The sequence below is a fragment of the Haematobia irritans genome, chromosome 2 (genome assembly GCF_050003625.1).
Source record: "Haematobia irritans isolate KBUSLIRL chromosome 2, ASM5000362v1, whole genome shotgun sequence".
Classification (NCBI taxonomy): domain Eukaryota; kingdom Metazoa; phylum Arthropoda; class Insecta; order Diptera; family Muscidae; genus Haematobia; species Haematobia irritans.
Window position 1 is genome coordinate 5,745,882 of NC_134398.1, and position 144,179 is coordinate 5,890,060.

General features: G+C 33.7%; 1 protein-coding gene across 1 annotated transcript; it reads right to left on the reverse strand.

Moving 5' to 3' along the window:
* Positions 1 to 44,701: 44,701 nt before the first annotated feature.
* LOC142226688 (uncharacterized) lies at positions 44,702 to 98,587 on the reverse strand. The gene is made up of 3 exons (XM_075296814.1): positions 98,457 to 98,587; positions 45,523 to 45,633; positions 44,702 to 45,131 (listed from the first exon to the last, which is right to left on the reverse strand). The coding sequence occupies exons 1-3, from the start codon at positions 98,557 to 98,559 to the stop codon at positions 44,977 to 44,979; spliced, it is 369 nt and encodes a 122-aa protein (XP_075152929.1). The 5' UTR covers positions 98,560 to 98,587; the 3' UTR covers positions 44,702 to 44,976.
* Between the last annotated feature and the right edge of the window lie 45,592 nt (positions 98,588 to 144,179).

Here is a 144,179-nt window from a genome sequence, read left to right on the forward strand (position 1 = left end):
GGGGATCGGTTTATATGGGGGCTATATATAATTATGGACCGATGTGGACTAATCTTTACATAGTTATTAGGGACCATATACTTACACCATGTACCATATTTCAACCGGATCGGATGAAATTTGCTTCTCTTAGAGGCTCCGCAAGCTAACTCTGGTGATCGGTTTATATGGTGGCTATATATAATTGTGGACCGATATGGACCAATTTTTGCATGGTTGTTAGAGACCATATAAAGGGTGATTTGTTAAGAGCTTGATAACTTTTAAAAAAAAAAAAAACGCATAAAATTTGCAAAATCTCATCGGTTCTTTATTTGAAACGTTAGATTGGTCCATGACATTTACTTTTTGAAGATAATTTCATTTAAATGTTGACCGCGGCTGCGTCTTAGGTGGTTCATTCGGAAAGTCCAATTTTGGGCAACTTTTTCGAGCATTTCGGCCGGAATAGCCCGAATTTCTTCGGAAATGTTGTCTTCCAAACCTGGAATAGTTGCTGGCTTATTTCTGTAGACTTTAGACTTGACGTAGCCCCACAAAAAATAGTCTAAAGGCGTCAAATCGCATGATCTTGGTGGCCAACTTACCGGTCCATTTCTTGAGATGAATTGTTCTCCGAAGTTTTCCCTCAAAATGGCCATAGAATCGCGAGCTGTGTGGCATGTAGCGCCATCTTGTTGAAACCACATGTCAACCAAGTTCAGTTCTTCCATTTTTGGCAACAAAAAGTTTGTTAGCATCGAACGATAGCGATCGCCATTCACCGTAACGTTGCGTCCAACAGCATCTTTGAAAAAATACGGTCCAATGATTCCACCAGCGTACAAACCACACCAAACAGTGCATTTTTCGGGATGCATGGGCAGTTCTTGAACGGCTTCTGGTTGCTCTTCACTCCAAATGCGGCAATTTTGCTTATTTACGTAGCCATTCAACCAGAAATGAGCCTCATCGCTGAACAAAATTTGTCGATAAAAAAGCGGATTTTCTGCCAACTTTTCTAGGGCCCATTCACTGAAAATTCGACGTTGTGGCAGATCGTTCGGCTATTCATGATGAAATGTCAAAGCATACTGAGCATCTTTCTCTTTGACACCATGTCTGAAATCCCACGTGATCTGTCAAATACTAATGCATGAAAATCCTAACCTCAAAAGAATCACCCTTTACTAACATCATGTACCAAATTTCAGCGGGATCGGATGAAATTTGCCTCTCTTAGAGCAATCGCAAGCCAAATTTGGGGGTCCGTTTATATGGGGGCTATACGTAAAAGTGGACCGATATGGACCAATTTTTGCATGGTTGTTAGAGACCGTATAGTAACACCATGTACCAAATTTCAGCCTGATCGGATGAAATTTGCTTCTTTTAGAGCAATCGCAAGCCAAATTTGGGGGTCCGTTTATATGGGGGCTATACGTAAAAGTGGACCGATATGGACCAATTTTTGCATGGTTGTTAGTAACACCATGTACCAAATTTCAGCCGGATCGGATGAAATTTGCTTCTCTTAGAGCAATCGCAAGCCAAATTTGGGGGTCCTTTTATATGGGGGCTATACGTAAAAGTGGACCGATATGGCCCATTTGCAATACCATCCGACCTACATCAATAACAACTAGTTGTGCCAAGTTTCAAGACGATAGCTTGTTTCGTTTGGAAGTTAGCGTGATTTCAACAGACGGACGGACATGCTCAGATCGACTCAGAATTTCACCACGACCCAGAATATATATATATATATATATATATATATATATATATATATATATATATATATATATATATATATATATATATATATATATATATATATATATATATATATATATATATATATATATATATATATATATATATATATATATATATATATATATATATATATATATATATATATATATATATATATATATATATACTTTATGGGGTCTTAGAGCAATACTTCGATGTGTTACAAACGGAATGACAAAGTTAATATACCCCCCATCCTATGGTGGAGGATATAAAAATGTTTTCTTAACTCCAAAAAAAAAAATCAAACATGCTAAATCCTCAAAATAAGTCTTTGTCTCTATTTAAAGCGGTTGTTAACTTAAATCTAAAGGTGAGTATTAAGTTCGAGTTTAGCCGTTAAAATCGCTAAAGTGGAAACTAAATCAGTAAGAAAAATGCATGAAATTATACATATTTGTTGCAAATTTTATTATAACATGATGGGGAAAAGCCCAAAGCAAATTTTCACAAAGTTTGTATTCCTTGAAATGGATTATTAAAGAAAAGTAATCGTGAAAAAATGACGTTTTTAGCGGCTAAACTCGAACTTAATACCCACCTAAAGGTTAAAGTTTTCAGTGAAATTAATAACGATTTCTTTAAATCAAAATTGTTTTTCTTTACCTTAAGGAAAATTTGCTTTAGCACAAGGACATGCGACTTTAACGAAGGTTAGGTTAGGTTAGGTTATGTGGCAGCCCGATGTATCACGCTCACTTAGACTATTCAGTCCATTGTGATACCACAGTGGTGAACTTCTCTCTTATCACTGAGTGCTGCCCGATTCCATGTTAAGCTCAATGACAAGGGACCTCCTTTTTATAGCCGAGTCCGAACGGCGTTCCACATTCCAGTGAAACCACTTAGAGAAGCTTTGAAACCCTCAGAAATGTCACCAGCATTACTGAGGTGGGATAATCCACCGCTGAAAAACTTTTTGGTGTTCGGTCGAAGCAGGAATCGAACCCACGACCTTGTGTATGCAAGGCGGGCATGCTAACCATTGCACCACAAAGGACGCAAATTTCCAAATTTGTGTCCCAAATTAAATAAAAAAATGTTTTGAAGCAAAGATTATAAACTTTATTTATTTTTTTTTAAATTAAAATTGCATTATTTAAAAAAAATTGTCCTTAATATTTTGGAAATTGCGAAATCTAAAATTTAAATTGCGTAATTTTTTATATCACGTAAATATTTTTTTTCAGTGTGGCTTCAATGCTACGCATTCCCTAGTTTAAGGACATGCAAATTTTGTACTTACCATAATATTTTTTCAGTGTACCCTTACCTCAATTTCAATTTGATCCTCTGTCCATGGCTTCATTTGTTTTCCTATCTCCATCACGAGATCTTTATTATAAATCATATTTATTTGTTACACATATATAATATGTATTGCTTTGGTTTTTTTTTGTGACCAATTTAAAATTCATAATGCAATCTCTTACAACGCCATTAAACAAATTCAAATATATCGGTCGAATAAATTTTGATTTTCAATTGATTGAGAATTCCAGATAATTTCCCTATCCCCTATGAAAAAAAGACCATAATTTTTTACTGATTTCCCTAAAGGCAAAATGAATTTGTTTTGCAAAAAAAAAAGAAAGTATTGAGTCTGAAAAAGAACAAAAAAAACTCTTTTGATTGCTTGTAACTTTTGCATGTGCCATGGAAATCTAGCGATACTCATTTCATATAAAAACAAAATATTTTCATCTTTAAAAAGAAAGAGAAGAAGAAAAACTTCCTACATTCACGGCGGTATTGATAAGCAAATGGAAATTGCCAATATCAAAAGATGAAGTAAAAACAAACATTCTTCTTTAAAGCCTTAAAATCAAACATCAACTGTAATCGTAGGCAAATAGAGGGAAAGCGGGCCACTGATAGGCTCATGAAACAATCTCCAATATTCAGAACTGTTTAAATACCATCTCCATTTATACTGATTATGGAATATACGAGGGGGATACCATTTATACAACCCCCTATTTTAAATGTAGATGCACGTTTCATTGGCTAAAGATAAAATAAGAAATTTTTAAAGAAAAATTTTCCCTCAGCCTGGTTTTGCATACCTCTGCTTCTGCTACTTTCTCTTTACTTTCTGTGGGTCTGTCTGCCTTCAAGTATTTATCCACGAATTGCTCATTTATCAGCAGCATCCCATCGCGTATTTTTCGATTTTTTTCTAGCCGTGATATTAATCGGATCAGTTGTTTATTTTTATGTCGGTTACATTGGTTGCCATTGATGTTATTGCCTTCCGTGGTCTTTTAAGGATAACGCAAGAGTAAGCAAGTATGTGTGTGTACATGTATTTGTTTAGAATTGTTCTAGTATCCTTCGGCCCTTCTTGTTACTCGTCTTCTTCTGTGTCTGAATGAATATTCATTTTTGTTTGTTTGTTTATTGTCATAGGACAACTTAGGTAAACAATACATCCTTGTTAGATTCTATCCTAAAGACATCGTAAACGACAATACGACTTCTCTTCCATTGACTATTGGATTCCAGTCAATGTTATTCCTCCAATTCAGATGGAAGACAGTCAAGTTGGAGGCAATACAATAGAACACACGACAGATAAGCACATTGTGGTATTAAAATTCAAACTATAGAATAAATATTAACAACATGTTGGGAAATGGGGAATAATGCAATGTCTTCTATTGGAACTATGAGTCGATTTCAACGATTATTTATCCATAAGTAAAATTTTCAAAGAGCGTAAACTTCTCAAAGAGTTATCGCTGGGCTGGTCCAACACAATGGTGTAATTTCCAAAGAATTTGTTACTCTTGAATACACTTTAAAAATAAAGACTACGAGAAGTAAAATAGGGAAATTTCCCTTTTTGGTTTGATGAATTTGGATGACCACTGCGCTTTTCATATCCTCAGAAAGTTAAATCGGGAATCAGGGGTATATGAGGGCTATGTTAGGTTAGGTTTAAGTAGCAGCCCATCTTATTCTTTTACAGGCTCATTTATACTATTTGGATACCATAATGGTGAACTTCTCTCTTATCACTAAGTACTGACGGATTCTACGTTTAGATCAATGACAATGGACCTGTTTTTTATAGCCGAGTCCGAATGGCGTTCCAAATTGCTGTGAAACCATTTAATGTGGTTTTCTTCGTTGGCTGAGGTAGGCCAGTGACCGTCCATGATAACCTTTTCGGGATCCACAAACCTTAAATAATAACACACCACTTTATTCCTTTGCGGGTTTTTTTTATTTACAATTCTAATAATATTTACAATATAAATGTGGGTTAGAACAATGTGTGGGCTGAAGAGGTGGCGACGACTGATGGGGTTTCGACGATGATGAGCTGTGGGCTGTGCTGTGCTGTGGTTGGTGCCGATGTTGAAACGGTGCGAAGCTAACTGGTGACGATGATGAATGGGGCGGTGTTGGCTGGTGACGATGATGAAAGGGTGCGACGCGAATAGTGTCGGTGATGGACGGTGTCGCTAGTGTCGGGTCAACTGGTGTTCGTAGGCGGGGATGACGATGGTGTCGGGCCGACTGGTGCACGTTGACGGGGATGACGATGGTGTGGGTTCGGTCCCTGTAACGATAAGAGGGAAAGAATAGGGTTCGGCTATACTAGCACTAGAGTGAAGCGGACGAACCGCTGAAGACGTCGTACTGGGGAAGCGAACGAACGGCTGAAGCCGTCGTACTGGGGAAGCGAACGAATCGCTGAAGCAGCCGAACTGCGGAAGCGAACGAATCGCTGAAGCGGACGAACCGCGGAAGCAGCCGAACTGCTAAAGCGAACGAATCGTGGAAGCAGCCGAACTGATGAAGCGAACGAACCGCGGAAGCAGCCGAACTGCTGAAGCGAACGAATCGCGGAAGCGGACGAACCGTTGACGGCGAATACGTTGACGGGGATGACGATGATGTCGGGCCAACTGGCGCTCGTAGGCGGGGATGACAACACCTGGCGGGCCGACTGTTGTTCCTAGACGGGGATGTCGATGATGTGGGTTCGGTCCCTGTAACGATAAGAGGGAAAGGAGAGGGTTCGGCTACACTAGCACAAGAGTGAGGCGGACGAACCGCTGAAACCACCGTAATGGGGAAGCGAACGAATCGCTGAAGTGGACGAACCGCGGAAGCAGCCGTACAGCGGAAGCGCACGAACCGTTGAATGGGACGAACCGCGGAAGCAGCCGAACTGCTAAAGCAAACGAATCGTGGAAGCAGCCGAACTGATGAAGCGAACGAATCGCAGAAGCTGCCGAACTGCTGAGGCGAACGAATCGCGGAAGCGGACGAAACGCGGAAGCGGACGAAACGCGGAAGCGGACGAACCGTTGACGGGGATGACGATGATGTCGGGCCGACTGGTGTTCGTAGACGGGGATGTGGATTCGGTCCCTTTAACGATAAGAGGGAAATGAGACAGTTCACTATACTAGCACTAGAGTGAGGCGGACGAACCGCTGAAGCCGCCGTACTGGGGAAGCGAAGGAATCGCTGAAGTGGACGAACCGCGGAAGCAGCCGAACTGTTGAAGCAGCCGAACCGCTGAAGCCGCCGTACTGGGGAAGCGAACGAATCGCTGAAGTGGACGAACCGCGGAAGCGAACGAATCGCTGAAGCGGACGAACCGCGGAAGCAGCCGAACTGCTAAAGCGAACGAATCGTGGAAGCAGCCGAACTGATGAAGCGAACGATTCGCAGAAACTGCCGAACTGCTGAAACGAACGAACCGCGGATGCAGCCGAACTGCTGAGGCGAACGAACCGCGGAAACAGCCGAACTGCTGGAGCGAACGAATCGCGAAAGCGGACGAACCGTTGACGGGGATGACGATGATGTCGGGCCGACTGGTGTTCGTAGACGGGGATGACAACACCTGTTGGGCCGACCGGTGTTCGTAGACGGGGATGTCGATGGTGTGGGTTCGGTCCCTGTAACGATAAGAGGGAAAGGAGAGGTTTCGGCTATACTAGCACTAGAGTGAAGCGGACGAACCGCTGAAGCCGCCGTACTGGGGAAGCGAACGAATCGCTGAAGTGGACGAAATGCGGAAGCAGCCGAACTGCTGAAGCAGCTGTACAGCGGAAGCGCACGAATCGCTGAACAGGACGAACCGTGGAAGCAGCCGAACTGCTAAAGCGAACGAATCGTGGAAACAGCCGAACTGATGAAGCGAACGAATCGCAGAAGCTGCCAAACTGTTGAAGCGAACGAACCGCTGAAGCGGACGAACCGCGGAAGCAGCCGAACTGCTGAGGCGAATGAATCGCGGAAGCAGCCGAACTGCTGAAGCGAATGAATCGAGGTAGCGGACGAACCGTTGACGGACGAACACGTTGACGGGGATGACGATGATGTCGGGCCGACTGGTGTTCGTAGACGGGGATGACGATGGTGTGGGTTCGGTCCCTGTAACGATAAGAGGGCAAGGAGAGGGTTCGGCTATACTAGCTCTAGAGTGAAGCGGACGAACCGCTGAAGCCGCCGTACTAGAGAAGCGAACGAATCGCTCAAGTGGACGAACCGCGGAAGCATACGAACCGCTGAAGCAGCCGCACTGCGGAAGCGAACGAATCGCTGAAGCCGACGGACCTCGGAAGCAGCGGAAGCAGCAGCCGAACTGCTGAAGCGAATGAATGACGGAAGCGGACGAACTGCTGAAACAGCCGAGGGAGGCTAGTCTACTACAATGTTAGGATGCGAACGGATCGCGTTAGGTCTCCGGGTATTGATGCGAACGAATCACGTTAGGATAAATCGTTTCTGCAATCGGAAGTTCGGTAGAGGTCGATGCCACTCGCTTTACTACTCGTCAAGTTTCGGATGATTCATCCCATCCTCCTCAAAAACCCACATTCTTAAATCCATGGTACCAACAACCCAACGAGAACTATCCACATATATTTAATATATGTTGGGTGTCGAAAATCACTTCTTACCTATGATACTTGTACTTTTCCCAACAAAATGAAGCTTTGGGCATAGTAATGGACATTTGCATATGCATATGGTAAACAGTGACGCGGAGCGAAGAGATAGATACAGTGGTGTAAAGAAAAATAAAAGTGGAGATTACATTAAATAAAAATAAATGCCGATATGGGAATAATTCATAAAAGGAAGTATGTATAAGTATCGGGCTCGTTACAACCACTTTCAGAAGCTTTCAAACATTCAGAAATGTCACCAGCATTACTGAGAAGGGATTATGGATTATCCCCTCTCAGTAATGCTGAAAACTTTTTGGTGTTCGGTCGAAACTGGGATTGATCCTATTGGTCCTGTCTCATTTGGGGCTCATTTTCCTGGGGACCATTTTCATATCAACTTTCCAATTGCTTTCTAAAAATATAACACAATAGAGATATGTTGTGTCCATATCGATCTATAATTTAATATGGCCTTCATTTCAAACATCCTTAATGGCCAAAACATTTTTCTACATCCTTTTCTCTCCTTCAATTCCTTATGGTATGTGGTTTAAGTACAGTCGAAGCTCGGTTTAACGAACGATATATTGTCAGGCTCTTTCGTTATTTAGAAAAATTCGTTAAATCGAACGGGAATATTAAATGTTAACTTTTATTGAAAATCGTAGTTTTTTACCAGATGAGTAAAAATTCATAATCGTTTGAAAAAATTAAAGCACAGAGATACTTAAAAAATAATATTTAAAATAATCCTGATGAAGTTGATATATCTAGGTTAGATTAGATTGAAAAGAGGATCCAAGATTCGCTGTCGTATGGGGGCCTATATATACCTATGTCATAACTTGTGTGCTCTTAACTTCTTAGACGAATTGCATAATTTGTTTCCAGTCCCCGGTTTCAAGATGGGCCAGGCATAGGTAGTATTCATAGTAACATCTTCCTAAAACGTCCTACATACACCATTACTCTGCTGCTCCTGCCGGCATAGATGTACTCTCAACGCTAGATTGCCGTTTCGACCAAGCACCAAAAAAGTTTTTCAGGGGTAGTTTATCCCTCTCACTAATGATGTTGACATTCCTGTGTATTTTATAGTTTCTCTTCAGCTATAAGACGGAGGTTCCTTGTTATTGAGCTAAATATAGAATCGGGTAGCACTCATTATTAAGAGAAAAATTCACCACTTGTCCAACTGGCAATTCTACGAAATATGCCACTAACGGACCTATCACAGGACTAGTACCAGTGCTCGTGTTTGTCGTAGTTTTTAAATTTTCATATATTTTATTGATTTCTATACTCTCATTCTTTTAAAATTTTATTTGATCTAGACATTTACCTATGGGCCAACATAGTCCAAAAGTTTTTCTTTCTGGTGCACTTTGGATGATCCAAATAATTCCGGTACCTAAGGGTTTGTCCCAGACTGGTTCATGAGGACCTGTCTAGTCCTACTAAGTTCTCCCAGGTCATGTAGTTTGAAATGAGTCCAATCCGTGGCCTGCAGTGTAAATTTATCCCCGTCAATGACTGGAACTGGTCTATTCACACCAGGGAGTAGTCCTGCACCGGCTCTGTTGTAGATACATTTCCCGTAGCGAAGCTGCGGGACCAGTTACCCGGCGGGACCAGACCCGGCCATTGAATATGTGTTTTCAAACATTTTAATGGAATTTAAATATCTTGGGAATGCCGTACTTGGTGGACATTTCCTAAGGACTTAAGCCATTCTCACAATCGTCAAATATTGCTGATTTTTTGTTGTTTATTTTCTTAAGATTAAAAGCCTTTTCGTTAAATCGAACGTAAATTTTGTTCAATTGTTCGTTATTTAGAATACTCAATGTTAAGAATTTTGACATTCGTTAAATTGGATTTTCGCTAAATGGGATATTCGTTAAACAGAGCTTCGACTGTACATGTACATGGCCCTTGTTCGATGGACCAACAAATGTTGAATACCATCCCCAGTAACATGATATCACCATCTGCATTGTGTGACATACGAATGCAAGCACATGGAAATACGGCACCGCCACCACCACTTTGGAAGCAATCACAACAAATCAGTGGAAAAAACAGTTGTACAAAAAGGACAACTGATAGGGAAGCTAAGGAAGCATCTTCTTCAATGCTCCTAGTTGCTGCTTGTCTTCTTGAGGGCTATTATCAAATAGACTTGAAGATGTTTGCAAAAAAACAGAGCAGTAAGATGATATTTAAGCTCTAGCTATAACAGCTCCTTAGGCACAGTAGCATGGGGGAGTAGTAGGATGTCTGGGTGTTGTTATATGCTGGTAATCATTGGCAATGTGTTGGGCATTTCATCTCTTTCCTCTTTCCATTTTTGTCTTCGTTATAGTCATTTTCTGAGGGATTGGTTGTGATTTAGGTTCCTATTCTTTTGTAATGGGCGGAGTTGATAACAATGAGATTTGTATACCCATATCCCATAGCTTTTTACAAATCCTACATACAAACCCTGAACAAGAGGAGTCTGCTGTTCTAAACTAAACGCTTGTCGTCAAGTTTTTGTAATGATTTCAATTTTATGGCTTAAAAATAAAAGTACTTGACTCTTTGTGTTGGTTTTTCCTTGGAAAGCTGTTACGTCCTTGATTGTTAGCCTGACGTTGTCATGGATGTTTGTGATTGTTGTTATTCTTGTTGCTGTTTATGTGCTTGGGATATTTTCCTTCTCAATCCTCAGCTCAGTTCTGTTCTTTTCGCTATATTCTGTTTTTTTTTTTTCGTTTTCCTCAATTGGGTCCATGTTATTTTGCTGGTCCATTGGAGGCAATCTTGTTGTTAACTTGGTCGTTTGATTGTCGTTGGCGTTTTCGTATTTCTTTTGTTCCGATGATCATTGTTATGGTCTTTTAAATCTCCTTTTTATTGATGACTAAATTATTGTTATTATTATTGTTATTGCTCCTTGTTGTCCTTGGTGTTATCCTCTTGCCGTTCGCATTCAATGATGTAATGATGTCGACCAATAACACAAAAAGTATCATAATTTTATTAGGGATTTTTATTGAAGTTCATTAGGAGTGTTGCTATTTTTTTTGTGGGTGGGGCTGCTTGTCGAAAATCAATTGTGGTCTTTATTTTTGGAATAGCCTTAGAATAAAGCTTTGTTTAGAGATTTGGATTTTTATTTCCCAAAGAATAAAAATCAAATAGATTTAAATGTCATGGTATTGAATCAATAGTAATAGGGAAATTAGGGTATCAAAAATTCTTGGATATTCTATGGGTCATTTGAAAATTAATTTCTGATGGATTCAATGTGAAATGAACGCTCTGAAGTTAGATTACACTGAACAAAAAATTTACCCAGCTCCAAATGAATATGAAATTGAATGGAGATGATGTAAAATGAGCTGTCCTCTAGGTGCTATCGAAATTTTCCCTTGAAGTTGGATTCTTAATTCTTTTTTAATACCACAATATTGATCGGTGCCTATTGTGAGTGCATTATTATTGGTGTGTTAGTTTGAGTAGCTATTGTTTGCTTGGCTAAGTGTGGCTTTAGCTATGCTGTCATGGGGAAGTTTGAGAGTCATTGGAAGAGCATTGATAGTAAAAGAGAGAGCTAAAATAATGAGAGTAACACGATTATGTTTTGTATGCATATGGTGAGAGAAATAGATTAGAGGCAGCAGCGTTGCCGTTTTGGTCCGATCGGACCAAAATTGGTCCAAAAGAATTCTTATTTTTTAAATTTGGGCCGATGGTCGGACCAACCGGAATTTGGCCCATTTTGGTCCATTTTCATAAATTTGGTGAAATTTATGATTTTTATATTTTAAAAATCTATCATATATTCAATAATATATATAAAAATATTGCCGTGAGCCAAAGATTTCATGTGCTTAAAGTACGAATGCGAATTTTGCTTAGCATAGAAGACGTATTTCTCTGAAATAAAGTTTTTTCCTTGTCCAAAGTCTATAAACTTTTCAATGAAGTCGGTTTGTCCTTATAGTTCGATTCGACATAAAATTGGGTATCCTAACATGAAAGAAAATTTCGTTTTACAATACTCCTGAAAAAATATTCAAAATTAATGAAATATTGTTGACTTTTTGCACCTTTACTTTAAAACTAAAAGCTTTTAAAAATAGGAGGTGTCTTTCAACACATTATTTTAAAGTCGTTTTTTACTTGAAACATAAACTAATTTACACTGGTAGTAAAAAGGAATTGTGACGTAAATGTGTTCTCACTTCTATTCTCTGCTTCTTTGGCTCGGAATCAATACCAAAATCATGAGCGTAAAGACAAAATCTTTGGAGCCGTGAATGCTTTTTTTCAGTGTGGAAATAAGAAACTATTTCAATCACAGAAAATCGAATGAAAATTTCGCGTTGATGTCAACAAAAAAGCAAATTGTTTCAAATTTAAATAAAAAAGTTGAAAAGTATTTTACTTTTTTAATAAAAGCAATATGTACAACAATAAAGTATTTTTTTAAAGCATTTTTCTTCGAAATTGGAAATTTGGTCCGCTGCAGGGAATTTTGGTCCAAAATAAAATTTCGTAGTGGCAACGCTGAGAGGCAGTTCGCCTTATTTCTGGCTCATTTAGTCCACATCAGTCTATTGTGATACCACATTAACTAAAATTAGTTATTACCTATGGGCACTTCTAGTTCGGTAGACCAAACTGATTGTTCCAAAAAAAAAATTAGCCGACAGCTAAATATTTTACAGGTTCGCCTGTAATCTAAAACTAAATGCCCCTTACTTCGCTTACACCTTACTCAAAATACAAGACACTCTCACAAGGGATATCTAATGTGCGGTTTAAGTTTAGATCGTGCCATGTTTGCTTGGTATCATTCCAAACATAGAAACTCGTGATGCCGATTTCTTGTCCTTAAAAGATTTCTTGTCCTTAAAAAACGAATACCAATTTTGCTTAGCATAGACCCATTTTTCTGGTTTTTCTTTGTCCAAAAGTCGATAAAATTTTCAACGAAGTCCGTTTGTTCTTAGAGTTAAGTGATTCGACTTAAAAATTAACATCTTAACTTAACTATATTAATGAAATTGTCATAAAATTTGTTGACTTTCTGTATTTTGACTACAAAGTAAAAAAAACATTCAAAATGTTTTTCAATACTTTATTTTAAAGAAGTTTTTTAGTTGAAACATAACATAATATCTACTTGAAAATTACTCTGTATTTGGAAATTTCAAATAACTTTGATAGCACATGAGGGAAACAGCAGAAAAAAATAATAAATTTAAATTTAATTCCCAGTATTAAGTACACAAACCTAAAATTCAAAAGAGAATTGTATCTTAAAGATATCCGCTTCTTTGGCTCGTAATCAATAACAAAGCCATTAGTGAACCGGACAAATTTTTTAACAGTTTAGCTTGCTAACTCATCCGCTTTGGAGACACGGTTGTCTCTTGTGCCAAAAAATAATCTACCAATTTTTGAAGAAAATTTTACACAAATCTACCAAATTTAAAAAAAAATCTTATTTTGAAGTTGTTGATCAAAATTTTGTGATTATTATGAAAAGCCCCTTCTATTAGCGACAATTTATTGGATACGAAATAACACGAAAATTAAAATGTTTATAGATATTGAATTTATAGAAAATTTCGACAAAACTTTATTTCTAAAGGGTGATACGGTCAAAATTTGGTCAAGGGAAAACGCGTGTAAATCGGTGAAATCATTTATTTAAAAAATCAAATTAAATTTCTTTTTCAAGTTCAATTAGTATAAAATTCAGGAAAAATATTCAGTTAGGCTTTCGCTTTTCCAAATCCGAATTGCTTCCAAATCCGCTTGACACCTGCCATCAGATTTTGTTCAGCCACCTTGTCCACCTTCTTCGCCGCAGAAAGCCAGTTTGCCTTGAACTGCTGCTCGTCCTTAGCAGTTTTTTTGGTTTCTTTAGGTTCCGCTTGACAATAGCCCAGTATTTCTCAATTGGGCGGAGCTCTGGCGTGTTGGGAGGGTTCTTGTCCTTGGGAACCACCTGCACGTTGTTGGCGGCGTACCACTCCATGACCTTTTTACCGTAATAGCAAGATGCCAAATCCGGCCAAAACAGTACGGAACAACCGTGTTTCTTCAGGAAAGGCAGCAGACGTTTATTCAAACACTCTTTCACGTAAATTTCTTGGTTGACAGTCCCGGAAGCTATGAAAATGCTGCTTTTCAAGCCACAGGTACAGATGGCTTGCCAAACCAGATATTTCTTTGCGAACTTTGACAGTTTTATGTGCTTGAAAATATCTGCTACCTTTCCCCTTCCTTTTGCCGTATGAAACTCCTGTCCCGGAAGCTGCTTGTAGTCGGCTTTGACGTAGGTTTCGTCGTCCATTACCACGTAGTCAAACTTCGTCAGCATCGTCGTGTACAGCCTCCGGTATCGCGCTTTGGCCGTCGTATTTTGTTTATCATCGCGATTTGGAGTCACTACCTTCTTGTAAGTCGATAGTCTGGCTCGATGCACCGTTGTAGACGATACACCCAGCTTATTTGCGGCATCTCGGAGAGAGAGGTTAGGGTTTCGCTTGAAACTACCGGCAACTATCTTTGTCGTCTCAGCGGCTTCCGGTTTTCGATTTCCCCCCGATCCAGACTTCCTGGCTGTCGACAAACGTTCCCCAAACACTTTAATTACATTTGTAACGGTTGATTTGGCAACTTTTAGCGATTTTGCCAGCTTTGCGTGCGAGTAGCTCGGATTTTCGCGATGCGCGAGCAAAATTTTGATACGCTGCTCTTCTTGCTTGGACGGCATTTTGACAGCTGAAGAGTGAATTCCAAAATCAAAATAGGAGCAACATTCTACACACATACACACCTTCAAAAGGAGGGGTGTTCAGGTTTTTAAATGCAAAATTGAAAGAAATACGTCAAGTTTATATTGACCAAATTTTGACCGTATCACCCTTTATAGAACATTTTCTTAATTGTTTATTTCTATAGACAATTTTCTCAATATTTTGATAGTAAAGAAAATTTTCTAAAAATTTTAATACTATATAAAATTTTGTAGGAATTGTATGCTTTCAAAAAATTTTCTAAAAAAATTATTTTTATAGAAAATTTTTTTAAAATTTTATTTCTATAGAAAGTTTTCTTAAATCTTTATTTTTTAAATAATATTTTCTAAAAATTTCAATTCTGTTTGCAATTTTCTCAAAATTTTATTTCTATAGAAAATTTTCTTAAATAACATTTTCTAAAAATTTGAGTTCTATATACAATTTTCTCAAAATTTTATTTTTATACAAAATTTTTAAAATTTGTATTTCTTATTAAAACAAAATTAAAAATTTTGTTAAAAGAAAACGAAAATTTTTCAAAATTTTATTTCAATAGAAAATTTTCTTAAATTTTTGTTTCTACAGAAAATTTTCTAAAAGAATTATTTCTATATAAAATTTTCTTAAAATTTTATTTCTATAGAAAAGCTTCTAAAACTTTTACTATAGAAAATTTTCTTAATTTTTTTTTATAATAACATCTTCTAAAAATTTGGATTCTATATGAAATTTTCTCAAATTTTTATTTTTATAGAACAATTTTCAAAATTTTTATTTCTATAAAAAAATTTTTAAAAATTTTATTTCTACATAAAATTTTTAAAAATCTTATTTCTTTAGAAAATTTTCGTAAAATTTTATTTATATAGACAAATTTAGTTATATAGAAATTTGAGTTACATATGAAATTTTCTAAAAGTTTTATTTTTATAGAAAAATTTCTAAACCTTTTTTTCTATAGAAAATTTTCTTAAAATTTTATTTTATTAATAACATTTTCTAAAAATTTTAATTCTATATGCAATTTTTTCAAAATTTTATTGCTATAGAAAATTTTTCAAAATTTTATTTCTATAGAAAATTTTCTTAAATAAAAATTTTCTTCAAATTTTATTTCTATAGAACATTTTTAAAGATTTTAACTTCTATATGAAATTTTCTCAAATCTTCATTGCTATAGAAAATTTTCTTAAAACTTGATTTTTTAAATAATATCTTCTAAAAATTTGAGTTCTATATGAAATTTTCTCAAAATTTTATTTTTATAGAAAATTTTTCAAATTTGTATTTCTTTAAAAAATAATTAAAAATTTTGTTAATATAGAAAATTTTGAAAAATTTTATTTCTATAGACAATTTTCTAAAACTTTTGTTTCTATAGAAAATTGTCTTAAAATTTTATTTCTATAGAACATTTTCTAAGAATTTTACTTCTGTATGAACTTTTCTCAAAACTTTATTTCTATAGCAAAATTTCTTAAAATTTTATTAAAAAAAAAAACATCTTCTAAAAATTTGAGTTCTATATAAAATTTTCTCAAAATTTTATTTTTTTAGAAAATTTTTCAAATTTTTATTTCTTTAAAAAATAATTAAAAATTTTGTTAATATAGAAAATTTTTCAAAATTTTATTTCTATAGACAATTTTCTAAAACTTTTGCTTTTATAAAAAATTTAAAAAAATTTTGTTAATGTAGAAAATTTTTTAAAATTTTATTTCTATAGAAAATTTTCTAAATCTTTTATTTCTATAGAAAATTTTATTGTATAATAAAATTTTTTAAAAATTTGAGTTCTATATGAAATTTTCCCAAAATTTTATTTTTATAGAACAATTTTCAAATTTTTATTTCTATAACAAATGTTTAAAAATTTTATTTCTATAGTAAATTTTTTCCAAATTTTTTTTCTTTAGAAAATTTTCTCAAAATTTTATTTATATAGAAATTTTTATTTATATAGATATTTCGGTCAACACTTTATTTATATAGAAAATTGAATCTCTTAGTTGGAGAGGAATGTTTTACAAAATCTACCAAAACATTAAGAATTCTACCAGTCTACCAAATAGTAAAAAAATCTACCAGTTGTGGTAGAATTCTACCAACTGTATACTATGCCACCGTGATGCAATGGTAAGCATGCCTGACTTGCATACACAAGGTCGTGGGTTCGATTCCTGCTTCGACCGAACACCAAAAAGTTTTTCAGCGGTGGATTATCCCACCTGGTGACATTTCTGAGTGTTTCGAAGCTTCTTTAATTGGTTTCACTGCAATGTGGAACGCCGTTCGGACTCGGCTATAAAAAGGAGGTCCCTTGTCATTGAGCTTAACATGGAATGGGGCAGCACTCAGTGATAAGAGAGAAGTTCACCACTGTGGTGTCACAATGGACTGATTAGTCTAAGTGAACCTGAGGTACATCGGGCTGCCACATAACCTAACTTACAACTGTGACATCCATGTTTGCAGTTCCCTAGTATATTACTGTGTTAAGGCACCCATATTAGGTGGATATTGTACAGCTCAACCATGTCGCTAATATGTAAAAAAAGTGTCAAAAGGGGAGCAAATATAAATCTTAGGATAGGGTATGCAAAATGCGGGTGATCGGTGTGAGTAGGATCATATCGAAGACTCCCATTAACCTGGCCCGAAAATAGAACCCCATAAATAAATTCAATTTAAATGCTTTTTTGATTTTTTTGGACATTTTTATTTAAGCTACAATAAAGACGGGCTAATATTCCATATCACAAGGACGTTTTTGCTATCCCCTTTTATTTTGTCATGATATTGCATAATTATCCATTTTACTCTGTAAGTGTTTTTCCATTTTATTTGGTGTTTTGCAAAAGTTTGGAGTTAAAAGTTTTTAATTGTGCGACAAGGAATTTGCATTTACAATTGATTTGCTTCTATGAGAAAGACTGAAGGACGAAGTAGTGGCATCAAAACTCTCAACTCAACTTGAAAGCTTGATGCATTGAAGACAAATGTTTTCAAAAATATTGTTAACATTTTTTGGGGAATATCTAAGGGAAAGGAGTAATAAAATAAAGTACTAATATTTCTTGAAATGTTTTCAATATTTTTAGTTGCAAAATGCTTTGATAATTTTCACTTAATATGTGAGCAATGTAAAATAATTCTAGCTGTTTGTAAATTGATTTTTTATTTTTATTTTCTAAATTTGAAAATTTCCTAGGCAATATATAAATTAAATAAACAATTTAAATTACAATTTAGAAGTTTTTTTCTTGTCGATGCCAAGCAAGTTTGACTTATTTTGGCCTTAAGAACTCAGACTCTTCAACTTTGGAAGAAGTCAAGCACAAAAAACACGAAGTCTCATGAATATAATTTGTCTTTATTTGCATTTTATGACTTTATTTTATTCAAATATATGGGCAAGAATATTCCATGGAACATGTAAGTGTGTTTGTGTGTGTGTGTGTGTATAAGAGCTTCATTTAGTAGTGTCTGTGTAAGAAACTCGGGTAATAAAGTGTCACCATGCTATATAACGGTGATCCTAGAGCTAGAGTATTTTGAGTAGTATGTGTATGAGTGTGTGAGTGTGGTTGATTATATTGCCGGTCTGTTTCCTGCAGTTTCCGTTTTCCTGTTTCGTTGCATTTGAATATGAATTTGATATAGTTGGCCCCACAAAGTTGATTTTCCCAATTTTTTCAAAAGGTAGTTTTCTTTCTTTTTTACTTTTACAAGCAGCTGGACATGCGTTGTTTGACTTTTTTTAAAGTTTTTCTTTGGTCCTTTTCTTGTGTTTTTTGTTTGTTATTGAAGCCGGAAGTAAATGCATAAATAATACTTTTAACATAAATTGTATTTTGTTAAAGTTCAGAAAAACAACTTTCAAGACAAAGTCCTTACATTGGCATGAACTTGTTTTGACGCAACAAAATACAAAAAACACACACACACTGTGGAAACTTTTCAAATACTAAGAAAATTCAGTTGATCATTATTAAAGTTCTTGTTTTCATGATAATTTTGTCTTGCTAGTTTTTTTTTTTTGAATGGTTGTGTCTCTCACCAAAACGATATAGTGAATTGGTCAATCCACAGGGAAAGAAATTTTGTCATAGAATAAACATTTTTTACGGCCATTTTCATGTATCTCCGTTAGACTTTAACTCCCAGTTAACCGAAAGTAAAATCGAAATATCTTCTCTCCGGTTAACTTTAATTGAAAAATTTTTAGCAGTTAAGTTCCTAACTGGCATATGGAATATATGGACAAGATGACCGACATGTCCATAGTACGGTTTAAAAGTTCGTTAGCTAACGTAGCACTAACGGAGTTTCCTGAAAATGGGGGTTAATCATAGAAAATGAATTTAAATTTAATTTTTTCAAGGGCTCTTGTTGAAAAAACTGTTAAATTTTATACTTAGCCCATTGGTGGTCATTACACGGTGGAAATGAAGCGAGAACCTTTTTAAGCCACTTAGTGCTGAGTCCTACCAAATTTCAACCGCAAGCCAAATTTGGGGGTCCGTTTATATGGGGGTTATACGTAAAAGTTATCCGATATGGCCCATTTGCAATACCATCCGACCTACATCAATAACAACTACTTGTGCCAAGTTTCAAGTCGATAGCTTGTTTCGTTCGGAAGATAGCGTGTTTTCAACAGACGGACGGATGGACATGCTCAGATAGACTCAGAATTTCACCACGACCCAGTATATATATACTTTATGGGGTCTTAGAGCGATATTTCGATGTGTTACAAACGGAATGACAAAGTTAATATACCCCCCATATATCCTAATATGGTGTAGGGTATAAAAAGGCTGGGTAAATACGTATATAATTAAGTTCGACAAAATTTTCTATAGAAATAAAATTTTGATAAAATTTTCTATATAAATAAAATTTTGACAAAATTTTCTATAGAAATAAAATTTTGATAAAATATTCTATATAAATAAAATTTTGACAAAATTTTCTATATAAATAAAATTTTGACAAAATTTTCTATAGAAATAAAATTTTGACAAAATTTTCTATAGAAATAAAATTTTGACAAAATTTTCTATAGAAATAAAATTTTGACAAAATTTTGTATAGAAATAAAATTTTGACAAAATTTTCTATAGAAATAAAATTTTGACATCATTTTCTATAGAACTAAAATTTTGACAAAATTTTCTATAGAAATAAAATTTTGACAAAATTTTCTATAGAAATAAAATTTTGACAAAATTTTCTATAGAAATAAAATTTTGACAAAATTTTCTATAGAAATAAAATTTTGACATCATTTTCTATAGAACTAAAATTTTGACAAAATTTTCTATAGAAATAAAATTTTGACAAAATTTTCTATAGAAATAAAATTTTGACATCATTTTCTATAGAACTAAAATTTTGACAAAATTTTCTATAGAAATAAAATTTTGACAAAATTTTCTATAGAAATAAAATTTTGACAAAATTTTCTATAGAAATAAAATTTTGACAAAATTTTCTATAGAAATAAAATTTTGACAAAATTTTCTATAGAAATAAAATTTTGTCAATATTTTCTATAGAAATAACATTTTGACAAAATTTTCTATAGAAATAAAACTTTGACAAAATTTTCTATAGAAATAAAATTTGGACAACGTTTTCTATAGAAATAAAATTTTGACCAAATTTTCTATAGAAATAAAATTTTGACAAAATTTTCTATAGAAATAAAATTTTGTCAATATTTTCTATAGAAATAACATTTTGACAAAATTTTCTATAGAAATAAAACTTTGACAAAATTTTCTATAGAAATAAAATTTGGACAACATTTTCTATAGAAATAAAATTTTGACCAAATTTTCTATAGAAATAAAATTTTGGTAGATTAGTTTTGGCGATATGGACCAATCGGATGAATTTTGCTCCTCCAAGAGATTCCGGAGGACCGATATGGACCAATTTGTGCATGACCGTTAGAGACCATATACCAACACCATGTACCAAATTTCAGCCGGATCGGATGAAATTTGCTTCTCTTAGAGCGATCGCAAGCCAAATTTAGGGGTCCGTTTATATGGGGGCTATACGAAAAAGTGGACCGATATGGACCAATATTCGCATGGTTGTTAGAGACCATATACCAACACTACATATTAAATTTCAACCAGATCGGATGAATTTTGCTCCTCCAAGAGTCTCCGCAAGCTAAATCTGGGGGTCGGTTTATATGGTGGCTATACGTAAAAGTGGTCCGTTATAGCCCATTTGCAATACAATCCGACCTACATGAATAACAAATACTTATGCCAAGTTTCAAGTCGATAGCTTGTTTCGTTCGGAAATTACGGTGATTTGAACAGACGGACTTAGATCGACTCAGAATTTCACAACGACCCAGAATATAACAGGTTGGCTGATAAGTCCCCGGTCAGACACATAGATGGCGTCGCTGGTGTTAAATGCATATTATTTTTATATAGTACCAACCTTGAAATGATTCGTGTCAAAATTTGACGGCTGTAGGTCAATTAGTTTGTGAGCTAGAGCGTCTTTTGTGAAACAACTTTTGTTATTGTGAAAAAATGAATTTCGTGTTTTGATAAAATACTGTTTTCTGAAGGGAAAAAATACGTTGGAAGCAAAAACTTGGCTTGATAATGAGTTTCCGGACTCTGCCCCAGGGAAATCAACAATAATTGATTGGTATGCAAAATTCAAGCGTGGTGAAATGAGCACGGAGGACGGTGAACGCAGTGGACGCCCGAAAGAGATGGTTACCGACGAAAACATAAAAAAAATCCACAAAATGATTTTGAATGACCGTAAAATGAAGTTGATCGAGATAGCAGATGCCTTAAAGATATCAAAGGAACGTGTTGGTCATATCATTTATCAATATTTGGATATGCGGAAGCTCTGTGCAAAATGGGTGCCGCGCGAGCTCACATTTGACCAAAAACAACAACGTGTTGATGATTCTGAGCGGTGTTTGCAGCTGTTAACTCGTAATACACCCGAGTTTTTCCGTCGATATGTGACAATGGATGAAACATAGCTCCATCACTACACTCATGAGTCCAATCGACAGTCGGCTGAGTGGACAGCGACCGGTGAACCGTCTCCGAAGCGTGGGAAGAATCAAAAGTCCGCTGGCAAAGTAATGGCCTCTGTTTTTGGGGATGCGCATGGAATAATTTTTATCGATTACCTTGAGAAGGGAAAAACCATCAACAGTGACTATTATATGGCGTTATTGGAGCGTTTGAGGGTCGAAATCGCGGCAAAACGGCCCCATATGAAGAAGAAAAAAGTGTTGTTCCACCAAGACAACGCACCGTGCCACAAGTCATTGAGAACGATGGCAAAAATTCATGAATTGGGCTTCGAATTGCTTCCCCACCCACCGTATTCTCCAGATCTGGTCCTCAGCGACTTTTTCTTGTTCTCAGACCTCAATGCTCGCAGGGAAAAATTTTTGGCTGCAGGGAAACATTTTTGGCTGCAATGAAGAGGTGATCGCCGAAACTGAGGCCTATTTTGAGGCAAAACCGAACGAGAACTACCAAAATGGTATCAAAAAATTGGAAGGTCGTTATAATCGTTGTATCACTCTTGAAGGGAACTATGTTGAATAATAAAAACGAATTTTGACAAAAAAATGTGTGTTTCTTTGTTAGACCGGGGACTTATCAGCCAACCTCTTATATACTTTATGGTGTCATAGAGCAATATTTCAATGTGTTACAAACGGAAAGACAAAGTTTATATACCCCCCCATCCTATGGTGGAGGGTATAAAAACGAAATGAATACAAATTTCCATCAACACAGGCAAATAATTCCTACTTGAAAATTTAATTTAAAATTAAACAAGTATATAGGCCGTAAGTTCGGCCAGGCCGAAGCTTATGTACCCTCCATCATGGATTGCGTAGAAACTTCTTCTAAACACTGCCATCCAGAATCGAATTACTTAAGTTGCGGTAACGCTTGCCGATGGCAAGGTATCTTAAAACCTCCTAACACCATCTTCTAAATTGTATGTAAGTCCAAACGTGGTATATATTAAATCAAAAAAGACAAAGTAGACATAACAAAGTAGACATAAAATTTTGACAAAATTTTCTACAGAAATAAATTTTTAACAAAATTTTCTATAGAAATAAAATTTTCACAAAATTTTCTATAGAAATAAACATTTTGACAATATTTTCTATAGAAAGAACATTTTGACAAAAATTTCTACAGAAATAAAATTTTAACAAAATTTTCTATAGAAATAAACTTTTGACAAAATTTTCTATAGAAATAAAATCTTGGTAGATTATTTTTGGCTCGAGTGGCAACCATGATTATGAACCGAATAAAATTGAACAAAATTTTCTATAGAAAGAAAATTTTGACAAAATTTTCTATAGAAAGAAAATTTTGACAATGATGAAAATTTTATTATGAACCGAATAAAATTTTAACAAAATTTTCTCTAGAAATAAAATTTTGACAAAATTTTCTATAGAAATAAAATTTTGGTAGATTATTTTTGGCTCTAGTGGCAACCGATATGGACCAATTTTTGTGTGATTGGACCAATTTTGGTATGGTTGTTAGCGACCATATACTAACACCACGTTCCTAATTTGAACCGGCTCGGATGAATTTTGCTCCTCCAAGAGGCTCCGGAGGTCAAATCTGGAGAACGTTTTATATGGGGGGCTATATATAATTATGGACCGATGTGGACCAATTTTTGCATGATTATTAGGGACCATATACCAATATCATGTACCAAATTTCAGCCGGATCGGATGAAATTTTCTTCTCTTTGAGGCTCCGCAAGCCAAATCTGGGGATCGGTTTATATGGGGGCTATATATAATTATGGACCGATGTGAACCAATTTTTGCACGGTTGTTAGAGACCATATACCAACACCATGTACCAAATTTCAGCCGGATCGGATGAAATTTGCTTCTCTTTTAGGTTCCGCAAGCCAAATCTGGGGATCGGTTTATATGGGGGCTATATATAATTATGGACCGATGTTGACCAATTTTTGCATGGTTGTTAGAGACCATATACCAACACCATATGTAAAATTTCAGCCGGATCGGATGAAATATGCTTCTGTTAGAGGCTCCACAAGCCAAATTTGGGGGTCCCTTTATATGGGGGCTATACGTAAAAGTGGACCGATATGGCCCATTTTCAATACCATCCGACCTACATCGATAAGAACTACTTGTGCCAAGTTTCAAGTGGATAGCTTGTGTCGTTCGGAAGTTAGCGTGATTTCAACAGACGGACGGACGGACATGCTTAGATCGACTCAGAATTTTACCAGGACCCAGAATATATACTTTATGGGGTCTTAGAGCAATATTTCGATGTGTTACAAACGGAATGACAAAGTTAATATACCCCCATCCTATGATGGAGGGTATAAAAAATTAATTGAATAATAAGAAATTAATTTATATTGTATAAAAAATACATTTACACGGTATTTATATTTACTTTTTCCTACCAATACCCACAATACCTGTAAAAAGAAACTATAACTATAAATTATGACTATATCTTACTCACAGTATGATAATCTAAAATCCTTGTCCGGCAATACCATCACAGGTTGAGAACAAGAAAATGAAGTCAATTTCCTTAGTTTATAATGTGATTTCTTTTGCTATTTTTTCTTGTATAAATTTCTCATAGAATTGACATATTTGTGTTGTTGCAGTGTCAGTGAAATCCACTATACTTTATGGAGGAACTATTCGCCATGAGTTGCCTTTCTTTTGCCTCTGGTGTTCATTAGCATTTGCTGTAGATTTCGACGATTTCCTCTTATGCTTGTTTTCTTTGCACTTTTCTATTTTTTGTTTTTTTTTGTTACTACTTCTTTCCCTTTCCTTGATTTGCAATTTAATTTCCGTTGTCGTTGTTTTTTTTTAAGTCATTCGAAAAACTTGAATACAAATCATTAGTAATCAGAGTGGAAAAATTCACAAAAAAAAAAAACACCCAATATTTTCTCTTTTTGTTTAGCAAGATTTCTTTAGTTTGTTGTCATTGTTGTTGTTATTTATTTTTGATTTGTGTTGGCAGCTGTTTCTGATTCATTTAGTTTTTCGTTCGAGTTTGTTTTTTGTGTCATTGTTTTTGGGGAAATTTATAATCATGATATTATATCGTTAAGCTTATTATTTCAATGTTGACTAGAAAAGTCTTTCTAGCTGTCGTCATTATCATCATCATCAACTGCACTTTGATTTATTTGGGATTGTATGAGTGTGTATTTTAGTGAATGAAATGCTTATAGGATCCTAGTCTCCTTGTTGCAGTTTGATTGAAATTTGTTTTCTTTTCCTATTCTATAGTTTACTAAGTATTGCAATGGTTCTTATTTCCTTTTGTTCATAATAAATTATTGTGTTTTTCGTCAAATATTGTGATTTTTTTTGTGAGAAATCAAAGGACTATACTCGTAAAGAAACATGTCATCAAATGAATGATTTGTAGTACAAAGAGATTGTCATGAAGAAAAAGAATATTTAATTAATTTATGATATTCTCAGTGCGAAAGTGAACATAAAAAACATTAGCAGTGTTTAAACAAAAAAAAAAAATTGAAATGAAATTTTGCCTTGTCCGCTATGGATCGACAGTAAGAAATTTTCATAAAGTTCATTGCTCACAAATACATTATTTGGGTGATTGTTTGGTTTGATAGAACCAAATGTACACTGAAACAAATATTGAACCAATATGAAAAATGGTGCCGCCGAAATTTTAGGACATGCAATTTACAAAATATTAAGGAAATCTTTCTATAAAATAAAAATTTTAATTAAAAATCAGTTTTCTTTGTAGTTTAGACACCGATTTTTTGAAATTTGCATCAAATACATGCCTGTGATTTAAGACAAACTTTCCTTAAAGTAAAGATTTTTATACCCTTCACCACTACTGTGGTACAGGGTATAATAAGTTTGTGCATTTGTATGTAACGCCAAGAAGGAAAAGTCTGAGACCCATCGTTTAGTATACCGATCGTCTTAGAATTAAATTCTGAGTCGATGTCCGTCTGTCTGTCTGTCTGTCTGTCTGTCCGTCCGTCTGTCTGTATATATAATTTTGTGCACAAAGTATAGCTCGAAATTTAAGTCCGATCATCCTCAATTTTGGCATAGGACCATTTCTTGGGACAGAGACAATCGCTATTGGTTTTGGAAAAAATCGGTTCAGATTTAGATATAGCTGCCATATATATTTATCCCCGATTTGGTCATAGTTAGCGTGTTTCACAACCGATTTTCTTGAAATACCGTACATCCAAATAGTTTATGAATCTCGAAAAACTTGCAAAATATCAGCCAAATCGGTTCAGAGTTAGATATAGCTCCCATATATATCTTTCGTCCGATTTAGACTCATATGACCACAGAGGCCAAAGTTTACTACCGATCTTCGTGAAATTTTGCACAGAGGGTAGAATTGACATTCTACTAATGCTTGGTAAATTTGATTGAAATCGGTTCAAATTTAGATATAGCTCCCATATATATCTTTCGTCCGATTTGAACTTATATGGCCACAAAAGCCAGAGTTTTGCCGTGATTTACTTCAAATTGTGTACAAGGAGTACGTTTAATCGTATCGTTAAGTGTGTCAAATTTTGTTAAAATCGGTTCAGATTTAGATATAGCTCACATATATATCTTTCGCCCGATTTGGACTTATATGGTCTCAAAAGCCAGAGTTTTGCCCTGACTTACTTCAAATTTTGCACAAGCGGTACTTTTAACGATACTATTGTATGTGCCAAATATGGTCAAAATCGATTCGGATTTAGATATAGCTCCCATATATATCTTTCGTCCGATTTGAACTTATATGGCCTCAAAATCCAGGGGTTTGCCGTGATTTGCTTCAAATTTCGCACAAGGAGTACGTTTAGTAGTATCGGTAATTGTGCCAAATTTGGTTAAAATCGATTCAGATTTAGATATAGCTCCCATATATATCTTTCGTCCGATTTGCACTCATATGACCAGGGAAACCAAAGTTATACTCCCATTTACGTGAAATTCCGCATAGATAGCAGAATTATTATTCTAACTATACATGTCAAATTTAGTCAAAATCGGTTGAGATTATATATAGCTCCTATATATACGTACACCAGAGTTGGGGAAATATGGTAGGCTGTTACACATTTTAGACCCATTTTCAATGGAAGTGTCCTACAAATTAACTGGATAGCGTTAGCCGATTTAAATTTTAATTCTAGAGATTTTGTAGAAGTAAAAAAATTGTCTCCTTTATATAGCTTCCAGCAAATGTGAAGTAGTTGAGATGGTAACACAAATTTTGGCCTACATAGGGGTGAAGGGTATAATATAGTCGGCCCCGCCCGACTTTAGACTTTACTTACTTGTTTTATTTAAAGAAATAGTCATTAAATGAACATTAGATAGGGTCACGAAAAAAAGTTGATGCGGTCACCCCCCAGTTTTGTAGCATATTCGAAGACAATTTCAGAACACCAAAACTTTTTTTCCGTGCACCCTACGACCCCCCGAAATACAATTTATTGTGCTGTGTCATCATTTGAAGTCCGATCGAAAAGAAACGCAGATCGTTGTTCGTGGTTGATCGGGGGCTATATTTCGTGTAGGGTGACCTATTGACTTTTTAAAATCTCTGTAACTTTTTTGTTTATGTATATAAGTAAATACTTCAAAAGCAAAAGTTTAATTTTTTGTTAAGATCTTTATAATGGTAATCAGAAATGGGCATCATAGGGGTATACGAAGCGAAATAAAAAAATTAAAAATCAAATTTGACGTCGGAGTCAAAAATGACCAATGCACGTAATATAGCCCCTGATCAACCACAAACAACGATCTGCGTTTCTTTTCGATAGGACTTCAAATGACGACACAGCACAATAAATTGTATTTCGAGGGGTCGTAGGGTGCACGGAAAAAAAGTTTTGGTGTTCTGAAATTGTCTTCAAATATGCTACAAAACTGGGGGATGACCGCATCAACTTTTTTTTTTCCTTTAGGACGTGACCCCATCTAATGAACATAGATATGAAATCTTTTGGTTTAAAAATAAAAAGCTTCAAAAATATCCCAAAACTTTTTTACATATTTTGTCTTTAGGTTTGAAATTAAGAATTTTTATAACCTCCATATAATATTAACTTTGTCATTCCGTTTGTAACACATCGATATATTGCTCTCAGACCTCATAAAGTATATATATTCAGGGTGGTGGTGAAATTCTGAGTCGATCTAAGCATGTCCGTCCGTCCGTCCGTCCGTCTGTTGAAATCACGCTAACTTCCGAACGAAACAAGCTATCAACTTGAAACTTGGCATAAGTAGTTGTCCGTCGTCCGTCTGTAGTCGTCCGTCCGTCTGTTGAAATCACGCTACTACTTCGGAACGAAACAAGCTATCACCTTGAAACTTGGCACAAGTAGTTGTTATTCATGTAGGTCTGATGGTATTGCAAATGGACCATATCGGATCCCCAGATTTGGCTTGCGGAGCCTTTTAAAGAAGAATATTTCATCCGATCCGGCTGAAATTTGGTACATGGTGTTGGTATATGGTCTCTAATAACCTTGCAAAAATTGGTCTACATCGGTCCATAATTATATATAGGCCCCATATAAACCGATCCCCAGATTTGGCTTGCGGAGCCTCTAAGAGAAGCAAATTTCAACCGATCCGGCTGAAATTTGGTACATGGTGTTGGTATATGGTCTCTAATAACCTTGCAAAAATTGGTCCACATGGGACAATAATTATATATAGCCCCCATATAAACCGATTCCCAGATTTGGCTTGAGGAGCCTCAAAGAGAAGCAAATTTCATCCGATCCGGCTGAAATTTGGTACATGGTGTTGGTATATGGTCTCTAATAACCGTGCAAAAATTGGTCCATATCGGTTCATAATTATATATAGCCCCCATATAAACCGATCCCCAGGTTTGACCTCCGGAGCCTCTTGAAGCAGCAAAATTCATCCGATCCGATTGAAATTTGGTATATTTCTCTAGTGTATGGCCGATAACAACCATGCCCAAAATTGGTCCGTATCGATCTATATTATATACAGCCCCCACATAAGCCGATCCCAAATCACACAAAAATCACGATTGCCACTCGAGCCAAAAATAATCTATCAAAATTTAATTGCCATAGAAAATTTTGTCAAAATTTTATATTTCTATAGAAAATTTTGTCAAAATTTTATTTCTATAGAAAATTTTGTCAACATTTTATTTCGTTAGGAAATTTTGTCAAAATATGAGTTGGCAAGGCTAGGGACTACCTTACATATTCCAGGGGAACTAGAATCTGTTGGTATGCCCCTGGCTACCTGCAAGCTCATGCTGCGTGAGAAGGCTGTTATGATGGCAAATGTTCGATGGGAGAATTGCAAGGGCTGTGACGACATCAAGCAAATATGGCCCCATTTAAACTTAAACCGCACACTAGATATGCTAGTGTTCTCGAGACGTCAGATATCACTCTTGATATCTGCTATAACGGGTCGCTGCCGGATAGGCGATTTTGCAAATACTGTAGGTGCGAAGTATAATGACTATTGTTTGAGCTGTCATGATGCGGAGGAAAAGGAATCAATTAAACACCTCTTGTGTGAGTGTCCTGCATTTTGTGTAAAGCGCAAGCAACTTTTAGGAGCATATAGCTTCGTATTACTGGCGGATCTGGAAAACGTTAACTTAAGCAGTCTGCTAATGTTTTTGGAACAATCTGGTTGGTTCAACAAAGAAAAATAATCAAGAAGGTTCAGCGGTTAAAACTAGAATTGCCCATATGTAATAGGTACTTTTAGTTAATGTGGTATCACAATGGACTGAATAGTTTAAGTGAGCCTGAATCTTAATCGGGCTGCCACTTTAACCTAACCTAATAGCCGAAGCTATTAGTGCGGAAGCAAGCTAATAGCCTGAGCAATTAGTACGTAAGCAAGCTAATAGCCGGAGCTATTAGTGCGGAAGCAAGCTAATAGCCTGAGCAATTAGTACGTAAGCAAGCTAATAGCCGGAGCTATTAGTGCGGAAGCAAGCTAATCGCCGAAGAACGATTAGTCCGGAAGCAAGCTAATAGCCGAAGCTATTAGTGCGGAAGCAAGCTAATTGCCGAAACAATTAGTGCGGAAGCAAGCTAATAGCCCAAGCTATTAGTGCGGAAGCAAGCTAATCGCCGAAGAACGATTAGTGCGGAAGAAAGCTAATAGCCGAAGCTATTGGTGCGGAAGCAAGCTAATCGTCGGGAAACGATTAGTGCGGAAGCTAGCTAATTGCCGAAACAATTAGTGCGGAAGCAAGCTAATAGCCGAAGCTATTAGTGCGGAAGCAAGCTAATCGTCGGGAAAGGATTAGTGCGGAAGCAAGCTAATTGCCGAAACAATTAGTGCGGAAGCAAGCTAATTGCCGAAACAATTAATGCGGAAGCAAGCTAATTGCCGAAACAATTAATGCGGAAGCAAGCTAATCGTCGGGAATCAATTAGTGCGGAAGCAAGCTAATTGCCGAATCAATTAGTGCGGAAGCAAGCTAATTGCCAAAACAATTAGTGCGGAAGCAAGCTAAATGCTGAAGCACTTAGTGCTGTGGTAGAGTTCCTGTCGCTTAGTGTGAACTGACTGCGGTCGTGCCACTCGTCGTGTTCAATACCCTTCGGCTACGGGACTCCTCCTCGTTGCCCAAAGACCCCGAGTTTATATTCTCCTACAGCCACGACGTAGATGAGAATTATACTCATAGCATGCAAAAAAAAAAATGTCGCTGAAAGTCAGAATGCCTTATGAATCACTATTCTCATACCCACCCAGACTGCATTGAGGCACATGCAATTAAATAAATTTATGTAAGGACCAGAGAATGAAGCCGACCCATTTTTGCCGGCGGCGGCTGACACTAATTTTTTGCCTCCGGCGGCGGCGGCTTGATGACTAAGCCGATATAAATTCGTCTATTCGGCGGCGGACAATTATCCATTATAAAATCGATTTGAGGTAATCCGAATGGTAATGAGATTAGTTGTACAACCAAACTTACAATCAAATTTTCATTTCATTTACATTTTCTGAGCTAAATGGTTGCAAAGCTATTATAGAAACGTGATACTGATGGATTTTGGGTTGAAAGTTAAACATTTTAACAAAAAATACAACAATTATTAATAAATTTTTCTGATTTAAATCAATATTTTTGATTACTTGGCGGCTAATTATGAGTCGAGATGAGTCGATATATTCGGCGGCGGCTTCGGCTGGAAGAAACTGGTCGGCGGCGGCTAAAATCGGCGGCGCGACTCGGCGGCTTCATTCTCTGGTAAGGACGAATACATTTTGTTTTACACTATTAGCAATTCAAAAATGTATTTCGTTCCGTTACAGGGGACTAGATAGTTATTGATGAATAAATAAACACTTTTTGAAAAAAAAAAAATACTTAAACTAAAGTTTTTTTTTGAAATCGTAAACCAGAACAAGTTACCTTTGACAGAATGTAAACACGGTTGCCACAGTTCGTAGAATTCTACAAAAAATGGTAGATTTTTTTACTCTTTAATAGATTCGTAGAATTCTTGATGTATTGGTAAATTTTGTAATGTACTCCTCTCCAAAAATTTTCTATAGGAATAAAATTTTGAAAAAATTTTCTATAGAAATAAAATTTTGAACAAATTTTCTATAGAAATAAAATTTTGACAAAATTTTCTATAGAATTAAAGTTTTGATACAATTTTCTATAGAAATAAAATTTTGATCAAATTTTCTTTAGAAATAAAATTTTGACAAAATTTTCTATAGAAATAAAATTTTTGAGAAAATTGTCTATAGAAACAAAATTATGAGAAAATTTTATATAGAAATAAAATTTTGAGAAAATTTTCTATAGAAATACAATTTTGACAACATTTTCTATAGAAATGAAACTTTTGAGAAATTTTTCTATAGAAATAAAATTATGAGAAAATTTTATATGGAAATAAAATTTTGAGACATTTTTCTATAGAAATAAAACTTTGACAAAATGAAATTTTGAGAAAATTTTCTATAGAAATAAATTTGTGAAAAATTTTCTATAGAAATAAAATGTTGACAAAATTTTCTGTAGAAATAAAAATTTGAGAATTTTTTCTATAGAAATAAAGTTTTGAGAAATTTTTCTATAGAAATAAAATTGTGACAAAATTTTTTATAGAAATAAAATTTTTGAGAAAATTTACTACAGAAATAAAATTTTGACAAAATTTTCTATAGAAATGAAATTTTGACAAAATTGTCTTTAGAAATAAAATTTAGAGCAAAATGTCTATAGAAATAATATTTTTGAAAAAAATTTCTAAAGAAATAAAATTTGGAAAAAATTTCTATAGAAATAAAATTTTGACAAAATTTTCTACAGAAATAAAATTTTGAGAAAAATTGCTATAGGAATAAAATTTTGACAAAATTTTCTATAGAAGTAAAATTTTGACAAAATTTTCTATAGAAATAAAACTTTGACAAAATTTTCTATAGAAATAAAATTATGAGAACATTTTCTATAGAAATAACATTTTGACAAAATTTTCTATAGAAATAAAATTATGAGAAAATTTTCTATAGAAATAAAGTTTTTGAGAAAATTTTCTATAGAAATAAAATTATGAGAAAATTTTATATAGAAATAAAATTTAGAGAAATTTTTCTATAGAAATAACATTTTGACAAAATTTTCTATAGAAATAAAATGTTTGAGAAAATTTTCTATAGAAATAAAATTATGAGAACATTTTATATAGAAATAAAATTTTGAGAAATTTTTCTATAGAAATACAATTTTGACAAAATTTTCTATAGAATTAAAGTTTTGATACAATTTTCTATAGAAATAAAATTTTGATCAAATTTTCTTTAGAAATAAAATTTTGACAAAATTTTCTATAGAAATATTTTCTATAGAAATAAAATTTTTGAGAAAATTGTCTATAGAAACAAAATTATGAGAAAATTTTATATAGAAATAAAATTTTGAGAAATTTTTCTATAGAAATACAATTTTGAAAACATTTTCTATAGAAATGAAATTTTTGAGAAATTTTTCTATAGAAATAAAATTATGAGAAAATTTTATATGGAAATAAAATTTTGAGACATTTTTCTATAGAAATAAAACTTTGACAAAATGAAATTTTGAGAAAATTTTCTATAGAAATAAAATTTTTGAGAAAATTTTCTATAGAAATAAATTTGTGAAAAAATTTTCTATAGAAATAAAATGTTGACAAAATTTTCTGTAGAAATAAAAATTTGAGAAATTTTTCTATAGAAATAAAGTTTTGAGAAATTTTTCTATAGAAATAAAATTTTGACAAAATTTTTTATAGAAATAAAATTTTTGAGAAAGTTTACTACAGAAATAAAATTTTGACGAAATTTTCTATAGAAATGAAATTTTGACAAAATTTTCTATGGAAATGAAATTTTGACAAAATTGTCTTTAGAAATGAAATTTAGAGAAAAATGTCTATAGAAATAATATTTTTGAAAAAAATTTCTAAAGAAATAAAATTTGGAAAAAATTTCTATAGAAATAAAATTTTGACAAAATTTTCTACAGAAATAAAATTTTGAGAAAAATTGCTATAGGAATAAAATTTTGACAAAATTTTCTATAGAAGTAAAATTTTGACAAAATTTTCTATAGAAATAAAACTTTGACAAAATTTTCTATAGAAATAAAATTATGAGAACATTTTCTATAGAAATAATATTTTGACAAAATTTTCTATAGAAATAAAATTATGAGAACATTTTCTATAGAAATAACATTTTGACAAAATTTTCTATAGAAATAAAATTATGAGAAAATTTTCTATAGAAATAAAGTTTTTGAGAAAATTTTCTATAGAAATAAAATTATGAGAAAATTTTATATAGAAATAAAATGTTTGAGAAAATTTTCTATAGAAATAAAATAATGAGAACATTTTCTATAGAAATAAAATTTTGAGAAATTTTTCTATAGAAATAAAATTTTGACAAAATTTTCTATAGAAATAAAACTTTGACAAAATGAAATTTTGACAAAATTTTCTATAGAAATAACATTTTTGAGAAAATTTTCTATAGAAATAAATTTTTGAAAAAATGTTCTATAGAAATAAAATTTTGACAAAATTTCCTATAGAAATAAATTTTGGAAAAAAATTTCTATAGAAATAAAATTTTGAGAAAATTTTCTATAGGAATAAAATTTTGACAAAAATTTTCTATAGAAATAAAATTTTTACAAAATTTTCTATAGAAGTAAAATTTATCAAAATGTTCTATAGAAATAATACTTTGACAAAATTTTCTATAGAAATAAAATTTTCTCATAATTTTGAATAGAAATAAAATTTTGAAAAAAAAATCTATAGAAATAAAATTTGGAAAAAAAAATCTATAGAAATAAAATTGTGACAAAATTTTCTATAGCAATATTTTTTTTCGTTTTGTTATTGTTGGTTTTGTTCTTTAACCATAAAATTTTCCGCCAAATTTTGGTATATTCCCTACGGGAAATGGATCAACCAGAGAACCGGTACAGGACTAGTCCCTGGTGTGTATGGATCAGTCCCAGTTCTGATCAAAACGTATGGAAGGGATCGGTCACTGTAACATGGGTTTGTCGTTGAAGGGGTAAATTTACATTTTAGGACACGTCCTGGGACAATTTAGCGGGAACACCCCATAGACAGGTCCTCAGGAACCAGTCTCGGACAAACTCTTAGAAATCCGTTTCAATTTGGGCATCCCAATCGAACCCGAAATAAAAAAGACTTTGTAAATATGTCGAACAATAGGTTATCCTGATAATTTTAATTCACTAAATGTGAAAATGGTCTTAATGGATCTAAGATTTTAATATCAAGCGAGTACGGAAATAAATAAATTACGACTATTTAAAAATTGCAACTAACTGGAGCACTAGTACCAGTTCTGTGATAGGCCCATTAGTGGCAATTTGCACCAATTTCCCGTAGGGTTATTTGTGGCTCGAGTAGCAACCGTGACTTGTCCTTGGTTGCGTATAAGTGATTCTCTTATATGGGCATATGCGAATAATCATCATACGCTCCATAGCACTCTTGTTCACATGGTAAATAAAATTGCCATCATTTTGTCAACTACAATTGCAGCCATTAAGGAATTTTAAAAGTTCCTTACATATATTCTCTTTCTCTCTACTCCCAGTAAAAACAACAACCATATAAATCATTAATATTAGTTGAGAGTATGTGACAGAATGTATGTGTATTAGTCTTTCTTCGTGGGAAATGGGAATATATCGAAACCATTTAACCACAATATGTCATGGGTTCACTCAAATTAAGTTATTTATTCGACCGAACTGAGTTAAGCCATATTGGCTTTCGTTGTAATCATAAAAATTTCGCCACTGAATGGAAAACCACAAATTATGGAAATAATAAAAAATATCATTGTAATGTGAACATTCATATTTATCATGTTTATTAATTAAATATTCATTACAAAACGCAGCATTATCATAACGATTTACTTTTTGACCCCCCCACAACGAATTAATGACGGGGGAAGGAAATTACTAAAATACTTACATGATTTGCGGTTTGGATAATCAAGCAAAATTGGAGACAATCAAAATGGCAGGGAAATGTCTCTCTTTGCCACATATAAACTCATGTCACCTATGCTCATTTGGCTAATTGAATAAAACAATTTATTTTTACAAAAAACGTGCTTTATTGTATTTTTATTGATAATTTTCATAATTAATACGTTACATACTTTTCTATATATCGTTTTCTCTCGTGTTGCTCTTTCTCTCTCTCTTAACATTCTCGTTCTCTTACAGCGCTTTGCATATTAAATATATATATATTTTTTAATTTTCCGTTTTTTTGCTATTTTTATTCAGCTTCTCAATAATGAGTTTTTGTTGCGTGTTTGGTTTTTTACAAATAATTTGTTTTTGTTTTTTTTTTTCATTTTGTCAATTTTATGGATGTTTGTAATGTTATACATGATTTATATACTATATCGGGACGGGGGAATGGCAAGGATCACGGGGAATTTTATGGTAGGATTTGTTAAGGTTTTTTTGTTTTGCTGCAAACCATTTCATCTTAAATGATGCATTAATAATTTCGTATATTTTGATTTGATGTATATGTAAGTATATTAGGGTGTAAAACAAAAAACGTTAAATTTTTTTTACAAATAAAATTTACTTTAATACCAAATTAAATTTTTCTTATTTAAATTTCAAATATGAATTTAATTTAAATTATTTTTTATTTGAATTATTATTAATAAACAAATATTTTTTGTTCTCCACCCTAATACATATTTAGTTGGTTATGCTTGATTTTTACAGAGTGTGATATGTGTGATGTGTACAAATCATTTTCAAGGATATGCAAGTGTTGCTTTGCTTGTTTGTTCTCTCGTTTGTTTGGCCTTCCGTTTTGTTTTGCTATTTTGATTTTATTGTTTGTTTGTTTTTTTTTTTTTTTAACTTAATTCCTGTTTGTTGTTTTTGTATTTCCGTGTGTATACGTGTACGAATAAGTTATGCACATGTGTTTATTTAATTGTGGGAGAAAGCCTATGCCTTGAGGGTATTTGTAATGATTTATTAATGACTTTAGAATTATTTCCATGATCAGAATTGAATTTCTTCCCAAATGAGTTACGCTTGCTGTTGCATCTGTTTGTTTTCGTTAGCTATGACATTCGGTTTGATTTTCAATTAATATTGCAGTTGTGTGTTGATTATGCTGGTTTTTATAGTGCAAATCATTTGAATGGGAATTCGTTCGATTGCGGCAGAAATATTCAACGTATTTAAAATTAAATAAAATGGCACCAATAATCTCCAATATGACAATACTTCTAACCACGGTTGCCATAGTTGGTAGAAATCTTCATGGTTTAGTAGACTTTGCAAAGTATTCCTCTCCAACTAAGAGGTAATCACAAATTTAATGTTGGCCAAATGTTCTATAGAAATAAAATTTTGACAAAATTTTCTATAGGAATAACATTTTGAAAACATTTTCTCAAAAAAAAAAAAAAAAAAAAAAAAAATGGAAATAAAATTTTGACAAAATTTTCTATAGTAATCAAATTTTGACAAGAGTTTCTATAGATATAAAATTTTTAGAAAATTTTCCATAGAAAAAATAAAATTAATAAAATTTCCTATAGGAATAAAATTATGGCAAAATTTTCTATAGAAATAAAATTTTGACCAGATATGCTATAGAAATAAAATTTTTCTATAGAAATATGCAACATATTTAAAATGAATACAATTTCCTATAAGAATAAAATTATGGCAAAATATTCTATAGAAATAAAATGTTTCTATGGAAACAACATTTTGACAAAACTTATTATAGAAATGAAATTTTGATAAAATTTTCGTTACGAATAAGATTCTGACAAAATTTCTTATAGAAAAAAAATTACGAAATTATCTATAGAAATAAAATTTTGAAAAATTTTCCATTAAAAAAACTTTGACAGAATTTCCTACAGAAATAAAATTTTGATAAAATTGCTTATAGAAATAAAATTTTGACAAAATTTCTTATAGAAATAAAATTTTGACAAAATTTCCTATAGCATTTTGACAAAATTTTAACAAAATTTCGTTTAGAAATAAAATTTTGACAAATTTCTTTTAGAAATAAAATTTTGATAAAATTTTCTATAGAAATAAAATTTCGACAACATTTTCTATAGAAATAAAATTTTGACAAAATTTTCTATCAAAATAAAATTTTGACAAAATTTTCTATCGGAATAAAATTTTGACAAAATTTTTTTAGGCATAGAATTGTGACAAAATTTTCTATGGAAATAAAATTTTGGTAAACATTTTCTACAGACATACAATTTCGTAGAAAATTTTTTTTTTGGAAAAAAATTTCTGTAGAAATAAAATCTTGACAAAATTTTCTATAGAAATAAAATGTTGTCAAAATTTTCTATAGAAATAAAATTTTGACAAAACTTTTTTACAGAAATAAAATTTTGACAACATTTTTTTTACAGAAATAAAATTTTGACAAAATTTTCTATAAAAATAAATTTTTGACAAAATTTTCTATAAAAATAAAATTTTGACAAAATGTTCTATAGGAATGAAATTTTGACTAATTTTTTTTAGGAATAGAATTGTGACAAAATTTTCTATGGAAATAAAATTTTGGTAAAAATTTTCTGCAGACATAAAATTTCGTATAAAAAAATTGGAAAAAATGTCTGTAGAAATAAAATTTTGACAAAAATTTCTATAGAAATAAAATTTTGACAAAACTTTTTTACAGAAATAAAATTTTGACAACATTTTTTTACAGAAATAAAATTTTGACAACATTTTTCTACAGAAATAAAATTTTGACAAAATTTTCTATACAAATAAAATTTTGACAAAATTTTCTATAAGAATAAAATTTTGACAAATTTTTTTAGGAATAGAATTGTGAAAAAATTTTCTATGGAAATACAATTTTGGTAAAAATTTTCTGCAGACATAAAATTTCGTATAAAATTTTTTTTTTTGGAAAAAAATGTCTGTAGAAATAAAATTTTGACAAAATTTTCTATAGAAATAAAATTTTGACAAAACTTTTTTACAGAAATAAAATTTTGACTACATTTTTTTACAGAAATAAAATTTTGACAAAATTTTATATAAAAATAAAATGTTGACAAAGGTCATATAGAAATAAAATTTGGACAAGCTTTTCTATAGAAATAAAATTTTGACAAAATTTTCTAAAAGTTCGAAAATAAGAGTTTTTGTGTTTTATATTTTTGTGTTAAATTTTATGTTAATTTTGGTGCTCTTCGGAACTATACCTTCTTCTATTGTTGACTTTCTCAATAAAGCAATTGTCCATAAACAACTATCTTTGACCAACATGATAGTAATTATATTCCATCAGGACTACGCTAGGCTATACACATCGATAGAAACTCTTCAGAAACTCTAGAAGTTTGGTTGGGAGATTCCGGAGCTCTTCTCCGGGCAAATTTTATCTGATTCAGTTGAAATTTGGTACGTTGTGCAAGGATATGGCCGCTAACAACCTTTTCAAAATTGTTCCAGATCAGTCTATATTTATATATAGCCCTCAGATAAACCGCCAATCACACAAAAAGTGGTCCTTACCAGTTCATAATTGTATATAGCCCCACATAGAACTGAATTCTATACGTATTTACACAGAAAAAAATTTCAAAATAATTTTCCAATTAAAAAATTTTAATTGAGTTTTTAAAAATATTCAATTAAAAATTTAATTGAATCAACAAATTTTTTAATTGGAACAAAAATCAATCACAAAAGTTAATAGTATCAATAATTTTTTTTAATTTGATCAATTAATTTTGTAATTGATACCATCATTTCTGTGATTGAAGAGATTTCAATTAAAAAAATAATTGGATCAATTAATTTCGTGATTGAATCAGAATTTTTTTTTGTGTGTAATCTGATTTTTTTGTCTAATGTATACCACTTATGGACGAACTTAACTACAAGTTAGAAGACGATGTTAAGAAGTTTTAGGATACCTTGCCATCAGTAAGTATTACCACGGCCAAAGTAATTCGATTGTGGATGACAGTCTTGAGTACAAGTTTCTATGCAATCCATGGTGGAGGGCACATTAAATTCGGCCTGGCCGAACTTACGGCCGTATATACTTGTTTTGTCTGCAATTTTTTTTCGTAGTATACCATTAATTGTTAGAATTTTTAAAAATTGCTAGTTTCTATTCAAATGGCCAGCAGTGTAGTGGTACTAAATTCTGTCACGTGGATGTGATTTATTTTCACAAATTAAATTAATTAAATTTTTTTTTTCAGAATATACCATTAATTGTTAGAATTTTTAAAAATTGCTAGTTTCTATTCAAATGGCCAGCAGTGTAGTTGTACTAAATTCTGTCATGTGGATGTGATTTATTTTCACAATTAATTAAATTTGGAAAATTTCATAATAATTTTCTCATTTGCATTCACATCATGTTGTACATACATCATAGGAAAATAATAGTTATAATTAAGAATATTTCCTTTTATAAATGCAGTTTGGCCGATATGCTATACAGAATTGTGTTCTAATTTTTATTAGTTCTTGTTTTTTAGATCTTACCATTATTCGGGGTTTAGACTATGTTAGCAATGATTTTATGGTTTGATTAAATATATCAATATTTTGGTTTGTATGTATGCATGATTTTTTAATTATATGTATATATATTGTATATATAAATATGATTTTCATAAAAACTGAGAATAAGAAAGACATGAACCCTGCATCTGTGTGTGTGTTTTTTTATTTGTGAGTTTTTTTTTTATAATCCATTAATTGTTGTTTTTTTTTTTTTAATTTTTCTATGAAAAAATATCAGTTTAACATAAATAATGGAATGTGAAAAAAAAAAAAATAAAAATTATGGCAATTATAAAAACATTTAAACACTACATTTTTAATTATTTCAATTTAAATTTTAAAATGGGGTGGGGGCGGGGGAGGAAATTAAATTGTATATTATGCGTATTACGTATTTAAGTTAAGCTTACTTCTTAATTCTTTTAACATTTATGCGATTATATTTCATAAATATCATTTATTATTTATATATAGATATTTGTTCGTATATATATAATATTTCTATGTGTGTAGATTTTATTTTTTGTTTCTCATAATTTAATATTTGTATTTAATGTATATATGTGTATATTTATTATTATTTTTTGTTTTGTTTTTTTAATTTAATTTTATTTAAATTGTTTAACTATATTTTACATAAGATTTATTTTTTTTACATATATTATTAACTTATTTTCGTACATATAACAAAAGGCTAAGTTCTTGTGGCTGAGGGTTTGTGTCTTGTATTAATTGCTGGTATATGAAAAAAAAACGGGTTGGATGTGAACTTTTTTTTAGGTATTAAGAAAAAATTTTCTTAATTTCTAAAACAGGATTTCAGGAAAAATTAAATATTTCACACATCTTTTTCCACTCTCTTATAGGAGACCATAAGGTGACCATGGGGAAATGAATACGTGGGTGGGACATTAAGATAGTCTGGAATTCAGTTAAAATTTTTATTGAAGAACACTCACTAACAGATTTTTTTCGTGATTCAAACTCAGGGAATACATTTTTTCTACTCCCTCACTAACGTACTAATGAATGAATGCACCCTTGGCGTACATCAAATTGAACTTTTGATCGAAACGGGTCCAAGCCTCAATGGTGGTTGTATTGGACACGTGGGTAGTTCATCAAGATAGTGTGGAATTCAATCAAATTCAAAAAAATTCACTCAAGCCTAGAGATGTGCGCGTGACACGAAATTCTCATGACACACGTGAAACACGTGAGTCGTGAACAAAATCCAAAGTAACTCTCGTGAATGTGCGTGAATGGGACTAAAATAAATATGTTGTGCATGAGCGTGCGTGAGAAATAAAATCGGTTCTTGAATGTGCGTGAATAAAATTTCTGCAAAATCACGCTCACAAAAAAATCAAGATTTAATTCATACTGAAATTAATTTATCTCTCGAACTATATTCTATCTTTGAATCACCTTGTCATCTTTGGTGATTTCCGTTTGGAAAATGTCGTGAGTCTCGTGAATTTGTCGTGAATTGTTGTGAATCGTACGTTAGCGGGTGTCTTTAAAAGTAGTTCGTGCGTGAGTACTGGTTTTCATTTCATGAATGTGCGTGAGTGGGATTGGCTACCACACGTGTCGTGCGTGAATAAATATTTTGCTGCGTGAATGTGCGTGAGTTTGAGTGAAATTTCAGTCACGCGCACACCTCTACTCAAACCCACTCATTAGCAGATTGTTTCCTTTACTCATGCTCATTTGACTCATGCATTCTCACGCTATTGACTTTATCTGAATAGGAGAGGTTATTCCCTTCTTGATCAATTTCTAATTTGCAATATTGAAAAAAAAAATAATTTTCCGTTTGCTTTTACGATCAATTTTATGTCGCTCCGTTAGGATTTAACTGTCAGTTAACACACAAAAAATATTTTTTATGATTCAATCACGAAATTAATTGATCCAATTATTTGTTTAATTGAAATGTCTTGGGCATAACAAAATATTGGATTAAAACTTAGTTGATTTAATTTGAAAATTTCAATTAATTTTTTAATTGATTCAATTAAAAATTTAATCGATGTGAATTGCAAGAATCAAATAATTTTTTAATTGATGCAATTAAAAAATTTCAATTTCATTGATGTTCATTGGAAAACTTAATCAGTTTGATTCAATTATTTCAAATAACTATTTAATTAAACTTCAATCCAATTTCCAATTAACTTTTATAGTAAATCACTTAAACAATTATTGAGTTTTACAATTGACACCGATTAAATTTTTTAATTAAATTTTTATTTGGAACAATTAATTGTTTAATAAAAACCTCGAACATTTTCACTCATTTTCTTAACTAACTTTGTGTTCTTAGTTTGATTACAAAATGATTGTATCAATAATTTTTTTAATTAAAGGCGTAACTATTTGCAATCACTTTCTTAATTGACGGTGTTTTTATTTGGATTAAAAAATTAATTTTTCAATTAATTTTTTTATTAAAAAAATGCAATTAATTATTAGTCTTCAATTAGTCTGCCGAGTTTGATTAAAAATTAATTGTATCAATTCAAATTTAAATTTTTTTTATTTTAATTGATAAAGTTTTCTGTTTCACCTAACTTTTTAATTGGAAATATTTTGGAAATATTTTTTTTTTTGTGAACAAAAAGTAAATTGCAGATATCTTCTGTCCTATTAACTGAAAAATTGTCGGCAGTTAAGTTCCTAACTGTCATATGAGAACACAGAAACAAATTTCACGAACATTTTTGCAATTAAAATCTTAATTGAGTTTAAACAAGTATATACGGCCGTAAGTTCGGCCAGGCCGAAGCTTATGTACCCTCCACCATTGATTGCGTAGTAACTTCTACTGAAGACTGTCATCCACAATCGAATTACTTGGGTTGCGGTAACACTTGCCGATGGCAAGGTATCATAAAACTTCCTAATATCGTCTTCTAAATTACAAGGTAGTCCATACGTAGTATATATTAAACTAAAAAAAGGCCGACTAAATACGTATATAATTAAGTTTAAAGTTTCTATAGAAATAAAATTTTGACAACATTTTCTATAGAAGTAAAATTTGAAAAAAATTTTCTATAGAAATAAAATTTGGAAAAAAAATTCTATAGAAATAAAATTTTGACAAAATTTTCTGTACAAATAAAATTTTGAAAAAATTTTCTATAGAAATAAAATTTTTACAAAATTTTCTATAGAAATAAAAATTTGACAAAATTTTCTATAGAAATAACATTTTGACAATGTTTTCTATAAAAATAAAATTTTGGTAGATTATTTTTGGTTCGAGTGGCAACCATGAATATGAACCGATATCAACCAATTTTTGTGTAATTGGGGATGGGCTATATATAACTATAGACCGATATGGACCAATTTTGGCATGGATATTAGCGGCCTTATACTAACACCACGTTTCAAATTTCAACCGGATGGGATGAATTTTGGTCCTCCAAGAGGCTCCGGAGATCAAATCTGGGGAACGGTTTATATGGGGGCTATATATAATTATGGACCGATATGGACCAATTCTTGCATGTTTGTTAGAGACGACATTCTAACACGATGTTCCAAATTTCAACCGGATCGGATGAATTTTGCTCCTCCAAGAGGCTCCGGAGGGCAAATCTGGGAATCGATTTATATGGGGGCTATATATAATTATGGACCGATATGGACCAATTTTTGCATGGTCATTAGAGAACATATACCAATACCATGTACCAAATTTCAGCCGGATCGGATGAAATTTGTTTCTCTTAGAGGCTCCCCAAGCCAAATCGGGGGATCGGTTTATATGGGGGCTATACGTAAAAGTGGACCGATATGGACCAATTTTTGCATGGATGTTAGAGACCATATACTAACACCATGTACCAAATTTCAGCCGGATGGGATGAAATTTGCTTCTCTTAGAGGCCTCGCAAGCCAAATCGGGGGATCGGTTTATATGGGGGCTATATATAATTATGGACCGATGTGGACCAATTTTTTCATGGTAATTAGAGACCATATACTAACATCATGTACCAAATTTCTACCGGATCGGATGAAATTTGCTTCTCTTAGAGCGATCGCAAACCAAATTTGGTGGTCCTTTTATATGGGGGCTATACGTAAAAGTGGACCGATATGTCGCATTTGCAATACCATCCGACCTACATCAATAGCAACTACTTGTGCCAAGTCGATAGCTTGTTTCGTTCGGAAGTTAGCGTGATTTCAACAGACGGACGGACGGACGGTCGGACGGTCGGACATGCTCAAATCGACTCAGAATTTCACCACGACCCATCCTATGTATACTTTATGGGGCCTTAGAGCAATATTTCGATGTGTTACAAACGGAATGACAAAGTTAATATACCCCCATCCTATGGTGGAGGGTATACAAATATACAATTTGTTTTGAGTAGTATTTAAAATGTTGTTTCAGATAATTGTATAAGGCCATTGTTAGGCTTAGTTCCATATGAAAATAAATAAATAAATAAAATTAAATTAATTAAAAATTTAAATCAATTAAAACAAACAATTTTTTAAAAAACCCTAATGGAATCTAATTTGTCGAAATATTTCTTTATTTACAAAATATGAAGTGTTTTTCAAATTTTGTTTCGCCGGAGTCGGATTCGAGCAAAATTTTTACGACTCCGGCTCCGACTCCAGCAAAATCTTCAGACTCCGACTCCGACTCCACAGCCCTGGTATCAATAAATTTTTTAATTGCATAAATTAATATTTTAATTGACTATCAATTAATATTTTAATTGACAATCAATTAATTTTTTAATTGATACTATCATTTCTGTGATTGAAGACAATTAATTGGATCAATTAATTTCGTGATTGAATCAACAAAACAAAAATTGTGTCTATATACCAAAGATGACAAATATTTCTCTCGAATGGTTTAAAAGTTGGTTAGCTAAGCTTGCACTAACGAAGGTGTTGGAAAATAATTCTTCCAAATTGTCAGCTTAAAATATTTAAAGCTTAAAAATTCAAATTTTTAAAATAATATTTTTTTAAACAAAATTTTCACTTCCACCCTTGAATTTTATATAATTTTTGATATGATTATATTTCTGTTCTTAGCTTTTATAATTTTTTCTTTATTATTCTTAACTTCTTCTGGGTTTGAAAATGGGTGTGTGTGTCTGTTTTCTTAGGTTCAGGTAAAAACTATAATTTCAAATTATAAGGGTATAATTTTACATTTTAACAATTTCGATATACAAACAAAATTAACAACAATGCCAAGTGTTGCAAGCGTTTTCCTAAAGCAATAGCAGCAGTGACATTCATTGATCCACTCGATAATTCCTCACCTTGGCCGGGTAAGCCATAGACTTCATTTTGACCAGCCGTTTTATCTACAATTGATTTTTGTTGAGATAAAACAATTTCATTAAGATTGTTATTCATATGCACTATGTTTACGAATAAAAACGCAGGATTATATAGATAATGATGATGATGATGATAATGAATATGACGATTATGGTGATGATGATGGTATTGATGATGACCATAATATGGGGAATAAATTAATAATAAATTTGATAAAAAAATACAAATGATTAAATTGTAACGCTATTAATGAGGGGAGATAAATAACAGAATGCTAATGATAGGAAATGACGGGGAGAGTGAGAGTGAATTGGGCTGGGCTTTGCTCTCTTACTCACTCTCTATCTCTCATAGAATAACTCATAATCTTCTAATACTAATTCTCTTTGTAAGCAAATTGATTATAAAACTTACTTTTATCACCACCATGATGACTGCGAGACGAATCTGAACCATATGCCCCATCCCATCTTGTTGGATCGGTGAGAAAATTACCAGAGGGTGCCGTTGTGGGTGGATATGAAACTGTAAATAAACAAATATACAAAAATATTGAAAAGTGGGCAAATTAACCGGAGGTGAATAATATTGTGGACAATATTCTGGCTACAAATAATTGATACGATTTCAGTAAATAGTATTAAATATCCGTAAAATAATAACAATTCAAATGTTTAGGGATATAAGAATGTGTACAAGTGTATGTGTGTGTGTGACTATTTAATACCTATAGCATTTTGCATAAATAATGAAGTGTTCATTGGGTGATGGGGATAATTTGAAATTTACCACCTGTGTTGAGACCAAATAAATGATACAATTTTAAAAGGAGACAGTGGGTAAAATACTTTGAAAATAATTTAAATATTTTTTTACATTTTTGTGATATGTAAACGAGCATAAAGTAGATCCATTTAGGAGCTACTAATAAGCAGCTCGGGATTTGAAAATCACTGCATAGATTTATTCTCATTTAATCTCATTTACCTACACACAAAAAATATGACCAACATTTGTCACAATTAAAGAAAGGCTAAGTTCTTGTGACTAAGGGTTTGTGTTTCGTATTAATTCGTTGAATATGAAAAAAAAATATATTTATTGAGAAGTAAGAAAAAAATTTCGCAATTTCTAATATGTTTTGATGTGTTTCGTGAGCATGATTCTAAAAAAACATTCAGTTAAAAATTGAACTGGTTCAACAAATTTTTTAATTGAAACAAATATCAATCACAGAAATTAATAGTATCAATTAAATTTTTAATTGGATCAAATAATTTTTTAATTGACGTTGGTGACTGATACTATCATTTCTGAGATTGAAGAAATTTCAATTAAAAATTAATTATATCAAATAATTAATTCTGTGTAATTTTTTTGCGATATATTAACACATTAACTATTTACAGACAAATAAATGTAATTTAAACAAATCTTAAATACCCACCACCATGAATCAAATATAATAGGTTCCTTTGAAAATCCTTCGTCGTAGCGGGTTACTTGATAATATATAGAAATTCAGATATTCTCCTTAGCAGATCAGTTCGAAGACAAATATAAATATTCTACCTATGAAGACTAGATCTGATTCTGGATTTATAACAACCATGTTTGTTTGAATTTTAGAGGAAACATAAATACCTCGTGTAAGTGTGCAAGAAAATAATGAAATAAGGCCTTGATTTGAAATCTAAAATTTGTAGAATTTTACCCACATTATTCAAATGATTAGAAGAAGTAACATTTGGAAATTTTTAGTTTAAAGTTATTTTTATCATCAGTGCGCCTTCTATACACACAAAAAATAGCATATAATTTGATTGTCAATACAATTAAAATTATATTTAAATTTGAGCTAACAACGTATTTGGTAAATACGATTACGATTTTAGTCACTTTAGCAACTAATTTTGTTATATCAACAAACATTTTGTTATATCAACAAAAAATTTAGTTGAACTTTAAAATTTTCTGTAAAAACAATTTATTCTTATGTTAGCTCAAAAATTATAATATTATTTTGTGTGTACTCTCAAGAAGTGAAATAGGTGTTTATGAAATCCTTACCAAATGGAACGATAAAAACTAAATCCGTTACAATGTCAGACAAATCGGATAAAACTACGGTTAATATAAGACCAAGGAGTTAAATCGGTTGATAAGTCCACTATATTGTTGCTATGCCAAATACATGCACCGATACACACCAAGTTCTGAAAACCCTACAGAATCTACAACCCGATTCGTAGGGCGAGCATAGAAGAAAATATATCAAAATCTGTGCAGATACACAATATATTCGGCACAACTACTTATGGTCCTAAAAACCTCTAGATATCAAATTTCAGGTAAATCGAATAAAAACTACGGTTTCTAGAAACCCAGAAGTAAAATCAGAAGATCGGTCTATATGGGAGCTATACCAAAACAGGGACCGATACATACCATTTTTGACACAGTTATTTGTGGTTCTAAAATACCTCTCAATTTCCAATTTCTGACAAATCGGATAAAAACTACGGTTTCTAGAAGCCCAAGGAGTCAAATAGGGAGATCGTTCTATATGGGGGCTATATCAAAACATGGACCGATACACACCATTTTCGACACCCTTATTTGTGGTCTTAAAATACCTCTAGATTTTCAATTTTAAGCAAATCGGATAGAAAATACAGTTTCTAGACGCCCAAGAAATAAAATCGGGAGATCGGTCTATATGGGGGCTATTTCAAAACATGGTCCGATACACACCATTTTCGACACACCAATTTCAAATTTCAGGCAAATTGGATAGTACATAGAAGCCCAAGAAATAAAATCTTGATTTTCAATTTCAGGCAAATCGTATAGAAAATACGGTTTCTAGACGCCCAAGAAGCAAAATCGGGAAGTCGGTCTATAGGAACAATTTTCAGCACCCCTTTTGATGGTCCTAAAATACCTCTAGATTTCCAATTTCAGACAAATTGGATAAAAATTACGGTTTTTATAAGCCCAAGACCCCAAATCGGGAGGTCGGTTTGTATGGGGGCTATATCAAAACTTGGACCGATATAACCCATCTTCGAACTTGACCTGGCTTCAAACAAAAACGAATATGCGCCAAATTTCACGACGATAGCGCCATTATTGAAGGCTGTAGCGTGATTACAACAGACAGACAGACGGACAGACGGACATGCTTATATCGTCTTAGAATTTCTCCCTGATCAAGAATATATATACTTTATATAATCGGAAATCGATATTTCAATGTGTTACAAACGGTATGACAAGCTTATTATACCCCCATCACTATTCTATTGTGGTGGGTATAAAAATCCAGATTGTATTACATTTCAAAAAAAAAGTCGTTGTTTATTAATTATGCAGAATTATTCAGAATTCTCAAAATTGAGATGATGTTTTTTTATCTTTGAATGTTTTTTTATCTTTAAGCCAATGATTCCGTATCTCTTTTAGTTTAAAGATTCTTCTTTCTTATATTCAAATATAGTTTTCTCTGTATGCAGATTTAAGTGCCCCAGATTTAAAGAAGTAAAACTTTTAAAACAAGATCTATAAACTTTATTTTAAAGAAATTTTTCTTTATTGTTCTAAAATTAAGGATGCTTAATATTTGTTATTAGGATAGTATTTTTTCAGTGTGATGGAGCTTTCGTTTGCTAAAAATACACCAAAAGGTCGTTAAAAGACGACTTTTTCAGGTTTTTTAAAAAGTCGAAAAATTCAATTTTAAAAAAATCTCAGAGTGGTAAATTCTATATGGGAAAAGGCGTAAGGTTTTCTCGTTTTCGGCGTCCCCTGTTTATTAGTCACTTGGTAATTTTTGTTTGCTACAGTTCCCATTGATTCTACTTTGAAGCATTATTTGGTCTATAGAATTTCGACATCTTAACAACTATCCGCAGACACTGTATATGTGCGAATTATTTTCATTGATGATGATGATGATGATGATGTAGATATTATTTATTTTGTTTATTTCCTATATACCTATGCATCAATAAACAAATTTACACACACACACTCATTCAAATCTATTGTTGTTTATGTATTTGTATTAGATTATTCTATAGATACACATACACACATATATTATATATGGATCTACTTACACTATTGATGGAATTATTAATTTGCATTTGTTGGTGTGTTTACTTTCGCACTTGCACCTGTTTTTGTAAGAGTCCATGTATGTGTGTATGTGTATGACTGTATGTATGCAAATAAATTTGAAATGCTAATTATATAGTATTTGTGTCGCTGTATTTAGCAATAATATCCCAATTATTATCACTTCTCGTATCGAATTGCACCTAGATATCACCATGGATAGACACACACACTTTAAAAGTTTATGGTGTGCGAATGAGTGAGTGAGTACATGAATGATAATTACAGAGTCTGAATATTGGATGGTCACATTAGGTTAACTAATGATAGGTTCTTATAGATTTAAGATGAAATACTTTAAAACTTTAGTTTTTCAAAATTGTATAAAGGAATTTCCATTACGAGGTGTTATTTTAGTATTAAAAAAGAAAAAACAAACATGAATTTCTATTTGAAATATATTATTGAATTTCTATAAATTATTGGTCCCAGTTTCGACAAAAATTTTCGATGGATTATTCCCTCTCAGTAATACTGGTGAGATTTCTGAATGTTACAAAGCGTCTCTAAGTGGTTTCACCATTAAGTGAAATGCCATTCGGACTCGGCTATAAGAAGGAGCTTAACACAGAATCCGACAGCACTCATTGATAAAAGAGAATGTCACGACATGTTGTATCACAATGGACTGAATAGCCTAAGTGAGCCTAAAGTAACGGACTGCCTTTATACTTAACCTAATCTTACAGGATGGAGTCCATTCAGGTCTTGAATGGACTCTGTATTTTACGAGTATGAGGTCCAACATTTCCGGGACAGGGTAATTCGGAAAATGTGACTAGAAACAAATTCGTAAAATAAAGGTAGGATGGAGAGAAGAGGTGTAAGCACACAACAATCCGAATAATGACCCTAAATGTCAAAATTCGAATGCAGTAATGGTAAAAAATCGACTTTGGCTTTTTTTCAAACTTGACTCAAATTGACTCCAACTTAAACGAAAACAAATATATACAGCAGTAAGTTCGGCCGGGCCAAATCTTAAATACCCACCACCATGAATCAAATATAATAAAGGGTGATTTGTTAAGAGCTTGATAACTTTTTTTTAAAAAAAAACGCATAAAATTTGCAAAATCTCATCGGTTCTTTATTTGAAACGTTAGATTGGTCCATGACATTTACTTTTTGAAGATAATTTCATTTAAATGTTGACCGCGGCTGCGTCTTAGGTGGTCCATTCGGAAAGTCCAATTTTGGGCAACTTTTTCGAGCATTTCGGCCGGAATAGCCCGAATTTCTTCGGAAATGTTGTCTTCCAAAGCTGGAATAGTTGCTGGCTTATTTCTGTAGACTTTAGACTTGACGTAGCCCCACAAAAAATAGTCTAAAGGCGTCAAATCGCATGATCTTGGTGGCCAACTTACCGGTCCATTTCTTGAGATGAATTGTTCTCCGAAGTTTTCCCTCAAAATGGCCATAGAATCGCGAGCTGTGTGGCATGTAGCGCCATCTTGTTGAAACCACATGTCAACCAAGTTCAGTTCTTCCATTTTTGGCAACAAAAAGTTTGTTAGCATCGAACGATAGCGATCGCCATTCACCGTAACGTTGCGTCCAACAGCATCTTTGAAAAAATACGGTCCAATGATTCCACCAGCGTACAAACCACACCAAACAGTGCATTTTTCGGGATGCATGGGCAGTTCTTGAACGGCTTCTGGTTGCTCTTCACTCCAAATGCGGCAATTTTGCTTATTTACGTAGCCATTCAACCAGAAATGAGCCTCATCGCTGAACAAAATTTGTCGATAAAAAAGCGGATTTTCTGCCAACTTTTCTAGGGCCCATTCACTGAAAATTCGACGTTGTGGCAGATCGTTCGGCTTCAGTTCTTGCACGAGCTGTATTTTATACGGTTTTACACCAAGATCTTTGCGTAAAATCTTCCATGTGGTCGAATAACACAAACCCAATTGCTGCGAACGGCGACGAATCGACATTTCACGGTCTTCAGCAACACTCTCAGAAACAGACGCAATATTCTCTTCTGTACGCACTGTACGCATTCGTGTGGTTGGTTTAATATCCAATAAAGTAAACTGAGTGCGAAACTTGGTCACAATCGCATTAATTGTTTGCTCACTTGGTCGATTATGTAGACCATAAATCGGACGTAAAGCGCGAAACACATTTCGAACCGAACACTGATTTTGGTAATAAAATTCAATGATTTGCAAGCGTTGCTCGTTAGTAAGTCTATTCATGATGAAATGTCAAAGCATACTGAGCATCTTTCTCTTTGACACCATGTCTGAAATCCCACGTGATCTGTCAAATACTAATGCATGAAAATCCTAACCTCAAAAGAATCACCCTTTAGTTTCGTTTGAAATTGCAGGGGGGGTTTGAGGACAGATCAATCAGAGCAGTTCAACTAGTACACTTCCCGAAGATAAATTTAAAGATTTTACCTATGAAGACTATGTAAGATTCTGGATTTATAAGAACCATTTTTGTTTGAGTTTTAGAGGAATCGTTAACATCTTGTGTGCAAGAAAATTATAAAATAACGTCTTGACTTGAAATCTTAAATCTGTAGATTTTCACCTGAGCAGTAAAATCTGGAAATTTTACATTGAGTTTCAAGCAAATTTCATGATCGGTGCGCCTTCTATACCCTCAAACAGTCAAATCGGTCTAAATGGAGGCATTACCAAATCGGATAAAAACAACAGTTTCTAGAAACCCAAGGAGTTAAATCGTGAAATCGGTCTATATTGGTGCTATACCAAAACATGGGCCGATACTCAACATTTTCGGTACACATCTTTACGGTCCTAAAATACTTCTAGATTTCCAATTTCAGACAAATTGGATAAAAACTACGGTTTCTATAAGCCCAAGAAGTAAAATCGGGAGATCGGTCTATATGGGGGCTATACCAAAACATGGACCAATACTCACCGTTTTTGGCACACCTCTTTATGGTCATAAAATACCTCTAGATTTCAAATTTCAGGCAAATTGGATAAAAAATACGATTTCTATAAGCCCAAGACCCCAAATCCGGAAGTTGGTTTATATGGGGACTATATCAAAACCTGGACCATTATAGCCCATCTTTGAACTTGACCTGCCTGCAGACAAAAGACGAGTTTGTGCAAAATTTCAGCACGATTGCGGTCCTAAAATACTTTTGGATTTCCAATTTCAGACAAATTGGATGAAAACTACGTTTTCTATAACCCTAAGACCCCAAATCGGGAGGTTGGTTTATATGGGGACCATACCAAAACATGGACCGATGCTCACCATTTTTGGGACACCTCTTTACGGTTCTAAAATACCTCTAGATTTCCAATTGCTGGTAAATTGAATAAAAACTGCGGATTCTAGAAGCCCAAGAAGTAAAATCGGGAGATCGGTCTATATGGGGGCTTTACCAAAACATGGGCCGATACTCACAATTTTTGGCACATCTCTTTATGGTCCGAAAATACCTTTAGATTTCGAATTTCAGGCACATTGGATAAAAAGTACGGTTTCTATAAGCCCAAGAAGTAAAATCGGGAGATCGGTCTATATGGGGGCTATACCAAAACATGGACCAATACTCACCGTTTTTGGTACACCTCTTAATGGTCCGAAAATACCTTTAGATTTCAAATTTCAGACAAATTGGATAAAAAATACTAAAAAATAAAAAATCTATAAGGCCAAGACCCCAAATCCGGAAGTTGGTTTATATGGGGACTATATCAAAACCTGGACCATTATAGCCCATCTTTGAACTTGACCTGCCTGCAGACAAAAGACGAGTTTGTGCAAAATTTCAGCACGATTGCTTCATTATTGATGACTGTAGCGTGATTTCAACAGACAGCCAGACAGACAGACGGACAGACGGACGTGGTTATATCGTTTTAGAATTTCTCCCTAATCATGAATATATATACTTTATATAGTCGGAAATCGATATTTCAATTTTTTTGAATTTTTTTCAAAAACAATAAATGTCGGAAATAACATGAAATCCATTTGGAATCGAATTGGCTACCTTTGGCATGACTTTTGGCTTTCAAACGGGCGACAAATCCAACACATACTGAACAAAATATTATCGTGAGGCCAAAGATTTCATGTCCCAAAAATACGAATCCGAATTTTGCTTCACATACACTGAAAAAAATATTTACGTGATACCTAAATTTTAGGATCCGAAATTTACAACATATTAAGGACAAATGTCTTTCAAATAATGAAATTTTAATTATAATAAAGTTTATAATCTTTGCTTCAAAATTTTTTTCATTAAATTTAGGACACACATTTTGTAAATTTGTCCCATGTCTTTGAACTAAGGCTAATTTTGCTTAAAGTAAAGAAACACATTTGTGATTTAAAGAAATTGTCCTTAAATTAACTGAAACTTTAGATTTAAGATAAAAACGCTTCAAATATAGGCTAAGACCTATTTTGAGGATTTAGCGTATTTGGTTAAAAGTTTTTTTTTTTTTTGGAATTAAGAAAACATTTTTTACTTTGAAGTATACGTTATAATTTGGATTTTTAAGCTGGCATTTGTTTGTACGTGAGTACCATTATTAATATGTTAAACCGCAAAAAAGGAATTAAAATTTGATAAATGAGATCTGTATCCTAATTTTATTTTTCTTGATTTAAAGCCAGATAGGTCGTTAAAATTTATTTTATTTTAAAGAAGTCGCATCTTTGGCTCGGAATCAATACCAAAATCCATGAGGGAAGTTCAAATTTTTGGATCCAAGTAAACTTTTTTTGAGTGTAGAAGACTCATTTCTCTGATATGAAGTTTTTCCTTGTCGATAAGCTTTTCAATGAATTCGTTTTGTCCTTATATTTTAGTGATTCGACTTAAAATTGATTATCCTAAAATGAAAGAAAATTTTGTTTGACTAAGGTCAACTTGAAAAATTCTGTTTTTAAATTTGTTGTCTGTTTGCCTTTTGTCTACAAAGCAAAGAAGCGCTTAAAAATAGGAATTTTTTTGAACACTTTTATTTGAAACAAAGCATAATGTCTATTTGTAGTCGAGTCAGAATTTGTAAATTTAAGTTGATTTTAACATGATTTTAAAGGACTCTGATAGCACATGAAGAAAAAAAGTTAAAAAATGAAAAAACAAATAAATTTTGTTTCCTAGAATCATGTACGCAAAACTTAAATTAAAAAAAAATGAATTGTGTCTTAAATTTGTTCTTATTTCAATTTTCCGCTTCTTTGGCCCGGAATCAATACCAAAATATTTAAAGTAAAGACAATATCTTTGGAACCGTTTCTTTTAGTGCACTCTTCGCGAAAGTGGCTCTGAGGTATTTTAGCCAATTACTCTTGAGATGATCACAATGTCTTGAGATTATCACAATTTTTGTATTTTTTAGTGCAAATTTTACACTCCAAAAAGCTTCGTGCCCAAAAGTCCAACGGATTGAGATTCAGAGATTTTGGTCGCAGACCACAGACATTTCTGTTGAAATGTTTTAAAAAAATATTTACACGATATTAAAGATTACACAATCTAAATTTTAGGATGCACAATTTAAAAAATGTTAAGGACAAATATCTTTAAAACTGTAAACTAAAGTTTATAATCTTTCCTTCAAATATTTTTTTTCATGAAAATTAGGACACACATTTTGTAAATTTGCGTCCCTCCGTTAAGTCGCTTGTCTTTGAACTAATACCAATTTTCCTTTAAGTAAAGAAACACATTTTTAATTTAAATAAATCGTCCTTAAATTTAATGAAATATAGAATCTTTAGATTTAAGATTTATTTGGATGATTTAGCATTTTTGGTTTTAAGTTTTTTTTTTGAATTACGAAAACATTCTTTATTTTGAAGTATCCGTTATAATTTGTAGTTTTAAACAGGCATTGTACGTGAGTACCTTTATTAATAAACCGCAAAAAGAGAATGAAAATTTGATAAATGGGATCTGTATCCTAATTTTAATTTTATTGGTCCTAGATGTAAAGCCTGACAAGTCTCTAAAAAATGTCTTTATTTTAAAGAAACCACATCTTTGGCTCGGAGTCAACACCAAAGTCTTTAGAGAAAAACAAAATATTTGGATCCAACCCAGCAAAAACTCCTATTACCAGGTATGAGTAGAAGTATGCCTGCCCCAAATTGGTAACAACTTCCTCGTACATATATCAGTAGTAATACTTTTACACGGGCATGACATTGGAGGAAAGTACTTCCGTGCAAGCATACCAGCAGTCGAAAAATAAGTACTTCTTCGCAAGCATACCAGCTCACTAAAAATAATATCTTTACCATAAAGATACCCAAAAAGTGCGAACTCACCCCTTTTTATACCCTTCACCACTACTGTGGTACAGGGTATAATAAGTTTGTGCATTTGTATGTAACGCCAAGAAGGAGTAATCATAGACCAACCTTTTAGTATACGGATCGGCTTAGAATTAAATTCTGAGTCGATTTAGCGATGTCTGTCTGTCTGTCTGTCTCTCTGTCCGTCTGTCTGTCTGTTGATGTATTTTTGTGTGAAAAGTACAGCTCGCAGTTTTAGTCCGATTGTCCTAAAATTTGGTATAGGGTCCTGTTTCGGCTCAAAGACGATCCCTATTGATTTTGGAAAAAATCGGTTCAGATTTAGATATAGCTCCCATATATATTTTTCACCGATGTGGTCATAATTGGCGTGTATATCAACCGATCTTCCTCAAATTCCGTACATCCGAATATTTTATGTGTCTCGAAAAACTTGCAAAATATCAGCCAAATCGGTTCAGATTTAGATATAGCTCCCATATATAGCTTTCGCCCGATTTACACTCATATGACCACAGAGGCCAATTTTTAACTCCGATTTAGTTGAAATTTTGCACAGGGAGTAGAATTAGCATTGTAACTATGCGTGCCAAATTTGGTTGAAATCGGTTCAGATTTAGATATATCTCCCATATATAGCTTTCGCCCGATTTACACTCATATGGCCACAGAGGCCAATTTTTAACTCCGATTTAGTTGAAATTTTGCACAGGGAGTAGAATTAGCATTGTAACTATGCGTGCCAAATTTGGTTGAAATCGGTTCAGATTTGGATATATCTCCCATATATATGTTTTTCTGATTTCGACAAAAATGGTCAAAATACCAACATTTTCCTTGTAAAATCGCCACTGCTTAGTCCAAAAGTTGTAAAAATGACTCTAATTTTCCTAAACTTCTAATACATATATTTTGAGCGATAATTCATAAATAAACTTTTGCGAAGTTTCCTTAAAATTGCTTCAGATTTAAATACTTCCCATATTTTTGTACTAACATTGTGTTCCGCCGTAGTGCATTAGCCGACTTAAATTTTGAGTCTATAGATTTTGTAGAAGTCTATTCTGTCCAGATCGAGTGATATTTAAATATATGTATTTGGGACAAACCTTTATATATAGCCCTCAACACATTTGACGGATGTGATATGGTATCGAAAATTTAGATCTACAAAGTGGTGCAGGGTATAATATAGTCGGCCCCGCCCTTACTTGTTTTTCTAATGCAAAACACTATACCACGCTCCACGACATGGATCTATTCAATGATGTTATTTTGTAATATAAATTATGTACTATACAACATTTGAAAACAAAGGTATATTTTATTGTCAATTTTTTTCTGAAATGTAATTTGGCATTACTTATCGCTACTATTAACGGTGTCCACTGTAGAGCCGAACCCGGCCCTCAAGGTATGATTTTGATTACCGGTATTAATAGAAAGAACCACTTTTTGCCTACACAAGTAAGTTATTATTTTTAAATCCCAGGTAATACTGCAAGTAGTAACTTTTTGATTACCGGTATTACTGAAAGAATCACTAGTGCTTACCCAGTTTTTGCTGGGAAGTAAACTTTTTTAGTGTTGGAATGGATCGCAAATTTTTACAATGATCATATAATTTTCATTGACCATTATGTTCACCCACTGTCAACTACTGGAAGAAGGAAATACAAAAGCTATCAATTATCTTGATTATGGTCCTAATATATACATATAAGTTGCTCAGTTCATACCTCATTTAATTGCTATATGGGCAAAAAATTTCACATCTAATTTAAATATTTACAAAAATTTCATCAATATACGCATTTGCTATAAAATCACTATGAACCACTAAATGATTGCATTATTTAGCTAATCGGCTTATATTTATGGGTATAATATTTTCAATTTTCCATAACGAGTATTGTTTTATATGTTGGAAAGGCATTGAAGTGCATAGAAGGTAATATTTTATAAAATATTCACAAAAACACTACAATTTACAAATAAGTTTTTAAATTTGCCAAAGGTCAGACAACCATAACAAAACATAGGTCATTTCAGATAATTCTTTCTAAAACGCTATTTTATTTACAAGACCCGTATAGCAAAGCGAACAATGAGACCTTTAGCCAATATAATTGCTGAATGATTTAAGTAGACACGTTTTATGAAACGCCTACATGTCTACATGCCGTATGGTCAGCTTTATTTTTCAATTTCCACAGTAGCATATTGGAATCAGCCAACGGATATTCTCACACTCCCATATCTCCCATATATACGCACCCCCCTCCCCCACAGCTAGGCCCACCAACACAAGTGCCAATATTTAATGGCATACTTTGCCTTTGGCGGGCTACAAAGTCAACGTAAGTATTCACGTTGATATATTTGAACAATTCGTTGTTTTTTTTTTGTTCGTTAATAAAATATCGATGACTACCAATAAAGAGAGACATAGGAAGAGAGAGAGAGAGAGGGAGACGATATTGTGTGTGAGTGTGTATAATTGCCATACAAATGAATGGACATGTGATATACTTATACAGTTCTCATATGAGTGCATAATAAAAGAGTACTCGTACAAATATTAAATAAATTGAAATACAACAAAAACATTGAATTGAGCTTTAATCAAAAATTGAAAAAGAAAATGAATAAATAATACAAAAATATATTTTAATATTCATACAAAAATATTCATCCACAGACCTCCTTCTATAAATAAATGCAATATGAGACCGCAGGCCTCAAATGTGGACATGAGAGAAAATTCACTTACATTCACCATGAGAAATACGAACTCTCACTTTGTGACAAGAGACAAGTTATGTTAGGTGCAATGGTTAGCATACCCGCCTTGCATACAAAAGGGTCATGGGTTTAATCCCAATTTCAACGGAACACCAAAGTTTTCCAGAGGTGGGTTATGCCCTCTCCGTACACCGAAAATTCCGTAGTTAAACGAATGCTAAATTTAACTTATTTTTATTGCATTTTTTATTTTTTTCGAAATACAGCCCAATAAAATTTTCCTTTTTTTAAGTATGTCTTAAACATTTTATGAACTAAAAGTGGACATAAAATTCAATAACCGCATACATAAGTTCAATATGAACTAAAGAAGCGAAAATTTTCGTACGATTCCCAAAAATAATAAGAATTAATTACTGTATGGTTAGAATGGTCATGATTTGGCGCCAATGATTTTTCTTTATGTTTAGTTGAGTTTTTCTTCTACGAGATAGTGTAATTTCGTGAGTTATAGTTAAAAAGAACACCAGGGCATTAAAGTTTCCAGGTTTTAACAATGCTTTGTAGATATCTCAAAATGCGAAGTATATTTTAGTTAAATTTTCGCACCACGGTGTTCATTCTTGCTATAAAATAGTTTATATTTTTTCTGTGTAATGCTGCTTATATTTCTGAGAGTTTCAAAGCATATCCAAGGGATTTCACTGCAATGTGAATCTCTGTTTGGTCCTGGTTATAAAATGGAGGCCCCATGTCATTGAGCTAAACATGGAATTGGGCAGCACTTGGCAGTGATAAGAGAGAAGATCAACACTGTGATATCACAATACACTAAAGTGAGTCTGAAACAAGTATATACGGCCGTATGTTCGGCCAGGCCGAATTTTATGTACCCTCCACCGTGGATTGCGTAGAAACTTCTACGAAAGACTGCCATCCACAATCGAATAACTTGAGTTGTGGTATCTTAAAACTTTTTAACATCGTTTTCTAAATTGTGAGTTAGTCTATACGTGATATCACAATAGTCAACACTGTGATATCACAATACACTAAAGTGAGTCTGAAACAAGTATATACGGCCGTATGTTCGGCCAGGCCGAATTTTATGTACCCTCCACCGTGGATTGCGTAGAAACTTCTACGAAAGACTGCCATCCACAATCGAATAACTTGAGTTGTGGTATCTTAAAACTTTTTAACATCGTTTTCTAAATTGTGAGTTAGTCTATACGTGGTATATACTAGACAAGAAAGGTATGTATAGGTAAGTCTACAAATAATTACGAATCGATATGGACTTTTGCACGGTACGTAGAGACCCAGAATTGAAATATGAGGGTCGCTTATATGGGGGCTATATACAATTATGAACTTGATACGGACCAATTTTTGTGTGATTGGGGATCGATTTTTTTGAGGGCTATATAAAACTATACACCGATATGGACCTAGTTAGACATGGTTGTTAACGGCCATATGCTAGCACAATGTACCCAATTTCAACTGACTCGGATGAAATTTGCTTCTCCAAGTGGCTCCAAAACCAAATCTCGAGTTCGGTTTATATGGGGGCTATATATGATTATGGACTGATATGGACCACTCTTGGCATGGTTGTTAAATATCATATTATGAACCGATTTCGACCAATTTTTGCATGGGTGTATGAGGCCAAATATTAACACCACGTACCAAATTTCAACTGAATGAGATGAATTTTGCTCTTCCAATAGGCTTCGGAGTTTAAATCTGGTGATCGGTCTATATGGGGCCTATATATAATTATGGACCGATGTGGACCAATTTTTGCATGGTCATTAGAGACCATATACTTACACCATGTACAAAATTTCAGCCGGATCGGATGAAATTTGCTTCTCTTAGAGGCTCCGCAAGCCAAATCTGGGGATCGGTTTATATGGGGGCTATATATAATTAGGGATCGATGTGGACCAATTTTTGCATGTTTGTTAACCCTTTCGACCCTAAAGTTGCCTGTGGGCAACTTTTTGTGTTTTGAGACTCACTGTCAGCGTTGTTTTTGTTTTTGTTCATAAAACTGTAACGGAATCGAAAGCTGCAAGTGTTTTCTTCAAGTTGAATGAAAAATCAGCTAATTTGGTTGTCAATTAGCAAACAATTTTTCATTAATACGCACGTACCTCAAGAAAAAAATATTTGCGAATTTAAAAAGAGGTTTTTATACATGTGACTTTTTTCAAAAATTACAACTAAAATGTTGAAAGTTTTTATTCAATCTATTGTAGTACATGTCAAATAAAATATTTCTGGAAGTCAAATCTTAGAATTGCAAAAAAACCAACAGATGGGAAATTTTTAAAATTGAAAAGTTGCCTGTGGGCAACTTTGGGCAATTGTGGTAGTAAAATTACATATTTTTGAACATAAGACCTGGAGAAAAAAGGTTTGAAAAACAATGATTTTGAAAAAAATTTTGAACTTCAATTGGGACTGGGACAGTCACGAGAAATGCGGCGATGATGTGGAAAACATATCTGCAGTGCAGTGGGGAATTTGGAAGGAATCGTAAAAAGGGAGGAAGCCACTTCTTGGCAACATACTAGTGGATTAGCACGAATATTGACGCTTTATAATACTTTGGTTTTTTACACCGCCAGTTAAATTGACATGGGTTAAAAACAAAAAAAAAAAACAAAACATTTTCGTGAGTCACGCGTGATTCACGCGAAGCCGTGAATGAAATTTAAACGAAATCTCGTGAATGAAATTTAAACAAAACCTCGTGAATGTGCGTGAACGGGATTAAAGAAAAATGTGTGGCGCGTGAGCGTGAGTAAAAATCAAATTGTGTTCGTGATTGTGAGTAAGTAAACTTTCTCCGAAATCACGCTCCCGATAAAAATTTACTTTCACGATCCAACCCACGCTCACGATCCAACTCACGCTCAAGATAAAATTCACGTTAACAATAAAAATCATATTCACGATAAAATTCGCACTCACGGTAAAACAGACACAAAAAGTCACAATCACGAACAAATTCACGTTCACGATTAAATTCAATCTCACCGATTTTAATCACCTTTACATATTTAATCACGCTTAAGATTTCAATAGTGTGAGTCACGAGAAATTTCGTTAATTACCAGAATTTTATTGAGCCACGAAAATTGTCGTGTTCCGAAAATATTCGTGACTTACGAGATTTGTCGTGAATTACGAAAATTGTCGTGAATCGTGCGAAAGCGTGAGACATAAACATTGTTCATGTGTGAGCGTGTGCGAGTATGACTTTTCATTTCGTGACCGTGAATTCCTACCCACATGGCATGCGTGAGTACAACTATTTCTTCGTGAATGTGTTTGAGCGTGATGGAAATTCCACTCACGCGCGCATCTAAGTATATATTTACTGTAAAATAACAAAAAACTTAACAAAAATCCAATAAAACGTGATACGTCTATCATTACAAAACAAACTATTTTGTAGTCACAATTGCCCAAAGTTGCCCACAGGCAACATTCTCTACCGCCTAAACGAATGGGCGTGGCGACCCGAAATTTTGGCTAGATGCTTCTTAAATGACTTCAACATGATTAAAAGTAAAAAAAAAAATTTAGCGATACCTATAAAAATTCGGTGTCGAAAGGGTTAAATACCATATACTAACAACATGTACCAAATTTCAGTCGGATCGGATGAAATTTGCTTCTCTTAGAGGCTCCGCAAGCCAAATCGGGGGATCGGTTTATATAGGGGCTATATATAATTATGAATGGATGTGGACCAATTTTTGTATGGTTGTTAGAGATCATATGCTGACACCATGTACAAAATTTCAGCCGGATCGGATGAAATTTGCTTCTCTTAGAGGCTCCGCAAGCCAAATCTGGGGATCGGCTTATATGGGGGCTATGTATAATTATGGACCGATGTGGACCAATTTTTGCGTGGTTGTTAGAGACCGTATACTAAAACCATGTACCAAATTTCAGTCGGATCGGATGAAATTTGCTTCTTTTAGAGGATCCGAAAGCCAAATTTTGGGGGTCCGTTTATATGGGGGCTATATGTCAAAGTGGACCGATATGGCCCATTTGCAATACCATCCGACTTACATCAATAACAACTACTTGTGCCAAGTTTCAAGTCGATAGCTTGTTTCGTTCGGAAGTTAAGTGATTTCAACAGACGGACGGACTGACATGCTCAGATCTACTCAGAATTTCACCACGACCCAGAGTATATATACTTTATGGGGTCTTAGAGCAATATTTCGATGTGTTACAAACCGAATGACAAAGTTAATATACCCCCATTGTATGGTGGAGGGTATAAAAAGGGTCCAAGATTTTCCCGTCTAATGTTGGCAAATATACAGAATGATTGACCAATTTGTCAGGTTGCTATCATTTCTAAACCACTCGTCTGATAGCTGACAGATTTATTCCAGTGCTAGTTAATTTTAATGGTTACAAACATATATTGCATTAAGGAATAAAATAATTCGTTATCGTATTGAAATGTGATACTGTGATTGCTCTACGAGTATATATGGTTGGGAAAATCTCAATTGGCTATCGTTAAAGCCCTTCAGCATTTAAATGTGAATAAATCTTCTGGCAGTATCACAGAAAAAAATCTCACCAAAATATTTCCAATTAATATTTTAGTGGAATTTTTAAAAATATTCAATTAAAAATGTAATTGATTCAACAAAGTTTTAATTGAAACAAAAATCAATCCCACTAATTAATAATCCCAATTAATTTTTTAATTGACTATGATGATTGATACTATCATTTCTGTGATTGAAGACATTTTAATAAAAATGCATTGCATCAATCAATTTCATGATAGAATCCAAAAATGTTTTTGTGTGTATGTATCGCTTCCAAAATGTAGAGGGAAAAAACGCTAAAAACAAAAAAATTATCCAAAAAGTGAAGGCCTTGCTCGTGAGCTGAATCTATGGAAAAAACGCATGCAACATGTATTGAGAAATGAGCTTGGACTAACGCCATTGAAATTCCAAACAGTGCAAGAGTTAACCAATTTACAAAAAATAGACTTGCTTCGCTTCCACGAAATCGGCCAGTTACCGGATTTTCTCCGATGACATGCCTTCCATATTGAGGAATTTGTGGACAAACAAAATGTCCGGGTCTACTTGCCAAAGACGTCAGTGGAAAATTTACACCTTCGATTGGATATCACAACTCGCAAGCGCCGCCAATTGCAAAGGTGTGGGTGATGGTCGCTCCCCGCTCGAATTCATGGATCAAAATAAATGCCGAATATTATCCGGAAAACGTTCTAAAGGCAGTATTGAAGCCCTGGTCAGACAAACATTTCGGCCGCAAACCATGGAAATTCCAACAGGACTCATTCCTATCGCACTCAACACGAGTCAGAATGTGGGCCGCCGTAAATGCCTATGCTCGCTCTCCACACGTATTTATCGACGGCAGGCTCAAAATAAATGCCGAATATTACCGAACCGACCATGGACATTCCCATAGGATTAATTCAGCATCATCGCACTCAGCACCAGACTAGCTTAACAAGGAGGTTCCTCGCTTAAGTCTACCGCACAATAGTCACCAAAATTTCCGGATCTTAATCCGTTAGGTTAGGTTGTAGAGGGTGACATCAATTTTCTTGAATTGATGCCCACTTAGACCAGTATAGGTCCATTGTGTTTTTCAATCTTTCTCCTTCCGATGCGGTCCGCTTTGTCCCAGAAACTTCCACCTGCTCGTTCTCTTTGAAAGAAATCTCAGAATAACCAACCAGAAGCCCTGATGAATGCAAGTATGTTCCTTAAGCTGCACTCCCGCAGATCAGTGAGAGCCTGAAAGAAAAAGGAGCCCAGTATCTTGTTTCTTCTAAAGGATAAAGCTGGGCACTGACACAGGAAGTGGTACGAGTCCTCCGTAACTTTCGGGTCCAGGCACCATCTACAGATATCATCGTCATTAAGTCCTATTCTTAGCATGTGTTTCCCAAGTGTGTTATGTCCTGTTATGATACCAATCCGTTAGACTTGTGCATTTTGAAAATCACTGAACCAGTTTATTCGAAATAAATCGATAAGTATCAACGGAATACATAGTGGAAAATCATAGTAGGGTATTAGCCTCTAACTTAGACCCCATATAAATACCTTGGTAATTGAAAATTTCCGAACCTACAAGGAAAAAAATAAAACGTTTTGGTGTCGTAACCGCAATGTAAAACGCAGTTTGCTCCCGGCTATAGAAAGGAGGTTCCTTGTCACTGAGTTAAACATAGAATCGGACAACCCTCATTGACGAGAGCGAAGTTCGTCACTTTGTGCTATCACAAGTGAAACTGAAAAAAACGAACTGCCACTATACCTAATCTAGTGTACAATAGGTACCACCTCAAGTGCCCAATTTCAGTGGTACCCGATGAAAAAGTTGAGCCTTTTAGGTGCTCAGGTGCCAACTACATAAAAATTTGGACCATTTTATTTTTGTTGGTGGGAATAATTTAAACATTTTTGAATTTTGAATCTATGTTTGATCTTAAATTAAAAAACCCTAACTAATGGCCAATGCATAATCATTTACTAAGACCTGGTTCGGGGATACATAAGGTGAAAGTCGAATTTTCGATTCTTTTGATATTTTAATCGAATTTAAATTTTGAATGGAAAAATAGAAAAGTTGCATTTGAATTGAAAGCGCAAAATGATTTCGAACTTTTTATGCTGACAACTCAAACAAAAGACGAAGACCGACATTTACAAAATTTTAAAATGTCGAAAAATCGATTTTGAGATTTATGATAGGACGATTTTCGATTTTAATCCCAGGTTTATTTATTTAATGTTATCGGTTTAGAATCGATTTTCATATCCATTGAATTTCCTCACTTTATAATTACATCCTATAAGAAATAAAATATACATCCTTTTGACTTTTCTATACATCCTTGGTAATGATTCAGACCATAAATTGTCTGAGTACAATAATTCAAGGCAAAAGAAACATCTTTAGAGGCCAAAAACAAAAAAAAAAATCAACAACCATAAAATCAGTAAACATAAGGAACCTGCTAACAAAGCCATAAAGAACACCAAAAATTGAACATTTCAAACATATGCTTGTTTCTACGTGTTCGAACAAAAGAAAAGCCAACAGCCAATACTCCAGAGTCATATGCCACAACCACCAACCTTAAGGATATTTCAAAAAGCCACCATGGTGGAAATGAAAATCTCTGAATATCAACGAAGCAAAAGTTAAATGCACGTAATGACTGTGAGGACCAAGAAAAAAAAAAAAACAAAGACAAAATAAAGAAACTCATCCTTGGAGGAGGACCCATGATCCATGGTATGGTAGCTCTTCTATGCCTATGCCTTATTTGCCTATTAAGCTCCTCCACTTACCGTATTGCCCTCAAGGAGTTTCACTCGATGTAAATCTAAACAATTTTTGACACTTTAGCAAGAGTAACAGCTTCGCGAGCTTCTCAAGCGAATTCGAAGGGAAAACGAGGCAATCTCAGTCATTCGTTTTCTTCTTCTTTATCCTCTTCTTTCCCGCCAAATGACAATATTTGCTAAAGACAATTAAAAACTGAGAACACCAAGAAAACATTGAATATTACCATAGATACAATGGTAGCATTTCTAGCCTAGACAATGCCAAGATGACAATAACTTCAGATGGGCCATTTCGCAAGATAACATCAGCGAAAATTTATGCCGAATAGAATCCAGAAAACATTCACACAACCTTTTGTAGCATTTTTTTTACTTTAAAGATAATGGATCTTTGAAGTAAACACATATTCACGCAAAAATATTTCGCATACGAAGTTTTCCCCCGATTGAGTTTTGGGTATTCTCTTGTTTGGGTTTTCCCTCCACCAGGATATTTTGGCTTTGGCAACATTTTCACATGGGCATACATATATGCCGCAATATAAATGCATGACTGGTTCTGCCAGAACATGTGTCTTTAAGAACCCCAGACATATATGAATGTAAACATGAATTTCCCACTAAGCTTCATGTCATAAAGCAGAATGAACACTTCCACGCCTCAGGATGCGAAAGAAGCTGCCTCGTTGATTAAATGGTAAAAATGCGTGCGTTAATATTTGGGTAATAGCTTCCGATTGTGTTAGGCTTTCGAGATGTGTAACGAATTTTAATCATTTAAAGAATTTTCACTTGCATTTGGATGATGGTTACTGGCATCATCTCCGCCATAATCATTTAAGCTTTGAGATTATAGTGCGATGAGCTTTTAAGTGAATAGAATTATGAAAGAATAAGGATGTGAAGGATTTCCGAGTATGAAATGAATTTGAATTTGTGTGTTTGAGATGAGCCAAGGAGACATTGCAGTGTTTCCAGTACTGGAAATAAATATTTTGCCTTTAAGTTTATGGCTTATAATGTTCTGAGGGATCCTAGATGAGTTTTCAGAGAGGGTCCAGGTTTCTCTGTCCCATAGCGGCTGACATAAAGGGTGATACGGTCAAAATTTGGTCAAGGGAAAACGCATGTAAATCGGTGAAATCGTTTATTTAAAAAATCAAATTAAATTTCTTTTTCAAGTTCAATTAGTATAAAATTCAGGAAAAATATTCAGTTAGGCTTTCGCTTTTCCAAATCCGAATTGCCGGGCCTCACGCTTGACACCTGCCATCAGATTTTGTACAGCCACCTTGTCCACCTTCTTCGCCGCAGAAAGCCAGTTTGCCTTGAACTGCTGCTCGTCCTTAGCAGTTTTTTTGGTCTTCTTTAGGTTTCGCTTGACAATAGCCCAGTATTTCTCAATTGGGTCGAGCTCTGGCGTGTTGGTAGGGTTCTTGTCCTTGGGAACCACCTGCTCGTTGTTGGCGGCGTACCACTCCATGGCCTTTTTACCGTAATGGCAAGATGCCAAATCCGGCCAAAATAGTACGGAACAACCGTGTGCTTCAGGAAAGGCAGCAGACGTTTATTCAAACATTATTCTTGGTTGACAGTCCCGGAAGCTATGAAAATTATGCTTTTCAAGCCACAGGTACAGATGGCTTGCCAAACCAGATATTTCTTTGCGAACTTTGACAGTTTTATGTGCTTGAAAATATCTGCTACCTTTCCCCTTCCTTTTGCCGTATAAAACTCCTGTCCCGGAAGCTGCTTGTAGTCGGCTTTGACGTGGTTTCGTCGTCCATTACCACGCAGTCAAACTTCGTCATCATCGTCGTGTACATCCTCCGGGATCGCGCTTTGGCCGTCGTATTTTGTTTATCATCGCGATTTGGAGTCACTACCTTCTTGTAAGTCGATAGTCCGGCTCGTTTTTTGGCTCGATGCACGGTTGTAGACGATACACCCAGCTTATTTGCGGCATCTCGGAGAGAGAGGTTAGGGTTTCGCTTGAAACTAACGGCAACTCTCTTTGTCGTCTCAGCGGCTTCCGGTTTTCGATTTCCCCCCGATCCAGACTTCTTGGCTGTCGACAAACGTTCCCCAAACACTTTAATTACATTTGTAACGGTTGATTTGGCAACTTTTAGCGATTTTGCCAGCTTTGCGTGCGAGTAGCTCGGATTTTCGCGATGCGCGAGCAAAATTTTGATACGCTGCTTTTCTTGCTTGGACGGCATTTTGACAACTGAAGAGTGAATTCCAAAATCAAAATAGGAGCAATATTCTACACACACACACACCTTCAAAATGAGGGGTGTTCAGGTTTTTTAAATGCATTGAAAGAAATACGTCAAGTTTATATTGACCAAATTTTGACCGTATCACCCTTTATGTCTATGTCATTAGTCGTCTTGTTGGGCGTTCTGACTTTTTCTTTCCATCATACCCTTCTTTTATTCCAGAAATTCGTTGTCTTTTAAGAATTTGTTATGGGAGCCACCGTGGTACAATGGTTAGCATGCCAACCTTGCATACACAAGATCGTGGGTTCGATTCCTGTTTCGACCGAATACCAAAAAGTTTTTCAACGGTGTATTATCCGACCTCAGTAATTCTGGTGACACTTCTGAGTGTCTCAAAGCTTCTCTAAGTGGTTTCACTGCAATGTGGAACGCTGTTTGGACTCGGCTATAAAAAGGAGGTCCCTTGAGCTTAACATGGAATCGGGCAGCACTCAGTGATAAGAGAGAAGTTCTCCAATGTGGTATCACAATGGACTGAATAGTCTAAGTGAGCCAGATACATCGGGCTGCCACCTAACCTAACCTAAGAATTTCCTAATTTCACTACAGTCAGGTTATGTTCCCGAATCACCTCTTCCCCGATATGGCGGACTTTATATCTTATGAACGAAGGCTAGTGATGGGATTATGTTAGGTATAGTGGCAACCCTTTAATTCAGGGTCACTTATTCCGTTCATTGCGATACCACGGCGGTGAACACCTCTCTTATCACAGAGAGCCGTATGATTCCATTCTTAGCTAATGACAGAGAATTAGTGAGAAAACTGGAAAAAAAACATTTCGGTTTTAGGCCGAAACTGGAGTTGAACCAATGACTCGTTGTATGCTAACCATTGCACAGCGGTGGTTTCCGCCAGTGACTTAGCTAAACTCTATGGACTTTGTGCTCGCAATTTTGACTCCCTTCGATTACGAAACGGTGGTGCCTTATCCTTGAGCTAAACATAAATCCGGGTAGCACTCAGTGATAAAAAAGAAGTTCACCACTGAGGCATGGCAGTGAAAAGTCTAAGTGAGCCTGAAACAAGTGGTTGTCATTGACCTATTTTTTGTTGGGTTCATTTGCTTCTTGGCTTCCTTTTGTGCCTGTCGTGTCGTATTCCGAGAAATCGTTCACCATTCTAATATATTTCATGATCACACAGTAATATTCACGTTCGGATGACTCTTGTCAATTGGAAGCCATCCCACAGATAAGTTGTTGCCATTGAACTTACACCAACCTAACTTGACCTATTTTTTGTTGGGTTAATTTGCTTCTAGGCTTCCTTTTGTGCCTGTCGTGTCGAGAAATCGTTCACCATTCCAAGAAATCGTTCACCATTCCAAGAAATCGTTCACCATTCTAATACATTTCATGATCACACAGTAATATTCACGTTCGCATGCCTCTTGTCATTTGGGAGGTATCCTACAGATTCCCGTATCGTCGCCCTTCTGTTTTCAGTACTGTGCTGTGGTCTGTCATTTGATATATAATCTTGGTGTCTGGTTCCACCACATATAAACCCAATTCCGTTCTCTAATCCATCCTTGATTCATCGGTGATGCAACAATTTTTTTTTCGTTCTGTAACTATTTAGGGGTCCCAATCTCCTATGACCTTTAGAGTTAGGATGTCACACTCGGCGTCATGGTAACTGCAGGTGGAGATTTTGCACCACTACCGTCAATATTCCGTCCATTTTTCCAATATCTTCCATCTCGTATCTCCGGGTAGCGCTTATTTCCTTGTACTCCTTATTTTTCCTTGACCCCTACTGCGGACCAGCTTCGATGCTTTTCTCAAACAAGTCCTTGGACCGCTTCTCAATTCCCTATTCTCCCTCTCCTTGGCGACAATTGCTGGATTTCGTCCTAGCTTCGATTGGTTTTTCATTTATCTCCTTGGGCAGCTCATATCCTCCTATTCTTCCTTCCCTTGGCGACGATTCCTGTCCTTACAACCTGGCCTCCATGATTTTTTCAGATATCTCCTTGGGCGGATCTTCGCCTTCCTGTTTTTCCTTCCCTTGGCCCTGATTTCGGGCCTTCCGACCTAGCCTTCATGGGTTTTTCAGATATCTTCTTCAGCGATTAATGGTCTTCTGTTCTTCCTTAACTTGGTCCGATTCCTGGCCTTCCAACCTAGCCTCGGTGATTTTTTGAGATATCTCCTTGGATAACTTCCTTCACTTGGGCCGATTCCTGGCCTTCCGACCTAGCCTCGGAGATTTTTTGAGATTCTTCCTTAACTTGTTCCGATTCCTGGCATTCTTCCTTCCCTTGGCGACGATTCCTGTCCTTATAACTTTTTCAGATATCTCTTTAAGCGGTTCTTCGCCTCCCTGTTTTTCCTTCCCTTGGCCCTGATTTCGGACCTTTCAACTAGCCTCCATGGGTTTTTCAGATATCTTCTTCAGCGATTAATGGTCTTCTGTTCTTCCTTAACTTGGTCCGATTCCTGGCCTTCCAACCTAGAATCGGTGATTTTTTAAGATATCTCCTTGGATAACTTCCTTCACTTGGGCTGATTCCTGGCTTTCCGACCTAGCCTCGGAGATTTTTTGAGATATCTCCTTGGACAACTTCCTTCCCTTGGATCTGATTCCTGACCTTCCGACCTGGCCTCTATGAGTGTTATAGATAACTCCTTAGGCGACTCATGGCCTTTTGTTCTTCCTTCACTTGTTCCGATTCCTGGCCTTCAGACGTAGCATTCCTATTTTTCCTTCCCTTGGCACTGATTCCTGATCTTCAAACCTGCCCTCCATGAAATTTTCAGATATCTCCTTGGACGACTGATGTCCTTCTGTTTTTCCTTCCCTTGACACTGATTCCTGACCTTTCTGAGATTTTCAGATATCTCCTTGGCGATTCATGACCTTCTGTTCTACTTTCACTTGGCCCGATTCCTGGTCTCCATGATTTTTTCAGATGTCTCCTTGGGTGGCCCCTGCCTGTTTAACAATTGGTCCCAATTCCTCTCGGCTTAGTCTCGGCCTCTCCTTTGCAGAACGCCCTGCGGTTTTTCTATAACAATAACATCTTCGGAACTAGAACATCAACATCGGTATTTCTTGTTTTATGCTAATCGAAGTTCATATACCCTGCCACAAAATGGTGTAGGTGATGTGATTTTCGAGATGAGAAATAAATATGAACTAGGTTAGGTTAGGTGGCAGCCCGATGTATCAGGCTCACTTAGACTATTCAGTCCATTGCGATACCACATTGGTGAACTTCTCTCTTATCACTGAGTGCTGTCCGATTCCATGTTAAGCTCAATGACAAGGGACCTCGTTTTTATAGCCGAGTCCGAACGGCGTTCCACATTGCAGTGAAACCATTTAGAGAAGCTTTGAAACCCTCAGAAATGTCACCAGCATTACTGAAGTGGATAATCCACCGCTGAAAAACTTTTTGGTGTTCGGTCGAAGCAGGAATCGAACCCACGACCTTGTGTATGCAAGGCGGGCATGCTAACCATTGTACCACGGTGGCTCCCAAAAACAAAACATGGACTATATTTGATGACAATCGTACGCTACAATTAGTAACCATATAAACTTCCCATATTCATATACCAATGAATAATGATTGTTATCTTTAGTAATTATAGATTTTATCCTTTAACCCTTTAACATTTTTGAAAAATATTTTATTTTTCGGATTCTTTTAATATGCAAAGGCCACATTTCATTTCAAATTCAAACAAAACTTTCTAAACTTGAATATTAGTTTAAGCCCTCTTTGTTTTTATTTTGATGGACATTGCAAAATGTTTACATTCTTTATTTTTTCGTTTTTTTTTTTTTTTTTTGGACGGGTCATGTGTGCAAAAGCTCAATCATTTGACCATAACAAGGTAAAGACTTTCACAACTCGTACGCTCGTTTCTAAGCAATAGAGTTTAAGTTTTAACGTTATCTTGACGCTTTTTACATTCTTTACCTTGTTTACAAAATTCTTGGTAAAATTTGTAGATTTTCGAAATTTTTTGGGGAGTTGGATAAAATGCATACTAAGCCAGCATGTGTATTGCATACTAGGGGACATAGAAGGGAGAGGAGTATGTGGAGCTTCGGAGATTTCTGAGGGAGAACACGTATTGTGATTGCTAAACCAACAAGTTTAGCTTATTGCACTATGCAAACAAATCAAAGTTGGGAACGACTCAGCACAAAACAATGGAAATAAAGCAAATGGGAAAGAATGGGCTACAGAGGCGTAGATTGGAAGGAGAATTTGTGGATACCGCAATTTATTATCGAGAACGCTTGTGCAAAATACCTAATTAATAAAATTGTTAATTACATTTAGTTAATTTTAAATAAAGGACACTTGGAAAATCCATGAAATCCATTGCACCAACGTTAGCCGCCATAATGGCGATGAGCTTGAAGATGCTGGATAATGGTAAGGAAACCCATCAAAGGTATGGGAGAAATTGGCGATAGTGGTGAATGCCACAAAAATCTGTGATCGCATATCTGAGGTGTTTATCAACCCCGTGTGTGACATCCTGACGCCAGCGTTCCTGGGAGAAAGGGACCCCTTAACAGATGCCAGAGAGGAACAAATGTTACACAGAGGGATTAAAGATTGGCGAGAGGTTGAGATTGAGTAGACCCAGATCTTTTCCGATTACCCGCAACAACACAGTGCTGGACGAGAAATAATGGCATGTGTTAAGTGGATCCGAAAATTCGGCTATCACAAGATGATCCCGTGTCTTTCAGGTTAACATGGAGTCTGGCACCACTCATTGATAGGAGAGAGAGTTTTATCACTATACCTACCCTAACCTTCGACTAACTAATAGAGAATTCTCTATTGGGCTCTCGAGCAGTAATACCTCAAGGCTATTGACTACGGGTGGGAAAAGGAAGGTGGGAAAAGGAAGGTCATAAGGCAGGCAAAGAGGCTTCAATGGCGGATTCATTCCAGACAGGCGAAGATACTAGTCTGCTATGGTATAAGTACCTTCTTGTTTACTGCAGGGGTTTTAAGATTAGCGTAGACATTTCTTCGGGGTCTAGTGCTTTAGAAAGTCACCCAGTGGTATGGACTGTGGTCGTACTCCAAGAACAGGATTATGTTAGTCTTGAAGCTTCTCACCGCTTACGCTATAGGGTCCTCATGAATGCTGTTCCGACCTACTTGGTATGCGCTCTGATCCACAGGCTCTTTTTTGTAACGCTGGATCTCACGCTTCAGACAGTGAAGATCCACAAGATGGTGGCTTGGATAGTTATTGCGATAACGAGATACTGCTTCGACAACACGTCATTTGTCTACGCTCGAAGACGATTTTGGTCTCTACATAATCCAGAGGATCCAGGGGAGTACTGAAGGGACACAGTCAGTGTGCTATTCTACTGCATGACACTTGTCCGAGGTGTCTACACTGGCGCTGCATATTTTACCCCTGAACGGCGTTATAGGTAGTCTACAAGCTTTCTTGCTTTTACGGTGGAGCTTATCACAAATTGGAATGGTGTGTACAAACCAGGGATCCGGAGCGGTCCATTTTTTTCGCTCCGCTCCGCTCCCGCTCCGGAGAAAAAAAAACCGCTCCGCTCCTCGCTCCGCTCCGAGAACAAAAAAATCGCTCCGCTCCGCTCCACGCTCCGCTCCGCTCCTCTTCGAGAAAATTATAGTACAAACATTGTATTATTTGTTCAATTGAGTTTTATTTTATTTAGAAAAATCGGGCGGTACATATATGGAAGCTATAGCTAAATCTGAACCGATTTCGATGATTTTTTGCACATATAGTTAGTGCTATAGAAGATTACATTTCGCCAACTTTGAGTAAGATCGGTTGATAAATAAGGGTTTTATGACCTAATTTGACAAAATCGGGCGATACATATATATGGGACCTATATCTAAATCTGAACCGATTTCGAAGAAATTTTCAGACTTAAAGGGTGATACAGAAGATTATTTTGTGCTAAATTTGACGACGATCGGTTAGTAAAAAAAGTGCAACGTGACCCCATTCGTCGAAATCGGGCAATACATATATATGGGAGCTATATCAAAATTTGATCCGATTTCTTCCAAATTCAATAACGTTCGTCCTTGTGCCCAAAAAAACTCCCTGTACCAAATTTCATCAAAATCGGTTAATAATTGCGACCGAAATCCTGTGAACAACAGACGGACAGACGGACGGATGGACGGACGGACGCCAAGCGCTAGATCGACTCAGGAGGTGATTCTGAGTCGATCGGTATATATTTTATGGGGTCTAAAATCAATATTTCTTGTAGGCACATTTTTTGGCAGATCAAACTTATTATACCCTAACCACTATGTGGTTTAGGGTATAATGACTTTAAAACAATGTGTTGAAATATTTTATTAATTTTGAAGATTTTTTCAGAAATATTAAATCCATTTTGACTTCATTAAAATGAAATTTGCATTCATGTTAGGATACACATTTTTATGTCGAATCACTTAGCTATAAGGACAAACAGACTTCATTGAAAAGTTTAGAGACTTTTAGACAAGGAAAAACTTTTTTTCAGAGAAATACGTCTTCTATTCTAAGCAAAATTCGTATTCGTATTTTAAGCATGTGAAATATTTGGCCTCCCGACAATATTCTTTGCGGTGCACCATCTACTATTTAATATGTGATAGAAACCAAATTTATGAAAATGGACCAAAATGGACCAAATTCTGTTTGGTCTGACCATCGGACCAAATTTAAAAATTAGAAATCTTTTGGACCAATTTTGGTCCGATCGGACCAAAACGGCAACGCTGATTGGAATTGAAAGTCTATACACAGAGTAGAAGTAACTACTCTCCGAACGTTTTTTTTTGTTTTGCAACAGACGTAGAGAAGAGGTTTTGTTATATTTGTAATGTGTGTGTATGTTTATGTTTGCAACAACCTCCATCGACATCAGTCCGTGGTATACCTACGAATATTCTTACTCAGATCTAGTGTTACCTAATTTCGCTTTTTTCCCCTTTATTGTATAATAAATGTATATGCGCACATTTTTCAACCAAAATTGAAACTATCCATAATTTTAATTAAATTTTCGAGAACTAATATCAGAAATAAGAGAATGCTAGGATATAGTACAATAGTAAAGCAAATGTGAATGAAAAAAAGCATGCCCGGTTCCAAAGATTTTGTCTTTACTTTAACAGTTTGGGTATTAATTCCGAGCCAAAGAAGCGGAGAATACAAGTAAGGATACTTTACAGACGTAATTCTCTTTTAAATTTGGGGGTTATGTACTTGCTTCTAGGAAGCAAATGTTAATTTTTCATTTTTTTAGATTTTTTTCGTCAGTTGTTATCAAAATCCTTTAAAAACGAATTAACGAGTTATTTTTTTTTCCATATTAAGACTCGACTTCCAGTAGAAATTATGCTATGTTTCAAGTAAAAAGCGTCTTTAAAATAAAGTGTTGAAAAACATGTCTTATTTTTTAACGATTTTTTGCTTTGTAGGCAAGATGCAAAAAGGAAACAAATTTAAAGACAATTTTATTAATTTTAAAGAATTTTTCTTAATTATTAAAGTCACGTTGACCTTACCTCAAAAATTTTATCTTTCATGTTATGATACACATTTTTAAGTAAAATCACTTAATTATAAGGACATTACAACTTCATTCAAAAGTTTACTGCCTTTTGGACAAGAAAAAAACTTTATTTTGGAGAAATGCGTCTTCCATGTTAAGCAAATTTGCATTCTTATTCTAAGGACATGGAATCTTTGACTTCACGACAATATTTTTTTCAGTGTAGAAAACTAAAAAATTAAATATAAATAAGATCGTTTAATTGCATTTATTTGACGTTCATTACAAACATCTTTGTAGTAATACGGGATGAAATTGATCGAAAGTACTGTTGTTACTTTTACAACACATACTAGATATATATTTTGACATTTGCCGTTTTTGAAAACAATTACTAAAAAACACGTTGTGTTTTCCCCAATGTACGTACGTACAAAAATACATATCGTACATTTTAAACGTTTACTCACACTACGCTAAGTACTAGCTAAATTTGAAATTACCTACACAGTGTAATTTCAAAGTTACACATTTCATTCAAGTAATATTTTATTCGGAGCGGAGCGGTTTTTCATTTGGAAACCGCTCCGCTCCCGCTCCGCTCCGGATTTTAGAAATGCCGCTCCCGCTCCGCTCCCGCTCCGGCAAAAAAAGGGCTTGCTCCGCTCCGCTCCACGCTCCGCTCCACGCTCCGCTCCACGCTCCGCTCCGCTCCGGATCCCTGGTACAAACGATTAAAAAATGCTGTGGAATGGGACCCGGAGAATTTTGGTAGTTTGTTGTCGGAATTTCCACCCATTCTATCATTCAATTAGCTACATACTCTGCTGTGAATATAGTGAATAGCATGGCTAGAATATTGTGGCGGAAATTTTAATGAACTTAAATTTTGTCATCTCTCGAGAACTCGAGAGGTGTTCACAGGACTCGAAAATTTCCCTTCATCTGAGACTTTGATTCATAGTTTCAGGTATTCTAGGTTATGTTAGTTTATGTTAACGCTTACTTAGACTATTTAGTCCATTTTGATACTCCAGTGGTGAACTTCTCTCTTATCCGAGAGTATTGCCCGATTCTATGTTTAGCTCAATGACAAGCGACCTACTTTTTATAGCCGAGTCCGAATGGCGTTCCACAGAAACTTCATCAGCATTACTGAGTGGAGATAATCCACCACTGAAAAAGTTTATGGTATTCAGTCGAAACTAGGCTTGAACCCACTATTCTGTGTATGCAAGGCGAGCATGCTAACCATTGCACCACGGTGGCTCGTATTCAGCTGTTCTAACTGCACTTGCTACTTTTACCATCAGCTCTTTTAAAGATTTAGGCCAATGAATCTCACCGTGCTCTTCGGTAAATCATGTTCCTTCTGGCGGGAAATTGGTTCTCACGATGTCCTGAATATTCCTCAAAAATATGAACACAATTCGGTCGAAACTGGGCTTGAACCCACCATCCTATGTATGCAAGGCGGGCATGGTAGCCATTGCACCACGGTGGCTCCTATTCAGCTGTTCTAACTGCACTTGCCACCATTTACCATTAGCCCTTTTAAAGATTTGGGCCGTTGAATCTCACCATGCTATTCTGTAAATCATGTTCTTTCTGTCGAGAAATTGGTTCTCACGATGTCCTGAATATTCCTCAAAAATATGAACGTAAGAGGGTGTCTTTTGATTCTGATTGTTAAGTACTTCACAACTCTGTTAAATTCTTAACGGCCTAGAACTCGTAAACGGCTTAAGTCACATCGCTTTCGTATGATCTTACCACCTAAGCAGTGCAGATGCTAGATTTGCAGATTCTAGAAAAATGGAATATGAGCAATAACGGTCGGTGGCAAAATCAAAAAGCGATGGGACGCTGTATGAGGTGACTTTAAGGTCTAGACTCAAAACTTGGGTTAGGAGTTTTAACATGGTCGCACATCGTGGATACATGGTCACAGTAAACCATCTCCACGTGCTTCTGCATCGCCTATCTCGGAGGTTAAAATTACAACAATCTACGCTAACGCCACTACGATCACGCGGGTCATAGCCTGCACGGCATTTTGGGCATGAGAGTATCTAGTGACGACAAGATTAAACTCGAAAACAAGCTGTATTTGACACTCTTTAAACACAATCCGTGGAATGTTATGTTTCGTTCTACGAAGATTGCGAAAACAGATCCAACGGTCGAAAAGGTGATGACCATCGTTGGCTGGGATTGCCAAAGAGTGATCCACATTGACAGCCTTAAGAAAGGTAAGACGATATGAAGGCTTTAAATTGCACTATACATCATCCCTAACTCAGAGCGTTGGGATTTCTTTTTGGTCCAAGTCCGGTGTTCGCACATTTCGCATGATTTTACCCTTCCCCCATAATCACTTCCTAATCACGCCTCTGCATTCTGCATAATACATACAACAGTGTCCAAATGTCGAAGTTTCATGATGCAGAGCCATAGTGACACAATGAATGGTGGATTTGTTGGGAACTCCAACATGCAGTTGTACAGCTTGGAGTGACTGAGTTAAAGCGAGTTCCTTTTGTCTTGCAGCTTTTGGTTGGTCCGTTACAGACTTAAGATGGTCACGTAATTACCTAATGTTACGTGATATTAAGTTTTTTTTTGTTGGGATAGTAAAACAAAAAACGAAACTTTACCAGTTAGTGAAATTCCCCTGCGTTCACCTTCCCAATTTTTGTTATAGAATTCAATGTCCACCAAAATTTCAACTTCAACTACCAATCATTGAGGAAACTATAAAGTTTTAAGGGAATTTTAAAACTTTCTATAAAGATATGCTTTGATTTACCTATCCGCCTTTTGGCATCCTATTCTTTATTAATATTTTGTTCGTTTTCTATTATACCCCGAACCAATTCCGTTGACTTTTTTTTACAAATACCTTGGGTTAGGACTTTTTTTTGGGGGGACGGAGCCAAAAGGAATGGTGTTGGGAAAAACTTTGGAATTTTTTTTTCCTCTTGATTTTGGCACGAGTTTTCATTCCAAACCAAAGCAAGTCATCATGTACGAATGCTGGAGCACGTGACTATCCTATGAATTGTATGTATTTTTCGGGATGTAATTCAAAGCCTGGCTAGGGGATTTTAGCATGACCAGTTAGCCAGCCATTCAGCTAGTCAGCGTATAAAGGTGTCCAATTAAGACATTATCGATTGCTTTCTCCGCTATAGGGCCAAAGTGAAGAAGAAAAAAAAAATTGAAACAAAAAACAAAATTCCAAACGTTATGTTTTCAGAGCAATCAGAAAATTTTCTGTTTTTGCCCTTTCCTCCAGAGGACAAACGAATCTAAAAGGAAATCCTAGAACAAATACAAAAAAAAAAACAAAAAATTATCCAAGTTTTTCCATGGCCCTTGCTTCTGTTTTTGTTTTCTTGGCATCACATGGAAGTCTAATTTTTTTTTGTTTCGTGCGTGTGTCATTTATTGCCGATTGTGCAAAGCTCAATTGACTCTGTTTAAATACTCCTATGACAAAAACTTGGCCAAAGACTTGGCCATGTTTCGAAATAGTTGCTTTTGTTGTGAATAGGAACTTAATTGGCCGAATGAAGGACTTTAGCCCATAGACACAAACAAGAAAACAACTGACAACAATTTCATCTAATAATAATATTGATTGTAAGGATTTTTTTTTGTGTTTTCCCCTGGGATTGAGAATTTCATAAATTTGTGGTGTCATTTGTCTGCCAAAGTTAAAAAGAATATTATGGGCAAATAAGCATCAGATTTACTTACGCTTGGTTTCTTAATAAATCAACATTAACCAAATAAAGGTGGGTAATAAGTTCGAGTTGAGTCGCCAAAATCCAAAATAAAAATATTTAGAAACTGAATAAAATATGTTTTTTTTAACAATTTTTTTATAACTTGGTCGGAATGATCCACAGAAACAACAATTGAACATGTTTATTTCCTCAAAAATTTAATTATTTTAAGAAATGTAACGGTGAAATTTTTCTTAGCGCGATAATGCGATCTTAATGCCAGCCTTAATGTGGAAAATCGAAAATAAAAAAAAACTAATATTGAATTGAAGACTGTGATTGCGTAGAAACTTCTACGAAAGACTGTCATTCACAAGTTTGAACTCACTCGGATGAAATTTGCTCCTCCAAGAGGCTCCAAAACCAAATCTCGGGATCGGTTTATATGGAGGCTATAAATGATTATGGACTAATATGGACCACTTTTGGCATGGTTTTTAAATATCATATACTACCACCACGTACCAAATTTCAACCAGATCGGATGAATTTTGCTTCTCCAAAAGACACCGGAGGTCAAATCTGGCGATCGGTTTATATGGGAGCTATATATAATTATGGACTGATAGGAACCAATTCCTGAATGGTTGTTGGATACCATATACTAACATCACGTACTAAATTTCAACCGAATGGGAAGATGCTCCGGAGGTCAAATCTGGGGATCGGTTTATATGGGGCCTATATATAATTATGGACCGATATCGACCAATTTTTGCTTGGGTGTTTGAGGCCATATATTAACATCACGTACCAAATTTCAACTGAATCAGATTAATTTTGGTCTTCCAAGAGGCTCCGGAGGTCAAATCAGGTGATCGGTTTATATGGGGGCTATATATAATTATGGACCGATATGGACCAATTTTTGCATGGTTTTTAGAGACCACATACTAACATCACGTACCAAATTTCAACTGAATCAGATTAATTTTGGTCTTCCAAGAGGCTCCGGAGGTCAAATCTGGTGATCGGTTTATATGGGGACTATATATAATTATGGACCGATATGGACCAATTTTTGCATGGTCATTAGAGACCACATACTAACATCATGTACCAAATTTCAGCCGGATCGGATGAAATTTGTTTCTCTTAGAGGCTCTGCAAGCCAAATCGGGGGATCGGTTTATATGGGGGCTATATATAATATGGACAGATGTGGACCAATTTTTGCATGGTTATTAGAGACCATATACTAACACTATGTACTAAATTTCAGCCGGATCGGATGAAATTTGCTTCTCTTACACTGAAAAAACAGTGAACCCACCAGGAAGAAAACTTTCGGTTAATTTTAGAAAATTTTGAATATTTGTAGAAACTTTTAACTAAACAGTATTACAAACGTTGGCATCACGCCGATGTCATAAAAATAAGTAAATATTTTTCGACAAATACAAGAAAATTTATTAGACATAACTAAGTTTTTTCACTTGTTAAAGAAAATTTTGTAGTTTGAAGAAAAAACTTGGAGTTCAAAATTGCAAGAATGTCTTTAGTGACATACGAAGTTCATGATGGACGCATTTTTGGTAAAATTTACAAATTTAAAGAAATTCTAAACTTTTTTATGGAAGACACGAATTTAGTTAATCATTATGCTCCATTTGAGTATATTTTTTTCCTCAGGTTTAGTTAATTTAACTAACGTACACAAAAAAGTATTAGAGTAAAGAAAACTTCTCCAAACATAATATTTCTATGAACTAAAATAAAGTTAAATTGGCTTTAGTGAAATAGAGAGTTCACTTTTTTTTGAGTGTAGAGGCTCCGCAAGCCAAATCGGGGGATCGGTTTATATGGGGGCTATATATAATTATGGACCGATGTGGACCAATTTTTGCATGATTGTTAGAGACCATATACTAACACCATGTACCAAATTTCAACCGGATCGGATGAAATTTGCTTCTCTTAGAGGCCTCGGAAGCCAAATTTGAGGGTCTGTTTATATGGGGGCTATACGTAAAAGTGGACCGATATGGCCCATTTGCAATATCATCCGACCTACATCAATAAAAACTACTTGTGCCAAGTTTCAAGTCGATAGCTTGTTTCGTTCGGAAGTTAGCGTGATTTCAACAGACGGACGGACGGACGGATTTGCTCTGATCGACTCAGAATTTCACCACGACCCAGAATATATATACTTTATGGGGTCTTAGATCAATATTTCGATGTGTTACAAATCAATATTTCGATATGGAGGGTATAAAAAATGTGTATGAAATTGTCATTGTTAAAGTTTCGTTTCAAAAGAAATTTCACTATGGATCGCTCATAGAATCCCTCGTTTCTACTGAAAAAAAATTGAGACTGTCGTTTTCCACAAGCCTTTTTTGAAGCTAATTTTTTCCCAGCAAAATTATCCACAGGAACATATGGTAATCACTTGTTACTAGGTATGGCCTGGAATGGAACACAATTTTTCTCCTATTGTTGACCGCTTCTTGGCGATTGCTTCCTTCAAATAACACAATGGCAGACAGTACAGGGCCGAGTTAAGAGTTTTGCCGCATGGATGTAGCTTATACCAGGTAATTATCTGTTCATTCCAACAAATACAAAAATATATTTCTGCCCTTCTATCCTCGCCAAGTCACCGTTTCCTACGGTTCAATTCAAGCACAACATTTTTCGTAAGTGTAAGTCGTCGTAACTGACCCAATGACCTTTCACTTCAGAAATAAATCGAATCTGGTGCGATTCAGCAGTGATTTGCAATAGGAAATTTAGACCATGGGATTTTGTTTTCTGTTAACTCGCTTGATACCCAAACAACGATGCACCTTCATTGATATCGAAACCATTGGAACGGACTTGATGAAAAGAAAAAGGCGCGTGATTGACTATTAGAGTTTCAATATCCAGATCTTATGTATACTCGAACAGAACCGGATCAACCAATCACAATATTAGGAGAAAATTTTTTTTTACAATTAAATTAATTAAAGTTTGCTCTCGAAATGATAAGGGACTAAGGACAACCACCGTGGTACATTAGTTATCATGCCCTCCTTTCGTACAAAAGGCCAAGGATTCAATTCTAGCTCGACAAAAATTTTTCCAACTTATAGAAATAAAATTTAGCAATCATTTTCTTTAGAAATAAAATTTGGACAATATTTTCTATAAAAATGAATAGAAATAAAATTTTGCAAAAAATTTATATGGAAATTTCGAAAAAAAGTTCTATAGAAATAAAATTTAGTAGAATTAGTAGAAATAAAATTTTGCAAAATAAATTCTATAGAAATAAAATTTTGCAAAAATTTTCTATAGAAAAAAAAAAAAATTCCCAAAAATGTTCTTTAGAAATAAAATTTTGACAAAACTTTATTTAACACAAATGATTTAATTTAACAAAAATTTTCCATAGAAATAAAATTTAGCAATCATTTTCTTTAGAAATAAAATTTGGACAATATTTTCTATAAAAATGAATAGAAATAAAATTTTGCAAAAAATTTATATGGAAATTATGGAAATTTCGAAAAAAAGTTCTATAGAAATAAAATTTAGTAGAATTAGTAGAAATAAAATTTTGCAAAATAAATTCTATAGAAATAAAATTTTGCAAAAATTTTCTATAGAAAAAAAAAATTTCGCAAAAATGTTCTTTAGAAATAAAATTTGGACAAAACTTTCTTTAGAAATAAAATTTGGACAAAACTATCTTTAGAAAAAAAATTTGGACAAAATATTCCATAAAAATGAATACAAATAAAATTTTGCAAACAAATTCTATAGAAATAAAATTTCGCAAAAATTTTCTTTAGAAATAAAACTTCGAAGAACTTTTCTTTAAAAATAAAATTTCACAAAAATTGTCTATAAAAATGAATAGAGATAATATTTTCTTTTCTTTAAAATGTAAAAAAAGAAATAAAATTTAGAGAAAATTTTACGTAGAATTAAAACTTCGCAAAAAAAATCTATAGAAATAAAATTTTTCAAAAAAAAAAAATATAGAAATGAAATTTAACAAAAAATTTTCTATAAAAATGAATAGTAATACAATTTTGCAAAAATTTCTATAGAAATAAAATTTTGAAAACATTTTCTATAGAAATAAAATCTAACAAAAATTTTCTATAATAATGAATAGAAATAAAATTTTGCAAAAAAAATCCTTACAAAAAAAATTTTACAAACATTTTCTATAGAAATAAAATATTGCAAAGAACTTTCTTTAGAAATAAAATTTTGAAAAAAAATTTGTAAAGAAATAAAATTTAGTAAATATTTTCTATAAAAATGAATTGAAATAAAATTTTGCACAAAAATTCTATAGAAATAAAATTTCGCAAAAATTTAAATATACAAATAAAATGTCGAAAACTTTTCTTTAAAAATAAAATTTGGCCAAAATTTTCTGTAAAAATAGAGATAACATTTTCCAAAAATTTCTATAGAAATAAAATTTAGAAAAAAATTTCTATAAAAATAAATAGAAATAAAATTTTTGGAAAAAATTTATATAGAAATAAAATTTCGCAAAAATTTTCTTTAGAAGCAAAATATGGATAAAAAAATAAAATTTGGGCAAAATTTTCTATAAAAATATTTTTTTTTGGTAGATTTGTGGTAAACTATTTTTCAAATTTTGGTAGATTATTTTTTGGCACGAATGGCAACCGTGGCTGCAAATATAGCTAGTGAAATCTAAGGACAGGTTTATAAGAACGCATTGCATGAACAAGTCGGCTTTATTTAAGGTTGTCCAAACGAAACGATGAATTTTAGCAATTAGCAAAAAACCGTTCAAGTGTATGCGAAAAGGGACGCTCCATAAGCAGCAGTTATAACCCATTTTCTTTGGAATATTGTCATAAACAGTCCTATGCTCTGGTTTTGAAAAATAAATGACAAAAGCTGTTCTGTATAAAAATGATGCGGATTTTTTTAATATTAGAAATATAAATTATTGCGATTAGTCATTCCAACTATCGGAATATGGGGAATTATCTTTCAAAGAGCCTCCATTATGTATTGGTTAGCATGTTCGACATACAAAAAAAAAAAGATATCGGAGGTTCAATTCCAGTGTAAATTTAAAATCTAAAAATTTTCCGTTGCCATCCGCTGGAGAGAATCCTTTAATTTCCCAATTCTTGAGTTTAGAGTTTGTTATTCGGAATTAGAAGTTCCCCTCTATATTTACCCACCAACAAACTTACCAAATTTTTTTACATATATCTTAGTCCTTCAGAGACTTGACTTTTAAAGTAATTCATCACCCTACTGCAAAGCTAAGTAACTTCCATGAACATCCATCATTTAAAAGGAATTTATTAAAGCGTTTAGGAAACTTAGAATCTTCCAATTAAGTCTTTGACATCATCACGAGGACATCATCACCAAGGATAATAGGCACATATAAACAACTTAAGCATTTACCCATGGCCTCATTGTTTACCCATAGTAGTCGATAAAGAGGAAATTGCTATGCTGCTGATATTGTGGACTACCACTAACACATTAAATAGCCATTTTTAAAGGTTAAATGCTGCATGTCTAGCCAGGTGATTTACAACCACACATGCAACAATAAGCGGTAAGATGAGAATAAACACCAACGAAATGAACTTGGTTGGTAAATGGCAACCGCAAAACCACAATACCAACCGGTATTCCACAGGCTAAATGCAAGTCCTTGATGTTGTTGTTTAGGCCACACACACACCAATAAAACCACTGACTTGCACAAACGCACTTTTCATCTAAACTCCCAGGGAAGTTTAGTAAATTATGCACCAGTCAATGTGGGAGTGGAGGTGGGCGTGAGAGAGGCATGGTGCGGTTGTGTGAAAGCCACTATCAGCTAGCCGCTTTGGCAGCAGCTGTAATGCTATTTATCCTTTCATATCCCTTAGGCTAAAGCAACAACAACAATAAAAGCCATCAACTCCTGCTCTAGGATGGAACAACAATATTACCATTGTGGTCCTTGGAGTTTGTTATTGTTGCTATTTTGGTATCCTTTTAATGGAAGGACGAATATATAGCCCAAACTACTATTTTTCCATTGTGAGCATTCTAGCTAGCCCATTATTCCTTGCCATACTTTAACTTGCGATGAATTGTTGCTCCTGTTTTGATGCTTGAGGCAATTTTTTTAATGGTTAAAAGAGTTTTCCTATCCTTTTCACTTCAGCATAAAATCCAGTCTCTGGGTCTGGCTAAAGGATACCCATTTAATACGATTGTCGAGTTTAGTTCATATCAAATAGCCCTGCATCATGGTTAGTGGCCATCTTTCGATTCACAGAGTTTCAGTGTAAGCAAAACAATTTATGGACCATCCTATTCGAAGTCAGTGCAGTAGACTTACGCGAACGTTCCATTCCATTCCGAGGATGATCTGGGTGATGCCAAACTGGTCTCTTATTCAATAGTCAGTCTTGCTTCTGGGGTTCATGCTTAGCAGAGTACCAAATGAAGGGAAATTCTTTGAAATTAAGACAAATAAATTATTGTTTTGAAATTAATCAAAAGAACAACAAAAACGACCTACAACAAAGGATGAAGAGTAATGGAAAATATGCCATCTTGAGGGCAATTTTGATGGCTATACAGGAAAAGAAGTTTTAATCTCGTAGATTACTTTCTCGGCAGTGTAACAAATTAAAGGGATAAGATATAAACGATGGACTGATGGACTAATGGTAAGTATGATGAGAATAATAGAGTGTGAAACAATGGATCCACAAAATCCTTTGTTTAATACAGGATTATTCAGGAAGACATAGGTTAGGTTAGGTTATGTGGCAGCCCGGTGTATCAGGTTCACTTAGACTATTCAGTCCATTGTGATACCACATTGGTGAACTTCTCTCTTATCACTTAGTGCTGCCCAATTCCATGTTAACAGCGTTGCCAGAATTGTTTCACCAAAAACCGCTAGATTTGTCCAAAAAACTAGCCAAAAAAAGCTAAAAATTTTAAAAAAATAGCTAGAAAAAAAGCTAAATTTTTTTGTATCAAAAGTCACATTTTTGATTGAAATTTAACAAACTTAAAGGCTTTATTTCACTTAAAATGCATATTATTTTAATTGTATTCAATTTAATTCCATTTCTGTGAGACTGTAAGAAAATCTAAGTCATATTAGCTCTGTTGGCGTACTCGATACATTTTGATTACTATCACAAATTTTTACTGGAAGTCCTTCGTTTATATTTCCTTGTAAAAACATTTTTCCCAGTGAACTTGCAATTGTCAGTTGGTTAATCATGTCACATAGAACTGCATTAGAAAATATCTATATATTTCGTTTTAACTGAATTAATGATAAATTCGTGAACGTGTACACTTCTAATTTTACCCAAGCGAATAAAACCCATTCTAACTGTCTTGCAAGTTTATAATGAGTAACTTTTATTCGAAAATTTCCCAAAACCTATTGTTGTCCAATTTTCGTAAATGTAAATCCATCCCATCCCACTACGAATTTTTTATTGCATTTTTTGGTGTTAAAAAAAATAATACCACATTCAAAAACTTTATTTCCTTAATTATTTCTATGTTCGGTTCCAAAGATTTTGTACACTAATTATTTTTGTATTGATTCCGAGTCAAATTTGAATTTATTCGTTTTCTCAGCTTCTTCTTCATGAGCTATCACAGTGCTTTAAAAACGTGCTAACGAAAACTTAAATTTTCAAATTCAGACTCGACTTTAAGTAGAAATTATTCTATGCATAAGTTTTTAAAATAAAATGTTGAAAACCTCTTCTATTTTTGAACGTTATTTTGGTTTGTGGTCAAGATACAAAAACTCCACAAATTTAGACTATTAATTTTAAGAATTTTTTAGAATTGACCCTAGCCTTCTTTTATGAAAAGATACCCATTTTTAAGTTGAATCACTTAAATATAAGGACAAAACGACTTTATCGGATTTTGGACAAGGAAAACAGTTTATATAAGAGAAATTCACAAATGCTATTATAACCAAAATTCGCGTTCGTATTTTAAGGACATGAAATCTTTGGCCTCACGGCAATATTTTTACAGTGTACAAATCAATTCACATCTACTATTTTAATGTAGTAATATCATAATAACTTTAGAATATTATAATAACATAAAAAGGGTAAACGAGCCAAATGCTAACATTCCTAATAATTTACTGACGTTTATATAAGGAATTTGTATGGTAATAGTAGATTTAAAGTTTACGATAACTTTTATGAATACGAGGCAAGAACTTTACAACCAGGTGTATTTGCTGCAAAATGCCCGCATAATGGCTGGAATAATTATTAATGTTTCAATTGAGATTTGAAACATGTGAAAACCCTTATTCTGGCAGCAAGGCTTAGATAAAAACGAAGTTTTATCCATATTTCAATAGGAACATGTCGAAAATAAAAAAAGCCAAAAATAGCTAAAAGGGTCATGAAAAAAAGCCAGAAAAAAAGCTAAAAGCTAAATGCATTTTTTTCCCGCTAAACGTCTTCAAAAAAAGCCAAATCTAGCGGGAAAAAAGCTAAATTGGCAACGCTGCATGTTAAGCTCAATGACAAGGGACTTCCTTTTTATAGCCGAGTCCGAACGGCGTTCCACATTCCAGTGAAACCTCTTAGAGAAGCTTTGAAACCCTCAGAAATGTCACCAGCATTACTGAGGTGGGATAATCCACCGCTGAGAAACTTTTTGGTGTTCGGTCGAAGCAGGAATCGAACCCATGACCTTGTGTATGCAAGACGGGCATGCTAACCATTGCACCACGGTGGCTCCCCAGGAAGACATAAGTGATAAGACAATGGTTGCCACCAGAGCCAAAAATAGTCTACCAAAATTTGAAGAAAATTTTACCAAAAAACTACCAAAGAAAAAAAAACTCATTTTGCAAAATTTCTATTTCTATAGAAAATTTTGTCAAAATTTTATTTCTGTAGGAAATTTTGTCAAAATTTTAATTCTATAGGAAACTTTGTCAAATTTTATATTTTCATAGAAAATTTTGTATTTTTTTTTGTTTTTGAGCTTTTCATAATTTAAATTCTATAGGAATTTTTTTCAAAATTTAAATTCTATAGGAATTTTTTAAAATTTTGTTAAAAGTTTATTTTTACACATTTTTTTTCAAAAATTTATTTCTATAGAAAATTTTGTCAAAATAATAGTTTTAGACAATTTTTTTTTTCTAAAATTTTATTTCTATAGAAAATGTTTTCATTTTTTTTTCTAAAGAAAATTTTGCAAATGTTTTTTTATAAAGAAAATTATTCTTATACAATTTTTTTCAAAATTATGCCTGTACAAATTTTTTCAAAATTTTATTTGTATAGAACATTTTGTCGAATTGTTGTTCTACGAGTATATAAAATATTGCTCTACATTTAATTTCTATAGGAAATTTTGTCAAAATTTTATTTCTATGGGAAATTTTGTCAAAATTTTATTTCTATAGGAAATTTAATCAAAATTTTATTTCTACAGGAAATGTTGTCAAAATTTTATTTCTATAGGAAATTTTGTCAAAATTTTATTTCTATAGGAAATTTTGTCAAAATTTTATTTCTATAGAAAACTTTGTCAAATTTTTATTTTCATAGAAAATTTTGTCAAATTTTTATTTTTATTTCTATAGAAAATGTTTTCAAATGTTTTTCTAAAAAATATTTTGCAAATGTTTTTTTATAGATAATTTTATAAAAAAATTATTCTTATACAATTTTTTTCAAAATTATGCCTGTACAAATTTTTTCAAAATTTTATTTGTATAGACAATTTTGTCGAATTGTTTTTCTACGAGTATATAAAATATTGCTCTACATTAAATTTCTTTAGGAAATTTTGTCAAAATTTTATTTGTATGGGAAATTTTGTCAAAATTTTATTTCTAGTGGAAATTTTGTCAAAATTATATTTCTATAGAAAATTTTATCAAAATGTTATTTCTATAGAATTTCAAATTTTTATTTTCATAGAAAATTTTGTAAAATTTTTATTTTCATAGAAAATTTTGTCAAATTTGTAGTTTCATAGAAAATTTTGTCAAATTTTTAGTTTCATAGAAAATTTTGAAAAAATTGTTTTTCTACGAGTATATAAAATATTGCTCTACATTTAATTTCTGTAGGAGATTTTGTCAAAATTTTATTTCTATAGAAAATTTTGTCAACATTTTATTTCTATAGGAAATTTTGTCAACATTTTATTTCTATAGGAAATTTTGTCAAAATTTTATTTCTATAGAATTTCAAATTTTTATTTTCATAGAAAATTTTGTCAAATTTTAGTTTCATAGAAAATTTCTATGGAAAGGTTTGTCAAAATTTTATTTCTATAGAACATTTTGTCAAAATTTTACTTCTATAAAAAATGTTGTCAAAATTTTATTTCTATAAAAAAAAATTGTCAAAAGTTTATTTCTATAGGAAATTTTGTCAAAATTTTATTTTAATAAAACATTTTTAAAAAATTTGTTTTCTATAGAATATTTTGTCAATTTTTTTTTTTTATTTTGACAAAATTTTATTTCTATAGAAAATTTTGTCAAAATTTTATTTCTATAGGAAATTTTGTTAAAATTTTATTTCTATAGAAAACTTTGTCAAATTTTTATTTTCATAGAAAATTTTGTCAAAAAAAAATTGTTTTCTATAGAAAGTTTTGTCAAAATTTTATTTCTATCGAACATTTTGTCAAAATTTTACTTCTATACGAAATTTTGTCAAAATTTTATTTCAATAGGAAATTTTGTCAAAATTTAAATCTGTAGGGAATTTTGTCAAAATTTTATTTTCATAAAAAATTTTGTGGAAAATTTGTTTTCTATAGAACATTTCGTCAATTTTTTTTTTGAAAATTTTGACAAAATTTTATTTTTATAGGAAATTTTTTCAAATTGTTTTCTATAGTAAATTTTTTTAAAAATTTAATTTTTTTTCAACATTTTATTTCTACAGAAATATTTGTCAAATTTGTATTTCTATAGTAAATGTGTGAAGTACCTCTTAGTTGAAGAGGAATATGTTGCAAAATCTACGAAAACATAAAAAATTCTACCAATCTGCCAAACAGTAAAAAATCTACCATTTTTGGTAGAATTCTACCAACTGTGGCAATCGTGAAGAGAACACTTGATTTTTACCAATGGAGGTTTCAAATCCAAAATTGTTGCATTAAAGATATTACAATTTTCAGTTTGGTATTTTAGATCAGATGTTATCAGTTGAATTGATAACAAAGAATTGAGAAGATATGCCACAAACGTGTTGGTATTAGTAACAGTAGATTTAAGTACGGCCTGTGAGCCATGTGGGCATACTTCAATGAGATTCTGTGAAACGAGATATTAGAGAAGAGATGAGTATTCCATAGTTTTAAGACTTGTGAGGTGAGAACAACTCGATATACATAAGATACATAGTTTCCGAAGTTGAAAGCGAATGCAATCTCAGTGAGGCATTTTTGAAGAGGCATTGTTGAGTGAGGCATTGTTGAAGAGAGTATGTTTCAGTAGATTGAAGAGTGTGAACCAAGAATAAAAACCTAAAGATGTACCATAAAAGTACACCACAAACAATAAAAAATTACTTTCCTCAGGAACGAAATTTTAGATAAATGAAATTCAATTTTAATGTATGTAATGTAAAGTATTTTCTTTGAGAGCAATTAAATTCAAATTAACAACAAATGATTCAACAGTTCTATCTAGTCATTCTTTTTTGCTGCTAAAGAAAATTTTAGCGCCATATGAATCCCTTGTTTGTCAAAAATGATCTATATGGGTAGCTATATTTGGCTATCGTTAGAGCCCTCTAGCATTTAAATAAATCGTTTGTTTATCAAACCATTGCTCGTTACCAGACAATTCTCGTGAGAGAATTGAACTAAATTATGCTCCATTTTGAGATATCTACAAAGCGTTGTTAAAACCAACTCACGAAAACACACCCTCTCATGGAAGAAAAAATTATCTAAAAAGTAAAGAAGAAATTCATTGGCCACAAATCAAGACCACTTTAACCATACAGTAGTTCTTTTTTTCTAATTTTGGGAAACGTACGTTATTTTTTTACGTTATTTCATATTGTACTTATGTGTACGGTCATTGAACTTTATACACACGTTTTAAAATGGGGCTGTGGATAATTTCGACAAAAATAATAAAATTTAACTATAAATAAATATTTTTTTTTGAATACAAATAAGTTAAATTTAGAGTTAGTTTAACTACGTTTTTTTCAGTGCACTAGCTGTGTTACATCGCGTCCAAAAAATGGAGGAAGAAAACCGGTAACAACATCACATATGAGTGGAAAAGTCAAGTCCAGATTTCATAGAAATTCACGCTGCAGTGGTAGAAAATTTACTCGTGAGCTGAACATATCGCGAGAACGGATGGAAAACATATTGAAAAGGGTATTGGACACCCCTTCTACACAAAAAAATTACGAACATGTTTCGAGTAATTTTTAAATGAATTTTAAAAATGTATTTCTTAATTATAAAAAAAGAACAATTAGAAAAATTATTAATTAGTGATTGATACTATCATTTCCGAGAAATACATTTTTTGTGCGCACAGCTATTAACCGGGATCACTGTTGAGTACTTGGATATTGAGTATTAATAACAGGAGCTGTCAAAAATGTGTCAGAAGATGTATGGCTATATTACAACGATTGATAAAATTTGAGAAAACATCGTCAACAATTTTTTCGTTGTTTTAAATTAACTGTCGTTTTATTATGTGAACAAACAAAAATAGTTAATACTACAATTTTTTTTCTTTTATTGCAGTCATATGATCGGGATTAAAAAAAACATAAGTCCACAAGTAAAGTATAAAAATTTTTATGTTTAAAGTAGATATCTCAATGAATTGAATTGCCTTTTATAATTGCGGTCGATTTTAAGGCTTGAATAGGTACCTATAGTCTCATATATGGGCAAATGGACTGAACAATAAGTAATCAAAGGCCAATATATATGATACATATTTAAAATATAAGACCTAAATTATAATACCCCATCAATATATGTGGAGTCGATTAAATAATAAGTGGCACCAACACTGTGATTTTTGATTTGACCTTCTGGCTATATGCCATGGAAAAATATTAAAATATGCACAAATTGTTATTCGACCATTTATTTATATATACACTCACAATTATAATTGTTAACAAAATAAAAAAAAATATAATTACAACTTTGCCAATTATATAGAGATTTTTATTTTTGCCTGAGAGAAACCCATGCAATACTATACATATTAATCAAAAAAAAAAGAAAAACACAGACACAAATACATATCAATTTGGAAGTTTATCCACACACACACACATATTTCGGTAATGCTCATAACCACAAAGATTACCACACAAAATATCAGTTATGCAAAAAACAACAACGACGGGAAATCAGTTAGCAGATTTACTAAATTGCATTTGCAAATTACAAACAAAAGTGGCAACAACAAAGAACCAACAATTACGATATGCGATAATACTCTCCGTCACTCGAAGGATGGAGAGTAGAAGGCAACATACAAACACAAACACATTGCCAAAAATGTTCGAATACTCAGAGTTACACAATAAATGTGGAGCAAATATATGGGGATATAGAGAACGATGAGGGGCGAGAGAGAAGAGCCGTTATGAAGACTGAATTATAGTGTAATAGACAAATATGAGTGGAAAATCCAATTTTAGTGATTTCTACAGAACGATTTCATTCCTCAACCCAAGTTTACTGTTTATACAATAGACCCCGCTAACGCCTCTCTTTGTCATACTCTCATTCTCATGCCATTGTACCTTTTACAAATAACAACAACATCAGTTCTGATGGCTGTATGTGTTGTTGTATTTCAAGCTATGGTTTACTTGTAGGCTTCCACAATGCACTCGTGATTGTTATTACCAGAAATCGGCAAGGGTGCTGCAATACCAGTAGCCGACGTAGTTAATATCATCAAGGCAATCACAATTGCCTTAGTACATCTGTGGGTTTGTTCATATGCCAAAGTATGTGATGTTTGTGCGTGTGTGTAAGTTTATGATGTGTGCGGATGACTGGCTGGATATGTGCTTTAATTTAACTCAGCTTTGAGCATTTCAGCTTATTCCTCTATCCGTAGGGCAGCAGCGATGCATGAATGTGTAATTTTACCATTTCCCCATGTTTGCCTCTGTACTACATGATGTTGGATGAGAGTAAGAATTGACATGAGTGAGTGAGCGAGTATGTGTCTGTATGTTGGTGTTTGCTTATCACAGTCTCTACATGGTTATGCTCTTTTGTATGCAACTGCTCAATTTAATTATTTATGACAACAATTTCATGAATTTCATTAAAATCCACAAAACGCGACCAACATGTGGAAATATATTTGGGGTGCCACACACGCATACTCAAACGCAAACATATACATACTCAATTTTGAACATACACAAATCTCCACATGCAGCCAGCATTACAGTCAGGCGTCAAGCAATGCACAATGGGGTGAAATGTATAGGGGTTGATTTGAGGGGGGATAAAATAATTGTATACAAAATGTTGTATGTGCTAAAATCTCTCAAAATTTTGATATGATATGGTCTCTAAGGGCCTCTAATATACTCAGAAATTGTAAATAGGTGGTCGAAAAAGCCTTTTCGTATTTTGGAGTGGTATATCTCCAGTGATTTTAAGCTTAATTTAACCTAAAAAACAAATGTGGAGAAGATGAGAAAAACTGACTTGCTAACAATGAACAAATTCATATATTTTTTTTTCTAAAAAATTTTAAATTTTATTTTCTCTCCATAAAATAATGAATATACCAAAACAATCCCCCACTGTTCTTCAACAGCGTGTATATGCAACTTGTATTGCATTTCATCTCTTTACCGTAAATATCCCGGCTGACTATCTGTCTATATGAATATAAGAATATTTGTCGTTTCGTCAGCCATAGCAACCCGGGGCACACATTCTGTCGCATTGCATCCAATAGGTAGCTAAGAGCTCAGTGTGTTTGTGTGCGTGAGTTGATTCATCTATCTGTCGGCTCAGTCTTGGATGCCTTAAAGCGTTTCAGTGGTTTTATAGTTTGGCCTTACTGTAGCTTTTGTTATGTTGTTGCCGGTGGTTGTTTGGCTGTTGGTTCCTTCCGTCTCCGTTTCTGGTTTGTGTTTCTTTTTTCCGGCTATGTGTGTGAGAGTGTGGTTGGGTAGCTAAAGTTTGCATTCAATGTACAAAAGTTTTATTGCTCATTGCTGTTTAACGTCATTTTGTGCCGACAGCTATTTCGGCTATATGCCATCGTACCAGAGCATACGTTAGGACACACAAACACTAAGCAAAATATACACAGACACACACACAAATAAATGCATTCATTTTTATTCGCATTTACAATTTTATGGATATTTTCAATATTTCCTCTCATTCCTTGGATTCATTGTGCAAAACGTACTACAAAAGGCTATCAGCAATCTTGCATTTACGCGACAAAAAATTTGGATTTGGAATAACACTGAAAATATTTTTTTGGGGGGGTTGTTGGTCAAGATTTTGAGCAAAGCATTAAAACAAGAAACACAAATTTTGAAAATCGATTTTTCCCCCAATGGACGTTTTTTTTACAGAAATTCTAATTTTCAAAAAACGACATTTTTAATCTTAAAAATCGACTAATCGATTTTTGTTATTCTTCAAAATCGACTAATCGACTTTGATCAACAATAAAAGTCATTAAACGATTTTGTCAAACATCTAATGCCCATTAGTTGTTTTTATACCCTCCATCATAGGATGGCGGTATATTAACTTTGTCATTCCGTTTGTAACACATCGAAATATTGCTCTAAGACCCCATAAAGTATATATATTCTGGGTCGTGGTGAAATTCTGAGTCGATCTGAGCATGTCCGTCCGTCCGCCCGTCCGTCTGTTGAAATCACGCTAACTTCCGAACGAAACAAGCTATCGACTTGAAACTTGGCACAAGTAGTTTTTATTGATGTAGGTCGGATGGTATTGCAAATGGGCCATATCGGTCCACTTTTACGTATAGCCCCCATATAAACGGACCGCCAAATTTGGCTTGCGAGGCCTCTAAGAGAAGCATATTTCATCCGATCCGGCTGAAATTTGGTATATGGTGTTGGTATATGGCCTCTAACAACCATGCAAAAATTGGTCCACATCGGTCCATAATTATATATAGCCCCCATATAAACCGATCCCTCGATTTGGCTTGCGAGGCCTCTGAGAGAAGCACATTTCATCCGATCCGGCTGAAATTTGATACATGGTGTTGGTATATGGTCTCTAACAACCGTGCAAAAATTGGTTCACATCGGTCTATAATTATATATAGCCCCCATATAAACCGATCCCCAGATTTGGCTTGCGGAGCCTCAAAGAGAAGAAAATTTCATCCGATCCGGCTGAAATTTGGTACATGATGTTGGTATATGGTCTCTAAACATCATGCAAAAATTGGTCCACATCGGTTCATAATTATATATAGCCCCCATATAAACCGATCCCCAGATTTGGCTTGCGAAGTCTCCAAGAGAAGCAAATTTCATCCAATCCGCTTGTAATTTGGAACATGGTGTTAGTATATGATCTCTAACAACCGTGCAAAAATTGGTCCACATCGGTCCATAATTATATATAGCGCACATATAAACCGATCCCCAGATTTGGGTTGCGGAGCCTCAAAGAGAAGCAAATTTCATCCGTTCCGCCTGAAACTTGGTACATGATATTGGTATATGGTCTCTAAACACCATGCAAAAATTGGTCCACATCGGTTCATAATTATATATAGCCCCCATATAAACCGATCCCCAAATTTGGCTTGCGAAGTCTCCAAGAGAAGCAAATTTCATCCAATCCGGTTGTAATTTGGAACATGGTGTTAGTATATGATATTTAACAACCGTGCCAGAATTGGTCTATATCGGTCCATAATTATATATAGCCCCCATATAAAACGTTCTCCAGATTTGACCTCCGGAGCCTCTTGGAGGAGCAAAATTCATCCGAGCCGGTTCAAATTAGGAACGTGGTGTTAGTGTATGGTCGCTAACAACCATACCAAAATTGGTCCAATCACACAAAAATTGGTCCATATCGGTTCATAATCATGGTTGCCACTAGAGCCAAAAATAATCTACCCAAAATTTATTTCTATAGAAAATTTTGTCAAAATTTTATTTCTAGAGAAAATTTTGTTAAAATTTTATTCGGTTCATAATAAAATTTTCATCATTGTCAAAATTTTATTTCTATAGAAAATTTTGTCAAAATTTTATTTCTATAGAAAATTTTGTTCAAATTTTATTCGGTTCATAATCATGGTTGCCACTCGAGCCAAAAATAATCTACCAAGATTTTATTTCTATAGAAAATTTTGTCAAAAGTTTATTTCTATAGAAAATTTTGTTAAAATTTTATTTCTGTAGAAATTTTTGTCAAAATTTTCATTCTATAGAAAATTTTGTCAAAATTTTTATTTCTATAGAAAATTTTGTGAAAATTTTATTTCTATAGAAAATTTTGTTAAAATTTTATTTCTGTAGAAAATTTTGTCAAAATTTTATGTCTACTTTGTCTTTTTTGATTTAATATATACCACGTTTGGACTTACATACAATTTAGAAGATGGTGTTAGGAGGTTTTAAGATACCTTGCCATCGGCAAGCGTTACCGCAACTTAAGTAATTCGATTCTGGATGGCAGTGTTTAGAAGAAGTTTCTACGCAATCCATGATGGAGGGTACATAAGCTTCGGCCTGGCCGAACTTACGGCCGTATATACTTGTTTAATGTAATTTTAACTCAAAAATGGAACAGTCGAATTTTAATTGAATGGGGAATGTGTAGTAAAATGGCGCCCGAGTAGGCACCGGCTCAAAATGGCGATTTGAAATCACTGACGAGTCCAGTCCACGACGTCTGTACGATGGATAAACCTAAGCACTACAGAATTGATTGACTGGATCAACTCATAGTTCAGTGCAAAACAGAGAATATTCGCACGGAAGTCTCCGGTAGATCCTCGTCGGATGGATCTTGCTAAATATATCTAAGCAAATTGCATGCAGCACTTTTTAGCTAGTCGATAATTGATGGCACGACAACCTAGATGATTGATTCCGCGACAACTTTTCAATAGTCTCAAAAGTCGAAAGTCGAATTCTTTGAAATTTAAAAAGTCTAAAAATCTACGTTATATATGGAAAAAGTTGAAAATACAATTTTTATAAATTAAAACGTTGCGATGTCAAAAGTCGATTTTTCAATAATCGTAAAAATCGAAACTGGAATTCTTTAAAATTTAAAAATCAGAAAAGTTGACTTTTCTAAAATTCAAAATTTTTGAAAAGTCGGTTTTTTTTAAAGTCGACGATTCCAAGTTTTGAAAAAGTCTAAATGCCAACTTTTCGATTTTCATCTGTTTAATCTCCGTTTTTAAAGGAGATTAAGAATTTCAGCTCCACGTATTCAGAATTGAACTTTAGAAGAAATTAAAATATAAGTAAACATTTTAACAAAAATAGGAAGGCAAATTGGATGAAAATTGTATCTGGGAATTTGAACTCATTTATATAAAATATGGCTCGTCTTATGCTGTCAATTAAAAGACATTTGACATTTCAAAGTCAATATTAGTGAAAGTCCACTTTTTCAAAATTTTACAAAGTTGATAAGACGAAATGTTCACTCTTCCAAACTTGAGAATTGGACAAATTCGAAAACTCGTCTTTTTGATGATCATTACAATCCCTACTTAAGAAATTGTTTGTTAACACTATTTTTTGTCAGTGTAGAATTATGCAAAGTAAATGATTTTCGTAATTTCGTGGCTGTGGCAAAATATAATGATATTTATGGTCTCTTAACTCTTGTCTCTGGTTTTTCATTCGTTATTAAGCCATTCGCCTGTGACTTCATATAAATTGCAGTGTAATTGAATGCCACGATGGTCACAGGGCATAGGATGGGCGGTGGAAAAAGTGAAAATATAATTGCTTGATATGTTCATCCTCGCTGCCTAACAAAAGAGCCTTCCCTTGGGGATAAGGAAATCAATTGAAATTTTTGGGATTTGGTTGTTCTTTTGTTTTATTTTTGTTTTTCGTACTTACCATATAATCTTATGATACCATCCGTTTCGCCTCGTGGATTTTTTGCTACACATTTGTAAATGCCATCATCACCACTACCCACATTGAGGATGGTTAGTTTCATATGGGTTTTATAGACAGGCACTCCAATACTTGATTCAACTCTAAAATGAAATCGCAAAGGCATTAAGAGCATTTTGTCTTTGTTTGGTTTTTGAGGATCATTGTCTTGGCTTCTTTGTGACTTGGAGGACTTACTTGTATTTGGTGGAATCATGGATAATTGGTCCCTCACCTCTTGTCCAGTAATTGAGTGAAGTGGGATGTGCTTCGGTAAAGCATTCGATTGTTACATTGAAACCTTCTGGAGCACCCACCAGCTGATGAGGTATCAAAAGCATGGGAGGGACTGAAAAAACGCAAAGATGGAGAATTGAAAAGATAAATATACGATTTATAAAATTGATACAAGATTATTATAAATATAATACTAATTATAAAACTAAATCCCAGCAATAAAAGTGTAGCAAAAAGACAATGGAGATATTCTTTTAGGAATTGGAAGTTGTTCCTAATCGGATTAGAAGCAATGAATTTTACAGGGGTTTGTCATAGGTTTAAAGCATTCATTTTTGGATGTACATTAATTGGGAATAACGTTCAAATTTGTTTGCTGGGTTATAATAGATATAATCCTATAAAATTGTAATGTAATTCTGAAGAATGAAATTTTTGGGATTTTAAATATAAATTTAAAGGGGATTTCTTAATTTCTTTCGTTTGGCCATAATTTCTTAACCCTGAAACTTTTAAACTTAAATCTTGATATTATTGTTCTCTTTAATGAGAAGTTAAAATTAAAATGGAGTCCGAGAGTATATTTATTTTTACAAAAAAAAAATTCTTGCAATTGCGATTCCGAATTTCCGAACATTTTGCTCTTGAAACATGTTTGAGGTGATCATATTCCTTCTCTGTGTGTATGTTTAGGTCAATGGAAAGAGATCCCCGTTTACATAGTCGAGCCTGAATGAACACTTCGAACACTTTGATACATTTAGAATTACAGAGAGGGCTTAACATACAGTTCTACCACTGAGATCTTTGAAATTAGAAGTCCACCACTGAGATCTTCTGGTCTGCATTTGCAGTTCAGAATTAAAGAGAGGACCTATATCTAAAATACTGAGATTTTCAGATCTACAGTTCCACCACAGAGACCTTCGTACCGACAGTTCAACCATTGATTATTTCGGGCTAGCAGTTTCACAACTGAGACTTTCCATTCTACAGTTCCAACACAGAGTTCTTCTGTTCTATAGATCCATCACTGAGACCTTGTGGTCTTCGGTTCCACCATTGACTCGTTGGGGCCTCAAGTTTCCACGTAGATTACTACTACCGATGCCAAATATAAGGTTAGACCACATCTACTAATCATCTCCAAGTCAGCAACAACAATCAACTATAGCAAGTGTCTGAAAACCAATGGTTTCGTCAGCAGTTCCAGATCACCTAACATCGATAAACTCACCAGTTCCCGATCAACTACACCTACCTACGACTACACAAGTTCCACATCAGCTATAAATCTACCCCTATCAACAATTTCGGACCATCAACTTCCTATCGCCTTCACCTCAGCAAAGATACCAGTCCCCAATCATCTACAAATCGACGTCATGCAATGAGATCTTAACCATATTGCAGAGATTGTCATATATCACACAAAAAGATTATAAACTAAAGCAATGAAGTTATCTCCAGTTAATATTTTACTCCATAGGGATAAACTCGTGTCTTCTTATGGAGACCCTTGAAGCGACAGACATTACAAAGGTAGCCATCATGGTGGCTCTGGTAAAAGTGACTTTGTTTTGAAGTGTGAATTTATACTAAAGGTGGTTCGACGGATACTTATCTAAACAAACATGTTGGAAAGGTGGCGATTAATTTTCCATCAAAAGAACAGTAGCCCAATAGGTATTTTGCCTCAAAGTATAATTCCAGAGAAATTTCAGCTAAATCGGATACATAGTTTTTTTTCGCAATCTCAAGCAAGTCAGAACCCCTTAGCTTATATTTCTAAAAGTTAAACTTTTCCCAATTACTTACCAAAAGGGTCTTAAACCTTATATACAGCATGATCTTGCTCCATGTTATTATTCACAAGGTTCTTCCTTTCTTGAGAATATTAAACATTATTTTGAAATTAAGTTAGTACTTGGTTCCCTCCTTGCTAGAACTTCGAAAGTAATTTTCACAATTCACTTTCTTAATGAACTCAATGACACTTAGAACTTTTTTTCGCCATAAACTGACCCATTTTTTTCTTAGTTAACCTTTTTTTAGGCTTTCCCAAGAACATATTCTTTTGAAATGTGCTAGTGATTGTGTCCAACGACCACTTCCTGGCCTCAGAGGAACAAGTAACACTAATTTAATTTGATTTGATTACATTCTTGAAAGCCTTAACCACAGCATGCCACATTTGCCTAATTCCCATAATCTCTTCAAGAACACGGTAATGATGAGGTAAAGTCCTTGCCATTTCATTATTCTTGGGTTTGATGGGTTGACTTTCCGGAGATGTGGAGGTGAATCAATTATGGAAATTAAATAATGCAAAGCATCACTGGCTTACAATTCACCCATTCACCCGCTTGCTTTTCATATTTTCTTAAAGATTTTTTTTTAGTTTTGTGGTTCTCGAGAAAAGATAAAGGCAGAATGGAAATCTATGGAAATTGCAAGGCCCAAGAAAGATGTCACCACCCAGACAAAGGAGAAAAAACTTTCTTTTCTTTCGATGGTGAAAGGTTCCATTATAACGACATCTCTAACACCATGGATTCTAGGCATACTTGACTTGGAACTGCTTGACTGCTCTTAGGATAGTGGCCTCCTCTCAAGACTTGTGGATGTGGCTTAAGCTAGTTTCAATTTTTTTCACCCCCTTTAGTTTGAAAGGAATTTTCATTTAAATAAGCATCTTGGATTTTTACATAATTCCCGAGTACTTTTATTCGACACACTTCCTCTCTCATACACCTCTTATTCCCTGTTACGCTTTTGTTTTTTCTAGGTTGTTTTTTCCTCCCTAAGAAAATGAACACACAAAAAACTGTAAGCGGAAAGCCACAAAACAAATATTTCCGTTTCCTATAATTCAAAAGTAAGCCTTGGCACTTTTGTTCTCTTCTTAGAGTCAGTTCTTAGTTCTGCTGTTTTTATTGTGGCTGACACCTCCAGAGGTGTCATCTCTTCGAGTCTTGAAGTGTTGGAAAAAAACTGTTTTGGAAAAATCATTTGAATAGTTGAGGTGGTAGAGATTTTTTATTCATATCTCAAAACTATGAATAGATTGACTCTGGAAGACCATGCTCCTCATACAATTGAGTGCGTTTCAATGAGAGCATCAGATGCAAGGCAAAGTAAGATAATTAAATTTTTCACAAAAGAAAAATTTTGGTCATTCAAGAATTGTTAATGTTCACTTAAAAAGATGTGTCAAAATAATGTTCGAAAGCCTTTTTCCATCATATTGAGGATTTATAAATGAGACGGATAATTTGATGGTTTTTTTGTGGAATTAGACGAGAAAGAGGTAGATAAACTATGACCTAAAGAATTAAAAAATCGTATATCCTTATAAAATTGGTTCAGTAGTACTTGGGCTCCAACAACGATTTTTGGAACATTTTCCCAGAGATGCTCTTCTAAAGAAGGAAGTTCTTTCTTAGGATAGTGCATAAAACTCTTGAAAGTAATATGGGGCAGTAAGAAGGATAGCACAAGAAGAATAGGCGAGTCAATTTGCTAAGCTAATTTTAAAAATTTCATCGAAATGCGTTTTTATGTATCACAGACTCAGGCACATATTTCCTTAATACCATATTGTATCTATTGATTTGGACTAGTGCAACTGTATTCAACGTGATCAGATGTTAGTGGTCGAGGCACATTCCGATACTTACAAAGGAAAAAATCCATGATCTCATATATATGAGGGCAATCTAAACTCAATTATCCCAAACATAGAAGACTGGATACATTTTGGAGATCTGAACATCTATACGAATCGATTAAAACAGGCCGAGGACAGAGGCGGCGGTTTTTACTGCAAATAGTCTTTTAAGTTAGACGAAGAATGCAGTTTATATTACGCGGAGATATTGCAAAATTGAAAATGCTGTAGGACTTCTATTCATGAGGCCGCTATTTAGATGCGTTATCAGCTTTTTTAGCGATAGTCAAACGGCAATAAAGGACCGGGGCAATACAAACATAACGTCCAAGGTAGTCAGCCGCTGTTGAAGAGAGTTTACTAAAATTTTGACAAAATTTTCTATAGAAATAAAATTTTAACAATATGTTTTATAGAAATACAATTTTGACAAAATTTTCTATAGAAATACAATTTTGACAAAATTTTCTATAGAAATAAAATTTTGACAAAATTTTCTATAGAAATAAAATTTTGACAAAATTTTCTATAGAAATAAAATTTTGACAAAATTTTCTATAGAAATAAAATTTTGCAACTTAAGTTTTTTGTTTGGTACAATTTTCTTTAAATTTTGGGAGATTACACGAGTGGCAAAAGTGGTAGAGGACCCTATAGGGATATTGCACAAATATGATGGGCTTAACCAGTCATTTCTAAAGATAGGATTGATCAAATCTTGAATGATCATATCGGCATGATCCCCTGGTGTGTTTGCCCATTTCAGAGAACAATTTTAATCGTGAAACAATTGCAGAGTGATGTTTGATTTTTATACCCTCCACCATAAGATGGGGGTATATTAACTTTGTCATTCCGCTTGTAACACATCGAAATATTGATCTAGGACCCCATAAAGTATATATATTCTGTGTCGTGGTGAAATTCTGAGTCGATCCGAGCATGTCCGTCCGTCTGTTGAAATCACGCCACCTTCCGAACGAAACAAGCTATCGACTTGAAACTTGGCACAAGTAGTTGTTATTGATGTAGGTCGGATGGTATTGCAAATGGGCCATATCGGTCCACTTTTACGTATAGCCCCCATATAAACGGACCCCCAAATTTGGCTTGCGATTGCTCTAAGAGAAGCAAATTTCATCCGATCCGGCTGAAATTTGGTACATGGTGTTAGTATATGGTCTCTAACAACCATGCAAACATTGGTTCATATCGGTCCATAATTACATATAGCCCCCATATAAACCGATCCCCCGATTTGACCTACGGAGCCTCTTGGAAGACCAAAATTCATCTGATTCAGTTGAAAATTGGTACGTGGTGTTAATATATGGCCTCAAGCACCAATGCAAAAATTGGTCGAAATCGGTCAAATTATATATAGGCTCCATATAAACCGATCCCCAGATTTGACCTCCGGAGCCCCTTGGAAGAGCAAAATTCATCCGATTCGGTTGAAATTTGGTACGTGATGTTAGTATATGGTATCCACCAACCATGCAGGAATTGTTTCACATCAGTCCATAATTATATATAGCCCCCATATAAACAGATCCCCAGATTTGACCTCCGGTGCCTTTTGGAGAAGCAAAATTCATCCGATCTGGTTGAAATTTGGTATGTGGTGGTAGTATATGATATTTAACAACCATGCTAAAACTGGTCCATATCCCGAGATTTGGTTTTGGAGCTCTCTACATACCGTGCAAAAGTCCATGTCGATTCGTAATTAAGCGACCCCCATGGTTAGGTTAGTTTAGGTGGCAGCCCGATGTATCAGGCTCACTAAGACTATTCAGTCCATTGTGATACCACATTGGTGAACTTCTCTCTTATCACTGAGTGCTGGCCGATTCCATGTTAAGCTTGATGACAAGGGACCTCCTTTTTATAGCCGAGTCCGAACGGCGTTCCTCATTGCAGTGAAACCACTTAGAGAAGCTATGAAACCCTCAGAAATGTCACCAGCATTACTGAGGTCGGATAATCCACCGCTGAAAAAAACTTTTTTGGTGTTCGGTCGAAGCAGGAATCGAACTCACGACCTTGTGTATGTAAGGCGGGCATGCTAACCATTGCACCACGGTGGCTCCCCGGAAAGTTGATGGCCATTTTTCGGGATTAGCACAACCAGAGATGGAATATGATCACCTCAAACATGTTTTAAGAGCAAAATGTTATTTTTGGGTGGTGACCATGTACCATGGTTTTCGCAACCATGTTATTTCCTCGGAAATCATGTATCTGATTTCGGCAAGCAGGTTATATTTGACGAGAAAATAACATTTTAGTGACAAACATGTTACATGGTCACCATACAAAAATAACATTTTGGTCTTGAAACATGTTTGAGGTGATCATATTCCTTCTCTGCGTGCAAGGTCTGATCCAAATCGGCTATTTTAAGGCGGGTAAAAATATCATAGAGCTATATGGCAAGACTGAACTTAGTCAAAGCAAAGCAGACAATTTTGAAGAGTTGTATTTCCATTTGTGAATCATTGGTATCTCCGTCGCTTGATTCCTGTGTTTTTTATTCAGTTCTTATTAGTAATTTAGGATTTTAAATTATAATAATTCCCGAAACCCGAAAATAAAATTCTGTTATTGCCAAAGATACTTATTCTGCCCATCAATCCCTTGACTATTTCCCAGAATTCGAGGAATTCATTTCTTGGAAAGATTTTTTGTTTTAATTTTGTCATTAACTTTATTACCTGTGCTATGGGGATTTTTGAATTGACTGGTATGGCAATGAAGCTTTTTTTGGTGATTTTTCTCCTGTTATCCCTTGCCATAAAAATCACAGTCCCATTGTCATTATGACCATCCATAGGAACTAACTCATCACGCTTTAAATATGGACAGTCGCCTGAGGACTTGCTCTCTACTCTGGCATAAGTTTCCATTCTAATTACAGCCGCTCTATTTAAATAAGTTTTTTTTGGGGGGATATTTTTTTTTTGCTGCGTTTTTTTCTTGTTGAGATTGTTTTTTAACACAAAAATGTACCCAGGCAAAAATATTACAAATTCATTTATTTGTTAAGTGGGTCTAAGTGATGTGTCCTTTTGGCTGTCTTTTTGACAAAATGTCCTCGAGAATTTTGAGGACAGATGGAGAGAGAGAGGAGGATAAACAGCTTTTGTTTTTCTTTAATGCCATCGGTTTTTATTAATATTTAAATTAAACAACGAAGGCTGTGTAATTTGAGCAGCTTGGCCTTTTTAAACGAAGGTTAGTTTTAATAAATAATTTTGTGATTAATGCCCCTATAGTATATAAGGTGGGCGGTAGTATTTTGTATCTGAGAGGGGCAGGAATGTAGCCAGAATGTTTGTTTATGGGGAGATCAAATGTATCTGTATTTCTGTCCTCCATGAAGAGCGTACAAAATTTTTTAGTGAGAAAAATTGAGGTTTGGCCTCAAAAAAGGTTTTTTTTTGTTATCCGATATCGAGCCTGGACTTGTTGGAAATATATTAAGCTTGACGTCAGTATCAAGAAATGTGACCAAATTAGCTCTTATTTTGGTAATATCGTCGAAATACATCGCGAATTATCTTTACGGTTGCCACTCGAGCCCAAAATATTCTACCAAAATTTGGAGAAAATTTTACCAAAAACTACCAAACAAATAAATCTTATTTTGCAAAATTTGGTTTCTATACACACAAAAAAATTTCACGAAAATTTTTCCAATTAAAATATTAATTCAGTTTTAAAAAATATTCAATCAAAAATTTAATTGATTCAACAAATTTTTTAATTGAAACAAAAACCAATCACAAAAATAATAGTATCAATTAATTTTTTAGTTGGATCAATTAACTTTTTAATTGACCTTCAATTAATTTTTTAATTGATACTATCATTTCTGTGATTGAAGACATTTCAATTAAAAATTAATTGGATCAATTTATTTCGTGATTGAATCAGAAAAAAATTTTTGTGTGTAGGAAATGAAATGTTGACAAAATTTCTTATAGAAATGAAATTTTGACAAAATTTCTTTTAGAAATGAAATTGTGCAAAAATTTTCCATAGAAATGAAATTTTGCACAAATTTTCTATAGAAATAAAATTTTGAAAAAATATTCTATAGAAAAAAATTTTTAAAAAATTTTCTATAGTAATAAAATTTTGAAAAATTTTTTTATAGTAATAAAATTTAAAAAAAAATGTTTCTATAGAAATAAAATTTTGACAAATATTTCTATAGAAATAAATTTTTGGCAAATATTGCTATAGAAAGAAAATGTTGACAAAATTTCTATAGAAATAAAATTTTGACAAAATTTTCTGTAGAAAAAAAAAATTTTCTGCAGAATTGAATTTTTGACAAACTTTGTATAGAAATAAAATTTTGACAAAACTTTCTATAGAAATGCAAAATTTGAAAAAAAATAATTCTATAGAAATAACATTTTGACAACATGTCCTATAGATTAACATTTTGACAAACTTTCTATAGAAATAAAATTTTGAAAAAAATTACTATAGAAATAACTCTATAGAAGTACCTCTTAGTTGGAGAGGAATTATTATCTACCAAAACATCAAGAATTCTACAATTCTACCAAACAGTAAAAAATCTACCATTTTTGGTAGAATGCTAGCAAACGTAGCAACCGTGATTATCTTACAATTCCACAATAAGTCTTCGATGTTTATGACTATTCGATACCATTCGATATGTCAAATTATCGTATTTTTTATAGCAAAAATTTGCTATCGGACTTTTAATGAAATGAGGAGATTTGGGTTAATAGGAAATTATGAGGCAAATATTTCTACCAACCGTGGCATCCGTGATTATCTTATAATTCGACAATGTGTTTTCGATGTTTTTGACAAATCGATACCAAAAAATTAGACTTGTCGAATTTTTGTGTTAGGCCAACATTTCTAATTGACTTTTAACGAAAAGAGGAAATTTGAGTTAAAAGGAAATTATGAAGCAAATATTTCTAAGGAAACCCTGAAAATGGGGGTAGACTAAAAGACGACTTTCCGAATTTTGAAAGAAGGTCAAAACTCTAAAAGTCCACTTTTCCAAAATTTTCAATTCTATAAAAATTCGAAAATAGGACTTTTCTAAATCTATAATAATGATTAAAATCTCTAAAATGTAGCTTCCACATAAATCTGTTGATTTGAGCGAAAACTCTAAACGTCAACTTCTCCCAATCTTTAAGTCTTCAAAGTTGACTTTTCCACATCTTAAAGTCTTCAAAAATTCGAAAGCAGGTGCTTTCCAAAATTTATAAAATTTCCTGATTTCTGATTAAAATTCGTAAAATGTAGACCCCCATGTAAACCAAAATCGTGACTTGAGAGAAAACTCGAAAATTCGGCTTTTCTCTTCAATAAAATATCCAAGATCCATCTTTAATTTACTTTTAAATACCTAAATGTTGCAACATATGGATTTTTTAGAAAGCATTAAAGGTTGATTTTTACAAATCTTCAAGTCTTTAAAAATTCGAAAACAAAAGTTTTTCAAAAAATTTCCAAAGTCCATGTTTGATTGCATTCTCTAAGATATAACTCCCACATAAACCAATTTCTTGATTTGACTTCTTTGATATTGGGAAGTTCTATAATACTATTCCCAATTTAATCGATGTTTGATTCTAATTGAAATCTAAAAGGAAGCCTCCAATCTCTTGATTTGAGAGAAAACTCTAAATGTGGACTTTTCCAAAATTTTCAACTCTTCAAAAATTGGAAAACAGAAGTTGTCCAAATTTACAAAATTTCCAAAGTCGATTTTTGATTTTAATTTAATTTAACTAAAATGCAGCCCTCATGTAAACGAATCTCTTGATTTGAGAGAAATCACCAAATCTCGACATTTCCAAATCGTTAAGGCTTCAAAAATTCCAAAACAGAAGTTTTCCAGATTTCCAAATAAAATGTAGCCCTCATGTAAACGAATCTCTTGATTTGAGAGAAAACACCAAATCTCGACATTTCCAAATCGTTAAGGCTTCAAAAATTCAAAAACAGGAATTTTCCAAATTTCAAAAAATTTCCATATTCGATTTTCGATTTTAATTAAAATCCCTAAAATGTAGCCCTCATATAAACGAATATCTTGATTTGAGAGAAAACACTAATCTCGACTTTTCCAAATCGTTAAGGCTTCAACAATTCAAAAACAGGAGTTTTCCAATTTCAAAAAATTTCCAAAGCCGATGTTTGATTCTGATTGCAATCTCCAAAAGATAGCCGCCATATAAACCAATCTCTTGATTTTAGAGAAAACTCTAAACGTGGACTTTTTCAAAATCTTCAAAATTCTGATTCTGATTAATACTCCTAAAATGTAGCCCTCATATAACCCAATCCATTGATTCGAGAGAAACCTCTAAAAGTCGACTTTATAAAATTTTCAATCAATTCAATTTAAAATCGTCAGTTCTTCAAAATTTCGAAAATCGTAGTTTTACAAATTTCTAAAATATTTAAAGTCGATTTTTCATTTGAGAGAAAACTGTAAGAGTCGATTTTTCCAAATTGTCAAGGAGTTTTCCTATCACATTCCAAAGCTGATGTTCGGTTCTGAATGCAATCTCTAAGAAGTAGCTCCCCCGAAATAAACCAATCTCGTAATTTGACTTCTTGCTGCTTGATATTGTGAAATTTTATAACTCTCGCCTCCATTTCATCCTTACCCACACACACTGTTGTAGATTCATTTCCATTAAAGTGTAACCACTTATGCGGTGTTGTCCTTGAAACATAATTATAATTGCTTTGTTAATTTTTAATAACCCCATATTTTGAGGCCTTTCATTCCTGCTCTATAGATAACATCAGAGATTTTTTTTTCAGATATATTTTGTGGTCATAAATTAACATTAATTACCAACATTCAATGGGGGCTGGTCTCAAAGTGTTCCCATTTACAAACACTTCAGAGTAAAGCAAACAAAAAAAAAACATAAATGAATAAAATAATCTCCTCTTTTTCATAATTCAAAGCTGTTCATAATTAGGATGTTTATCACTGTCCTTCGACACTGATGGTGATGGTCTTCTGCCCCCTTATCCTTAATGATAAAGGATATTCATACTGAAGAGGACTTACAAATAAGCAGAAAAGATGAAAATCAGTAGAAAAAACACAGTGTTGAAGATGTGCTGGATGCTTTTTGTTTCGTTTTCCTCTTTGATGGCTGATGTATTTTTTTTTTGTTCTTAATTAACTTACGGAAGTGGAAGTTCGTTATTTGCTACAACCCACTTTTGCTTATCCTCCCCTTATGATGCAGTTGATAATTTCTTTTATATCCAATGTAGACAATGAGTTAAATACTTGTTGTGTTCAAGCTTTTTGTTGTGGTTTTTTTCATCTCTCGCTCCCGGGGAATTTTATGGTCTCCTCTCTCTTTTTAATAGTCATTGAATGGTGTTGGCTATTGGTTTATTATGCAGGAGGAGAGTATTCTCTTCCCATGGATTGTTTTTGTTTTTACTCTTTCATATTAATTTTATAGAAGCTATTTACTTTTCATCACCATCAGTATCAGAGAGAAGTAAAACAAAAAATTGCTAGCAAAAAGAAAAAGAGTCGAAAATTCTCCAATGTTTGGTTTTATTTGGAAGATATCCGGTAAAAGTGACTATCGATAGTAGGATTCAAGGAGAAGAGCTGAAGAGCTAAAGAACTGAAGAGATGTGTTGATATGAAACAAAGACCATTACAATTTGTTTCAATGACTTTGATTTGTTGTTGTTGGTTGTATAGTTGTAGTATACTCTTGGTGTTATTGTTGTTGTTGTTGCTTTGGTTGTTATTCTTTGTTTGTGTTACAGTTCCCTCCTCATATGTATGGGGCTCTACTAACATCAATTGTTTGTTTATTTGTTCATCTACTTAGGTTTTGTAGAATGTCTGGTTGTAAATTCTGTTGTCTACATTACAGTTGGACATAGTCTTAGATATCCTTATGCCCTGCAAGCATTTAGGAGAAAATTTCCCAGCGAAGTATTTCAAGCAAAACAATAATAAAGACATCTATCGCGTGGAGGGTTTCCGTTTGAAATAAATACACTTCAAGGGCTGGTTCTCAGTTTCTTGTCAATATTTATGGGTTCAAAAATCAGCTGATCGAATACAAAAATTTTACTAATGATTTTATCGTCCGGTTAAATTCAAACACCATGGTGAGAAACCAGCCACAACAATGATAAAAAATGTAAATATAAAACTCGTTAAATCGTTATGGTAAATTTTTCAATAACGTACAAAAACACTATGAGCAGAGAGTCACACAAATCGAGAGTTTCTGACTTGAAAACGAAGGATTTCGATTTCATCGGAACGAGCATTAATGTGTTTTTTTACAAAATAGCTATCCTAGCCACTGGTTCGAATCCCCAAGAATTATATTGCAAAATGTAAGATTTGTTCCCGAATGAGGACACTTCATCAGAATATGATAAATGACTTCAGTAAATTTTCTATAAAAAAAATGTTTGCTGGGTGTATGGATGTATCCCAGTGTTTGTCTTTTCCACAGTGTATTTGAGTGAGTACGTTTGTGTGTGTGTGCAATTGTTTTCCCACATAAACACAATACAGTTGAGAATTTAGCAAATTGCTCATAGCATCTTCTGTGGCTACATTGACTGCTTATCTCCTTATGATTTCAGTTAGCAGCTTTTCGATTAACAGGGTAGACCGTAAGTCATGTGCGATTAAAGATTTCTATAGAAATCTTAAATAAGTTCGTATAAATATGAGCAATTTGGAAAGACCTATGAAATTGGGAGGAATCAAGATCACTGCCATCTAAGAAACTAGATCAAGAAACTGGGAACACGGTTGCCAGATTTTTTCGAGAGGGATCCCCAAAATTTCGAAATTATATCCCCAACTGAAATATTTTTCAGTGAAAAATGAAAAATCCCCAAAAGAAAATTCATATAATTATTGTATGTATGTAAAGTTTATTCTATGAAAAACAATCTTACAATATCGAATTCTTTATTAGGTAAGGATTTCAGCAAGTCTGTTAGCTTGTCATTTCTTGTAATCGATGTTTGTTTTGCAATAAACATTAGTTATACTATTCGAGCCAAAAATAATCTACCAAAAATAGGAGAAAATCCAAACAAAAATTATTTTGTCAAAATTTTATTTATAGGAAATTTTGTCAAAATTTTATTTCTTTAGAAAATTTTCTCAAAATTTTATTTCTATAGAAAATTTTATTTCTATAGCAAATGTTGTCAAAATTCTATTTCTATAGACAATTTTCCCAAAATTTTTATTCGTTTAAAAAATGTTGTCAATATTTTATTTCTATAAAAAAAAAATTTACTTCCATAGAAAATTGTGTCAAAATTTTATTTCTATCGCAAATATGGTGAACATTTTATTTCTATAGAAAATTAAAAAAAAATCTATAGCAAATGTTGTCAAAATTTTATTTCTATAGAAAATTGTGTATAGAAAATTGTGTCAGTTTTATTGAATATTTTGTCAAAGTTTTATTTCAATAGAAAATTTTGTCACAATTTTACTTCTATAGAAAATGTAGTCAAAATGTTATGTCTATAGCAGCAAATGTTGTCAAAATTACATTTCTATAAAAAATTTTGTCAAAATTTTACTTCTATAGAAAATTGTGTCAAAATTTTATTTCTATAGTAAATATTGTCAAAATTTTATTTTTATAGAAAAATTTTAACAATTTTATTTTTATAGCAAATATTATCAAAATTTTATTTCAATGGAAAATTTTGCCAAAATTTTATTTCTATAGAAAATTTTGCCAAAATTTTATTTCTATAGAAAATTTTGTCAAAATTTTATTTCTATAGAAAATTTTGTCAAAATTTTATTTCTGTACAAAATTTTGTCAAAATTGTATTTATATAGAAAATTTGTGAATTACCTCTTCGTTGGAAGGGAATATTTTGCAAAATCTACCAAAACCCATAAACTTTTACACTTTCTATAACAAATTTAATACTGTGATTGAAAGTGGTAATATCCCCAGAAAAATCCCCAAATCACGACGTTATCCCCAGCCAAATCCCCAAAGTGAAAAAATATCCCCAACCCAAAAAGCCCCAGTTTGGGGGAAAATCCCCTAATCTGACAACACTGACGGGGAACAGAAAAGATGCCTGCCTTTTGAATTACATATCGGACCAAAATCTAAATGAAGTAGGGCTCAATGAATATGAGCTTCATATGAATATAAAGAGTCGCCCCACATTTGAGGTTCTGCTTTATTTGGGTTTTGAGGTTGTAGGAAGCTTGGCTCTGCAGACGGGAACGAATTAAATATACCAGTCGTTCGTTGAATTTGGGATATTTAAGTAGCGCAGATTGGAGTAATGAATTTGCCAAGTCGGAAGGAATATCTCTGCCATTCGCCAAAGATCCATCTTGTGCGAACGTTGCTCCATCATTTCATCCAGGACTTTCACTTGCTGATCTCTTCCGTATTCGTGCGAATAATCTTCAGCTACATTATATTTAGTGGAAACATGTTAAGCAGAAGTACCCAGGCAATTCAATTGAAAAGTCGGTGTGGTACCAATTTCGGGACTGAACTACTCAGAGATTATAGGGATCGTAGACTTTTCAAAAAGATCCACTCTCACATAAATTTTGTGGTAAAGTATAGTTTAGAACTAGGTCTTTTTACCCCATTTGACAGCACTAGAGATGTATGGTGATCATTTCTCAGCAACAGAGACTCGGGGTTTTCAAAAATCGAATTTTTGTAAAAAAAAAATGAACAGTCGATTTCGACATACAAAAGTCGTAGAGTTGAAATCGAAATGCATTATTTCACACACAAAGAAAATTTCATTAGAAGTCAGCCAACGAAAAATTTTCATTAATATAACGAAACATTTTCGTTAATACAATGAAAATATTCATTAATAGTACGAAACGTTACGTTGATTGACGGAAAATTCGTTACAATAACGAACATTTTCGTTGTATTAACGAATTTGTTTCATTGGCTGACTTTTAACGACACATTTCGTTAATATAACGAAACTTTTTCTATTTGTGCACAATATTTACTCAACCTACCGGTTTATCTACAGTCCAAAATTTAAAAAAATTCGAGAAGTTGGCTTTACAAACAAGTCGAAATAGCACCTTATCCAAATTTTCAAAAAGCCAAACATCGAAAAGTCGTGTTTTCCAACTTTTCAAAAAATCGAAAAGATCACTTTTTAAAATTTTGGATAAGTCGAAAGTTTAAAAAATCTACTTATTTGTTCTCATTACAAAGCCGTATTTTCTGGTATTGCATCAAATTTGTTCCGAGAAATTCCAAACACTGAGTTATACTCCTCAAAAAAGTTCATATGGAAGAAGAACTTTTGGACGAGCTTCTTAGAAAAGTCTCAGGTACTTCACTGTTGGTTTGTATGAATAAGGCGCCTGGAACTAATTGATTGCTCAACGATATCGTCGTCAATGACATGAGAAGACTCTTGAGTATATCACGATTTCATTCAATTCCTCAACCTTTCAACATGTCCAATACTACCCCCATATAAGTTTCGATAGCCTGCAGTACAAAGGAAAGTCGACAGAATTATTGAGGAATTTAAACACCATTGCCTCCATTAGAGATAATTTAGAATAATTTTATGAAAAATCTGTTTGCTATATGTTGATTTAATTATTTTCCAAAATTGGGAAACTCTGCTTTTTTAACTCTCCCTATTACCTTTTGGGTAACTCTCTGACTCTACTGACTATGGATATTCCTATAATTGATGCAAGTAGTTTATGTGCTTATGACTGTGTAGGTAAGTGATGAATGTAATGCATATGCAATTTGGTACTTGTGTGGAGAGTCTTCTAATGCCATGTGTTGGGGTCTGATTCCCAATATTGTGGTGTATTTTCGTACTAATGCCATATTCTCGGGTATCCTTAACCCATAGAAAATTTATATACCCATACTCAGTAGACTCATCCACAGTTGTTCATTCAGCAAACTTGTAAACATACTCTTGTTGGTAGAAACATACATACACACTCGCACTTGCACACACACACATGTGCAAAAAATTGTTAGATAGCACTTCAACACATCATTATCATAGTACAAATATCTCAAGTAAGCAAGCAAAGGAAGCAATGCTCCATTGATAAGAGACTGAATGGCATAAACAGCTGGAGAAAGGATATGGGGATTTTTTGTGGTGAATTTACTAGCTCGATTGTATATCAAGGATATGCTAAGCACTTGTTTATGGTGATAGTAGTACGTGTAAGACCCTCTCTCTAATATGGATGTGGTTGTGTTTTTGCAAATAGAAATCTGTTGGAAATCAATTTGAATATGGTTGAGTAAATGTTTTGTTGACTATGATTTGGTTTTCTTGTTTTTTTTTCTGTTTTAACCGTAACCCAAAATCCATCTAAGATGAAAGTAAAAACAGGATTCATTTCAGCTATTATACAAAACGAGATGAATATAAAATGCCATCAATTGAAATTCTAAAGAAACCACAAACGGGATGCTCTTATGTCACAACAAAGTGAAGAAGACAAGAATTTATGATTTTAAGAAATTCTTTCATTTCTATACTCATAGAAATAGAAAGAGGCTCATTGAACTCAGTAGTGTTTTTCCTTTTTTTTATTTAAATGAATACTTGACCATTTTTATACCCTTCACCACTACTGTGGTACAGGGTATAATAAGTTTGTGCATTTGTATGTAACGCCAAGAAGGAATAATCATTGACCAACCTTTTAGTATACGGATCGGCTTAGAATTAAATTCTGAGTCGATTTAGCGATGTCCGTCTGTCTGTCTGTCCGTCTGTCTGTCTGTCTGTCTGTCTGTTGATGTATTTTTGTGTGCAAAGTACAGCTTGCAGTTTTAGTCCGATTGTCCTAAAATTTGGTATAGGGTCCTGTTTCGGCTCAAAGACGATCCCTATTGATTTTGGAAAAAATCGGTTCAGATTTAGATATAGCTGCCATATATATTTTTCACCGATCTGGTCATAATTGGCGTGTATATCAATCGATCTTCCTCAAATTCCGTACATCCAAATATTTTATGAGTCTCGAAAAACTTGCAAAATATCAGCAAAATCGGTTCGGATTTAGATATAGCTCCCATATATAGCTTTCGCCCGATTTACACTCATTTGCCCACAGAGGCCATTTTTTTGCTCCGATTTAGTTGAAATTTTGTATAGGGAGTAGAATTTGCATTGTAACTATGCGTGCCAAAGTTGCTTGAAATCGGTTCAGATTTGGATATATCTCCCATATAAAGCTTTCGCCCGATTTACACTCATATGACCACAGAGGCCAATTTTTAACTTCGATTTAGTTGAAATTTTGCACAGGGAGTAGAATTAGCATTGTAGCTATGCGTGCCAAATTTGGTTGAAATCGGTTGAGATTTAGATATAGCTCCCATATATATGTTTTTCTGATTTCGACAAAAAGGTCAAAATACCAACATTTTCCTTGTAAAATCGCCACTGCTTAGTCGAAAAGTTGTAAAAATGACTCTAATTTTCCTAAACTTCTAATACACATATATCGAGCGATAAATCATAAATAAACTTTTTCGAAGTTTCCTTAAAATTGCTTCAGATTTAAACGTTTCCCATATTTTTTTTTACTAACATTGTGTTCCACCCTAGTGCATTAGCCGACTTAAATTTTGAGTCTATAGATTTTGTAGAAGTTTATCAAATTCTTCCAGATCGAGTGATATTTAAATTTATGTATTTGGGACAAACCTTTATATATAGCCCCCAACACACTTGACGGATGTGATATGGTATCGAAAATTTAGATATACAAAGTGGTGCAGGGTATAATATATTCGGCCCCGCCCGACTTTAGACTTTCCTTACTGGTTATTCATACTTTCGTTCTGCCTTGAACCCCAAGCAATTTTTCATACCTTTTTTCTCATCTAATCCTTCATGTTTAACTTCTTTAAGGGATTTGTTTTCCAGTCATACCCTTATCATGGATCATTTTCAGTTGATGAGAAGTAGAAGTCAGTTTGACTTTTGGCAGAAGTTCAGTTTGCTTCTTTGTAGTTGTTATTGCTTCAATTCCCTAAGAAATGTATTCGATATAATTCCCATTTTGTTTTTAAACTTGAGGGATTTTATTATGATATATCTGGCTGCGGCGAAAAATTAAAGGGAATACATTTTTTCTATCGAAATAAAATTTTGACAAAATTCTCTAAAAAAAAATTTTGACAAAATTTTCTATGGAAATAAAAATTTTACAAAATTTTGTATGGAAATAAAATGTTGACAAAATTTTGTATGGAAATAAAATTTTGATAAAATTTTTTACAGCAATAAAACTTTGACAAAATTTTCTACAGAAATGAATTTAATTTGTATAGAAATAAAATTTTGGTAAAATTTTGTATGGAAACAAATTTTGATAAAATTTTTGACAAATTTAGTATAGAAATAAATTTATATAAAAATATAAATAGAAATAATTTTTTGACAAAATTCTCTAATTGACAAAACAAAATTTTCTATGGAAATAAAATTTCGACAAAATTGTCTATAGAAATAAAATTTAGACAACATTTTTAAAGAAACAAAATTGACAAAATTTTCTATAGAAATAAAATTTTTGACAAATTGTTCTATAGAAATGAAATTCTGAAAAAAAATTCCATAGCATTAAAATTTTGACAAAGTTTTCTAAAGGAATAAAATTTCGACAAAATTTTCTGTAGAAATAAAATTTCTTTTGTTATTGCTGGTTTACTGCGCAATCATTAATGTTGTTTTGATTTCAGCTTACAACTACACATAAAGAAAATTTCATTAAAATTGAGCCAATGAAAATTTTTCATTGATATAACGAAACATTTTCATTAATACAATGAAAATATACGTTAATAGTACGAAACTTTACGTTGAGTAACAGAAAATTCGTCATAATAACGAAACATTTCATTGTATTAACGAATTTGTTTCGTTGGCTCACTTTTAATGACACATTTCGTTAATATAACGAAACTTTTTCTATCAGTGTATCCATTGGCTAAACTACAAGAGCTTAACCAACAGAGGAGAAGTATGTTTGTAAAATTTATTTGGGCAAATGTGACAATTCCGAAACGGCCGTCCATCCATCTTGCAATAAAATTTTAATAAAATTTGCTATAGAAATAAAATTTTGATATTATTTTCTAGAAATAAAATTTTGAAAAAATTTGCTACAGAAATAAAATTGTTGTTGTTTTTTTGATTTTAGCTTAAAACCATGCATTGACTAAACTACAAGTGTAGCTTAACCAACAGACGAAAAGAATGTTTGTCAAATTTATTTGGGCAAAGCCCTATAGACTGCAAGATGGTTGGATGGACGCACGTTTCGGAATTACCACATTCCTCATCAGCATCCTCTACTTGCAAAACTTGAACTTGCAGTTCATTAACCCCAACAATGAACCACACTTGAACCTTCCGAAAAAAGGTTTTTTCATGATATCCGGCTTATGCCGAAATAAATTCGTACAAACATATCTCTTTTCCTTTGCCACAAACATTCTTTTCGTCTGTTGGTTAAGCTACACTTGTAATATAGTCAATGCATGGTTTTAAGCTGAAATCAAAAAAAAAAAACAACAACAATGATTAAAGAACAAAACCATCAATAACAAAACAAAACGAAATAAAATTTTGACAAAATTTTCTATAGAAATAAAATTTTGACAACATTTTCTTTAGATATAAAATTTTGATAAAATTTGCTATGGAAATAAAATTTGTTATAGAAATAAAATTTTTATAAAATTTTGTATAGATATAAAATTTTGAGCAAATTTTCTATAGAAACAAAATATTGACAAAATTTTTCTATAGAAATAAAATTTTGACCAAATTTTCTAAAGAAATAAATTTTTGGCAAAATTTGCTGTAGAAATAAAATGTTTACAAAATTTCCTATACAAATAAAATTTTGACAAATTTTTTTTTATAGAAATAAAATGTTGATAAAATCTCTATAGAAATGAAAGTTTGATAAAAACTCTATAGAAATGAATTTTTGAAAAACATTTTGACCAAAGTTTCTGTGGAAAATACATTCTGTAGAAATAAATTTTTTACAAAATTTTCTTTTTTATTTTGACAAAATTTCCTATAGAAATATTTTTTTTTACAAAACATATATTTCAGTGAAATTAAAAACAAATTTAATCAACCGCAACCGTGTCTGTTTTCTATAGAAATAAAATTTTGACAACATTTTCTATAGAAATAAAATTTTGACAAAATTTTCTAAAGAAATAAAATTGTAAAAAAAATCTACAGAAGTCCATTGACTAAACTACAAAAATAGCTTAAGCAACAGAGGAAAAGTATGTTTATAAAATTTATTTGGGCAAATGTCGCGATTCCGAAACGGCCGTCCATCTAACCATCTTGCAATAAAATTTTAATAAAATAAATAAATAAAAAGAAATAAAATTTTGATAAAATTTTCTATAGAAATAAAATTTTGATAAAATTTTCTATATAAATAAAATTTTGACAAAATTTTCTATAGAAATAAAATTTTGACAAAACTAGCTATAGAATAGAAATTTTGACAAAATTTTCTATAGAAATAAAATTTTGACAAAATTTTTTATAGAAATAAAATTTTGATAAAATTTTCTATAGACATACAAATGAAATTTGGTATAATTTGCTATGGAAAAAAATTGATAAAATTTTCTATAGAAATAAAATGTTGATAAAATTGTCTATGGAAATAAAATTTTGATACAATTTTCTATAGAAATAAAATTTTGACAAAATTTTCTATAGACATACAAATAACCAAATGTTCTATAGAAATAAAATTTTGACAAAATTTTCCATAGAAATAAAATTTGTCAAAATTTTCTATAGAAATAAAATTTTGACAAAATTTGCTATAGAATAGAAATTTTGATAAAATTTTCTATAGAAATAAAATTTTGATAAAATTTTCTATAGAAATAAAATTTTGACAAAATGTTCTATAGAATAGATATTTTGATAAAATTTTCTATAGAAATCAAATTTTGACAAAATTTTTATAGACATACAAATGACAAAATGTTCTATAGAAATAAAATTTTGACAAAATTTTCTATAGAATAGAAATTTTGACAAAATTTTTATAGACATACAAATGACCAAATGTTCTATAGAAATAATATTTTGACATATTAGAATAGAAATTTTGACAAAATTTTTCTATAGAATAGAAATTTTGACAAAATTTTCTATTGAAATGCAATTTTGACAAAATTTTCTGTAGAAACAAAATATTGACAAAATTTTCTATAGAAATAAAATTTTGACAAAATTTTCTAAAGAAATAAATTTTTGACAAAATGTTTTATCTAAACAGATTCTAAAATTTTATGTTATTTTGGATATTCTTGGTTTTTAACAAAATAAAATTTCAAAAATTAAACCGCCCAATAATGGCGATTTTTTATTCCAGAGCTTACGGTATTGCTGGAGCTGCATTACAAATTGTCTTGGTAAAGAGTTTTTCACCCCCACAACTTACTCCATATTGGGATTTCAGGGGTTGTTAATTCAGTTTTGAAACGATTTCGAACTGGAACTACAGTGTTGGTCTATAAGGCAGAAACACAAAACTTTTGTAAATGAATCTCATGTCCGTTTGAAATTTTGTTTTACGACCTTTAGCAGTTTGAATTATGTAGAGTGAGGACTATTTGGCAATTTCCTAATTAGAATAAGGGGGTTGGTGTAGGTAATGTTATGTCTTAATAATCCTGGAATTTTCCAATAACGCCATTCAATCACAATAAAAAATTTCTCATACAATTTCCTAAAATTTATTTTAAGACTCGACAATTTTAAAGATGTCAAACCTATTTAGATCAGATATCCATGTTTCTATTATTATTTTTATTGTTTAATTGTCCCATTTCCCATTTTCATTGTAGCCTTTTGTGTAAATCACTGAATGATTAGGTGCTGAGACATTTATTGTACTGACAAAGGACATGGCTAAGGACATGACAATGTTAACCTATTGTTGGATCATCAAGCACCGTCTTAAGGTCTAGCATAAGGAAAAGAAGCTGTTACCTTGCCTAGTGCCAGAGAACATGACCATTTTAACAATTGACACTGACATTTCCTTCCGCTCCTTTATTTACTTAGCATTTTTGTTTGTCTACAAATTACCTTCAACATTGGAGTAATTCCTTTGAGAGGTCGGTCCACAAGAAAAGGCAAACGTAAGGATAGACAAGTCCTAACTGACTGACAGGCAAGCAGACGGCCAGAATCAAGCATACTTAAGTATAATGCTAACTAAAAGGCGTTGTAATGGGACTGAAGTGCTTATTAGCGACCTTCTTACCCCACACTCAACATTTCACGAGAAGTGGGGGGGAGGGAGGGTCAACAAGGATTTAACAGAGAGTAAATCTTTACAGCTAATTTGTGAACCAATAAAAGATTTAATGAAGCATTTCTGTTTTGCTCATCATAGCAAAAAATGAGCTAGCATTGGATACGGCGAATGGAAGAGGACATTTGTTGTTCATTCCATGGGGTCCTTTATGCAAGGATAACAAAAGGATTGTAATTGTTTTACTTGTAGAAGAAATGGATGAGAGACCACATTGCTGGGATTTCCTTTGGGTCCATTTGTGGTACTAGGTTTGCTATCCTGTATAGACGTAATTGTAATAATGTACGGATAAGCATATAAGGATTGATAATGGAATGGTGTAATGGGACAAAGAGTAATGAAATTAATATTAATAGAATGAAATATAGATGTCGCCTGTAATAGGTAGGTTAGGTTAAGGTAAGTAAGACAATGGAATAAGGAAGCTAATATTCTTATGATCTCAAGCCGATAATCGTAGTAGATCTCACATCCTACTCTTGTCCGTCCTTCAGTCCCTATATTTGATAGTTTCCATTTTCTTAATCCAGAATTCTTTGAACCTCGTTCTCTCCACCAGTCCACATCTTCTTAAGGCTTTGAACGTATTGTCAGGTTCATAGTCCGTATGGTGCGTTTTATTTCATCATCATGAGACACTCATATGATGCCGATCCTGTCATGTTGTAAGTAGGGGTTGCTAATATCCTTGCACAAGAATTTGTGATTATATTTTATTTTGTGCATTACTTTAATCGTTAGTATCGATGAATAAATCACTGGTCTGGTTGAGTTGTGCCATTTAACAATTTTTGTGGACTATAGAGGAGCATTTTATGATCGTAAATGGCAAAGCTCTCTCGACTACGCAAAGTCAGCAAGAATAATGTCAAGTATGAAAGGTCCTGGACAGATAACCAGAAAACTACTGGCGAAAACGGCATATGCTTCTGACTTGAGTAACAAGGTGCTGTCCTCAGAAAAATGCTAGACGATGTTCAAAGAGTTTCTACTTTACGAGTAATATCTGCCTATGGTACAATCTCGATATCCACATCATACTTTGCTTGCTTGGAATCAAAATTTTATTTCTATAGAAAATTTTGTCAACATTTTATTTCTATAGGAAATTTTGTCACAATTTCATTTTTAAAGAAAATTTTATCATAATTTTATTTCTAAAGAAAATTTTATCATAATTTTATTTATATAGAAAATTTTGTCAAAATTTTATTTTCGATTATTAATTTTATTCGGTTTGAGGTCATAGAAACAAACTAACCATCTTATGTGAATTTTGTATCTACATAAAATAAAAAATTCCCAGAAGATTTTCTAAAGAAATAAAATTTTGACAAAATTTTCTAAAGAAATAAAATTTTGACAAAATTTTCTAAAGAAATAAAATTTGGACAAAATTTACTGGAGAAATAAAATTTTGAAAAAATTTTCTATAAAAATATAATTTTGACAAAAATTTCTAACAAAATAAAATTTTGAGACAATTCGGCTTGAGTCCTAGAAACAATCGATTATTGATTTGTTTTAAAATTTATTTCCAATATTTCGGTTAGTGCTACTAACTAATCAGAAATAAAATTTTGACAAAATTTTCGATAGATATAAAATTTTGACAAAACTTTCTAAAGAAATAAAATTTAGACTACATTTTCTAAATATATCAAATTTTGACAAAATTATATGAAGAAATAAAATGTTGACAAAATTTTCTGAAGAAATAAAATTTTATGATTACTCTGATTATTTGTCAATTTTGTCAAAATTTTATTTCTATAGAAAATTTTGTCAAAATTTTATTTCTATAAAAAATTTTGTCAAAATTTTATTTCTATAGAAAATTTTGTCAAACCTTTTTTTTTCTATACAATATTTTGCCAAAATTCTGAAGAAATAAAAGTTAAAAAAAATTTTTCTGACAAAATTTTCTATGAATATAAAGTTTTGACAAAATTTTCTATAGAAAAAAAAGGTTTGACAAAATTTTTCTATAGAAATAAAATTTTGACAAAATTTTCTTAAGAAATAATATTTTAACAAATTTTTTGAAGAAATAAAATATTGACAAAATTTTCTATAGAAATAAAATTTTGACAAAATTTCCTATAGAAATAAAATTTTGACAAAATTTCTTATAGAAATAAAATTTTGACAAAATTTTCTATAGAAACAAAATTTTGACAAAATATTCTATAGAAATAAAATTTTGACAAAACTTTCAATAGAAACAAAATTTTGACAAAATTTTCTACAGAAATAAAATTTTGACAAAATTTTCTATAGAAATAACATTTTGACACAATTAGGCTTGACACAATTAGGCTTGATAAAAACAATCGATTATTGATTTTTTTTAATTTATTTCCAATATTTCGGTTAGTGCCACTAACTAATCAGAAATAAAAATTTGACAAAATTTTCGATAGATATAAAATTTTGACAAAACTTTCTAAAGAAATAAAATTTAGACAACATTTTCTAAATATATCAAATTTTGACAACATTTTATGAAGAAATAAAATGTTGACAAAATTTTCTGAAGAAATAAAATTTTATGATTATTCTGATTATTTGTCAATTTTGTCAAAATTTTATTTCTGTAGAAAATTTTGTCAAAATTTTATTTCTATAAAAAATTTTGTCAACATTTTATTTCTATAGAAAATTTTGCCAAAATTTTACTTCTATAGACAATTTTGTCAAAATTTTATTTCTATAGAAAATTTTTTCAATTTTTTTTTTTCTATAGAATATTTTGCCAAAATTCTAAAGAAATAAAAGTTTAAAAAAAAAATTTCTGACAAAATTTTCTATGAATATAAAGTTTTGACAAAATTTTCTATAGAAAAAAAAGGTTTGACAAAATTTTCTATAGAAATAAAATTTTGACAAAATTTTCTTAAGAAATAATATTTTAACAAATTTTTTGAAGAAATAAAATATTGACAAAATTTTCTATAGAAATAAAATTTTGACAAAATTTCCTATAGAAATAAAATTTTGACAAAATTTCTTATAGAAATAAAATTTTGACAAAATTTTCTATAGCAATAAAATTTTGACAAACTATTCTATAGAAATAAAATTTTGACAAAACTTTCAATAGAAATAAAATTTTGACAAAATTTTCTATAGAAACAAAATTTTGACAAAATTTTCTATAGAAATAAAATTTTGACACAATTAGGCTTGATGTCATAAAAACAATCGATTATTGATTTTTTTAAATTTGTTTCTAATATTTCGGTTAGTGCCACTAACTAATCAGAAATAAAATTTTGACAAAATTTTCGATAGACATAAAATTTTCTGAAGAAATAAAATTTTGATAAAACTTTCTAAATAAATCAAATTTTGACAAAATTTTATGAAGAAATGAAATTTATGATTATTCTGATTATTTGTCAATTTTGTCAAATTTTTGTTTCTATAGAAAATTTTGTCCAAATTTTATTTCTATAGAAAATTTTGCCAACATTTTAGTTCTATAGAAAATTTTGCCAACATTTTATTTGTATAGAAAATTTTGCCAAAATTTTACTTCTATAGAAAATTTTGTCAAATTTTATTTCTATAGACAATTTTGTCAAAATTTTATTTCTATTAAAATTTTTTTTTTCTGCAGACATTTTTGCCAAAATGTTACTTGATCCAAAATTTTGTCAAAAATTTATTTCTACAGAAAATTTTGTAAAAATTTTATTTCTAAAGAAAATTTTGTCAAAATTTTATTTTTATAGAAAATTTTGTCAAAATTTTGTTTCTATAGAAAATTTTGTCAAAATTTTGTTTCTATAGAAAATTCTGTCAAAATTTTATTTTCAATATTTAATTTTATTCGGCTTGAGGTCATAGAAACAGTCGTTTATTGATTTGTTTTAAATTTTAATTCCAATATTTCGGTTAGTGCCACCGTGGTGCAATGGTTAGCATGCCCGCCTTGCATACACAAGGTCGTGGGTTCGATTCCTGCTACGACCGAACACCAAAAAGTTTTTCAGCGGTGGATTATCCCACCTCAGTAATGCTGGTGACATTTCTGAGGGTTACAAAGCTTCTCTAAGTGGTTTCACTGCAATGTGTAACGCCGTTCGGACTTGGCTATAAAAAGGAGGTCCCTTGTCATTGAGCTTAACATGGAATCGGGCAGCACTCAGTGATAAGAGAGAAGTTCACCACTGTGGTATCACAATGGACTGAATAGTCTAAGTGAGCCTGATACATCGGGCTGCCACATAACCTAACCTAACCTAGTGCCACTAACCATCTTCTGGGAATTTTGTATCTACATAAAATAAAAAAATTACAGAAAATGGTTAGTGGCACTAACCGAAATATTGGGAATAAATTTTAAAACAAATCAATAATCGATTGTTTCTTTGACCTCAAGCCGAATAAAATTAATAATCAGTAATAAAATTTTGACAAAGTTTTTGAAGAAATTAAACTATGACAACATTTTCAATAGACATAAAATTTTGGCAAATTTTTCCTGAAGAAATAAAATTTATAAAAAATTTGACAAAATTTTCTATAGAAATCAAATTTCTAAAAAAAATTCTATGGAAATAAAATTTTGACAAAATTTTTATAGAAGTAAAATTTTTACAAAATTTTCTAAAGAAATATAATAAAAATTGGTACAATAATCTTCTTGCCATAGAGAAAATTTAAGGATGAAAAATGAACTTTGAAAAATTACGAAACGCGAATCCCTTATCAATTACGAGAGTATACAGGACGAGGGTATACGGGAGTAGATAGCACTTCTTCAGAGTGCGAACTTCTCTCTTTTCACAGTGTGCTGCCCTATTTATGTTTAGCTCAATGACAAGGGACCTCCTTTTTATAGCTGGGTCCGAAGGGTGTTCCACATTAAGGTGCAACGACTTAGAGAAGCATTGGAAAAATCAGAAATATCACCAGCTGAGAGGGGATAAATCTGAAATTTTTCTATGACTAAGAGTATGACTATGACTATTGACGCAGTTTATCTACTCGATGATATCTGCTTTGAATTATTTACTAAAATCCTGAAAAATTTGATATCCTATCAACCCACTTCAAATCGCTTCAACATTTTTAGCTAATTCACATTCCACAAAGTCACTGATAAGACCTCCGGTGAATAGTGAATTTTGTTTTATGTACATGTGTTTTATGTCCTCCAGCTTAAAATAACCAACTCCCTGGAAAAGCTCAAATAAAAAACTCCAAACTCAACATAGAAATGTCATGTGAATACCAAAAGACTATTTCGAGTAATGGAGCCGACCTCCTGCAACATTAGTGTCTGACAATGCCACTAGCATACATGGACATATTGAAATATCCTTAGCCATCTACACAACTCAAGCATATCCATTTGGAAATGTTGCAAAGGACACTTTGGTACATTTGTGCAGCAAAAGAAACTAACCGAAAATCAAATGGCCTTTCTTTTTTTTTGTGTTTAACTTAGATGGCTGTCTGTCGTTGTGTCACTACAAATTCCATAGATGTGCTTTCCATAACGGTATGTGGAGTTTTTCGAGGGGATATGAGCGTGTCTCCTATTTCTGCGCCAGTTTGTTTTGTGCCCCAAGCTGGCAAATACACAACATGTGTCGTCAGTTTGTTGCACAAAAGCAACAAATCAGTATGCAGCAAATCTAACAAACCATCAGGATCACAGACCCCCATGTTAGAGTTTGCCATTGTTTTTGTTTCTGTTTTTTGGTATTAAATGTCACATAAGGATATGCCCCCAACCCACAATAGTAGGACAAAAGAATGTGGTACCAGTTGCAGCAGCAAGCAACGAATTGCTGCATTTTTTGTTTTAGTAACAAACGCACGTATTTGTAAAAGAAACTCGTTCACCAAAAAAACAAAAGAAACTCCAATGAAAAACTAACCGAAGACTACAAACAAACACGGAAACGCAAAATGTTAAAATAAAACGAAACACAGATGTCGCTATTAGCAATGAAAGAAAGAATATTTTGTTGCTGTTTTGAGGATTGACTGCAATCATCGATATACAGTGGATAACAAGGAATTGTAAATTGTTGGAGAATCTAAGTTATTATAAAAATTTAACGGCCTTGAAATCGGCTTCTATATGCTACACTGAACAAAAATATGTAAAAGATATTCAAGATTACGCAGCCTAATTTTAGGATGTGCAATTTACAATATATTCATACAAAAATTTTTTTTTCTGATTCAATCACGCAATTAATTGATCCAATTAGTTTTTTTATTGAAATATCTTCAATCACAGAAATGATAGTATAAATTAAAAAATTAATTTAAAGTCAATTAAAATTTAATTGATCCAATTAAAAAATTATTTGATACTATAAATTTTTTTGATTGACTTTTATTTCAATTAAAACATTTGTTGAATCAATCAAAATTTTAATTGAATATTTTTTAAAACTCAATTAAGGCTTTAATTGGAAAAAATTTTAAAATTTTTTTCTGTGTTAAGGAAAAATATCTTTAAAATAATGAAATTGTAACTGTAAAATTAAGTTGATAATCTTTAAAATTTCTTTTTATTCAACGTAGGAAACAAATTTTTTGGTAATTTGCGTTCCTCCGGTAAAGTTGTACGTCTTTGAACTAAGGCAAATTTTCCCAAAAATTGTCCTTTAAGTACAGAAACATATTTTCGGTTTAAAGAAACCATCCTTAAATTCATAGAAATATTGAATCTATAAATTTAAATTAAACAAGTATATACGGCCGTAAGTTCGGCCAGGCCGAATCATATGTACCCTCCACCATGGATTGCGTAGAAACTTCTACGAAAGACTGTTATCCACAATCGAATTACTTGGGTTGTGGTATCTTAAAACTTCTTAACATAGTTTTCTAAATTGTGAGTTAGTCCATACGTTATATATCATATTTTATATATCAGACAAAAAAGTTATGTATAGGTAAGTCTACAAATAATTACGAAACTTTCTGCACAATACGTAGAGAGCCAGAATTGAAATATGGGGGTCGCTTATACGGGGGCTATATATAATTATGAACTTGGTATGGGCCAATTTTTGTGTAATTGGGGATCGATTTATCTGAGGGCTATATAAAGGGTGATACGGTCAAAATTTGGTCAATATATACTTGACGTATTTCTTTCAATTTTGCATTTAAAAAACCTGAACACCCCTCATTTTGAAGGTGTGTGTGTGTAGAATGTTGCTCCTATTTTGATTTTGGAATTCACTCTTCAGTTGTCAAAATGCCGTCCAAGCAAGAAGAGCAGCGTATCAAAATTTTGCTCGCGCATAGCGAAAATCCGAGCTACTCGCACGCAAAGCTGGCAAAATCGCTAAAAGTTGCCAAATCAACCGTTACAAATGTAATTAAAGTGTTTGGGGAATGTTTTTCGACAGCCAGGAAGTCTGGATCGGGGGGAAATCGAAAACCGGAAGCCGAAAACAAATAAGCTGGGTGTATCGTCTACAACCGTGCATCGAGCCAAAAACCGAGCCGGACTATTGACTTACAAGAAGGTAGTGACTCCAAATCGCGATGATAAACAATATATGACGGCCAAAGCGCGATCCCGGAGGCTGTACACGACGATGCTGACGAAGTTTGACTGCGTGGTAATGGACGACGAAACCTACGTCAAAGCCGACTACAAGCAGCTTCCTGGACAGGAGTTTTATACGGCAAAAGGAAGGGAAAGGTAGCAGATATTTTCAAGCACATAAAACTGTCAAAGTTCGCAAAGAAATATCTGGTTTGGCAAGCCATCTGTACCTGTGGCTTGAAAAGCAGCATTGTCACGTAAATTTCCGGGACTGTAACCAAGAAATTTACGTGAAAGAGTGTTTGAATAAACGTCTGCTGTCTTTCCTGAAGAAACACGGTTGTTCCGTACTGTTTTGACGGATTTGGCATCTTGCCATTACGGTAAAAAGGCCATGGAGTGGTACGCCGCCAACAACGTGCAAGAACCCTCCCAACACGCCAGAGCTCCGCCCAATTGAGAAATACTGGGCTATTGTCAAGCGGAACCTAAAGAAGACAAAAAAAAAAAAAACTGCCACTGCGGTCCACTTTTACGTATAGCCCCCATATAAATGGACCCCCAAATTTGGCTTGCGAGGCCTCTAAGAGAAGCAAATTTAATCCGATCCGGGTGAAATTTGGTACATGGTGTTAACATAGGGTCTCTAAAACCAACCAAAAATTGGTCCATATCGGTCCATAATTATACATAGCCCCCATATAAACCGATCCCCCGATTTGGCTTGCGAAGCCTCTAAGAGAAGCAAATTTCATCCGATCCGGCTGAAATTTGGTACATGGTGTTAGTATATGGTCTCAAACAACCGTGCAAAAATTGGTTCACATCGGTCCATAATTATTTATAGCCCCCATATAAACCGATCCCCCGATTTGGCTTGCGGAGCCTCTAAGAGAAGCAAATTTCATCCGATCCGGCTGAAATTTGGTACATGGCGTTAGTATATGGTCTCTAACAACCATGAAAAAATTGGTTCATATCGGTCCATAATTATATATAGGCCCCATATAAACCGATCCCCAGATTTGACCTCCGGAGCACCTTGGAAGAGCAAAATTCTTCCCATTCGGTTGAAATTTGGTACGTGATGTTAGTATAGGGTATCCAACAAACATGCAGGAATTGGTTCCTATCTGGTTGAAATTTGGTACGTGGTGGTAGCATATAATATTTAACAACCATGTGAGTTGAAATTTGTGGATGACAGTCTTTCGTAGAAGTTTCTATGCAATCCATGGTGGAGGGTACATAAGATTCGGCCTGGCCGAACTTACGGCCGTATATACTTGTTTTTAACTAAGAAAAATTTTTTTACTTTGAAGTATCCGTTATAATTTGGATTTTTAAACTGGCTGGTTTGTTTGTATATGTTAATATACCACGAAAAGAGAATGAAAATTCCATAAATGAGATTTGAATCCTAATTTTAATTCTATTGATCCTAGATTTAAGGCCAGATAGATTGCTAACAACGTCTTTATTTTAACGAAGCCGCATTTTAGGCTCGAAATCGATACCAAAATCCTTAAGAGAAGGGCAAAATCTTTGGATACAAGTATTTATTTTTTAGCGTAGTGTTGTGACAAATAATATTGAAGTCTAAGGCCAAATGAAAAATTTACATGATTCTTACACCCTAAGCACACGCAGTGATTTGGGATATAATTAATAAGTTTATGATAATTTATACATAAATTTATAGTTTTTTACAATAAAGGGATATTTAGAAAAAAGTTTGGTTTAATCATTTAAAACTTTTTCCAATTTTGTAACATTTTTCAATATCCCAAAGTTGTTTGAAAGTGGTAACATATTTCGTTTAGATCCACTGTATGTTTGAAACCGGAACAGGATACAAATAAACACATATAAAAAAATATTAAATAAATACATAGGAAAAAAATAAACCATCAGCACTACAAACATACACACACACACTATCACAAACCCTATAAGAATAATGTGAGTAAGAAAAAAAAGCAGAAACAAACAGGATAACAAGAGCGAATATGTTTCGCCCCAAAATAAAATTCACAAGGCAAAGGACGAATAGAGAACGTGGTCAGTTGAAAAGGACATGCTGCAACAGCTGTCACATCTTGTTTAACGAATTGCGGTGGCATTTATGTGTGTCGGTGCTCTATGTAGGGGTTTACCCAGATGCGATGCGGTCCCACTAGTTGGGGTAGGGGTAGCACTGTCAGTTTCTCCGAATTGTGTTTGTTTGTACAAATTGGAATGGAAATGGAATATTAACAAAGCATGTATAAATAATAATCATAAATAAGACCAACTAACATCAACATCCAAACTATAGTTTCCGCAAAACCCCCTTCCCCGTCCGTAAAGATGAGTGGCTTCCCGAGCGAAATTCCTACAAAATACTGTTGCCAATGTCCTGTCATCCATCCAGTTTAGTCAGTCAGCTAACACAAACGTGTAAATAAAGCAGATTTTCCAATGTTCCACTCACTTGCTTTATTTGTACTGGTTGTTTGGTTGGTTCCATCATCTAATGCTGACTATGTAGTTGTTGATGATGATGATGATGATGGCAATGGTGATGACTATGGGACTTTAGGAACAGATGGGTAAATTAGTAGAGTTATTGCAAACATAAACTATGACATAATTTTCTTTGTTTTGATACCATGCGGATGTCTTGCGGGTATCTGTAATTTTCAATTAAAGCATTTTCTTAATAACGAAGAGGAAATGGGCTATGGGAAGTACTATTTCATTTGTTACAGTTTTTTTTTTTGGATATGACAAAAATATCAGAGATGTGAAAAAATGGGTTGAAATTAAAGAAAAAACTCTAAAAATTTATATTTTTTATAAAATTTCGCATACATATTTTCTACTTCATGACCAAGGGAAAGAATGTTTTCCAAAGGATGGGTAAGAGCATATCTATATGACTAAAGTCTAAAACAAATCTGTTCATTTACACTGAAAAAATATGATTATAAGCCAAAATATTTCATGTCCTTAAAATACGAATGCGAGTTTAGCTTAGCATAGACACTTTTAACTTTCCTTAAAATTCTTAGGAACTTAATAAAAATTTCAAAAATGGCATAATCATCTGGTTTTTCTTATTTTATATCAACCATCCCGATTGAGAATTTAATTTCTGATTTGAATAAATGAATGAATTTGCATACTTACAATCCACACTAACTTTGATGCGTTTCGAAACCGTGGGTGGTACTCCGTTTGATGCTATGCACAAATAGGCACCCATATCCAAACGAGATATTCGTGTTATCTCCAATGTGTCACCTTCCCATTCGCTGACTGAAAAGAATTAAAAAAAAAAACAACAATTATAAAAATAAAGGGTGATTCTTTTGAGGTTAGGATTTTCATGCATTAGTATTTGACAGATCACGTGGGATTTCAGACATGGTGTCAAAGAGAAAGATGCTCAGTATGCTTTGACATTTCATAATGAATAGACTTACGATCTGCCACAACGTCGAATTTTCAGTGAATGGGCCCTAGAAAAGTTGGCAGAAAATCCGCTTTTTTATCGACAAATTTTGTTCAGCGATGAGGCTCATTTCTGGTTGAATGGCTACGTAAATAAGCAAAATTGCCGCATTTGGAGTGAAGAGCAACCAGAAGCCGTTCAAGAACTGCCCATGCATCCCGAAAAATGCACTGTTTGGTGTGGTTTGTACGCTGGTGGAATCATTGGACCGTATTTTTTCAAAGATGCTGTTGGACGCAACGTTACGGTGAATGGCGATCGCTATCGTTCGATGCTAACAAACTTTTTGTTGCCAAAAATGGAAGAACTGAACTTGGTTGACATGTGGTTTCAACAAGATGGCGCTACATGCCACACAGCTCGCGATTCTATGGCCATTTTGAGGGAAAACTTCGGAGAACAATTCATCTCAAGAAATGGACCGGTAAGTTGGCCACCAAGATCATGCGATTTGACGTCTTTAGACTATTTTTTGTGGGGCTACGTCAAGTCTAAAGTCTACAGAAATAAGCCAGCAACTATTCCAGCTTTGGAAGACAACATTTCCGAAGAAATTCGGGCTATTCCGGCCGAAATGCTCGAAAAAGTTGCCCAAAATTGGACTTTCCGAATGGACCACCTAAGACGCAGCCGCGGTCAACATTTAAATGAAATTATCTTCAAAAAGTAAATGTCATGGACCAATCTAACGTTTCAAATAAAGAACCGATGAGATTTTGCAAATTTTATGCGTTTTTTTTAAAAAAAAGTTATCAAGCTCTTAACAAATCACCCTTTATTATTTAATTACACTGAACAAAATATTGACCTAATATGGAAGATTATGCTACTTAAATTTTAGGACTCGAAATTTACGCAATGTTAAAAATAAATTTCTTGAAAATAATTACATTTTTATTAAAATAAAGTTTATAATCCTTGCTTCAAAATTTTTTTTTCATAAAATTTAGGGCACAAATCTTGAAATTTTGCATCTCTCTGCTGAAGTTTTAGATCTTTGATGTAAGGCAAATTTTCCTTAAAATAAAGAAAAACATCTTTAATTTAAAGAAATCGTCTTTAACACAACTGACATATTGCATTTTTAAATTAAAGATAAAATCGCTTTAAATATAGGCTAAGACTTATTTTAAGGATTTGCATCTTTGGTTTAAAGTTTTTTTAGCATTAAGAAAACTGTTTTTAATTTGAAGTACCTGGCATAATTTGGATTTTGAAAATGGAATTTGTTTGTACATAAATACCTTTTATTAATATATCGCAAAAAGAGAATAACAATTTGATGAATGAGATCTATATCCAATTTAAATTTTATTGATCCTAGATTTAAAGCCATGGAGGTCCACAAAGAATGTCTTTATTTTAAAGAAGCCGCATCTTTGTCTCGGAATCAATACCAAAATCCTTAAGGGAAGGTAAAAATCTTTGGATCCAAGTAAACTTTTTTTGAGTGTAGGCTTTGGTATTGTAGAAATAGATTGTAGATTGATATCACAAAACGGGACTAAATTAAGTGTAATATCAGCACCAACATCCCGATGGGGGAACTCCCTTATCAATTTTCCATATCAAGCACATCAAAATGTAGTATTTCGACTGTATATATACACAGAGAATACAGATTGGTTGTGATAATCGAATTTATTGTCAACCTCAATTTGGAAGTTGCAGCAACTATCTGTTGGCAGTTGTGTCACCTAACTAATTTGGTCGACACAATCGGATGATGGGAAATGCAACTAACATAATACCACTTCTGGTGTTGGCTGTGTCAGCCGATGAAATAAGTTATGGATGACTTCGTTATTCGATTGTACCGTTGTACCTACTGTAGTCAATAAATAAAATTGGGTGTTCGATCAAATGGCTTTGTTGTCCCGATGTGAACTCTATATTATATGTGTGGGATATAGTTTCCAAATCAGAGATGTACGCAGATGAGGGGCAACAGTTCGACCCGAGTACTTATGAAATAATTTCGCAAGAAATTTCTTAGGAAACAGAGTAAACCGTAAAGTAAAGGGTGATACGGTCAAAATTTGGTCAAGAGAAAACGCGTGTAAATCGGTGAAATCGTTTATTTAAAAAATCAAATTAAATTTCTTTTTCAAGTTCAATTAGTATAAAATTCAGGAAAAATATTCAGTTAGGCTTTCGCTTTTCCAAATCCGAATTGGCGGGCCTCACGCTTGACACCTGCCATCAGATTTTGTACAGCCACCTTGTCCACCTTGCCTTGAACTGCTGCTCGTCCTTAGCAGTTTTTTGGTCTTCTTTAGGTTCCGCTTGACAATAGCCCAGTATTTCTCAATTGGGCGGAGCTTTGGCGTTTTGGGAGGGTTCTTGTCCTTGGGAACCACCTGCACGTTGTTGGCGGCGTACCACTCCATGGCCTTTTTACCGTAATGGCAAGATGCCAAATCCTGCCAAAACAGTACGGAACAACCGTGTTTCTTCAGGAAAGGCAGCAGACGTTTATTCAAACACTCTTTCACGTAAATTTCTTGGTTGACAGTCCCGGAAGCTATGAAAATGCTGCTTTACAAGCCACAGATACAGATGGCTTGCCAAACCTGATATTTCTTTGCGAACTTTGACAGTTTTATGTGCTTGAAAATATCTGCTACCTTTCCCCTTCCTTTTGCCGTATAAAACCTGTTCCTGTCCCGGAAGCTACTTGTGGTCGGCTTTGACGTAGGTTTCGTCGTCCATTACCACGCAGTCAAACTTTGTCAGCATCGTCGTGTACAGCCTCCGGGATCGCGCTTTGGCCGTCGTATTTTGTTTATCATCGCGATTTGGAGTCACTACGTTCTCGTAAGTCGATAGTCCGGCTCGTTTTTTGGCTCGATGCACGGTTTGCGGCATCTCGGAGAGAGATGTTAGGGTTTCGCTTGAAACTACTGGCAACTCTCTTTGTCGTCTCAGCGGCTTCCGGTTTTCGATTTCCCCCCGATCCAGACTTCCTGGCTGTCGACAAACGTTCCCCAAACACTTTAATTACATTTGTAACGGTTGATTTGGCAACTTTTAGCGATTTTGTCAGCTTTGCGTGCGAGTAGCTCGGATTTTCGCGATGCGCGAGCAAACTTTTGATACGCTGCTCTTCTTGCTTGGACGGCATTTTGACAACTGAAGAGTGAATTCCAAAATCAAAATAGGAGCAACATTCTACACACACACACCTTCAAAATGAGGTGTGTTCAGGTTTTTTAAATGCAAAATTGAAAGAAATACGTCAAGGTTATATTGACCAAATTGTGACCGTATCACCCTTTAGTTCTTGGGCCCCAAATAAATGACGTGGAATAATGGGGAGGAAAGTTTTTTTTCATATGGTGGAGATTCTATTTACTTTGTTACCGCTTCTTCAAGCATTTAGAAGTAAAGAATTTCATATAAACCATACTTATACATCCTATTTATTATACTGAACAAATTTCGAAAATTCCCCACAAGATTCCCCAAGTCTCCAACTCAAAAATTTCGTCTCCGTCCACGAAAATATATCACCGATTTGAGGAAAAATCCCTAATACTGGCAATACTGACAGACTTCAACAACGGATCTGTCGTTCCGAAAGTTTGCACAGATGGGTCGTTTGTCGGCAAGGTGAAGATGGTCGGTCGAAATCGACGCGCCGCTTTCGTTTCTTGAGTTTTTTAATAACTACATTTTTATTCGTTTTTCCTGAAATTGGAAATCCAAATGCATTTTAGGTTCATAAACAGTGGCTCTGAATATACTGAGAATCGATCTATGGTTTTGGTATAGCTATATATATATATATATATATATATATAGCCATCTCTCGATTTGACATTTGAGGATATGGAACCCGTAGTTTTTATGCGAATTGATTAAAATTAGGTATAGAGGCAGCCCGTAATTTTTGGCCCGCTTTGATTATTGAGATAAAACAGGTGGTGAACTTCTCTCTCTCATCAATGAATGCTGACCGAGTGCGGATAGATCATAGCAGAAAAATTTTTTAAGCATGCTAGCGTCAGGGCTTAAGATACCTTTAGATTTTAATTTTTGAGTGTTTCACAGTGGTTACGCTGCAATGTGAAACTCCGTTTGGACTCGGCTATAAAATTGAGGACCCTTGCCAATGAGATAAATATGAAATCGGACAGCACTCAGTGATAATAGAGAGTGCACCACTGTGGTACCACATTTGACTTAATAGTCTCACAGATCCTGAAATATTGGGCTGGCACCACAGTTAAACTAACCTAACCTTCATTCAGATTTACACTTATCATATTGGCCGACATATACTTATTGCTCAACCTTTTAATTGTGTAGTTTTCTTATTTCTAAATTTTGCTTCCAAACTGGGTGACTCTCAAAGCTCTTCAGACTGCAGACCCGCCTTCGTTCGGTTTTTATACCCTGCGCCACACTGTGGAACAGGGTATTATAAGTTAGTGCATATATTTGCAACACCCAAAAGGAGACGAGATAGACACATGGTGTCTTTGACAAAAATGCTTAGGGTGGGCTCCTGAGTCGATATAACCATGTCCGTCTGTCCATCTGTCCGTGAACACATTTTTGTAACCAAGGGATTAGGTAGTAATTTAAGCCCAATCGACCTCGAATTTGGCACAAGTATGTATTTTGGGTCAAAATAGAACCCTATTGATTTTGGAAGAAATCGGTTCAGATTTAGATATAGCTCCCATATATATATTTCGCCCGATATGCACTTATACGGCCCTAGAAGCCTGAGTATTACCCTAATTTGGTTGAAATTTTGCACTAGGAGTACAATTGGTAGTATAGTCAAATGTGCAAAATTTTATTGAAATCGGTTCAGATTTAGATATAGCTCCCATATATATCTTTCGCCCGATATGGACTAATACGGTCCCAGAAGCCAGAGTTTTACTCCAATTTGGTTGAAATTTTGCACAGGGAGTAGAATTAGCATTGTAGCTATGCGTGCTAAATTTAGTTGAAATCGGTTCAGATTTAGATATAGGTCCCATATATAGCTTTCGCCCGATTTACACTCATATGACCACAGAGACCAATTTTTTCCTCCGATTTAGTTGAAATTTTGCACAGGGAGTAGAATTAGCATTGTTGCTATGCGTGCCAAATTTGGTTGAAATCGGTTCAGATTTAGATATAGCTCCCATATATAGCTTTCGCCCGATTTACTCTCATATGACCACAGAGGCCAATTTTTAACTCCGATTTTGTTGAAATTTTGCACAGGGAGTAGAATTAGCATTGTTGCTTTGCGTGCCAAATTTGGTTGGAATCGGTTCTGATTTAGATATAGCTCCCATATATATGTTTTTCTGATTTCGACAAAAATGGTCAAAATACCAATATTTTCCTTGTAAAATCGCCACTTCTTAGTCGAAAAGTTGTAAAAATTACTCTAATTTTCCTAATCTTCTAATAAAGGGTGATTTGTTAAGAGCTTGATAACTTTTTTTTAAAAAAAAACGCATAAAATTTGCAAAATCTCATCGGTTCTTTATTTGAAACGTTAGATTGGTCCATGACATTTACTTTTTGAAGATAATTTCATTTAAATGTTGACCGCGGCTGCGTCTTAGGTGGTCCATTCGGAAAGTCCAATTTTGGGCAACTTTTTCGAGCATTTCGGCCGGAATAGCCTGAATTTCTTCGGAAATGTTGTCTTCCAAAGCTGGAATAGTTGCTGGCTTATTTCTGTAGACTTTAGACTTGACGTAGCCCCACAAAAAATAGTCTAAAGGCGTCAAATCGCATGATCTTGGTGGCCAACTTACCGGTCCATTTCTTGAGATGAATTGTTCTCCGAAGTTTTCCCTCAAAATGGCCATAGAATCGCGAGCTGTGTGGCATGTAGCGCCATCTTGTTGAAACCACATGTCAACCAAGTTCAGTTCTTCCATTTTTGGCAACAAAAAGTTTGTTAGCATCGAACGATAGCGATCGCCATTCACCGTAACGTTGCGTCCAACAGCATCTTTGAAAAAATACGGTCCAATGATTCCACCAGCGTACAAACCACACCAAACAGTGCATTTTTCGGGATGCATGGGCAGTTCTTGAACGGCTTCTGGTTGCTCTTCACTCCAAATGCGGCAATTTTGCTTATTTACGTAGCCATTCAACCAGAAATGAGCCTCATCGCTGAACAAAATTTGTCGATAAAAAAGCGGATTTTCTGCCAACTTTTCTAGGGCCCATTCACTGAAAATTCGACGTTGTGGCAGATCGTAAGTCTATTCATGATGAAATGTCAAAGCATACTGAGCATCTTTCTCTTTGACACCATGTCTGAAATCCCACGTGATCTGTCAAATACTAATGCATGAAAATCCTAACCTCAAAAGAATCACCCTTTACATATATATTGAGTGATAAATCATAAATAAATTTTTGCGAAGTTTTCTTAAAATTGCTTCAGATTTAAATGTTTCCCATATTTTTTTTACTAACATTGTGTTCTATCCTAGTGCATTAGCAGACTTAAATTTTGAGTCTATAAATTTTGTAGAAGTCTATCAAATTCTGTCCAGATCGAGTGATACGTAAATGTATGTATTTGGGACAAACCTTTATATATAGCCCCCAACACATTTGACGGATGTGATATGGTATCGAAAATTTAAATCTACAAAGTGGTGCAGGGTATAATATAGTCGGCCCCGCCCGACTTTAGACTTTCCTTACTTGTTTTTTCTTGATTGGTCAACCCATAATAATTTAGTCACCCTAATCATTGTGTTATTTCCTATTATTTTTCGTTCACTCTCCCAACATATCGCCATACATCTAATCACCGTGATCTTGATCTGAAGCTCAGTATCTCTTTCGACCCTACCACTTTCTGCATAGTACCCAACATCATAATTCTCAGTCCTCTATTGTAGGATTTAAAATAAGGGTTTCTGACTCAAGTTACACAGCTTAAGCCTACCAGGTAGTGAACTTGCCCAAGACTCAGTATGATATGTAGCCCAATATTCTTAGTCATTCCGGTGAACAGGTACTGTTGTGTCTTCTCTGGATTAGGCTCCAAGCTCTTGTCCAGTCATATGCAGTACTCAGGACTCGCCCTGCCCTTTTTTTTCAGAGATTTTTAAAAGTGTTATAATGTCGTTTGCTTTAAAGAAGGGTTTAAATCCTTCTGTGGTTAGAATACCGTTCCACCTCAATATTTATTACACAGCTTATTATTTTGTGCCTCAGTCTTTTATAGACATGATCACCAGAATGTGTTTATACTGCTTGAGTCTTCATCGCTGTAAATAAGGATCCTCCTACACTTTATGGTGTTTTCTTGTCTGAAAAAAGAGCTTTGCCTTCATTTTGTCTATACAGAATGCGCATTTTTAAAATGTTGCCAGCAACCTAAAGACATCATTTCAGCGGGCAGAAAATAATTCAAAGGAGGAAACAGGGCAATCACAGCACTCTCGTTTGTCTGCAGTACTGAAAATGCCCGCAATTTGCCTTTATGTGTGGCACTATTTTCACACCAGAATTCGAATCCTTTTCGCACTTTTGCCTGTTTGTTTTAGAAAATATCCTAAAAAGTTAATTTTCCGGGCAAAATGCAAAAAAAAGTGCGCAAGAAAAGAAAACATCATTAGTTTAGAGGAGCCAAAGTGACAAAATAGTTACCATGTCCGCCTTGCAAACAAAGGATCATGGACTCTATCCTTCTTTCGGCCAAACACCAAACATTTTAAGCTGTGAAACTCCACACAGACTCCTTTACGAAATGGAGCTAGATCGAAAAGTTCATTACCTAAGGTATCACTGACAATGGTTTAGTGCACAAATGAATTGGGAAGATTTATAGCAGAGTAGCATTTAGTCATTTCTGCCTGATTTGACATCTTTCTTATTTATCCAACACCTAATGGCAATAGGTTTTAATTTCCGAAGGCCTTATTCTGTATAACCCAACCTTCATTTTCAAATTTGTTTTCCAAATTTACATTTTTTTAATACAAAATTCTGCCATTAAATTTCCATTATTATCTATCTTTCAATTTTTTGCAACTTACCGATATGATTTTTACTGATGGTTATGCGCGAGTTATCGTCCCTCTTCCATTTGATTACCGGTTTAGGACTGCCGGTGGCTTTACACCTTAATGATATATTAGAGGCCTCTCTGACGATGACATCACTTGAGCTCAATGAATCGTCTATATTGGGCGGCACTGTGAAACAAGAAAAGAACACAAAAGGAGACAGATAATAAAAAAGGAAATGAATTAAATTAAGAGACTCACACACACACACTCACAAACAAGGACATAATGAAATTCAACCTAAATTTGTTGATGATTACCAATGAGTATCTAACGACCTACTTGCCAACACTCCAACTAACCTAATCTCCAGGTCACTGAAGCATCTTCTTGTGAAGTCTATGCTAGCAATTGCTTTTCATGATTTACCTCCATTCATAATCCTTGTATATGATCCTTCAAGATTATTTTTATTTAATAGAGAGAGAGTATGTGTGTGTTGCGTGTGTATGTGTTGACCCTTGAGATGAATTGCTATCACTCTTTAAGAGTGCATTCAAGGAGGTAATAAAGTTGTTTTAAAATAAACTTGAGACGATAGCTCACAAACTACCACAGATTGTGTTGGGTATAGAACTTCCAGGCCAGTTGGTTAAAGCGACAGGTATCCTATCTCCATCACAATCTCCATGGTCGGCGTCATCAACATCAACATCACCACCATCATCATCATTATGTTGATGTTGAAAAGTCATGTTGAGCTTGTTGCAAAAGTCATTTGCTTGGGAACACTTCTTGTTTATTTATTTGGCCAAGAGGCTAAATGAGTTTCTGACTTGTTATACTGCCACTTATTCTGGTCATGGTGATGGTTTAGTTCCATGCCACTTTTTTGTGTTTTTTTCTCCCCCTCTCCCTCTCTCTCTCGCTCTCACGCTAACAAACTAAATAAATATCTCAGTGGGGAGGCTTCTGAAGTATACTTAGTAACTGTGTGAAGAGAAGATACTACAGCCGATGATGTGATGTCATGGAGTGCTAGGAATTTTCGCTGAGAGTGGATTAGGTTTTGGAGTCCTGGTTTTATATCCTAAACCACAAAAAATTGCCAGGGTATGACAATTTTAGTCTACACAAAAATGTGCCAATTAAAAATGTTGGTTCCAAGTCGTATCAGTCAATCTAGTGTATGGCATCCGTCCGTCTGTCCGTATTTTCTTTTTCGTAAGATTTTTGACCGATTTGTTGAAACTGAGATGTAAAATTGTTGGAAGAGCTATTGCATTAATTAAAATCGGGCCAAATTCTTTAAAGCTCCAATATAGGGGATGGTTAGGTTAGGTTAGGTATCGTGGAAGCCCGATGTATCAGGCTAACTTAAACTATTCAGTCCATTGTGATACCACATTGGTGAACTTCTCTCTTATCACTGAGTGCTGCCCTATTCCATGTTAAGCTCAATGATAAGGGACCTCCTTTTTATAGCCGAGTCCGAACGGCGTTCCACATTGCAGTGAAACCACTTAGAGAAGCTTTGAAACCCTAAGAAATATCACCAGCATTACTGAGGTGGGATAATCCACCGCTGAAAAACTTTTTGGTGTTCGGTCGAAGCAGGAATCGAACCCACGACCTTGTGTATGCAAGACGGGCATGCTAACCATTGCACCACGGTGGCTCCCGTGGTGCAATGGTTGGGAGCTACCATGGTATATTGGTTGGCATGCTCGCCGTAACACAAAAGCTCCAATTTAGGTGATGGGAGCTACCATGGTATAATGGTTCACATGCTCGCCTTGCTTAACATACAATCGCTCATGGGTTGAATCCCTGTTTCGACCGGACACCAAAAAGTTTTTCAGCGGTGCTTTTTCCCCTCTGAGTAATGTTGGTGATATTTCTGAGTGTTTCACAGTTTCTCTAAGTGGTTCCACCGCAATATGAAACTCTGTTCGGACTCAGCTATAAAGAGGAGGTCCCTTGCCATTGAACTTAACATGAAATCGGGAAGCATTCAGTGATAAGAGAAAAACTCACCACTGTTAGCCTGAAAAAGACGGCTAACCTAACCTAATTTTGCTGAAATATTCAAGAGAATCGCCAGTAGAAATTACATTGCCAAACTTTGGGTTCTTAATAATCTGCGCGGGAGTCAGACATACGTGGAATTTAGAGATAAACAGTCAAAGCCTCGTATAGTGAAACAGGGAGTTCCCTATCCAATCCCGTTCAAATAGACGTTGAAATGCTATTATATACGGACGACTTTACAATCATGGCAAACGGGCTACTTATTGATAACATCTGGAATCGGGATTCCTTGCTGATCTTACCAGTTATATCACTGCAAGAAGTTTGACGATATCATCAAATACTCAGCCACACTTTTTACTGCATGGACAGCAGAAGTTGGCACGCAGTTGAGTGTTAGAGTCGATGAGGTAATAATTAAGACAACAGCCTTTTTAAGTCATCTGCACAAGCCACTGAAATTCGTGATCAACTTCGCGAAAGAAACTAAGTCCTCAAATCGCTTACCGGCAGTACTTAAGGTCCGGGCAAACAAGACCTTGTTGACTACCTATAAGGCAATTGGCCAGTCGGTGGTAAACTATGAGTGTGTAGTACACCTCTAGCAAGTGACACGCGGTAGTTTTGCTTCCACATCTGTCAGAATGCCGCCCTTACAACTGCGACAGGGTGTCTCTGTAGTCCCAGCAAAAAATGGAGCACTATTTCAGCAGAAGTGTGAGGGAGAGAGGCAGTGCCAACTGCTTACAAGCCAACGTGTTGCAATGGTTAGCATGCCCGCCTTGCATACACAAGGTCGTGGGTTCGATTCCTGTTTCGACCGAACACCAAAAAGTTTTTCAGCGGTGGATTATCCCACCTCAGTAATGCTGGTGACATTTCTGAGGGTTTCAAAGCTTCTCTAAGTGGTTTCACTGGAATGTGGAACGCCGTTCGGACTCGGCTATAAAAAGGAGGTCATTGAGCTTAACATGGAATCGGGCAGCACTCAGTGATAAGAGAGAAGTTCACCAATGTGGTATCACAATGGACTGAATAGTCTATGTGAGCCTGATACATCGGGCTGCCACCTAACCTAACCTAACTGCTTATCAAAAAGCGGAATCAGCGCTGATTTTTTGGTCGATGTCCCGATTTAGTGCAGCTCCTACACAACGCTGATATAAGTGCTTATTTCAATAGCAATATTGCTCAGAAGTGATATGTGATTCTATTTTACAAAACAGTACTGCTTTTCTTGCATCTACACTGCATCCTTTGGTTGCAATAACGTCAACGAATGATCGTAAACTAATTTGATTATTCGTTTACTTTATTGCCACCGTTTACTTTACTTTATTGCATTGTAGATTCACCGCCTATTCCAAGAGGTGTATCTAATCTCTTACTGCTGAAGTATTTTTTGTTGGGATGCTTCCCTGGAAATTTTTTATGCGGAGACCAAGATCTTCTCCATGCGTGGATGCAATTACATTATGTCAAAGCAGTATCTGCTGTTTTGTTATCGTAGCGCCCATCCAATCGCAATCTTTTGGATAGACAACCACCACCCGGGAATGTAAGTGTAGATCTTTACTTTATAGAGCGCTCCATTCTGAGTAACAAAAGAGAGCATATATATATCAGATATCATAACAAGCAGGTCTGAATAGGATTGATGAGAACACTCTAGCTAATCGTTGAGAACTTACAAAATTAATCTTTCGACAGGTTCTCTCCAGCATCCTTAACGCCAGAGAAAAGAAACCTTCCACGGCAGGGTAGTTTTGACTCAATTAAGATCAGGCAAGTATAGATGCCTTAATTCGTATTTATTAGTAATTGATGGCAGCGTAGTTGATGTTTGTCCAGGCTGCAATCATGGACAACCAGGTCTGATAGTATTCATGAAGATACTGTAGCTGAAGTGGTCTCCGGAACAGGTTATCACCACCTCCCATAACACCTGAGGAAGGAAACCTCCCACTGCAAAACTGGGTAGTTGTGGCTCAAGTAAAACCAAGCAAGTGCAGCCACCTCAATTCCTATTTATCAGTGCTTGATGGCAGCATGGTTGACGTTTGTCCAAGCTACAAGGGCAAATAGGTCTGAACAGTATTCATAGGTTAGGTTAGGTTAGGTGGCAGCCCGATATATCAGGCTCACTTAGACTATTCAGTCCATTGTGATACCACATTGGTAAACTTCTCTCTTATCACTGAGTGCTGCCCCATTCCATGTTAAGCTTAATGACAAGGGACCTCCTTCTTATAGCCGAGTCCGAACGGCGTTCCACAT

Excerpts from the sequence above, each read along its gene's own strand:
- LOC142226688 (XM_075296814.1), bottom strand. The coding sequence starts at position 98,559 with ATGAAACTAACCATCCTCAATGTGGGTAGTGGTGATGATGGCATTTAC. Across the intron at positions 45,634-98,456 it reads TGGTATCATAAGATTATATG|TTTCATATCCACCCACAACG; the intron begins GTAAGTACGAAA and ends GTTTATTTACAG. Across the intron at positions 45,132-45,522 it reads TCATCATGGTGGTGATAAAA|ATAAAACGGCTGGTCAAAAT; the intron begins GTAAGTTTTATA and ends AATCAATTGTAG.